We start from the raw sequence: 144179 nt of genomic DNA on the forward strand, positions 1-144179 counted from the left end.
TGATCGCTCTTGCTGATTGGTGCACGCAAAATTAAGTGAAAGGCGTGAGTTGCGAGATGCGCGTCAATCACCAAGACTATCGTCACTGTTGTATCGAAACCAGTTCTAATCCTTAACAATTTTTAAAATCAGAATCGATCTCCATATCAATGCGAATTTTAATTCGTTTGTGGTGACCGTTCCGACTGAACATCTAGCGACCTTCACCAAGTAGGAGTTTTGACCGAAGGGTGTCAAGTTTCGGCGGTTCCGCGGCCGGTTCCATGACACTGCGGGGTTGCGTAATGCGTCGCAATCATATTGTTTTTTTTTTAGTGTTAGTTATATTTCTATAATATGTATGCTAGTTTTTAAGGTATTTATGTATGGGCCACTAGTTGCCTGAAATAAAAGATTTCATTTCATTTCATATCAAGTTTTATATAAACAGGTTCAACACTTTAAGCGTGAATAAGGGTCGGTTGCATCAAAATTTTATTGCATGGAGAGAGTTGCACCATCCATACTTGACAGACTGATCAAGTGATCAACGACAGCCGGCGCGCCGCGGCAGTTTACTATGAAACTCTCCAATGGAGAGTAAAGGGGCCCACTGATTAACAGTCTGCCGGACGGTATCGGCCTGTCAGTTGTCCGGAACTGTCAAATTTTTGTTCTAACTGACAGGCCGATACCGTCCGGCGGACTGTTAATCAGTGGGCCCCTTATGTATGGCACTAAGTAATAGACAGACTGAGTTATTATCTTATTTTTATTAATAATGTTAGTAAGAAGGTCAGCTGTTACCGAAATCATTCACCGAAATGTATGATTTCTGGGTTGGCCCCATAGTTAAAGTTGTTAAGTATGACATATTCACCCCTCTGTTTGCTCAGAGAGAACAATTTCACCCGGTATTAGGACCAAGCCCCGCTCATTAAATACGGCTTTTCAAGCAGTAAAGAAAAACATACAGACCTAATTGCCAAGAAAATAGATATTAATGCGACATTGTACTGGGTTGTATCATTCTTAAAGCTTTTGTTACTGTGTTAAGACTGTTATGTAAATTTCTCTTTGTAAAGCGTTAAAGCACGATTTAACAAGTTCAGTTTCTGAATTTTTACTTAGAAGCTCAAAAACTCGATGCTTTGCAAAGATTTATACAGTCGCCTGCAATAATATGCTACTCTTCAAAGGCCGCAAAAATATGTGACACGCTCTTAACATATTATTGCAGGTGACTATACTCAAAGGATGCCCAATGTCAGAGACAGAGGAAAATTAACGTCTGAACTAAACTCGCACTAATAGTGACTAGGTATATAATACGTAGATACTTAAAGTAGGTGGTAGGTAGGTGGTGTAAGAACTGGTAGAGTGGAGACCGTGGGGAGAGTCACGCCCAGCAGGAAAACCAAAAATGCGTTGGTATGACGACATCAAAAGAACGGCTGGATCAAAATGGGTGCAAAGAGCACAAAATTGAAGGAGGCCTACATCTTAAAGATTGAAAAGGGCTAAAAAGAAGAAGAAGACTTAAAGTAGGTAGGTAAACATCAAGAATATCAAGACGTCATGCAGGATATCTCTATTCTCTATACATTTTTTTTGTGTAATTGCAAAACTGAAAGCGAAACGAAAGCCGATGGCTCGGATACGTAGTCCGGATGGGTGACGATCGTGCAGTCTGGAGGGCGCACTCTGGAGTACCAAATAGCCCAGTGGTTCCTAACCTGGGGTAATTACTGTAAAACTGGTATTTTACGGGGGTAATAAGCTAACCTAATATAACAATACAACAAACGTACACGTTTTATTTTTTATTACCATTGGGAGGAGGGGTAAAATCAGGTTCCCTAGTTAGTCATAGGGGTAACCGGACTGAAAAGGTTAGGAACCACTGAAATAGCCGAAGACCGTCTGGACGCCCTAGGTACCGCTGGAGAGACGAAGTCCAAAAATACCTTAGCGAACTCGGCGCCATAGACTGGACATCAGAAACGGCTTTGGACAGAGAAGAAAAGCGGTCTTTGGTGTCGGAGGCCAAGATCCACTACGTAACACCAGTAAGTAAGTAGAGTCAAGGCGGGAACAGTGGTTCAACGCCAACAGTGGCTCAGTCGCCCAAATATCGCTATAGGTACACTGTAGCACCCTTACGTATTAGAATAACCATGTCATCCATTTGAATTTGTTCGATTAATGTTTATGTTATACGAGTATTAACAGGGAAGCAAATATGTGACGTTATCTATAAAAATAGACCTTATTGTCGATGGCGCTTACGTCATTATTAACGATGCTCCGATATAAATACAATGCCGCGCGACGGTGTGCGGCGTAAGCGCCATCGACAATCAGAGATAATGCCCCATATTCTCTCTCATGTTGGAATTAGGTTGAGTGAACCACTGTACCCGGCTATTTTCTTCCGAGTCCCTGTTCCCTCCTTGACCCTAAGTAACTGCAAAACTAAAAAATCACATTAAAATAAGTATGTAGCAACCCTAAATTTAAGTATCGAAAAGTTCTTAAGTGAAACACTAACCCACAGTAAACAACCCTAAGCCCGGTTGCACATATAAAGCGAGATTAACCGGAGTTTAATCGGCGATTAAGAGGCTACACGGCACAAAGCCCGAGTTTCATATTATTAGAAAAGTTTGGAGGGAATAATAAAACGAGGATGCGTGTAGTTTTAAAGGCTGGAAGTGGTTCTAAATAATAATATGCTATTACCGCGAAAATCGAAAATTGCCGGTATTTTTCTCTGTCACTCTAATTACCTCTTAATAAGAGTAAAAGAGATCCCCGCAATTTGCGAATTTCGGTTTTTGCGGTAGCCCCCCAGTTGAGAGAGCAACGGCACAGAATTTTTAATTTATCCTTAACTTTAGTTTTGTTTTACGAACTTGACAAACAAGCGTACAGCCCGTTTTATATTAATTTGTAACATTAACACAATATTTGTTCATTAGTCATGGATTTTTTCTATGAACCTAACCTATCCTATGTATTTGTATATATTTAATATATAACTATGTACTACTTATTACACATATCGTATCGTCATCTAGTAGTACCCATAATACAAGCCTTATTGAGCTTACAGTGGGACTAGGTCAATCTGTGTTGAACCTCTGTAAGATGTATGTATGTAAGGTCAATGTGGCTAATTCCGTCATAGGGACTATTCCGTCCATGAGTGTATATTTCTTTGATTTTCAATCGCAGGAAAAATCCCATCTGCTTTTGATTGCTGAAACTAAAAGCAATCGCTGCTTTGTCGATGAAATTATCAATTTTGTTCGTAATTCGAGAAAAACGCTAGTGGACGAAATAGTCCCTATGACGTAATAGCCACATTGACCTTATGTAACTTTGGTAGGAAGAGCGGTAAAAGGAGTGGAAACATTACTTAATGTAGTTACACAGAGCATTTTAACCAATAAACGTTTTTCTTTTTTTTTCCAATCTGTGTCCCATCCAGCAAACTATATAGATGGCGCTTTGATCTCCGCTATCCCGGATTCACGCCGACATTAGTGTCATTTGCATCCTGTAATCACCGTCGACGTACGACGGCACGTGGCATGTTAGCAACCCGCTCCTTCCGCTATTTGACGTCTAAAGTGATAATACTTTAGTTTAGAGACACTAACCTAGTGTCATTTGCATTGCATCCTGTAATCACTATTATCGACGTATGACGTCACGTGGCGTAGACCGGCAATAATTTGCATGCAAATTACGGAGATGAAAATTATACTGGATAGTCGTCAATAGAATCGTTGTTTACTTCTTCGTTGGTTAGGTTGAATTTATCGAATTATGAAGGTTTTGGGCTATGAAGGAATTGCAATAGCATTTTATTTAGTTCTAACGAGGATTTCGCCTTAGGTAAATATTAAAGGAACGAGTTATCGAGGTTCCACGTTTACTACAAATAAATCTTCAAATGCTTATCCCCAAAAAATATGCGTAACAAATGAAAATAAACACACTGCGTAACTTCTAATTTCGTCCGCCGCAAAAGGTAACTCAAATTAAAGTGTGACAAAAATGAACAAAACAGGAGGGCACACTTTTAATATTGTTGAAAAACGGCCCATTCATTGTCAAATATAAAGGTTTTTATGGAGGCTAATTAAAGGCTGACGACGATTTTGCTTTTAATTATTTTCTAAATGATTCATTCTGGGCATGGTGAGCGTTGAAATTAGACGACCACGACTTTGGTCTTAACTGAAGAAAATATTATGTATAATTGGTCAAACCAATTTGTCAGTAAATAAGAACAAAAAAAACTATACTCATCCTTTCCTTTTGGGTGCTAGCACTAGTGTAAGACAAAGATAGTATGATGCTCTCTGTCTATGTTTGAAATGAGACAGTCCTTTGATAAACTAACCTGCATTTTTCCTGCTTTAACCTGTTTGGTAGTGAACGCCTGTGAAGCGATAAATTATAAACTGAAACATATGGTGGTGGTGGTGTTTTAATGCACGGTGCCAAATAATTTATTTTAAATACAGTCAAATACCCTATTGTTTACCTTTAAGGAATAAACAAAAAATAGACAGCAAAACGTAAATCTGAAACCCAATAATTAGATTGCTCTCAGCTTTTCTAAACTCTTAGTAACTTTTAAAACAATGAAAGTTTTAATCTACGGTTAAGTCTCCGCTTAATTACCGCAAAATATTAGTTAGTATATAGAAGTTGTGAACTGCATTAACATGCTCAAGCAACTATGCAAGTTGCAGTTTAGGGGCTTATGCAGAAAAGTGAAACATTGCACCAATTTGAGTGGAACATTAGTGCGTCGCTCTTAACGTCAGTTACAAATGGATGAGTTGATAGATTGATTGATTGATTTATTTATTTATTGCTAAAATTTGTTGCTTTACAAGTCAAGATTTTCACATAAGTATTTACATAATGAGATTAAAATACTAATATTTACAAATTATAAAATACATGAATTATGAATGAATATATAAATGAGTGTGACGAAATTATGTCATTTTAAATTTATTGCAGGGAAGACTGTGTCATAGGAAAAGAAGTCTCGTAATTGTACGTACGTCGCTCAGACACAAACAGAAATAATTGTCAATGTATTAATAATTATCTGTGACATACAATACTGTCCTCCTAAGCCGAACAGATTTTGGAAATGTAACTATCAGCTATAGAAACTAAAGTATAAGGTAGCAATGTTTTTAGGGTTCCGTAGCCAAATGGCAAAAAACGGAACCCTTATAGATTCGTCATGTCTGTCTGTCTGTCTGTCTGTCTGTCTGTCCGTCTGTCTGTCCGTCCGTATGTCACAGCCACTTTTCTCCGAAACTATACGAACTATACTGTTGAAACTTGGTAAGTAGATGTATTCTTTGAACCGCATTAAGATTTTCACACAAAAATAGAAAAAAAACAATAAATTTTTGGGGTTCCCCATACTTCGAACTGAAACTCAAAAATTTTTTTTTCATCAAACCCATACGTGTGGGGTATCTATGGATAGGTCTTCAAAAATGATATTGAGGTTTCTAATATCATTTTTTTCTAAACTGAATAGTTTGCGCGAGAGACACTTCCAAAGTGGTAAAATGTGTGTCCCCCCCCCCCCTGTAACTTCTAAAATAAGAGAATGATAAAACAAAAAAAAATATATGATGTACATTACCATGTAAACTTCCACCGAAACTTGGTTTGAACGAGATCTAGTAAGTAGTTTTTTTTTATACATCATAAATCGCCTAAATACGGAACCCTTCATGGGCGAGTCCGACTCGCACTTGGCCGCTTTTTTTTTAGATAACGCTATTTGGTTAATAGGACAGAACAATAACTGCTAAATAATAACATTATTAGTTATTTTCGTAGAATTTAAGTTTTGTATATTCTTTACGAGTCTTAATATCAATCACAGTTCAGCGAAAAATCGTTTTATTAATCTGCAAACCCAAAACCACGGATTAAATATGGCGGCATTCAATAACTTTGTCTCAACTTTTATGAAATCGCTGTCAAAAGAAACGTATTTAAATGCAAATGAGATTTCCCAGAGATTGGCACAAACGCCCTTTCCAATAAGAAAAATATTACCTACTTTATCCGATAAAGCGCGATTTATTTATTAGTTCATTCAGACTAGTTCATAGTCATAGATATTAGTTCATAGATTCATTTATTATTATAAGCGTACATTGTCAAAAATATGAGGGGGCTAACGCAAACTTGTAATTTTTATAGGTTCTTATTGAAATATTACATGTTTTAATCACGGGCAAATTTTAATCATAGCTACTGCTAAATAGGGTATTATATTCAGTACAAGGAGCATCAACAGTAGCAAATGAGAAAACAAGTCAACTCAAAGGAACTTAATAAGTTTTTAGCAAAAAATTAATTTTTGGTAGGTACAAGCTTTTATCACTGACTGTACTTTTCTTTCCACAGGCAACTAATTCTCATAGAGACAATTCTAACAACCCTAAACACAAATTAGTTTCCTTTTTTTATCACAGAGCTTCCATGGCCACCTCCTTTCTCCATCATCATATCAACTCCATGTCATCAAAATATTGCATTGTCATCAGATTTATATAGATAGATAGATAGAATATTCTTTATTGGCACACCTCAGTAAAAAGATACAAAAGAAAAGAACAATGGATTAAATGTAGAGGCAGATATCAGGCGGTCTTATCGCTAAAGAGCGATCTCTTCCAGACAACTTTGGGTAGCGGAAACAGAGAAATAATCGAAAAAGTCAGTGTTGCAAAAACATTATGGAGCCTACGTTTACACACACAATCACATTGAATAAATATATATGTACCTATGCAAAATTTTCGCTCAAACGGAAATCGGGAACTGGGTCAAATTTAGCTTCATAGTAACAGGGCAAGTTAAATAAAAGCTTGTAAAAAAGAGATATGTCTCTATTCGCTAGGTGCACGACTGGTGCTGGCCTCATTTTGTCGGACTTTCTACGTTAAATCTTATGGAGTAAAATTAGTTCAAGCGGCTGCCGCTAGTACTAATGTCGGACATTCCATAAGATTACCTGTGTTTGTGACGATCAGCGCCACTTCCCCCTCCACCGACTTCGCACCTTGCCAATATATATGACACCGTAAGATTGTGAACCCGTTAGTTTATAATCTAACGTAGATTAGGTTAGGTTAGATTATAAATCTCCCTACCGTCAGTTTATAATGTAACTAGCGAGATTATAATATGACGAGTGTTTACAATTTTACGGTGACATATATAAACAATTAGAATGGGGCAGATGCTTTTGAACGCGAACTATAGAAACATTATCTATACTTACTTGAAGGAATATGTATGTATATGTATAAGGAAAAATCTCAGATATATTTGGGCTATTGTCTTACCTGCTACTATTGATTCTGACTGTCCATAACGTCTGAAATGTAATTGTAACCTCTCACCTTTTGTATTTTATTTCCTGTATGTCCAAAATGAGATCCTTACACGTGGTTACACGTGGCGGTGTTCCACGTGTTACACGATTCAATGAACTATCTTTGTATTCTTAATCAATGAACTATCTTTTTATGCTCACGAACTTGTTTTCAATACACATTGACCCCTATATTGGTATTAAATAGTATTAATTGACTGAGGGAGTGCGAAACGCGAGCGAAGCGTCTCTGTTTCATCTTTGGCAAAAATGCTTTAGTATGTCTGTCCGGCTGTCCCGATTTCCCGACATACTACTTGCAGATCTCATATCTCAATCAATTCTTGTGAAAGTTTTACACACATCACTACATAATAGTATGAAACAAAGTCGCTTCCCGCTGTCTGTCTGTCCCTATGTATGCTTAGATTTTTAAGACTACGCAACGGATTTTGATGCTGTTTTTTTTAATATATAGAGTGCTTCAAGAGGAAGGTTTATCTATAATTTGTTAACCCGTGCGAAGCCGGGGCGGGTCGCTAGTACCTACATAAATAAATCTAACATTTATAACTAATTAAGTGATTATATTCCATAAAAATTTGCGAGGTTCTACTGAACTGGTATTAAATAGAACGTGCAATCCGTCACTCAATGTATTAAGCAACAGCAGGCGCAACAGTACGTGTAATGCGGACGTCATCCAAATGTCACTCTCACTGTCAAGCAAATCTCACATATGTCACATCTAATCCCTTCGAGAGGACAACAGGGCAGTAACTCACCACCTCCACAAGACGGGTGGCCGAGTGTCCCGCGATAAAATTGGATGTGTCCATGCCCTTATTTACGACGCCATCTGTTAACTGCCGAAAGAAAGTATAGCTGCCAACTTACATTTGCGGTCGGTGAAGTTGCCAGCAATCGAAAGACCTATATTTTTTGGTAGTTTTGGATTTGGGGGTGCGTAAGAGATAAGTTTGTAACGACGTAATGAAAGCCCCTGTTTCACTCGGAATTGACGTTTAGGCCTTGGATTTATATTGCCGTTTGTAAATGTTTAACTCTTAACAATTGTTAATATACCCTATGCTAACGATTTTTTTATAAATAGTAGGTAGGTAAAAAAAGAAATTAGCCTATTTACGTCCCACTGTTCAAATTGGCACTTTATTATTCTAGGACACTTTTCTTGCATACTTACTATTTTTTTTTAGCTTAAATAGGTATAATATTTTGAAACATAATAATTTCCTCATCGATCTCTTCAAAATCAGTACGTGTCAGTTGGTAGCAAAATGGCCACACTCAGGATTCAATGTACGCCTCGCCGTAAATATGTCATTTTGCTCTCTTGTGACACAATCTACTCGCTCGCTCGATTATGCTCTTTATTTCTGCTTCAACATTTTTTCAAAGTCAACTAATTCAATTACCAGCCCACTCCAGAATCTCGAAATCTCTCGCAGTTGATGAAAAGCCTCGAATAATATTCAAATTCGGGTCCAATCGAAACATTTTATACATTTTTTAATAGCGGGATTCCTCAAAGACGCCGTCTAATCTGCATTTAAATTATGGATTTAAATAAGACGTAGTAAAATAAAAGAGACGGGATGAATAAAGAAGCTGTAAAATAGTGGGGGGACTGAGATTATCGAGTTCTGTAAAAAACTAAAAATAAAGTATAAAATCATCACTTTAGAGACTTTTAGAGGGAGCGTAAAGCCCGGAAATTAGAAGGAAACAAAAGATATGGTACGCCGCGCGAAACATGCTACAAGGGCACACGGCTATAAAGGCGGTTTCAGACCAGCTAGCGTTTTATACGAGCGTACCAAATCGCGCAAATGTAGGGAAAAGTAACGCGCGTGTTAACGTAACGCCAAAACGACCGTATACCCGCGGAAAAATACGCTATAGTATTTAAAAGTTTCGCGTTTTGAACACATATTATAGACAAATCCTTTATAATTTCAGGATTTTCTACACAGCACAGAACTTGGCACCCATATAGATCTCAAATATCTCAATTCTTTTGTCGGCGAGTCAACAACGACACATATTCTTAATATTGAACTTGGCTCTCATTTTACATTTATGTTTTTGTTGGGATATCATTACTTTTTGTACAGAAATTACTATAGTATTCATCATGAAAGCAGTTTGCCTAAGCTAAAAAGGAGACCCCCGCTAACGCGCGGTTAATTGTCAAAAAGTTTCAGTTTTCAGATTTTTTTCTTTTGTATACGCCTAATAGTCTACCTTCATGCCAAATATCAAGTTTGTAAGTCATCTAGAAGTGGGTTAGGTTTTTGGTCTATAAGTATTAATTTTTTTTCCCATCAATATATCAATAATTTCCAGTTTTCAGATTTTTCCCTCTATATGCACCTAATAGTCTACCTTGATGCCAAATATCAAGTTTCTAAGTCATCTGGAAGTGGGTTAGGTTTTTGGTCTATAAGTATTAAATTTTTTTTCCATCGAAATATCATTAATTTCCAGTTTTTTCCTTCTATATGCACCTAATAGTCTACCTTCATGCCAAATATCAAGTTTGTAAGTGATCTAGAAGTGGGTTAGGTTTTTGGTCTAAAAATATAAATTTTTTTTTTTGCATCGAAATATCAATAATTTCCAGTTTTCAGATTTTTCCCTCTATATGCACCTAATAGTCTACCTTGATGCCAAATATCAAGTTTCTAAGTCATCTAGAAGTGGGTTAGGTTTTTGGTCTATAAGTATTAATTATTTTTTTTCCATCTAAATATCAATAATTTCCAGTTTTCAGATTTTTCCCTCCACATACACCTAATAGTCTACCTTGATGCCAAATTTCAAGTTTCTATGTCATCTGGAAGTGGGTTAGGTTTTTGATCTATATGTCAGTCAGTCACAAAAATGCCGGTTTTTAAACGTAAATTTATCAATAACTGTTTGAGCTATGTTTATGAAATTTTGTATATTGTACAAGCTAAGGGACTTCAATACATGTGCCAAATTTCATATGTGTAGGTTAAGTAGGTTTCCAGTTGTGAAGGGGTCAAAAGTAGCTCGAAATGGTTCGTGTAATATTACACACGGTTGCTGCGTCGCCAGTTCCTTTTTCTTTGAACTTGGCTGGACATGCTGCCGCGTGTCTAGATTACCTTTTTTTACCCACCATTCGACACAGGTTTCACTGATCGTGGTCACCGCTAACTGATGTCACAAGTGTGTGTGTGATGTGTGAAATAAAGGTAATAAAATAAATTTCGCGATAAACCCGTCTATAAATGTGAGTTAAAAACACGCTAGTCTGAAACCGCTCTAAAGTGCGACCATCCTACATATAACAGGTAGGATACATCGTAATTTCCGTCGAGTGACGTGTGTCATCCACTTTGTCACGTTGCGACGACAAAAGAACAAAACTCGTCACTCACGTCAAGCGACGTATACGGTCACGTACTTACACTATCTAGATCAATAAATTGATAGAGCTCGCTTAGGGCCGGTACAGACAGACTGCAACTAGTATGGGAAATGCACGCCGACGTTGCAGTTGTCGGGTTACATCCCGTATGTATTGGCCCTTAGTCTCTACCAGAAAGTAGTACTTAAACTAAGAGCTAGGTAACACAAAATTGTCCTTTAATATTGAATTTTTACACGTTTCAATCAAGGGTAGATGGCATGAAAAAGTGTAAGTAATGTAGCAGCGCTACTCGGAATCACGAGCTCTTTCGATCCTAATTGGAGAAAAAAGTGTCCCAAAATGTTTCCACTCCGTTACCATTATTCGTAGACTTTGAATGACGGTAACAGAATGGAAGAAACGAAAGATGTACCTATGAAAATTCTTGTACCATTTTTCTTCTATTAGGTAAGAAAACGCTCGTGATTCGGAATAGAAATAACATAAACATTCCCAAATTTGAAAAAAAGTGTAGCATACAACTTGAACACATTCACCGCTGAGCTGCGGTCGTAGTCGTAACGCTACGATTCCCCGGTATGTAGCGAAAATGCTTCGTAGCGGCAAAATGACAACGTATCGTGATTAATCTGTCAGCTCCCACGGCTCATATATGAGCCAGAACGCTTATGGTGACGTCATATCGTGGGATTCGACAGGTTAACGCTGAAGCGCCCATAAGCATCGATATTTAGTTATCGACAGCCTTCTCATCTCTAGCGAGAAAAGCCGAGCCACAGCCGAACCTCTTTATGAGGCGGCAATCCGCCTCGTGGCCCTGTTAAGAAAACTTTAATCAGACCATGTTTGTTTGCTTTCGCATGGCTTTAGCCAAATCCTGTACTATTAAACGAGCAAATGAGTTTTTGATACACTGAAAGAAATGTTTACATAACAGTAACAAAATATTTCTCATTTCTCATACTCTGAAAGAGAGTCATTGTTCTTATTTATTCTAATAGGCTACATGACAAATTTTCATTTATGTTATCAATCAATCAGGTTGGTTTTTAGGATCAAATGTCTCTATGGGACCCATTGCATTAAAGCAATACAAAAGTCAGAAATTATAGTCAAAGTCCGACAGTCGTACTTCACTTGCGAAACGCCCCGAACAAATTGATATGTGAACGTGACGTCAAGGTCACTGAGAGCGCATCTTGAAGTATGAACAAAACAAGAAAATTGCGATTTTGTCGGTGAAATATTGCGTTTATGTATATAGTTGCTATACAATCCTTTTTTGAGTAAAATCACTGACTTAATATAAAAGAAATAGACACACAAAGCAGAACAAAAACGTCAAGAAATGTGGATCCCAATGACGTTTCGCACCATTTGCATTGATGATAAAAACGCTTACATAAATATTGAGTCAAGATAAATGTTTCGTACAGAAAAGAGCTTAATGTCGTAAGCATTAAGTGTCAAATTTGCAAACATAAGCACCAACACTGTTAAAAAATTTAGTCCGATGGCACTAAACGTAACGTATTTACGTCAAACAACGTCAAACGAGAATAATGAACGAATGGAGTCACTTTGGTACACTTTAATATGTATTACTGTACAGGAAGACCAATTGAAGTAAGAAAACAAATTTAATTTAATCGGGAGCTCAAATAAAATTAATTCGTGGTTCAAATTCAAACAAATTAAATTTTTAATTCGTAAGTATACGTCTTTAAATACTAATTTCCTTGAAATAAATTCTACTTATTAAATAACTGTGTATTTAAGATCTACATTTACTCATAACACGGGTGCACGGGGACATTTAGATACTGATTGGATTTTTTTTATAAAGTCTACCTATACTTTATAAAAAAAATCCTGTGGTTGTCACTGTGTTCAGACAGGTTTAGCATTTACAGTTAGTCGATATAAGCCCTTATTGGTGGTGTATATGTCGGAAACAGGGAAATGGGCCGAACACACAAGTGCCGTTTTGCCTTGTTTAAAACTGCATCACCCCTATCTCTTGCTATAATTAAATAGCAGTCCACTTTGCACGTCGCATAGGTTTTCTTGGAAATCTTGAATTTAAACATAATATTATTTCTTATGAATTCCATATAAAAATATAAAAAAATATTGACCTCACATCGACTCATTAGATTTTTGTTCCTTGACATCCCTTCTTTGGTACTAACAAATTAATTTATTCAAAACCATAAAATTACCACCAGATTACATAAATTATGTAATGCTATCCAAAGAACTAACTGAAAGAAATACATTCCATCCTTTTTCCTTGTTTTATCATTGTTATTTTTACATATTTTAACGGCACATTTCGTAATTGTTGACAACTTCACATTTGAGCGTTTCAAACAAGACTAAACGAAAAAGTAATGCATGATCTGTTTTGACATCACTTTTGTGGGGCCATTTTTGGCGGCTGATTGGGTATCCAGTTCTTTATACTATATCAATGAGTAAAATGTGAGGAGTCGAATGGTATCCTTACTTAATTCGTTTTGGAAGTAAAAAAAAACTTAAATTATGAAACTTTCAGGTGCTGTATTTTTGTATCATTTCCATATATTTTTTTTAATTTCCACAATATTGTGATTAATTGCTCATTTTCCATCTATTTTACTAGATTTTGTTATAAAATTCTACATGTGTCATCATCCCTATTGTAAGCTTAATACTCGTAGCAACGTTCGCAGACGTTTCTGCTTGTTAAAAATTAAAATTAGAGTCATTGTTGTTTTAAAAGGCTAAAAGGTGTGTGCAGACAATGAATAATACGTTTCTACTTTCTACATTTTTTACAGAGCATTTTAGGTTTAGAGTACGATTTCATTAATTTTTTATGATTTGCAATAGGCTACATGACTAATTTTCATTTATGGTATCAATCGATCGGGTTTGTTTTTAGGATCAAATGTCTATATGGGGCCCATTGCATTAAAGTAACACAAAAGTCAGAAATTGTAGTCAAAGGCCGACAGTCGCACTTCACTCGCGAAACGCCCTAAACAAAACGGTAAGGGAACGTCACGTCAAGTCAAGGTCTCTGGGAGCCCATCTTGTAGTATGGACAAAACAAGAAAATTGCGTTTTTATCGGTGAAATATTGCGTTTATGTATATAGTTGCCATACAATATTTTTTTGGATAAAATGTAAGGAATCGAATGGTACCCTTACTTTTATTTTTTTTGGAAGTCAAAAAAAAACTTAAATTTTGAAACTTTCAGGTCCTGTATTTTTGTAATTTTTCAATATTTTTATTTTAATATCCACATTATTGTGATAAATTGCTATCTATTTTACTAGATTTTGTTATAAAATTCAACATGTGTCATCATCCCTATTGAAATTTGGGTGTAAATTTGTTATACTCGTACAATTTCCATTCTGATATTTGACTCCCCATTCCATAAATAATGATACTTTTGCCTAAATTGTTAATTGAAAGTACCCTAAAATAAAAATATATAACACTATAAAAAAATATAATTTGTCATGTTTTAAAAAAAACACGTGCATTTTACTTTCCTCGTATTCGAAATGAAAAGTAGAGTGTTTAACTAGGGTGAAAGCCATCATTTCAGCCTCGGCCTATTGAAAAGGAATAAGTAAAAATTAAATAAAAATAAATGCATTTAGCTTTCTAAAAGGAAGAAATCGATCCAGCAAAGTGACTACAAAATTAAAATCGGCCCCAATATCACAATATTTACAGGTTTCCAAACATCGGAAACCTCTCGTGTTGTAATTCCGTTTTTAAACACACAGTCTGTAATATCCGGCGGCGGTTTAATTGCAGCGGCAGGATATTGTCGGGGAGCGACTTCGGGCTCGTCGTTCGACTAACGACATCTGTCGAGCGACACAGGAACCACTGAAAATGATATGTAACGGTTCTGAATGTTCTCAGACGACAACGAGACAAACCCATACATTTTATCACGTATAATGAATAAGGGCGCGTGTACACGGTGTCACGGTGCCGCCTCCGCGCCGACACCGCACCGCCGCCGCACGGGCTCGTGTACACGGTACCGCCTCCGCGCCGACACCGCACCGCCGCCGCACCTCCGCGCTATGTACACGAGACGCGTAAAGTCCGCCGCCGCACCTTCGCGCTATGTACACGAGACGCGTAAAGCCCGCCGCCGCACCTTCGCGCTATGTACACGAGACACGTAAAGCCCGCCGCCGCGCCGCCGCCGCACCTTCGCGCTATGTACACGAGACACGTAAAGCCCGCCGCGGCAGCGCGTACAGGCGCCCTAATGATTTATTGGTAAATAATACATTACGATCGGCGATCGGACCTTTCGTTCCCACCTATGGTTGTCGCTGCCGCCGTCGCAAGTCGCTCAATATCGTGGCCGAGCCGTAACACAGACAGACTGGCCAATTCCAACTTTGCACGACATCATACCAATATTGGAATCATGTCATTCGCGCGTTCATTTCGCTCAGCCTTGTCCGCACAAGTATTAGTGCGAGCGAGACGCCCGCGTGAATGACAGCTAACTGATATGATTCTAATATCGGTTTGATGTCAGTGCACGTTCGAATTAGCCTGAAAGGGCCTACCGTGAATATCTACGAGTAAGTTCGCAAATTGCAAGCATCTTTCTCTTTTACTCCAATAAAGGCGAAATTAGAGTGGCAGAGAAAGATGCCCGCAATTAGCGAACTTCGATTTTCGCGGTTATAGCACTTATAGCCCTGAACCCCAACACACATTACCCATCAGCATGACGTTAAATGCATGTATTAGTTTTAATGGTCCGAGATTAGTTGAATCTCATGATTAGATGATTATCCTAAGCACTCATAAACGATTAGCATTAATCGACATCGATTGATCGCAATAGTGATTAATTAGAACAGTACATTTCAATCAAGTACCAAATCTGAATGTATTTGAGCCAAAAGCTTTCGACCATTTCAACACAATAACTGAGGATTTGGTATTGGTAGGCATCGAACATCAAATACAGATGTAGTGCATAATTATATTCTATCGTATTTTCACGGAAACGTACGAACGTGTCTTGCTATTTCAGTCAGTCTCGGTATAAGTCTGTGATTTTTGAAACTGTGCTTAAAGCAAATAAATATTTCGAGTTTCAGTTAAGATAAAATTGGATTTTTAATGTTCGCCGTAGGTACTTTTGTGGGTAAGTACCTACTATTCCTAAATTCATATTTTTTGTTTGACAGTTTTAATATGGCGGTTTGTTTACATTAGTTTACAAGTTCTATAGAATGACATTTTAAGCAACCTGACCATACACCAGTTCGCTACGTGTGCTTTAAATAGGTACCATCAGCCGCAAAAGTGCATGGCGACTTTATCAATGAATTCATTCAAAATTTCTCCATTTCAATTTCGCAGCTCACTGCACCCAAGCGATACCGATATTCGTTTTCTGTGCTTGAGACGCTAACCTACTTAATAAAGCCCATGCACTGGTACTTAAATTCCGAAAAATACCCTTTCATGTGCAAACTTTCCGCAATAATAAAACCAAACTATAAATCAAACCAGTCAATAACATCCCTCACGGTTCGGTCACCGATTCACGTCCAAAAGTCCGAATAATCACCGCAAAGTTTTACCAAATTTCATAATACTGATAACATTCAATAATGCACTTTAAAAACTATGAAATACGGTTAATAATTCTTTGAGCGATATAATTAAATTGGTTGAAAAATTACCGCAACGAACGCTATTGTCGAGTGGCTTGATATTCATTTGTTATGCAGTTCTAATTGAGTTGGGTTTCGTAAGGTCTTATATCGGTTATGGTTTTAGTGGATTAGCATCCTTGCTGCTTGGAGATACAGTACAATTTATAATGGAATGAATGTGAGTTTAAGCTAATCTTCCTAATTTAATTTTTATGCAGGTTTTTTTACACATTTTTACCTACCTATTACATGAAATCGTTTTTAGCAGTACAATTTTTTTTGTAGATATGCTGTTTTTTAAACAAAATCAAACCGAATATCGTGACCGATCCATTATCATTCGAAGGGTAGGTACACGGAAATAATAAGTCTAGTCATTTTTTTTTCAAAAATGAGATTTAAATCTCAAAATGTTCATTGAGAGCTCTTCTCAATGAACTATTTGTTAAATATAACTCCTTTTTTTCTCACTTTTTAAACATCGTTCCTTTCAAACCGCGATGACTCAAAATGTTGTCAGAGTGGCTAGACATGTACCCTTCAGTTAGAGTGTGTAGGGTTGGTGCTGCTGACGTGTTATGAATCCACCTCGTATGTTAGTTTTCAAACTTAATTGAAGCAAGGACCAATTCCTGATTAGGCCACTGTCCCCCCTCTGTCGAACAAGTACATAACAAATAAACGGAATCATTAAAACACCCCTTTGCGTGCTGTCGTCAGGTAAACCGAAAAAACCTTTTTTATTTGTAACGACCCATTTAGTATCAGTAGCAAACGATTGCACATTATTATCAAATTTGTGGCCATTACGGACACGGGAACAATTTCAAACCGCTTTCCGAGCTTAGGCGATTCAATGGGGTTACCGCGAAAACCGAATTTCGCAAATTGCGGGAATCTTTCTCTTTTACTCCAATGAAGGAGTAATTAGAGTGACAGAGAAAAATGTCGGCAATTTGCGAAATTCGGTTTTTGCGGTAGCCCCGCAAGGCGTCCGTTAGGTGGCGCGGTAGCACGGAGCGGGTGAGCGGGTAACACTTTCACCGCTGAGCTACGATCGTAGCGCTACGTCGTAGCCGATAACATGGATTTCCCGGTATGTAGCGAAAATCCTTCGAAGAGGCAAAACGACAACGTGTCGTGATTAGCGCTGAATGGGGTAAACGAAAAATAGTAAGATTAGCAACGCTAATTGGCGCGTACCTACGCGAGCCACGGATTTTACCTACAATGCCAACCGCGTAAATCGTAAATACAATATAAACCAGCAAGTAATATCGTCTTACACTAGTTACACTACAAGTACAGGGAAAAATCTACAAACTACACATTTGTAAAAAATGAGTTTTTGTACGGAACCCTCGTCGATGGGCGAGTCCGACTCGCTCTGGGCCGGTTTTTTTAGGAAAACCTTGTATATTGGTGCGGCCTGGAAACGGGTTAAATATAGAGATCAAGTTACAATGGACCTGAATACACTCCCTCCCGCTCAAACCTATTAGCAATATCACTTTTTCAACCATAGGCAACCGCGAAAGAGGTAATTCTCAATTTTTCACGACTCAGTGCCAACACGAGTATTTATAGCACCCATAAAGACATGGGGGCCCGTAAAGTATTTATTCCGTTATAGTAATGTACCTTAAAGGCATTTGGGCAATCAAGACATAAAACGGAGTTTTTACTCTGTACCTCGACCTCGCGAGCATAGATTAGATTAGATTTTAGATTAGATTTATTTATTTCACAATATATGATTACAGTACAAATTACATTCATGTCAATTTATAAGAATCTATATTGTGATCGTCAGAAATACATTTAAATAATAGAAAGATGCTTAATCCAATTAAATTCATAATATGAGAAAAAAAAAATCACCTGAGAAGGATCGTCAAATAATAACAATAATTAAACGAAAACAATGTCAAAAATAGGAACGCGATTATAAATTATACAGTTATGTCAAAAAATTCACTTATTGAATATAATGGGTTGTCCAGTAAAAAGTTTCTCAATCGACGCTTGAATGTTGTATCGGACGTTTCCGCCCTTATTTCTGCAGGTAATCGCTCATAATAAGTCGGACCGATGACACGCGGGTTTTTTGCTGCAAGTGCCATGCGACGTGGAACTGTTCGTAATCTACCCGTAGTTCTAATGTTTATACCAGATACCTCAACACGTTTGAATAAAGATAAGTTATTTCTTACATACATAATAATTTCGAATAAATATAATGAGTAGTGTGTCATTATTTTGTGCGTCACAAAAAGGTCCCTGCATGAATGTCTAGGCTTCACACCCGCTAGCGTTCGTATTGCCTGTTTTTGCATAATAAACACTCGATTGGCATCCATAGAGTTTCCCCAAATGAGTACACCATACGTCATTAGCGAGTGGAAGTGAGCATAGTAAACCGATTTTAATGAAACGTACGAAATAAGGGGTTTCAACTTACGTAACGCAAAGACTGCACTACTCAATCTATTGCATAGCCGGTCAACATGGCACTTCCAGTTAAGATTCGAATCCAACATAAAACCAAGGAACTTCGTTTCACTGCACATTGGCATCGGGCAGTCCACTACGCATGGGGTCACAGTAGTCATCCGTCCTGAGAATAACATTACGTTAGACTTGCTGACGTTAAGAAGTAACCCATTTGCAGTAAACCACCGTTTTAACTGCATACATGCCTCGTTGATGTTCTCACCAAGCTGCTCGTACGTTTGCGCGTTGATTATGACCGTAGTGTCATCTGCAAATAGTACTGACAGCCCGGTGGTGATGGCAGATGGGAGATCATTGACGTAGGCTAGAAACAGAGTATTTCCAAGGGCTGATCCTTGGGGAATGCCTATTTTGATATGGCCAATCTCAGACTGGAATCGCTTTCCATTAGAGGACAGTTTTACCTGTTGTCTTCGGTCCGACAAAAATGAAGCGATTAAGCGATGCGCCTCTTCCGTCACGCCATAGCATCTTAGCTTATCCAGAAGCATTGTGTGACTTATTACGTCAAATGCTTTAGACAAGTCACACATAATACCGGCCATTTTGTGTCGCTTGTCTAAACCCGTTATAATGCTATCGACAATTTTGTGGGCCGCAGCGGTAGTTGACATGTTTCGTCTGTAAGCGTATTGGTTTGGAGTAAGCAGATCATTACATTCCAGGTATGTTATTAATGCTGATGACAAAATGGACTCCACAATTTTCGAAATGGTCGGTACTATGGTGATCGGCCTGTAGTTATTAACGTCTGTTTTTTCTCCCTTTCCTTTGTATACTGGGCATACCCTTGTACTCTTTAACACGTCAGGGTAGACGCCAGTTTGAAACATCGTATTAATCAACACAACCAAGATGTCAGAGACCACCGGCCAGATACATATGATTATATTTAATGATATATCGTATGCATCTACGGTGTCGCGCGTCTTTAACATTGATTGTATTGTTTTGTGTAAGAGTTCAGGTGTGACAATAGGGAGACGAAATGTGGGTATATCTGTGCCACTAAGGTGTCGGTGTAGGTACTGTGTAGATAAGGACTCATCACTTTGAACCACAGACTTGGACGCTATTTGTAAAAAATGTGAATTAAATATATTGGGAACTTCGCTGTCCGAGATTTTTTCGTTAGTAATTGGGTCATTTAAGGTAAACACTTGAGTTTTATTCGTTTTAGTACCTATTTCATCATTGATGACTTTCCAAATTTCTTTCGAAGGATTTTTGCAGTCTCTTAGCCGATTTTCTATGTGAGATTTCCGAGCACGAGGTGTAGCAGACTTAATGAGCTGCGCATAATGTGTAATACACTCTGAGATTAATGCATTATCAGGGTATTGTCGACGTATTTCTATTAAGCATAGCTTAGCATAGCTTAGAACTATAAATAAATGTATGACTCAGCCATTTTAGAATAAATCCAAAAAATGGATCGACAAAAATATATTTAATCTAATCATAATTCACTGTATCAATAAACTATTTTGATTTAATTTGATTTTTGAAAATTTCACAAGAATAGGTTGATATTTTGAGTAACGTTCTATTATTATTTTTATCATTTTGATTTTAAATTGTCAATGAGTAGGTAGTATAAAACCCATCGCTTCAGAGATCACACTTTTCTATTTAAATAAATATAAACTTGTTCCATACTGTTGGTCGGCATACGTGTACAAACTTTTATATTAGATATTAGTTATATTAGTAGGATTCGTAGCTTTGTAACTAATCACAAAATATGAAACGATATCCTCTCATCCATTGTAATGAAACCAATCCCTAAAGCAATCAAATCACGCTTAGTTTGATTATAGTTATGTTATGAGATCAGTTCTCAGTTCTCATTCCCACAGGCCTTCTATGAAAGTTGTGTACAGTCAAACAAATTGGCGGATAGAACATGAATAGTACTTTGATATAAAATAATAATAATAAAAGAAAAACGTTTATTCACGAATCGTGCTTTAGGTACATCTAATTACAATAGTCCTTCTGCCAAACCACTACAATGTATAAAGTACGTATAAAGTCCTTTCGTACATACTTGGCAGGTAGAATTTTATAACAGTGTAAAAGCCGTGAAATAGGCAAGTACCAAGTAAGGGTGGTACCACCCGAATGGGAAATAAAAGGGTACGCGAAGCGAGAACGTTCAGTAACACGAGGCTGGCAATTCCTATTCTGATATTTCTGATCGAGGTAGCCCCATAGAAAATTTGTATTTCGCGCCTTTTTCTACAGACAAAGTTGTTTGACCGGCTATTATGTGTCTTTGTTGCCTGACAATTTTTTTTTACTTTTATGTTTTTTTTATAAAAGGGTCTTTAACCTTTTGGACGCCAATGACCGATATATCCGCACCGTAGATTCAACGCCAAAGACCGATTAATCGGTCACATATCACAGAGCAACATAGACCTACGTGCATATGCATAAAGTTCAATTTCAGTTTTGACACTTCGGTGACGTGGCGTCAGCGTACCAGCTTTTGTGTTTGACACGGCGTCGAAAAGATTAATACTGACACGTATGTATACTATACTGGGTCAACCAAATCTTGTCAGTAAATAGGAACAAAAAAGACTATACTCATCCTTTTCTTTTGGGTGCTAGTACTAGTGTTAGACAAAGATAGTATGATTATCTCTGTCTATGTTTGAAATCAAACAGACCTTTGACACACTATATATAAATATAAAACAGACGAGCTCCGAAACAATTGTAGGAAATATTCTCAAAGAGAAGGGAAAATGTAAATGCGCCGCCAGCACACGGGAAAGGAGGGCTCCGAGCGGCCCCACGTCAAGTTTTGAGGCGTCAGCGGACCGCCCACGTCGTAGGCGCAAAGATACGGGTCTGAGCGCCTACCGCGAACCACGTTCGACGTGTTGCCTCTCTATCGCACTTGTAAATTCGTACGTAAGTGTGACAGGGAGGTAACACGTCGAACGTGGTTCGCGGTAGGCCCTCAGTTCCCTAATTCATTTAAGGAAAAAAATAGAGAGAGGATAAAAATAATGTTTACGCCAAACATTTCATTTTTAAAAACACACACCTGCTGTTAAAACACCTCTCAAAGGCGATAGATGGCACAATTCAGTCATTCTCCGACATATATATTATGTATATATTTCGGGGATATCGGAAACGGCTCTAACGATTTCGATGAAATTTACTAGGTCTAGGTACCTATATGGGGGTTTTCGGGGGCGAAAAATCGATCTAGCTAGGTCTTATCTCTGGGAAAACGCGCATTTTTGAGTTTTTTGTATATACTTAGTATGTTTTCCGAGTAAAGCTTGGTCTCCCAGATATTAATATTATAATGAATTAATGAACATTATAATACATCTTATACCCTTCATTTTACTAATTTACAACATAAAATGGTACCACGAGCGTCTCTTGTAAATCAACTCCACAACCACATCAAAGGGCTCGATCGGGCTCGTCATGAATACAGATTACATCGGGCTTATAATATTGTCGAATGCATTTGACGTGTTAAAATTATATTGGAAACATATTGACTGCGAGCCACTTGCAAACGTAAGCCAATAAGGATTGTGCTGATTGCATATTCGAGCAACAGCCATATTCGAACTTTAAGATACGTCAAATATTACGTTTTTGTTTGAAGAAACGTCACTTTTGGCACTTGTTTGACACTGACATATCCGATCCATATCGTTTCTATATCTAATATTTGACGCATCTAAAAGTTCGAATATGCATGGCTTCGAATATGGCTGCAATAGAGACGAGATTTTCCAATCATGTAAGGTTATGAATTTTATTTATAAATTGTTACTAATGGATATTTTTCAAGCCTCCAGAAGAGACCCAATGGTCTTCACCAAAAGACCTACAGAGACCTTCAGAAAAGTCAAAAAAGTCACGTTTGAGTCAACCGCTACTTTGAAATGGAATTATTTATACTGACATTGTACATATTTTCGTTTCTGAATGTCCCTTTATACCTAATATGCGAAAGCAAATTGGATTTAACGCGTTTGGGGGCTTTTAACTCATTTTTGTGTGTAAATATAAATACGTTTAAGTGAGCGTTGTGGCGTCTGAAATGAAACGTTTCCAAAACAAGGTTAACGATGTATTTTTTCTCCGCTTGCGACAGGGCCAAAAATACGGTTATTTATTTTATTTATTTTGAAGCAACGGTATTGCAGCGCAGCGCAATTGTTTAAATATTGCTGCCCGGAATTTTGACATTTGCGGCAGCAATTCATTTGGCAACAATATCTAGCTGCATTAGAGCAGTAATGTTTGTGTAGTCTGAATTCGAACGATACCTATGCCACAGAATAAATATGTAATAGTACTAGGTACAGAAGATTCACTCTAACAAAACGCGTCTATTATACGACAGATATGACCGCTAGGTGGCGCAAGCGCGAGCAGGCGCCCGTTCCATAGCGGAGCGCGGCAACTACTATAGCTAGTCACCAACATTGGTGTGTACTTGTAGGTACTTGTAGCGACCTAGCGACGCGACGTACCTAATCGCGGAGTGAGCCACGCCTGCCTATGCAAGCTTTCCTATTGTCAAGTTTTCGTTGATAAGAAAAAACATTGACATAAATTATACGTCAATGAGAAAAAAGAATTCTAAACTTTCTTTATAATACACCAGAGATAAAATGGGTAATATCTAATATTTTCTTGAGTTACTTTATCCTTAAAAACCTTTCAGAAATCATGTTTCCGCTTACGAGCCAAATCACGATACCACTTTAGGAACTTTTGACGTAGCGATTATTTATCAAAGCGCATAAACAAATGGCGAAACAACGACCATCTGTCACCTCGACAACGTCCGATTTATCGCGCCAGGAATGATAAGTTACCCTTCTTTGGCAACCCTATTCATTAACGTTATTCTCGACGTTACCCCATTCTTATAAGGTCGCGGATTGAACGGCGTTTAGGGTTGGGTTGACAAGTTTCAGCGGCGGCCCCCTAGGGCTGTCTCATTTTTTGCTGCCGTTTAGTTTCCTGCAGTTAGTTTTGATTTTTTGGCTTGTTTAGTTTGTGCGCTGTTCTTGTCCACATTTTCTTGGATTAGTTTGCGTTACGCTGAAATTCTAAGTTTTAATACTACCGTCCTGGTAGAATGTTCGCGATCCCAGGACGCCTCCCCAAACGGCATATTGTGGGAAACGCCGGTGTGGGTTTAGTGGGTAGGCTCCTCCCCTCTTTTCACAACTGAAAAGAGCTGAGAGGTGAGAGTCCCACAGACCCCCCACTATGGGCCCACGTCGGGGCTAGGGGGACGATGCGTAACAGCATTCCCACATGGACAACAAAAAACAAAAAAAAAAAAACAAAAAAAAAAGTTTTAATACTACGAGTAATGGCGACAAGAAGTAAATAAAATATCTTATAAATAGGCTTATATTTTTGCTTTATGTTCCCAAAATTCCTATTTATGTGTAACATTTGTTACAAATGAATGAAAACAACATGGAACTGAATCGACAATTAAATAGGAGTCTCATGAACCCTCCGCCAAAAAGCCACTCTCTCATTAAAGTTACGCTCTCATTTAACATATTTTATAAATTACCAATTAACGAAGACCGGTGACTCTCAACACAGGTATTTGTTACTTAACAAGAGGCGCCAACTTACAACTGTAGGTATAGGCATGTAGGTAAGTCATTCTTAAACCGAATCAACAATTTTTAATTTAATTTAATCATTTTGACCCTAATACATATCTATTTTTGACAAATATTGAAATCTATTTCACAATAACCACAGTACTAAATCAGACAGCAGTCAGACACAAAAGCACAAGTTAATTCCAAAATTAATTTACACACACAACACATCAACTGTCCATATTGTTAACTCACCCTGTGGGCCTCGCTCTGGGGATTCGTATACTGCTTAAATATGTAAAGACGATGTTCTTCTTGACAGGTTTATAATTAATATTCGTTGTACAAAGCTGGTTTCTCATCTTGCCGTAATTCTCTACAACTTGACAGGCAAAAGCTAAGAGTCACAGATAACATATATCGCTCAAAGTATAGATTTGGCGGGCTTTCAATAACTGTCATTAGAACTAATATTACAAGCACCTTATGTTGGTTCACTGTATGGCCATATTGTTTTATTAAACCGTTACGTTGATAAGCTTGGAATAATACTATATAATATAAAAGTATCACAGAATATAAAAATGCTTATAATAAGTAAACTACGTTAGAAGAGTCAACTTTAGTGCAAGATAATAAAGTTGAAATTTCATTGAACGGTAATGCGTGTTACGTCTTTAGGGAATTGTTCGTGTTTGCGTCATATCGGTTACCAATTACGAGTGTGCTATGTTGTGTTGCGGAGCCGCAATTAATATGAGTTTGAGTTGTTACAACATAATTATGTTGGTGACGGGATTCGTGTATGTTGGAGCGCTAAAATGATGCATATTCATGTTTAAGGTCGGTAAATGATTTAGCCCTTTGTAGGTAGGTACCTGCTACGCTACCTGCCAATGCCAGTGAGCTTCGAAATTGCATGGAGAAATTATGAATGAATTCATTAATAAAGTCGCCATGCACTTTTGCGGCCGATGATACATAACTAAGTAAATTTCCCAGTATCGAAGAATCTGTGTATTATCTAGAAGATAACTCTCGATATCAATCTTTGATTACGATCATACAAATTCTTAGGGCGTCTGATGCTAGCGCGGTTGCACCGAGCGTAGACAACATGCCAATCGCTAACGCTCTGTAGCGAACGAAACGCAACTGTCACTGTCACACTAATATGGAAGAGTGATAGAGAGACACGACAAAGCGATTCGATGGCGAAGCGCAAGCGATCGTCACCTTGGCTATTAGGCCGAGCGGGTTGTCGAAAAATAGTATAGAGCAACGCTAACTATAATTATATATTATAGTGCGGACGCGTGCGACGACTAAAATTTTGCGTTAACCACCTCTTGATGATACTTTTGACGTATAAATCAATTTCAACGTCACATTATAAATAGATTTCAGCAGCAACAGAGTACTACACGTACTCGAGTGACGATTGCGAGCGAAAACGACCCGCGAACGACCACGCGGCGACAGCAATGGCCAACCTTTTACAAACTTGCTAAATTTATTATAATTTACAGTATTACAAAACAAATAGGTTTAAATTTATATTCTTATACGTATGAGTAGTTGTTTGGAAATTTATGCGGTTTGTGTGACTAAAATTAGCTTGTTTATTTGCATAATAATTGAACCATAATTTACTTTTCTGTACATAGTATTCGTTTGACTGTCATTTTTATTTGTCTACTCTCAATTGCTCAAAGGTTCACTGGAAGAGATCCCTTATAGGAATGAGTTCGCCTTTGTACGGTGTATACCTTCTCTTGAATTGTATCTTGACTTATCTTATGTAGAATAAAGTGTTTACATACATACATACTTGTAATTAAACTTGGATTTTAGCACCAATCTGAGCGGTAACTGATAAATAAAACCACAGAATAAAAATATTACTAATTAACATTCTCCGTCGAAGAACAAAGCGAAACTCAATCAAATGAACCAATCCTCCCATTTATACCGTATGTTATGATTACACAATAAATGCCGCGTTTATGCCCGGGAAAGCAAAGTTCCGCCGGGAAATCCGGGACACGGATACCCCATTAGTCATCTCGTAAAAAGGGTTGACCTATACCAGTAAAAATAGCGTATGTCACTGAGAAACTCATACGAACTTGTGACCTTATAGAATTATAAAGTAATACGAGATAGGTACCTACTTTTAGTGGAGCTGCCAACTTACCGTGGGTAAGTTTGAGCGAGAATCAAACGCATTTAGCGCGTTGCGACATTATGTTATAAATACGTTCGTAGGTTTGTAATTTTTATACGCTTTCAAGCGTGAAGCAAAGAGGTACGCTTATTAAATTTCTATTAGCACGAAAAAAGGTAAAAATGATTTGATAAATTGCAACACTTGGGAAAACAATCATTTCATATCGTATCTATCGGTCTATCGTGACATAAAGTAGCTTAAATTGTGATTAACGTGAATTAATAATCATTGATTGTCATTTCAAGTGGAAATACGAAGATTTCTGAGAATCGTTTTCAGTTCATTTTTTTTTTGACAAAAATGTTGCCAACCCCTGTCCGATGCATTCGCTCTTCACGCTGCGATGACTCCAAATAACGAGTAGAAACTAGAAAAGCAGACGTTGCCAAGACAAAGGCTTCGTTGACACGTGCCTCTTACGGCACGGCCACTTCATAAATATCTACACAAATATGCACCTTACTCCATTAAAATAAAGATAAATGTGTGTATATATTTTTGACAGCTAAACATACATACATTATACAGTACATGCATTTTTGTGCATTATCGTGCACATTATTCTTATGAAAATGCTTGCTTTAAAAGAAAGTCTCGGTTGTTCGTTTGGTAGATCTAGATATAAATACCTAAACACTAGTTTGTGTCTATATGGTTCACGAAAACACATGTGTATTGTCTAGTCACATTAGTAGCATTTTATCGCCTTTTTAGGGTTACCTAGCCAAATGGCAAAAAAGGGAACGGAACCCTTATGGATTCGTCATGTCTGTCTGTCTGTCCGTCCGTCTGTCCGTCCGTATGTCACTGCCACTTTTTTCCGAAACTATAAGAACTATACTGTTGAAACTTGGTAAGTAGATGTATTCTGTGAACCGCATTAAAATTTTCACACAAAAATAGAAAAAAAACAATAAATTTTGGGGGTTCCCCATACTTACAACTAAAACTCAAAAAAATTTTTTTCATCAAACTCATACGTGTGAAGTATCTATGGATAGGTCTTCAAAAATGATATTGATGTTTCTAATATCATTTTTTTCTAAACTGAATAGTTTGCGCGAGAGACACTTACAAAGTGGTAAAATGTGTCCCCCCCCCCCCCTGTAACTTCTAAAATAAGAGAATGATAAAACTAAAAAAAATATATGATGTACATTACCATGCAAACTTAATTCCACCGAAAATTGGTTTGAACGAGATCTAGTAAGTACATAGTTTGTTTTAATACGTCATAAATCCCCTAAATACGGAACCCTTCATAGGCGAGTCCGACTCGCACTTTTTAAATAATACAAAAGGTAATCACGGTCCATATTCCAGTCAGTCAGTTGTTCGGAACTGTCAACTTTTTGTTCTAACTGACAGACCGATACCGTCCGGCGGACTGTTAATCAGTGGGCCCCTTTATTGGAATCGCCTTTTGGGACAATGCTTGTAACTTGTATATTTTAACCGTCGTTTTAAAATAAGAGTGTTACCTCTACTTCTATTGTATGGAAGCGGCTTTTTGGTAACGATTTGAAAAAACCTGAAGTCCAACGTATGGATTGTTACATTTGTAACTCCTGAAAAAGTTAATTAACTATAATACGGTAAACTTTCTTACTAGAATCTTTTACGCAACTAAGTATTCTATACCTATGCAACCATGAAAAAGCTACAATAGTCGACTACAAAGTACCTAAATAAACATGCGAAGTTCTCAAACAAAGTGGATGAAAACTTCCACCTACAAAACATAGTACCTGCATTCACAACCAAATATATATACCAACTTATTAACACCTTATCCACTTGTAATAAAGTAGAAATTCGTATACATGTTTATGATCGTATGTATGGCTTGGTTGGTAGTAATGCATACTTTTGCGTTGAAAAGGCGCTCGTATCGCGCGTGTTAGATGAGCATGGTAATAGGGACTGACTGGTGAAAAGTAGGTGCGAATTGTCTTAGGACAAATTGATAGGCGTGTGGAGTTAGTACGACGACGTATAAGATAATGGTTGTTTTATAACTTGAAACAGACGTACTTATACTTAAACTTTTTCTTGTAAAACCCGCTTTAATACGATACGGTCACGTTTTATGTATCATGTGATTTTCCGAGCAATGTGGCATTATACTCGTACACTGGTGCCTGCAACTTGTTATTGAACCATTTTTCACGGTTAAAAAGGACGCTTTCTTGCTTAAAACGTGTATTTGGTGTGATCAGAATCTTCTCAACGAGGTTTTACTGTATGTGTCGACAGTTTTGCATGTTTGCTTTGCTATATCAGATATATCGGAGCAGCCAAAGTGTTCACCACTCACTTTAACGCCCTGACAATAGAGGCGTGTTCAGATATTTGTGAGCGCCTTAGCCGCTCCGATATATCTGATGGCGCCTGTACAGGGTGTCGCGTTTAGTACGGATCAAAGAAGGTTAATGATAATCGATTTGACCCTCCTTTATGTATTGTTCATCAAAAACTTAAGGTTTCTCAAATCACCCGCTTTATCTGCTCGTCTTGAAAAACTTGAGTCTAAAAAACGCTGGTAAAGTTTCAAGATTGGTACGCAATTATAATTGTACCCTGTTTCGCTCTAAATTTTCTACGTTAGATGGACTGCAATATCGGACGTACGGTACAGAATAGGTACAACCTACGCTTGTCAACTACATTTTTAATAAAGTTGTTATTGTGAAACTGTTGTGTGAAGCAACCGTTTCAAACGAAGCTGTGCTGGAATCAAATTAAAATTTTACGTTCAACCATGGACAAATAAAACAAAAAGACTGAGAGTGTCTATTCAAAATCGTAGGTACTCCTACAATACTTATTCGGCACCATCGATTAAAGGTAAGTTATTTGGACCAGAGGTCTGGAGGCCGATTTTTGAATTACGCTCGATTTCTTGTGGCTCCCTTTAATATATCTCCACTACTAGGCATTTAAATTCTACTAAATAGAATTGAAAACGATTGTGAATACCGTAAAATGGACTGAGTAGGGTCAAAACTGACATTCAAACCTCGATAACATTTTATTTTTACATATGCAAACTGAATGGTGTATATAATAAGTGTTCCGGACGTTTGTATTTTAGTTTTTATTTTATTTTGGGTAGTTCCATTTCATAACTTTGACGATAAACAGAAAAACCCACCTCACCCCGTAGTCCTTCGTATTTGGGGTGAGTTGGGTTTTCATACAAAGGTGATTTTGGAAGATTGTTGGATCGATTTTTTTTTATTATGAGTATTACTATAGCTCCATTTTAAATTGGAATACATTATTTTTGTAGCAGTAGCCTTAAAATCCCATCTCACCCCCCTTTCATCCCTTCTCTCCCCATTCATAACCCAACTCTCACCGCGAAACCTACTCACCCCATTTTACGGTACCACTAGATTCCCAATTTCTATTGCTCGTATTTTAAAAACATAAATTCGTCGTTTTCTGCAGATTTTCGAGTGATGAAATCGAGCGCTCGTAATAAAAAAATTGAGCCCTACAGTGCCACACTTAATGTAGGAAACTGAGGCTTGCTTCAAAATAAATCAACTACCGTTCAATAGATGGCGCTGCGGAACCAAAAATCAAATGTTTATGCGCCGAACACAATGAATGGATTTGAGACCCGAAGATTTTGCCAATTAACAACAGTTTATGTAGCAGTAAATGAGAGCGTAACTACGTTTGTATCGATCATTCTCTATAGATCCAGTCGATAGATCCAAAATGGAGTGAGAAAAGTTTTTCTTCTTAGATCCAAAATGGATAACCGAGCTTGCTGAAGACTCTTAAGACATTATTAACCAGTCAACCAATTTGCTAAACCAGAAAGATAAGCAAGGTAGGACGTTGTCTGTCTTCTTGATTTATCCGTCCATGGTTAGTCGTATTTCAATCCGCACGAAGCTCCGCAAATCACGTCCCCTTGTTATGACGAGCTTTAAGCTTCGACCGTGAGCTTTATACTCATAATAGGTTCTAACCGCGATTTTATTTACTTCCAAAACGGATATTCTCAAACCAACCACCGGCATGGTAATTGAGAAAAATATTGGTATCACCTGATATTTTGCCTTGTTACATTGCTGAGTGGAGGCCATTTCAGCTTTACATCTCTATTTCTGTTTTATTGAAGTGAAAACTTCTTTAGCGGCGCTGGGCACTTTATGAGGTGGGGAAAAAATGATAAACTCGAGACAGCGTAAGGCGATCACGTGACCGTAAGGTTTAGATGGCTACTCATTAGATGGCATTAAAATCAATAAAGAAAAACTCAATGACATAATTCAATAAAGCGACATCTTGATGAAATCGCTAATAAAAGTTAACTCTAGTACTGGTGAATAAAACTCAAAATATCATGACCAAATATATTTAGATGCGAGGTCTGCAAGGTAACTTTACAATTTCTATTCGAATTTTAAACAAATTAACGCTACAAATTTGAATTTCGAATTTGAAACAAGCTCACTGACCAGCAATTTCGGAACTAAAGTTTATCAATAGAAAGGAGGAAGGGTCAATTATACATAGTGCTGCAGACATTTTGGACTAGTCATTGAGTTTTCACTTCTGTCGGCACTCCCGGAGTGCAACCCGTTGTTTTTTTTAAGGTAATTCTTCTTAGAATTTGTTATCTGTGTTGATATGTTATCTGAATGACTATTCTATTCTATTGTACAGTCACCTGCAATAATATGTTACTATTCGAAGGCCGCAAAAATATGTGACACGCTGACACGCTCTTATGGCTCTACAAATAAGACCGTGTCAGATATTTTTACGGCCTTCGTGGTGTAACAAATATCTGCACATCTGAGTTAATGTGCTTGTATAGATATTTGTGAGCATCTTGGCCGCTCCGCTATATCTGATGGTAACCCTACGCCAGCCATTTTCCAGAACGTGGCCCGTTTAGGCCATCTCCTTCCGCTCGCGTGGCAGCATTTTCTACATTATAGCTACCTAATTCATGGCATTGACCATCGGAATGACAGTCCTTAAGCCACGGAACCGACAAGCCTGTCATTTGTCGAGTCGACATAATGACAACCAGCAATTTTGTTGTCAGTGAGCGTGACGCGGGACGCGGGTGAATCAGGGCGTTAGCCTTCCATGGTACGAGAAAAGCGTTCATAGACCACGGTGTCTGCTTACACCTGACCATGGTCTAATAAAACATGGTCTTCTCTTCCCAGAGTGTCACTTGCCTACGTCACAATAACATTGCCACTTTATTTCAACATAACATAATGTTACATGGGTACATTATATCTATGGTTAATAAGTTAAAATATTTCTTTATAATTTTATAATTTTCATTTATATGTATTTTATCTTAAATTTTACAAATAAAACGTCATTTTTAATTATTCGTTAGCAATATCTTCCGATTCACGAAAGAAATTTCAGACGTTCGGGTAATTCTGTTTACACTACTGGCAACACAGGATAGAGCTGTCACATTTGACAACCCGCCATTTTGTCCCTGACCGTCATCCTTGTCGAACGCGTATTAATTGTTATTTCCTTCTCGCTCAGTGTCAGCAGTCGCAGTGTTTTCCAAACTTTTCACGTCGTAAGCTTGGTAATTAATGTTTTGTTACGAAAATGGTTGGCTGTTCTATTCGGAACTGTAAGAGTAGGAGTGGAAAGGGCAGTATCAGTGAACGAATATTTACCATGGAAGTATTCTGTCCGCTCAATTATGACCCAACGTAAAGTATTCGATTGTAGGCGGTACTTACGAACTGTTCGATTGGCAACTTCAGTTCGACCGAGATGACAGTCAGTGACGGATGGCTAAATTGGTTTATAAAAACAACGTCTTTTTGTAATTAAGAATGCCTTCATGGGTCGTGAAGTGGTGCAGAAGTTATTTTAGTTCATACCAAGGACAGTGGAATCACTTTTCACGTGTAGTAAACAGATAACTTCAGTAAAATTTGGAATAAACATGACGACATTTTTTCAATACTACCGTGCTAAGCTAAAACGTAACAACTGCATACGACTTTCTTAACAACATACGACATTTTAAATTGCGAGGATAATAGGGATGGTGTTTTGCCAAATGAAGTAAACTATTTTATTAACTTGTGTTTGATTTAGGTATTTTCTATATAAATATAAATGTAGTAATAAATTCCTTCTTACAGATTTGTATTTTTCTTTTTTATTTCATGGGATGGAGCTATAAAAAAACTACCTAGTTATTTCAAATTAATAATCAAATTTGGTATTGTCATTTTACATTACTTTCTATTCAGATTCCCACAAGATGCTATTCGCAGAGAACTATGGAAAAAAGCTGTCCAATTAGAGAGACATGAAATTGAGTGGATGCCTGGCAAGATATCTAGAATATGTTCTATTATGAGATAACCCGTGAGATAATCATACCCGGTCTCCTATATGTAGATACATTTTTTCTATCACGCTTTCACTGAATTAATTTAACAAATACACACGTTATGTGAAAATGTTGATCATTTCAATCCACCCTCTACTGTTACATATATGCTCTCTCAAGCCATTTCCGTCAGTAGAAAAGAGCGGAAAATTTAGAAAATGTAAGCGCGCGAACGGTTATGGTCCCATATAAAATTTTAATTTCGCGCCTTTTTCTACTGACAAACTTGCTTAACCGGCTATATACATATAAAATATTTCCATTGGAACTGAAAGTGGGGATATATTGTGACTCCGCCTGTTCAAATATTTTTGACCCTATTCGTGTACCTATGTAAATTTTGCAGGCTGTATAGCCTGTCCGATTTCTAAGATCAAGTACGCCATACATTTATAAACTATTATTTATTATGGCGTGCTTGATCTTAGAAAAACGGACAGACCGTGACTTCGCACTGCCATATTATACCTAGCTATAAAATACTTATTATACCTAGCGGAATACATTTATACAACAATGAATATTTACTTATGTTGAGTTAGTCTGTCATTTCATAACAACATTTTAACTAGTTATCTTTTAATCTGCATTAAATTATTATACGTGAATTATTTGACTGGTTCTTCAATGTATGGCATAAACCTATCCCTGTCCAAGTCATATTCTAATCAAATATGAACCGCGAACTCTCAGCGGCCAGTACGTACAGCAAGAAGGTTATTAGCGGATTAATGTTGCTGATTGGTAGTTATTGACATTATATGCATTTCATCTACACTTAGCTGTGTACGTTAGTGTAATAGAGACAGGCTCTGTAAACGTATCGTCTTATTTAAATGTAGGCGTAATTGTGTATGGGTGCTAATTTGGCCCGAGAATTTGAACGGTAATGTTCCCAAAGGCGGTTTCCTTGTATATCCGTTCACTGGGCAGTATATATTTGTTTTATTTTACTATGTTTCTACATGAATAACTTAAAAATAATGCCGTTAAAATAATTTTCACCGTTGGTTAAAATTCTCCCACATTTTAAAGTTTGAGAACCTGTAAACAGCATGATGACGTAGGCAAGTGACAGTTAGGTCATTCGCGAATCTCGGAAGAGAGTACCAGGCGGAGTATATTATTATACCATGCACCTGACTCAACTGTCCGTTTCTTCAGAAACTGCCTGCCTCGCACAGCTAAATTGTGGAATAAAATGTCGCCTGAGGTATTTCCGGGCCGATAGGAGCTTCAAACAAAGAGCGTACTCCCATCTTAAAGGCCAACAACTCACTGGCAACCCCTCTGGAGTTTCAGGTGTTCATGGGCGACGGTAATCGCTTACCATCAGGCAATTCATGTAATCGTTTTCTGTCTATAAAATAAAACTAGAAAACGGAAAATGCTAATGTTGTACGATTTGTGTAAAAATGTAGGATAAAAACAATCCAACACACAACACAACAGGAAAACATTCCCAGAGAAAAACACATTATATTAAATGTACAAAACATTTAAGATATAATTCTGAAAATACGCTTCTTATCTCATATGACTGGCAAAAAGTCGCAATTAGAAGTAATGATAATATCCTTGCCTTGGTGTAACAAGGTCGCATATGACTAGGAGTTTTGATGTAGTTGGAACCTTGTCTTTTACGTATCGTTTTAATAGTGGACATCAGAGTAAGCTGCCACGGTTAATATACCGGCACATTTTCTACTGACACATTCTAAGCCTTATTGTAAAGGCATACAGTTCACAAAAGATCAGTTAAAAATGTAAGAGCGTTTTCACATTGCCCGGATCGATATCGGATAGAAATAAAATATAGGAATATGTGTTTTTCTGTATTTGAGCATTTCTCAAATAATTTGTACATTTCGATCACATCTTAGATTTCTATAAAAATTGGTATGCTGGTAAAGTACATGAAGCTGAACAATTTCCACCATATTTCCCAAAATGTCCAAGAAAGTTTGTATGAAACATTCTTTTTTTGTTACCAAATGTGTAAGGAATTCTGGTAACAAAAAAGGATGTTTCTGTATGGAAGCTTCATGTACTTTACCAGCATAGGTACCAATTTTTATAGAAATCTAAGATAAAACACTTTAGAAAAAGAATTCCATACTTACTCAATAGTTTGCCTGAAACCATAAGACGCGAAAACAAGAAGTCCAAATTTAAATCTATGTTAAAAAACATTACCATTACTACATAGTAATTAATTTACCTACTTTAAGTTATATTAAGTTACATATTAACCAGAGACTGATGACCCCACAGTCAAACTCATTGTTGAGTTTTGCGGGGCTATGATTATAGTTAAGAATATCATTGTACTTTTATTAAATAAATTAAATAAATAAATAATCGAAATGTACAAATTTTTTGAGAAATGCTCATTTATTTATTCATTTAATTATTAATATCTGGGTGACCGAGCTTCGCTCGGAAAACATAAAAAACTCGAAAATGCGCGTTTTTTCAGAGATAAGACCTAGCTAGATCGATTTTTCGCCCCCAAAAACCCCCATATAGCAAATTTCATCAAAATCGTTAGAGCCGTTTCCGAGATCCCCGAAATATATATATGTATATATATACATAATTAACAAGAATTGCTCGTTTAAAGGTATTAGATTAGATAGATTAGATTATAAAACGATACATAGCGCAAAAACTAAAAAGGCGGACTCTTTTGCTGCTGTTGTTTCACCTTCCGACTTTCGATATCGGTAAGCTTATTACTTCGAGTCGGAAAGGCGCTTCCGATAATTTTAGCTATGTCGGAGCCCCCCGTCAGCCGTCGGACGAATAATATTTGTTTGTGTGCGTATGTGTAGGCATAATGGCCATATTGGGTCACATAATAATTGATTGTCCTAATGTAATGTTACGCATAAAACTCATTTCGCATAACTGTTATTGTGCTGAAACTATTTACATTTCTGAAAAATTATAAAAGAAACCTAACCTAACCTATCCTGTTCTACACAACCTATGCAAAATATTTTCGAAAATACTTTCTGTTTAAGCTGGAGAAAAATTATGCGAAAAGAGTTTTATGCGTAACATTACATTAGGACAATCAATTATTAAGGTGAGTTCGACTAAGATCGGACACCGGTTAAGATCGTATGATTCAAATTTCTGCCTGTTGCGGGGCTTTTTTTTAATGCTGGCAAGGTGATGCAATGCGCTGTTTTGTCCCGGGCATTGCATCACCTTGCCAGCATTAAAAAAAAGCCCCGCAACAGGCAGAAATTTGAATCATACGATCTTACCCGGTGTCCGATCTTAGTCGAACTCACCTTATGCGACGGGATACGACCCCGGATCGGACAATGTGAATACACTCTTAGTCCATCTTACGTGTTGTTGCATTGGATCCTGTATAATTATTATTATCGTCATACTTATTATAATATTAATAACGAGTCCGCGCCTTGGTGTAATTATAGTAGTTTATGCAACAGTGATATAATAAGGGTTCTTAAAATTCAAGGGTCGAAGTTACAAAACGAGACGTAGTCGAGTTTTGTAAAAAAAGACCCGAGAATTTTAAGAACCAATTATGAGCTGTTGCATACATTACTTTTTCTATGACAGCTGCAGCAAAAAAAAAAAAAAAAAAAAAGACCCGAGAATTTTAAGAACCAATTATGAGCTGTTGCATACATTACTTTTTCTATGACAGCTGCAGCAAAAAAAAAAAAATATTATTAAAAAAAAAGAGTTATTATTAAAAAAAAAGAGTTATTATTTAAAAAAAAATGAGTTATTATTTAAAAAAAAAAGAGTTATTATTGTAAATGAAAACATACCTCTTTCAATCAAGATGATCGGAACTTGTATCTTTAAAAAAAATAAAGCAGTTGTATTATACTCATAAGATGACTGCTAGCAGTCATCTTATGAGCCTATAGACAAATCATTCAAATGACATTGCTTTAGATATCACTGTCAGTCATTAATTGACACATTTAAGTGCTGGAGTAGAAAAAAATCTTAGTAGTTCATCATACCATACTTGAAACCGCCGAGATGAAAAAGTAAACATAACAATTAGTCTTAACTGTAAGGATAGTGTCCCGCCGAAGTTTTTGTTTCAGCAGGTTTCGGCATAAAAGTCATGTTTATGCCGATGGTTCGGTTTTATTCGGCAAAAAATATGTTTCGGTCGCTAGTTGACCGAGTGTTGGCGATGGCACAGAATAAATAATAGTAGTAGGTACAGAAGATTCACTCTCTAACAAAACGCGTAGGTATATTACGACGGCGCGTTGAGGGATTTCGGGCTACTTGCGGCAGGCCAGGGGGAGGGAGTGGTGGCGGTGTCTCTGGACATCGCCAACGCGTTCGGGTCCCTCCCCTACGCGGTCATTGGGGAGGCACTCCGCTACCATGGAGTGCCTCATTATCTGAGGCGCGTCATACAGCAATACCTGACGGGGCGGGTAGTGCTCTATGAGCAGAGAGGTGTCCGGGGCGCGAGGGCCATGGTGTGTGGGGTCCCACAGGGGTCTGTCCTGGGTCCCCTCCTGTGGAACCTCGCGGTTACGACTGGGTGATCCGGGGGTCGCAGCTTCCACGCATGGTCACCGTATGTTATGCGGACGACACACTGGTGGCCGTACGGGGAAAGCAGCTGGAAGAGGTGCTCAGAAGGGCAGCGGTAGCGACCGAGCTCACGGTGCACCGCATAGGACTCCTGGGGCTTAGGGTCGCACTGCCGAAGACCGAGGCCATGGTCCTCGGGCGAATGAGGGCGTGGGGGCAGCTGCCGGCGGGCACTGCAGTGAGGGTGGGGGGCGAAGCTGTCCAGGTCAAGGCCCACATTAAGTACTTGAGCCTTGTCCTGGACAGAAGATGGTCCTTCGAGGAGCACTTTGCGAGACTGGCTCCTCGTCTCGTTGGTGCTGCCTCGGCTCTGGGCTGCCTACTGCCTAATCTGGGGGGGCCGAATGCCCCATGTAGGCGGCTATATGCGGGGATCGTCCGGAGCATGGCGCTCTACGGAGCGCCAATTTGGGCTGGACGACTGACGGGACGCGCGAGGGCATTGCTCCGTCGGCCACAGAGGGTGCTGGCCCAGAGGATGGTGAGGGCCTACCGCACCACCTCTCACGCAGCAGCATGCCTCCTTGCCGGCACCCCGCCTTGGGAGCTGGACGCAGGGGTGCTGGCGGACAGGTACCGGCTGAGGGCGGAAGCCAGGGGGCGTGGGGAGCTCCCAGACGCGGAGGAGGCCGAGAGGGTGATGCGGGGAGCCGCGGAGCGCCTGCGAGAGAGATGGAGGGAGGCCTTGGAGGATAGCCACTATGGAACCCGAACCATAGGGGCTATTCTCCCGATAATGGACGAGTGGGTGGATCGGGGCAAGGGGGCCCTGACATATAGGGTGACGCAGGTGGTGTCCGGACACGGCTGTTTTGGACACTACCTGCACAAAATACAGAAGGAGCCGGGGCCTCAGTGCCACGAATGTGGCGCAGCGGATGACACGGCTCAGCACACTCTGGAGGAGTGTAATCGCTGGGCCGTGGAAAGAGCTTCCCTCAGGGCAGCGACGGGGGTGGCGGACCTCTCGCTACACAGCATAATAGCGGCGATGCTGGGTAGCGAGAGGAAATGGGAAGCGGTGGCCTCCTTCTGCGAAGAGGTTATGTCGCAGAAGGAGGAGGCGGAAAGGGAGCGAGAAGCGGCTGCTGACGCGCTTCCTCTTCGACGCAGGCGGCAGGGTCGAAGGCGAAGGGCATATGCTCGCCTCGAGCCCTAGTGGGGCCGGCGGGTACTGAACCTGCATTGCACGGCCCCACACACGTCGTAGGGGTGGGGATCAAGCGTTTCTGATCCCCCCCCTGCATTGTGAGGGTGCCCTGGCGATAAGCCGGGGCTGCCGGAGGGCGCCGTGGTGGTATGATATCGATCCCAGTGTGCCCTCACGAACGGCAAAGAGGATGAAACGCCGGAGTGGGTTTAGTGGGTAGGGCCAATTTCTCCCCCCCTCTCGCCAAGAGAGGGACAAGGAGCGGCGAGTCCCACACACCGTGCGTAAATGCATTCCCACTCCGTCAAAAAAAAAAAAAAAAAAAAAAAAAAAAAAAAAAAAAAAAAAAAAAAAAAAGGTATATTACGACAGATATGCCCGCTAATTGGCGCAAGCGCGAGCAGGCGCCCGTTCCGTAGCGGAGCGCGGCAACTACTATGGCTAGTCACCAAAATTGGTGTGGGCCGCATGTACTTGTAGGTACTTGTAGGGACGCAACGAAATCGCTGAGTGAGCCACGCCTGGCGATGGTCTTCACTTCAACTTGGACAATAATGCTTTTGAATGTCCGAATGTTCTCCTCGACATCTCGCATCTCTCAACCGAGGCCATTGCCTCCTGTAAACGGCCATTATCAAAGAGTAGACACAAGATCTGCTGCTAATCCTTCCTCAGTCGACTTCCTGATAGCCGATCATTAAGCACTTAGCTCACTTAGCCACTCAACACAATGATTATGCGCCGCGAGCCTTAATTCTAGCTCATACTGCGTCGAGGACTAACGTCTGTGAGTACTGATTTATCTTACTCAATATATGGCAATGCGAATGCGATATTATATGCTAGGTCAGCCATACTCTAAGTGTGTTCCGCGGAACCCTAGGGTTCCGCGACACCCCTGCAGGGGTTCCGCAAGAATTTAGAACACTATGCTTTAGTCGCCTCGAAAAATTTTACTATGCCGCCACCGTATTGTAGGGTTCCATCAACTATTTCGCTTTCCAAAAGGGTTCCGTCGAAAAAACAGATTGAGAACCCCTGTGCTAGGTAATTGAATGACTCCTCTACACGATGGGCCAACACCGGCCACTCCAAGGGACGCATTTATGCGTTAGAGGGAGCAAGTGATATTGCTATCTCATTCTACCGCATGGCTGCGTCCCTTGGAGTGGCCGGGTTTGGCCCATCGTGTAGAGGAGCCATTCGATATGTAGAAGCGAAGCGGCGAGTCAAAATACAAAATACCGTAAAACTTATAACTATAAAGCTTAGAAATAAATTAAAAGTGAAAAAATTCTGTCTCGAGCGAGACTCGAAATAGCTTCCATGACCTGCCAACTGAGCTACCAAGACCTCACCCGAGGAGAGTGAATATTTCCACCATAAAAGGGCCTTAGCGAGGCACTAAGCTTAATAGCATCGTTTGCAGACGTACCATACCCGACGGTACCATACCTATTTGTATACTTCGTTTTTAGGGTTCCGTACCTCAAAACGAAAAAACGGAACCCTTATAGGATCACTCGTGCGTCTGTCTGTCGGTCCGTCTGTCACAGCCCATTTTCTCCGAAAGTACTGGACCAATTAAGTTGAAATTTGGTACACATATGTAAATTCGTGACCCAAAGACGGACATCTTATGTAAACAAATGAATTTTAAACATGGAGGCCACTTTTGGGGGGTAAATGAGAAAAAAAATGTTTTTTAAACTATATCGTGTTATATATCAAATGAAAGAGCTCATTTTGAGAGTCCCAAAATTTTTTTTTGGAATTTTAAAATAAATAGTTTAGAAGTTATTTAAGAAAATAGCCAAAAATTACCATTCCCCGCCTCCCCCTTTATCTCCGAAAATACTGGGTCTAACATTATGATTTTTTTTACAAAATAGTTATTTACCTATAGATGACAGGAAAACCTATTAGAAATATGCAGTCAAACGTGAGTCGGACTAATTACTTAGTTTTTGATCCGACCCCTACGGGTTTTTTAAAGGCAATTCACTCGCGCTTCACATATAAAAAAAATGCATTGTTCAAAATTGGGTAATGTACGGAACCCTTAGAACGCGAGTCCGACTCGCACTTGGCCGGTTTTTTAGCATTAGACAAAGGGCAATCAATCTTGATGTGTCTTTTTATTGAAAAACTCAAATGCCTCTCTTTAGTCGTAGACAATGTTCTATTGGTTCTTAACAAACAAATCTCTTGATACGTATCCTCACAAATCTCTAGCGGAAACGCAGCCTGATTAAAAACGAGATGCGATCCTCTAGTTTGACTTCTCTTTCTACTTTCTAGAACAACAATGTACTACACACTAGCGTGTTTATGCGCGGCGTTCCTCTGCGCGTGGGCGGTGGCGTGGCTGCGCACGCGCCGCGCCCGCGCCTGCTTCGCCGGCCTGCCCTGCTACCCGACGCTGCCGATTGTGGGGAACGCGCTCAGGCTTGCCACATCCACTGAATGTAAGATCACTAAATATATCGTAAATCATTGCATGTAAATGCTTGATTTTCTGATGAAAATACAAAAATTTCTATACGCCTTTAAGATTTGAGGAGTTCCCTCGATTCCTCTTGGATTCCATCATCATAACAGGGGTTTGACAAAAACGGGACCAATCTGTATGCATATACATACAATCAAAATAGTTATTTTCGATACAAGTGCGAAAAAGAGGAAATTCGAAACGAGTGGCGATAAATTAAAACACGACCGAAGGGTGTTTTAAATCGACACGAGTTGCGAATTACCTATTCGCACGTGTATCGAACAACGTTTTACAGTACATATGGCACTTTAAAGTTTCGACATACGCACGAAAAGTGCTATTTTCAGCACTAGTGCGGAAAAGTAGCCCCATATGTAGTGTAAAAAAATTTTACAGTTTATCGCCACTCGTTTCGAATTTCCTCTTTCGCACTTGTATCGAAAATAACTATTTTAATACCGGCCCAGTAATGAATGACGGAGATATGGAGTAACAAAACCGAATTGATAACCTCGTACTTTTGAGATTTGAAGGTCGGTTAAAAATTATTGTATTCGCAGCCATCTACCGCATGATATTGGATTTGTCAGAGAAGAGTGACAAGGAACAAAAACCTTTCATATTTTGGTTCGGACCAATACCTGTTGTAGGTAAGTCCACTAATTATCTTAATTTTTAAATATTATTTTTGTAAAGAAAAAAAAAGTGCAGAAAACAAAAAATATCATGGGAACTTTGCAATTTTACAAGCTTTTTATTAACTTGCAATGTACTCTAACTAATGTATGTACTCGTTGGTATGTTTGTAAGGGTCAAATCTCGCAAATTAAATTTGACCCACTTCCCAACTTCCAATGAAGCTGAAAATTTGCATATACGAGGGGTGTTCAAAATATTCTCGGTATGAGAATGAAAACAAACAAGTACGAAAAGTTTGATATTTTTATTTTTCAATATACTCCCCCCCTATGTTCATACACTTAAAAGATCGATCAATTATTTTTTTTAATCCCTCGTAAAAATATTTTTTATCTTTCGTGTAAAAATGCTCCTCCACTGCCGCCTTCAATGCTTCATCGTCAGAAAATTTATTTCCACGCAGATCCTTTTTAAGATTGGGGAGCAAAAAGAAGTCGCTGAGGGCTAAGTCCGGACTATACGGTGGGTGAGTAACAGTTTTAAACCCACATTCAACAATAGCTGCCTTGGCAATATGAGCAGTATGGACGGGGGCGTTGTCATGCAGAAGCAGAATACCTTTGGTTAACTTTCCTCGCCTCTTTTCTTTAATTACATCCTTTAATTGACGTAGAATGTTAGCGTAGTACTGTCCTGTGATATTTACACCTTTTTCTTTATAATCGATTAGTAATACTCCTTCACAATCCCAAAATATCGTGGCCATGACCTTGCCAGCTGAAGGGATGACCTTGAACTTCTTGGGATGAGCTGAACCCTTAATGTGCCACTGCATGGACTCTTGTTTACTCTCTGGGTCATAATGATGAACCCAGGTTTCATCTCCAGTAACTATTCTTTGCAGCACCTCATCAGGATTTTCACCGCACAGGTCAATAAAATCGGAACAACAAGCTACACGCATGTCTTTTTGAAGCCGAGTCAGCATTCGCGGAACCCATCTTGCACTTACTTTTGACATATTAAGATGGTCATGTATAATATCATGTACGGTACCAATAGAGAGATTGGTTACTTGTGCTATAGATTTTACCTTCACTCGACCATCTTCCAATATAAGTTTTTCCACTTTATCAATATTTTCTTGTGAAGTAGCTACTACAGGCCGGCCAGGTCTAGGGTCATCTTCAATACTCTCCCTTCCGCGTTTAAACTCGCTTGACCACTTTTGAATGGTAGATAAAGAAGGAGCAGACTCACGGTAAACACAATCCATTTCCTCTTTTATGGTTTTTTGATTTTTACCCTGTTTTGTCAAGAATTTTATCACGCATCGATGTTCTAATTTAGTTAACATTGTCAATTCGCACATGATGTTCATGTTTGTTCAGCAATTGCAGAAAAACAAAAGACCATCTCGGTTCGAATTATACTTTTTTTTAATGTCAATGAATAAACCTTAGCGGCCAGTAACGAAAGAAATTTTAGAAGAGGTCGTAAGATATCAATACCGAGAATATTTTGAACGCCCCTCGTATATCGAGCTGATCTGATGATGGGGACACGAAGTAGCCATAGGAACTCTGTGATAAAACAACGCAAAACGCAACCTTATTATGTTTTTAGAATTGTCGCCATGGGTATTAGTTGCCTGTGGAAAGAAATACAGACAGCGATAAAAGCTTGTAACAAAAATGAAATTTTTGACAAAAATTTATTTGAAAATTCTCTTTGGCACATTAGTGGCTAGTGCCTCAGGTATATAATAGTTTATATAATTCGCTTTACAGTCATAAGCGACCCGGACTCTGTGAAGCAAGTGACCAACGCGTTCATTGAGAAGCCATTCTTCTACAAAATCGGTCGGATTTGGATCGGCGAGGGGCTTGTTACGGCGAGTGGTACGGCTACTTAGCGCCACTTGCACCATTCACTAACCCGGGGTTAACCGGTTGAACCTGGAGTTATGTACCATGGTTACCAGTGCAATTTGACACTGGGTAGGTTTAACCGCTTAACCCCGGGTTAGTAGGATGGTGCAAGTGGGGCTTAAAATAATAAATGAACCTTACTCAATTTAACCGGCCAAGTGCGTGTCGGACCACGCATAAATGGAGAGTTCCGTACCTTCACACAATACATAAGCCAAGCAAAATAGCGTATCTTCGCGTCACTCACGTCGTTTTAATAAGATCCTATCATAATTATTCAAAATGATTTAAAGTGATTGTTTCCACTTATTGTACTATTTAATTTATTTAACATTGATTTGTTTGTCTAGGGCCAGTATGGAAGAAAAACATAAAGAAGCTAGCGGGTACATTCGTGGGTCCCATAGTGGACGGCTACCAGGGCGTGTTCAACGCGCAGGCGCAGAAGATGGTGGACAAGCTGAAGGGCGAGGTGGGGAACGCGCCGTTTGACATCATGGAGAAATACCTGACGTTTGCCACGCTGGAGTCTATATGCCGTAAGTGTTCGAGCTACGGAGCGAACGATTGGCATCTAGTGCTAGTTGCCGGTCCCATATTGGGATACTGTCCTCCAATTGAGGGGGGATTTAAATCTTCTCGAGGCAGAGGTGTAGGGTTGGAGCCGGTGTAGCTTTATTTGACGTTCATAAGCGCATTGTAATACCTATGCCTACTTGAATAAACTATCTTTCATCTTTATCTTATCTTTATCTTTAGGCACCCTCGTAAAAGTTCATTATTTTTTAAGAGATAAGTACGACATTTTTAGTTGTTTGTTGGCTGCTGTAATTTTTGATCTTGAAGGATAAATATTTAATACTAAATATTTAATACTGTTCTCATTACAGAAACAGCGCTCGGCTTCCCAAGCTTAGACCAACTAGTGACCCCAGAGTACTACCAGGCCTTCAGTAGAACATTGGAACTGCTGGTAAGGAGAGGCGTCAACCTACTTATGCATCCCGACTGGGTGTACCAGATGACGCCTATGTACAAGGAGTTGGTGAAATGTGTTGAAATACTGCACAATGTTTCAAACACGGTAAGCAAGTTTGCATTTTATACATCTGTATTGAACTTTACTATACGTCACGAGTTCAATGCGAGGGGTGAGTGGTCTACCCGATAAGTCGAGTAAAAGGGTTTATAAAATTAGAACTATGTGACATGCGTCGAATTTAATATTTTGATTTATCGGGTTTGACCGCCCCGCCCTCCCATGATTGAATGGGAAACTATATAAGTATAACTAACCGTTAAAACGATTTTTACTATGTTAGCAAGACATGAGTCGGGTTAGGTACTGACCTTTCTTTGAGTCGCCGGGCGGTCCAAACCCAGAGTCCAGATGCTTCGGGAAAACCATGTTAACAATCACAAACTTGCTTCAACACAACACATTGTGCACACACTAAAAGTGGTATATTGCCGGAACCACACCACACTTGCCACAATTGGTACATAATAATCATACTAACCATAATGTACTACGGATTAAGCATAATTTTCATTAGATATCGCACAAATTAAAACAGCTTTACTGTGGGAGAATTTTCATATCGAACTGACTTGAGCGTGACATTAACACGTCACATTACTCGGAGAAAAAAAAATTGGCATCACAGCAAAGAGTTTTTATTTAGGGCCTAAGGCCAAATAGATGCCTTTAAATTGTTAATTTATTGTGTTATGTTATTTCCTTATTTCTCTTTACAGGTAATAGCGAAAAAGAGGAGTGAATTTATCGCAATAAAACAGAATGGCATTTCTAAAGAACATCAGATAGGTAACTTAATATTGATTGCTTAAATTTTCACTAGAGCTGTTATGTACGTCATAATTAAAAAGTGTGCCGTGTGCCACGGGCGGTACAGGAATTACGAACTCGTGTTAATTAAGCACACGCCTTCGACTTCGGGATTCAACTCACAATCATTTGCAAATTCTTGTTTACCGCCCTTAATACACAATGTACAGTCACCACACGGGATTGTTACGCCATTTAGGGTCCTAGCTAAATTGGTTGTTCCATACTTACGCTGTGGAATGTCCAATTTTGCTAGAACCCTAAATGGCGTAACAATTAACCACGAAGCGTGACTGTACTATTTATTTTCAGACGAAGATCAAACAAAATTCCGCTCATTCCTCGACATTATCCTCGAACTGAGTGAAGCTGATCCTTCCATGACCGACGATCAAATCCGGGCAGAGGTAGACACGATCATAGTGGGGGGACAGGAGACTACGGCCACCACCCTCATGTATACCATTCTGATGATCGGCAGGCATCCTCGGGTGCAAGGGAAGATGTATGCTGAGTAAGGCTTACACTTATTAAGGAAACTTTCTTTTGTGTAGACTGTTATTATAGACTGAAATGTGAAGAGTGACCAAGGTCTCCGTATCCAAAGCATTTACGGCTGACGTCATAATAACAACAAGTAAGATTTAGTTCAGTCTCATAAAGATCAAAGTCACTTGAACGGTAATCGGCGCGAAATATGAATGAGGAGATCCAAGAGAAATGTTCAATTGACATGCTTATGGGGTAGTTCTACAGTGGGTGGACACAGGTGTAGAACCGATGGCAGCTATAGCTGAAAAGTTTTTGAGTGGCCACCACGAATTAGAGATCGCAGAAAGAGAAGACCCTCCACAGTCCATCCTGAGCGATGTTCTGATTATACCTTCGAAGTACAAATGTTAAATATTTTTTGTGAATAAAATGAATAGTATGAATTTGAATTTGTTGTTTCAGACTGCAGTCAATATTCGGAGACAGCAAACGGGCAGTAGAGAAGAAAGACTTGGCACTCATGACGTACTGTGAGGCGGTCATCTCTGAATCTCTTCGGCTCCATCCGCCCTTGCCGATGGTGGCAAGAGAGGCAACACATGATCTACAGCTCAGTAAGTATTCGGCAGGTAATTTAAAAATAACTATAAACTAGTAGTTTGCAATATAGTTCGCTATCATGTGATCTTTAAAAATATTCCGATAAGATTTTTAACAGAATTTCTACTTTCTCAGAGCATTGCACTATCCCAAAAGGCGCATCATGCATCGTGAATGCAATAGGCGCTGGGCGCTCCCGACATAACTGGGGGCCCGACGCGTTGGAGTTCAAACCCGAACGATGGCTGGACGGCGCAGCGCCCGCCGCCGCCGCGGCTTTTCTGCCGTTTAGCTACGGGAAAAGATCTTGTATTGGTATGTTCTGGAGTTCAAAAGACGCATCATTTATTACGAACACGATCATTTAGCTAACTCGACGAAATTAGCTACAGACTCTATAAAGATATTAAACATAAGTGAAAGAAGAGTAATATTACCTTTCTTTCTTCCAGGTAAAAGATACGCCATGACCCTCCTGAAGACACTGCTCGCATATTCTCTAAGAGAGTTGGAATTCGTGGCGGAAGCAGAAGAACTACGATTAAAAGTCGATATCGCGCTCAGGCCCGCTAGTGGCCATTTTGTACAAGTGCGACTTAGGAAGTAACGCCACGGGCCGCAAGCGGCCATTTAGTATAAGTGCGACTTAGAAAGTAACGCCACGGGCCGCAAGCGGCCATTTAGTATAAGTGCGACTTAGAAAGTAACGCCACGGGCCGCAAGCGGCCATTTAGTATAAGTGCGACTTAGGAAGTAACGCCACAGGACCGCAAGCGGCCATTTAGTATAAGTGCGACTTAGGAAGTAACGCCACAGGACCGCAAGCGGCCATTTAGTATAAGTGCGACTTAGGAAGTAACGCCACAGGACCGCAAGCGGCCATTTAGTATAAGTGCGACTTAGGAAGTAACGCCACAGGACCGCAAGCGGCCATTTAGTATAAGTGCGACTTAGGAAGTAACGCCACAGGACCGCAAGCGGCCATTTAGTATAAGTGCGACTTAGGAAGTAACGCCACAGGACCGCAAGCGGCCATTTAGTATAAGTGCGACTTAGGAAGTAACGCCACAGGACCGCAAGCGGCCATTTAGTATAAGTGCGACTTAGGAAGTAACGCCACAGGACCGCAAGCGGCCATTTAGTATAAGTGCGACTTAGGAAGTAACGCCACAGGACCGCAAGCGGCCATTTAGTATAAGTGCGACTTAGGAAGTAACGCCACGGGCCGCAAGCGGCCATTTTGTATAAGTGCGACTTAGGATGTAACGCCACAGGCCCGCAAGCGGCCATTTTGTATAAAAGTGTGACTTAGGAAGTAACGCCAATGGCAGGCGGATATTACGATCGGCCGCCGACATAAATAATATGCCGTCTTTGAGTTAAATTGCGACTGGGCCTTACTTAAGTAAGAAGAGTCTTTGTTATTTTTGTATTAATAATAGTAGTTTATGCAACAGTGATATAATAAGGGTTCTTAAAATTCAAGGGTCGAAGTTACAAAACGAGACGTAGTCGAGTTTTGTAAAAAAAGACCCGAGAATTTTAAGAACCAATTATGAGCTGTTGCAAACATTACTTTTTCTATGACAGCTGCAGCAAAAAAAAAAAAAAAAAGAGTTATTATTAAAAAAAAAGAGTTATTATTTAAAAAAAAGAGTTATTATTTAAAAAAAATTGAGTTATTATTTAAAAAAAAAAAGAGTTATTATTGTAAATGAAAACATACCTCTTTCAATCAAGATGATCGGAACTTGTATCTTTAAAAAAAATAAAGCAGTTGTATTATACTCATAAGATGACTGCTAGCAGTCATCTTATGAGCCTATAGACAAAGCATTCAAATGACATTGCTTTAGATATCACTGTCAGTCATTTAATTGACACATTTAAGTGCTGGAGTAGAAAAACATTATTATACTTACAGCAACAAAAGTTTTTCACTTTTTGTTTGATATGTTTATTAATTTACGTCAAGCTTGTTTATCAAACGCTTGTATCTTGTAATACAAGTGGCCCTTTTTGACAGCTTTTGTTAGAAAGGGACTTCCACTTGTATTACAAGTTACAAGCTTTTGATAAATAGGGCACTGGTAATCAAACCCGGTGAAATTTGTAATAAAATAACAGTCATCTTATTGTGGAAACTAGATAGTCTTAAATATAAGAAACAGATGCTAAATTATTATGGAACAATTAGGTACTATAGCCGATGACAATAAGGGACTATTTCATCATGTTATTTGCTAAAACGTATTCGCAAGATTTATTTGAAAATCAATTTAATATCTTTCACTTTCCAAAGCCTCGTGGATCCTAAATTCATCTAATTTCGCAATTTCTTATAATTACGCTCCCACGCTGCCCCATTTGGATTAAACATAGTGTATAGATAGTGACCACGCTGGGCGGACAATGCGAGAATCTTAAAGCTCTTACGGTTTTCGATATAACGAGCGACGCTAAGCCCCGAGTGGGTAGGGTGACCACGCACCACGTGTTTTGTGAATCATCTTTTCGTTCTCTATTTATATGGGTATATATTTTATGATACAAGGCAAACGAGTAGACGAATCGCCTGATGGTAGGCAGTTATCGTCGTGCACACCCTTTCAGGCGACCTTTAAGATAGTACGCTCTGTGATGCACGGTCAAGAGTACTATATGTATAATTAACCCAGGAGGTATTGGCGGGACATTTCCAGAAAAAAAACTGTAGGTAGGTACTATGTCCTTCCCGGGCCACAAACTATCTTCATATCAAATTTTATCTGAAACGTTTCAACGGTTTATCGTGAAGTGGAACAGTATTAAGAACTTGAAGGAAGAGTCTGTAGCTTTTGTAAAGGCTGGTCACCGCGTCTAATCTCGCTAATTGGCAGCGCGTATTGTTGTCGCCCTACTTCTGTGCTGCACGCGAGGAAATAGACCATTTTATACCGTTCCGCCATTTCTTTATATTAAAAACATAATGTTCCTTTTACCAAAACATGTAATTGTTTGAGGACTCTATAGACAGAGAATAATCGAGGCATAGACACTATAGACAAAGAATAATGTCAAATCTTAGTCCTTTTCCCTTCGCAATGAAACTTTTTTACAAAAAATAAATAATTATTTAATTAGTTTTCCGGCAACTAAATACCTACCTTACACAGTAACATACAAACAATTAAATATCTATATACTAGAGTAAAAAAGAAATATCCCCGCAATTAGCGAATTTCGTTTTTCGCGGTAGCCCCTCTGCTCTTCCATCGACGACGACGCACCATATCTTTAATTCCTTCTAATAACTCTAGGTCCATGGGGTCCCAGCGCGCATAAGTTGTTCGCAGAAATCGCGAAGCGCCTGGTTGACGTAACTGTGGTGACCGAAGGCTACCTTGCACAACGTATCAGCATTGCGATACAGCGAGGAAATGTCGCCAGCATCCTTGGTACAATGCCTCAAGGGCCTATTTTAGATTTAAGCTAGTTTTTTATTTCTTTTAGTAATACCACTGTATATATCTTGTTTGTAAATTAATCATTACGTCATTTCCAGACTCATTAAAAACTTAATTTAAATTATACAAGTATTTCTGCTTCAAGATGGGGATGTAAGTAAGTTAGTAACTCAAACATCACAACTCCTAATCCTAAAGGCTTTAGGTATTGGGGTTCTCTTTTTACTCCAACTTTGCTTTATTTGAATTTCAATCAAAGTATTAGCTCAATTTTATTCATTGGAAGAGTTTCAAATGTCTAAAAAGCCAAAGAACTGAAGCTACGCCTACTTACATTTTAAATGGAAAAGAAAATTAAAATCTGTTTCAATATACAGAGTCAGACCAAGAAAAGTCTGCAGCGGATTTGATAGCCCACGTATAGCAAGTGTTATTTAAAACGTCAAACTTCTATAAAATTATGACGTATAAATAACACTTGCATTGCGTGTAGGGCTTGCAAATATTCGAAACTTTCAGATATTCGAATATTCGACTTTTTCTGACGACGTATTCGAATATTCGAATAATTATTCGAATATTATAAAAAATAAGAAAAGGAACGAGAAATCGGTTTATTATCGTTTTATTCAAAAGCTTTTTTCACATATTGCTAAAACGAAGGATATTTGGCAGAAATCCACTTAATTGACTAGATTTTATCATCCTACTATTTATAAGATGCCCACATTTACAAAACAAGTAAAACGCCAAAATTAGACGTATTTAATATTTCTAGATAAAACTTATTATAAATTCGTCGTTGCGTGAAATAATATAACTTTAACCATCCAAACACCTAGTGTATGTAAGATATTTTTTTTAGTAGGTAATTTTTTTCCAATTTAAATTAACTTGTAATCACTCAGAGGCCTGTAAAAAGGCCTTTAATTTCATTGTATTTTGAATCTTTATTCACTTTATTTGTTTTGGCAAGTTATTATTCGTAATGGTCGGCTAATTATATAATATTGGAATATTTAAGGGAAAAAGTTAGTTGAGTACTGGGTGGATTATTCGTCAGCTAAAGGTGCATGGTTAGATTACCAAGTTGGGCAGGTTTGGTATGATTAAATTTGAGAATTGCGATAAGTGGCAAGGTTTAGACTTCAAAAATTCGCTTAACGTACGCTTGTACTGAATAAACAGAATGACCCTTTAACTTAAAACTTACGCACCGTAAAAATAACATACTTTTTGATTTAGTTTTCTTTTAAATTGAGTTAGGTTAGGTTTCACTGTATTCACGAAGTCTATCGAGAGGAATTCAGTAAAAATATTATTTCCTTCATATTTGGGTACCTACCGTTCCTCATTCACTGTAAATATCCGTAAAACACACAGAAAGTGTAACTACAGCGGATGACATAGATTTTTTTATAGTAATACAAAATATTCGAATATTCGAAACCTGAGCGGCCGAATATTCGAATATCAAAACAGGTCGAATATTCGACAAATTCGAATATTCGAATATTCGAATTGCAAGCCCTAATTGCGTGGGCTATCAAATCCGCTGCAGACTTTTATTGGTCCGACTCTACAAAAGTAGTTAATATTATTTACGTCACTCTAGGCCCGTAAGTCGTAAGCCTTCCTGGCTAAGGCAAGACGTAAAACTTCCACGGGCGGTAATTCGTAAAGCCCCAGATCGCATAATATCACCTTCGGTTCGGGCCACAAACACCTGCGATCTGGAGCATTCACGAATTCACCTCCCTAGGTATGTAATGTACTATAATAAGAATAAGAATAAGAAGAATAAGAAACCATTTCTTGCAACACAAAAAGCATACAGGTTACAGAACATAAGGATTGAAAAAAATAAGAATAATTGTGCGGCAAAAGGAACGGGCTCAGCATAAGTACGCTGCGTCAGTCATTTCATTACAAATTGCCTGCGCCGCGCTGATTTTCAGTCCGTCCCCTTCACTGAACCACATTGATATTTATGCGGGTTAAAAAAAAAATTCTAAACAAAAAACCACTACAAAGATCTCTAGTTAAAGTAGGTAATAATAGTTTAAGTCTTGTTATTGGATAAGTCTTATCTTAATTTTACAGTTTGCAATTTATCAGAAATACTTTTTTAACAGTTAGAAAAACAAAAAACCGACATTATTATTAGAATGCCATAAACTACCATTATATGGTTGATGTTCGGTTACTCGTTAATGTAGGTATATGGTGTCAGAACCCCTAGTGTAAATTTCATTCGATAGCGTGACAAGCGTTGAGATTGCGTTATGTCTATTTTTGTATGGGATTTGAACAGCAACAGAATTAAATTTACACAAGGGGTACTGTTATTAGATTAGTTTATGTTATTACGTCTATTTCTTCTAGATATGGACATACTCTTTTTGTTAAGTTACGGTATGGTAGATACGTAGTAGATACGTATTTTTGACGCTTAGTCTGATACCTACGCTACTTTTAATGCTGACTGTACCTACTCAAAAACTCGAGTTTTTGTCAATTCATAAGTCTGCGCGGTTTAAAAAATATTTTTATTTCCCTAATCTGTCTTTCCTTTTGTCGAATAGGTAATTGTTAGAGTGTCTCGTCGAAAAGTTATAATTTACTTGTCAGGTTAAATAAAGTATAATTCTTCTTTACGTTGTTGTTTATTATGATCTGTGATTCCTTACTTCCAACAGAAGCTTTAAAAAGGTGTATTAAGAAAATATACTTATAAACTTTAAAGAAAAGCTACCTACTTAAAATTTTTAAAAAGCACGGCTTAAACTTTTATCTTTTAAAAATGTAATGATAGATTAGGTATTACAAAATTTACGTCCGTTACGTAATACGTCCTCTAGTACGGCTACCACCAGTTTGGCACTGACATAAACGCCGTCGAGAACGTAATTTACTTTCTATACATCTCGCTCGTACTCGCATATTAGTGCAAACGAGATGTATAGAAAGCAAATTACGTTCTCGATAGCGTAAATGTCAGTCTTGACACTGTCGGTGACTCATGGTCCCGTCCCATGGTTACTTGTCCCGTGTCTTTTATTCGCCTACGGCTCATAAAAGACATCTCGGGACTCGTAAATGATAACACACTTTTCACACTTGCATTGAAATGTACTATTCTGTGAACAAAACTATGAAATTTAACGTCGCGGGTAATTTGTATAGTCTCATGTAGGTACTGAAAAATGTATCCCATCTGTAAGAGTGCAGCAAAAAAATTAGCTGTTTATTCTCTTAATTTTGCGGTGTCTAGAGCAAAGCCGCGAAAGAGACCATACAATAAAATGTGTATGACCGAGTAGTACCCCTACGGTTATAATTTTGATTTATTTTAATAGCTGGTGTACCTAGTCTGAATTCCAACGCGCGGTACCTTAATAATGCGGGCTCAGCATGGTTCTATTTTTATCGACTATCACTATGCCCGTCACTTTCGCACTTACATACTTGTTAGAACGTGACAGGCATGGTGACAAACGATAAAAATGCGACCGTGATACTAGGGCTGCATGTCACCCTTCGGGTACGAAACCTTAAACCAAACAATGCTTTGCATTCACCTAATAAAAAGTATAAGGGCTCGCAAAACGAGTACCTACGGAAAGACAAAGATTTGAACGTTCTAAAAAGACACACGAGGGGTCGAGAGATCAAAGATCAAGTTCGGGCTGAGATGACTGATTTGCCCCACTTTGAGTAATTTGGGCCCCGAGAGGGCCGAGAGCCCTCGAGACTGCGGTGCCCCCATTACGTAGGGCGCTGCGAGAAGAGCCTAATTACTTCAAAATGAAAACGATGACTTTATATCCCAACCATCCCAACTATTATAATAATTATAAATGTAAAAGTGTCTGTTACCTCTTCACGCTAAACCTTTTGGACGCCAATGACCGATATATCCGCACCGTAGGTTCAACTCCAAAGACCTATTAATCGGTCACATATCACAGAGCAACATAGACAACGTGCATATGCATAAAGTTCAATTTCAGTTTTGACACTTCGTCAGCGTGACAGCTTTTGTGTTTGACACGGCGTCGAAAAGGTTAAACCGCTGGACTGATTTAGATGAAGTTTGGTATGGAGGTAGCTTTTTTATATGAGGCAGAACCTAGTATAATACACAAATTTCTGCAGGTCATTAAGGTAGCTGCCACGCAACACCGACAAAAAACGAGTAGACCTTTTTATGTTACGCGTTTCATCATTTCATCAATCATCATTACTCTCCTGGCCGGTTTCGACCACGGCGACTGACTATTTAGTGCATACAATAATTGTGGAATGCCCCTAGAAAACCTGCGCGGTTTTTTTAAGTAAATGGGCCGTCCATAGAGTTCAACTGGGTTCCTTTCAAGTCGTAATTGCACAAAGGCTACCGTGATATTCGCTTTCTGTTACTAATATTTAGACCTAGGCCAGACTAAGCCTGAGACTGAGTGATAAATAATATGATTTGCCGATTTTGGTGCGTTGAATGGTAAGTTCTGTCAATGATAGTATAATACTAACTATATTATACTAACTAATACTTAAGGGGCCCACTGATTAACAGTCCGCCGGACGGTATCGGCCTGTGTCAGTTGTTCGGAACTGTCAAATTTTTGTTCTAGTTGACAGGCCGATACCGTCCGGCGGACTGTTAATCAGTGGGCCCCTTTATAGTTTAGTACGAGTATGTAGTTAAGGTTGCCCACCCATTAGGTTAAATTCTGAGAATCTGACTAAGTAAACTAAATACCTACCCGGCCTAAGTACATCTTAATTTCATGCCTCGCACGTGGAATGGAATGAATTGTTGCAATTTCTGGATTGATACGACTTTCAAGTCTTCACGATATTTGATTATAGCGCGGGCAGCAATAATGTCGCGCTGCAATACGGCAATATAGTAAAGGCTGACTCACGCTAGAACGGTCCGGGCCCGGGCCGAGGTGCCCGACACTTCTTTTTCTATGACAGGTGACCGTGATCACGTGACGCTTTATAGAAAACTGAAGTGTCGGACGTCCCGGCCCGGGCCCCGACCATTGTAGCGTGGTACTTAATTACACAAACGCGGTATATCGCGGTAGACCCGTTTGTGTAATTAAATATGTGTACAAAACGCGAGAGTTTAAAGTGTTACATTGTATCGTGAGTCATCCTTAACCTTTTCCACGCCGTGTCAAACACAAAAGCTGTCACTCAGACGCCACATCATTGAAGTGTCAAAACTGAAGTTGAACTTTATGTATATGCACGTAGGTCGATGTTGCTCTGTGGTCTATGACCGATTAATCGGTCTTTGGCGTTGAACCTACGGTGCGGATATATCGGTCATTGGCGTCCAAAAGGTTAATGCTGGTGTAGTCTGAATATTCTGAATCCGAACATAAACTGAAACAATCACACAATGTTTTATTATAAAGAACCTCATATTCCCTTCCCTCCCCCTTCCAAGTAAGTGAAGTGACCCTTTAAAGTAAGCAGAGTTTGCGAAAAATGACCGCCCATAGACCGGACGTACGGGTTCCTGTAGACCCGGCACAGACATTCAAATAATAGTATGTTGTAAGGGAAATTAATGGGTTGCCTCGGTATACATATACACCTACCAATGTAATTCTAAATCTCAATCTCAATTAGCCTTTATTCACTGACTCGTTTGTACTCTTTGTACTCGTGACATATGATTTTATTTTGTAAATAGTTAATTTTAATTTTTCAATAAGTTGGTCAGGTTGTCGGGGTTTCCGACAAATGCCTCCTCTAAAGCCTTCCTTCCTTCTATCATGTGCGGTTCTTGTCCATTTTGGTGGGAAATCGTCCTCCCATCTCCTTTTCGGGTGTCCCTTACCTCTCTTGCTGTATGTAGGGAACCAGTTAGTTACGTTTTGTGTCAATGTAATTAATTTGATTAGAAATTCTGTCTCCCCTTTCTTGCACGGGTCTTTATTTATTCGACGACCCGACCGGTCTGGCCTAGTGGGTAGTGACCTGCCTGTGAAGCCGATGGTCCTGGGTTCGAATCCCGGTAAGGGCATTTATTTGTGTGTGTTCACACACAAATATTTGTTCCTGAGTCATGGGTATTTCCTATGTATTATATCATATTATAAGTAGGTACTTATGTATTTATCTATTTAAGTGTGTATATCGTCGCCTAGCACCCAAAGTACAAGCTTTATTTAGTTTGGGGCTAGGTTGATCTGTGTAAGATCATCTTACTAAGATGTTCCCTAATTTGGTGTGGAGACTACTGGAGACCTTGGGGCTCTATGAGGAGCTGTCAAAGCGCCTCATTGAGGCTTCCGGTGACCAGAGGGCTGGCCAATATTTTGCCCAGCGGATCAGCAATATCAGCATTGCCATCCAGCGGGGCAAATGGGTAATGTGGCCAGCCTTCTGGGCACCCTAACGAGCGACTACGACTTAGGTCTGTCGGAGCGAGACACCAGAAGGACGTATTGCAGCATTACAGTTCATAGTTAGACGCCTGTATAAAATCCATTAGCAATGTTTGGCTACGTAATACTTGCTTGTAACTAAATAATAAAGTTGCGCAGAGAGTATAACGCCATCTATTGGTGTATTGTTGAACGAAAATGACAGGTAGAAGGCTTTGGAACGTCAAGAGGGGTATCTTGAGTGAACGTAGGCACGAGCAGGCATTTTTGTCGTTATGTTGGTAGACTGGTCAGGCAGGTTTACCAACTTGAATTGGAGGCGGGAGCGGTTGGCTCCGCCGCTGGAACTGGCTTCTTTCTTCTTGATCGGACCGCGCTAGAGATCGGACGTTAGCCAAGCTCGTGCCTAATTCGCTACGTTCCTGAAGGCTTACACCTGAAGGATTATTCTGAAAGCTTATAGATTCTCACGTTGTTTAACCGTTTAGCTAAGTGTTTTATTCCAAGTGTTATTTTGATTTCTTATGTGCCATTAGAAGCTTACTTTTGTAAAATAAAGAAACTATGTGTTGTTTTGAAAAGATGTGTCCCGCCGAGTTTGTTGCCGGGTTAAATCTTCTCGGGTCAGAGGTGTAGGGTTGGAACCGGTTTAGTTTGACTGAAATAAAGATTTGAACGATTTCATGTGATCTTTTTATTTGCAATTTAACCAGTCAACATTCTAATAGCAATTAGTTCTTTTCATCATTTAGTACTGAAATATAGTAGGCACTAGTATGGTTAATGAGTCAGAATATTTATTTCATGCGTTGGTAGCATACCTACTATTTTGGCTGTGAAGTAATACATCTAGGTACTACCCCCACGCGCCCACCGCCATCGGGACCATCTGTCCCCGACATCAGCAAGTGGGATCGATGCGTAGTTTCATGTATTGCTTACACAGCCACCTGGGAGCGTGGTGTATTTCTGGTGACCTACATTCCATAATCTGGACACTTTGTAATGGTAAGCTTACGTGTCTAACCTTGATTGAATGGTGAGTGTAATTCATTGTTATTTGGTGAGAATTATTGTGAAATTGTGAATTATGATTGAGGCAGTCGAGCATAGCGGTCGTTACGTGACGTCATCTCTGGTATCGCCGCGTTTCTTTACAATTAATTTTTGTAATCCATTTAGATCGAGGCGATCTCGAGTTATTTTGATTTGAAATCCATACTGTTAATTAAAACCAAGTATTAGCTATCACGACGTGATATTATTTTATCGCTCACTTGTGAATCTACCCTCAATAATTGATTTGAAAATACAATTAATTTTTAAAATCCGTTGAAATCTAAGTGATCTTAAGTTATTTTGATGTGAAATCCATATTGTTAATTAAAATCAAATATTGGCTGTCGCGACGTGATATTATTTCATCGCTCACTTGTGCATCTACCCTCAAAAAATATTTTTTTTTTCATGAAAATACAATGCACCGTTAGAAATTGATCCTGCTGATTTGCCAATGCATAGGATTATGTAATCTTTACCCTGTAACGTTTAGTAATTATAAAATTGCGACAAATTATTGCTCGTAATGCCGTGATAGATCACAAATCGTGCATACTATGGAAACATGAGCTACGCATATGAAAATTAATGTTACAGTGTCCTGCAGCCAGAGCCGAGCGAACTTGCAGACACCATTACGCCCGTGACACAGAAGCAGCTGTGCAGTATCTTCTGTGCTGGAGATTTGGAAATAAAAGGACAGGTTTCGTTCTAATTGTTTATTAGTGAATTTTATTTTGAGTGTAATGGCGAAGCATAACAGTCGAACGTAACTAATATGCTGTCACTTTTCGTATTGGCCCATTTTACCGTGTTACTTATTTTTGGAACACGTGTTTGTTCATAGAATGAATTAAAGCGCACTCATTGAAGTTTAAATTTTATTCTGAGATTTTTGAAGCCCCGTATACATTGAAAACATGTTTTTTTTGTGTCTGCCACCTTGCATTTCATAAACCTTTTGAGTTTAGCCTGCATACATGATGAACCTGATACCGTGCAAATGATGATTTCAGTAACAGCCAGCTATGTTGAACCACATCGTGTCTCTCGCAATCTGCCACAGCAACGGCAACGGCAAGCGGAAAGGATCAGCCTCCGTGCATGGGTTGGACCTCACCACCACCACCTTTGACTTGGTCGCGTGCATCATACTTTATTAAGCTGGTGAGCAGTTCCCATTTCGTTGGGATTATTTTGAGATGTTTTACTTCTGCATAGAAGTCTTGAGCGAGTTTCTGTTGTTAAAGCTAAAGAAGAAAGCTATCTTTAGTGATTTTGATCAGTAATGTTCAGTTTCAGTTAATCAGTTGACGCTGATAGTACCAATGGTTCTGAGTAACATGATTTAAAGACCTGTTTTTATTTTCTTTTTTTGGAATTCACTGTTAACATTGTTTTGCTTTCGACGGACTGAAAGCTTGTACTTTCGAAGGACTGAGAGTACGCCCGATGTACTGGGCAATACTGTTTTGCTTTCGATGGACTGAAAGTATGCCCGATGGACTGGGTATGGGTATTGTTTAGTGACCGCATCAGAAGTGCCGGAGCATGTAAGAGGTGCACGTGGTCTGCTTTTTATGTGCAGAATGCTCTTTGCGAGGAGTAGCACTTACGCGGCTGAGATGGTTACTTCTGACGAGGGTCTGGTATCTGCCGAAGGACTGGCAATGCACCGAAGGACTGGTGTTGTTTTGTTAAAAATGAATTCCTGTTTATGTACTGTGTTCATATGAGTAAAATTGGAACTATCAATTCAGAATGTTATTTATTTTAAGATGTCTTACAAACATTTAGATCACATATGACCAAATTTTTTTTTTTAATGCCAGATAATTTCCCCGTAAATTGATATTGACGACAATAGTAGTGATACTGTCGAGCAATGAATTAGAGCTGTTGTGATTTGTGTTTTTGATGTTTGGGATTGTTCTGTTTTTACATAAATTTGAGAGTATCCGCCAGATGGAGGCGATGATTATTGGAGTGTATCCGTTAGATAGCGGCGATGATTACTGATGATTATTTTTATTTAGTCGTTGCTCGATGGACTATTTTTGACTAGAGAATTGAGGATTGTTAAAGTAATTTTGAACAATTATTTTTTCTGGTTTGATTGATAACAAAGTTTGATTTTAATAGTAATTTGGGTGAGAACCAAATTGTTGGTCAGGAATGACCGAGCGATGAGATACTGTGCTGTATGTTTTGTTTCAGTATCAAATGCATACACCCACACACGAGGACGTGTGTAACGCAGGACGGCCGTGTCGGAGCGAGACACCAGAAGGACGTATTGCAGCATTACAGTTCATAGTTAGACGCCTGTATAAAATCCATTAGCAATGTTTGGCTACGTAATACTTGCTTGTAACTAAATAATAAAGTTGCGCAGAGAGTATAACGCCATCTATTGGTGTATTGTTGAACGAAAATGACAGGTAGAAGGCTTTGGAACGTCAAGAGGGGTATCTTGAGTGAACGTAGGCACGAGCAGGCATTTTTGTCGTTATGTTGGTAGACTGGTCAGGCAGGTTTACCAACTTGAATTGGAGGCGGGAGCGGTTGGCTCCGCCGCTGGAACTGGCTTCTTTCTTCTTGATCGGACCGCGCTAGAGATCGGACGTTAGCCAAGCTCGTGCCTAATTCGCTACGTTCCTGAAGGCTTACACCTGAAGGATTATTCTGAAAGCTTATAGATTCTCACGTTGTTTAACCGTTTAGCTAAGTGTTTTATTCCAAGTGTTATTTTGATTTCTTATGTGCCATTAGAAGCTTACTTTTGTAAAATAAAGAAACTATGTGTTGTTTTGAAAAGATGTGTCCCGCCGAGTTTGTTGCCGGGTTAAATCTTCTCGGGTCAGAGGTGTAGGGTTGGAACCGGTTTAGTTTGACTGAAATAAAGATTTGAACGATTTCATGTGATCTTTTTATTTGCAATTTAACCAGTCAACATTCTAATAGCAATTAGTTCTTTTCATCATTTAGTACTGAAATATAGTAGGCACTAGTATGGTTAATGAGTCCGAATATTTATTTCATGCGTTGGTAGCATACCTACTATTTTGGCTGTGAAGTAATACATCTAGGTACTACCCCCACGCGCCCACCGCCATCGGGACCATCCGTCCCCGACAGGTCAATATTTTTATTTATCAGTTTTTAGTGTTTTTATTCTGTTAATAAATATATCCCTAACATTTATTTTATTTTGAAACTTCATCAGGCAGTTATTTTCAATCTTACCATCACCGTGTCTCTCTCAATCAATCTCTCGTAGTTTTTTTTTTATGTTTCCATAAACCAAAAAATTTCAAAATCAAATCAACAAGGATATTAATCGAACACCGCCGTGTCTAACATTTCTTAACATTTTCCATTTGTTTCCCAATTTTCAGTCAGAAGTCCCCAAGTAATTCAGCAATATGCTGACTGTAAAAGGTCCTGAGGGCCTACCGTGAACACCGAAGGTCGCAAATTTTCTCTTTTACTCCAATAAAACCGTAATTAGAGTGACAGAGAAAGGTTGAATTTGCGAAATTCGGTGTTCGCGGTAATAGGCCCTCTGATTTCACATCGAGGACGCAAGCTAACACCTTGTTGTTCTTTGAGACCAAATATTATTAGTGTAAGGCCTGAGTGGACGCTCGAAGCGGAGCGTTCGGCGGGGCGTGCAGCGTGGCGTCGGGCTCATAAGTGATGTGAGCAGCGCGCGTGCACTAAGGCCGCTACTATACGTTTGCATTTGTTTAACATGCACGCCGCACGCCCCGCCCCGCTCCACGCCCAACTCGAGCGTCCACTCAGGCCTTACACATAGGGTTTTTGTCTCTATATCCATTTTTAGTTCCAATTTTCACCACCACATGCGCTGCGATCGCTTTACTTTCCCCCGCTATGTACTTCGCACGTAGCCAATAATTTAGAGACGAGAAATTCATTTTTGAAATAATTAAAATCATTAAAATGATTTTCGTACAAAAATCACATCATCATTTTTTTTTTCGTACAAAAAAAAAATGAAAATGTTATGTAATTTTTTGTGTCAATTTTGGATGTTACAATCACAGTGTGGCGATTTGCACTAAATAAAAAAATTGACGATATAGCCCATGTATTCTTTATTCTGGAAAATCACTTTAAAGTAGGCATTCATACATTTTTTCGTAATAATAAAATAATTTATAGTGCGTGGCGGCGGTGACGATTTTCATACAAATGGAACTATGCCCAAAGTCAAAGATTAAAAATGTTAACTAAAACACTGAATTTGGCATTTCAAAAGAATAAATATTTAAATAGTTTAAGTATATACTTAATGTTTTAATGATTTATCCATGCCTTTTTGCCATTTTTTGGTACAAATTTGCTGTTTTTATTTCTCTTCCATACAAACTTTCAAACAAAAAGGTACATCTTTTTTATAACAAGCACAAGTGTCAGTTAAAATACCATTTAAATTACTTTCGGTTTACTTGATTGCTTTGGATAATAGTTTTTAAATTTTTTGTATTCCATTTCTCTTTGAGCATTGCATAAAAATGTCAGCCATCCGACAATCCAGTTATTCATTTTACTCGTCTACACTCTCAGTGGCGGCGGCAAAAATTTAGGGGCGGCAAATGGTGACAAAAAATCCGCTGATGATAACAAGAACTAACTAAAAATGTAGTCGAATATGATGGGTGCTGCGAAAAGGGCGGCTATAGGACCTGGGGCCTAGGGCGGCAAAGACTACAAATCCGCCACTGTACACTCTACAGCTCTACACGTACAGGATGCAGATTCTGATTTAACAATATATTAAGGTTTTGATGATGTTTTGATTTGTGCGCTAAATGCAACCAAAAGCATGTCAATAGGTATTATACTAATCCATTCTTCTTCTGTCTGGCCCTTATCCCATTTACTTGGGGTCGGCCTTCTCTGTCCTTTTCTTCCAAATGCACGATTTAGTGGCAACTTTGGGGCTAAATTTTGTGGTATTCTTGGGATATTACTAGAAATATATAGACGAACAGCATTCAGGATCTATTTATTGATTGACAACATTGACCTATATTCAAATTGATACAAGGCCTTATGGCTTTCCAAATAGTTATGCGGCCGGATACACTACAAATTTAAAGATTTCAGATCTCTTTGGTTCGTCGTCCGCCAGGTGTGGGGGACTTCCGTGTCTGCACGAGATCCCGGGTAAATCCAGGGCTACTTTGACTACTTTTATTATACTAATCTACTTATTATGTGGTAAATATAACAAACGGTTACAAAGTTGCCAATTCTTCTGTCTCCCCTGTATCTAAATCACTTGACTGGAACGCAGTATACGCAGAGTAGATACTCTTGACAAAGGTGGTGAAACACGCGTAGTTCAGGACAGCAACTCCCCCCGCTGACAACTGCATAGTTTTCTGCGCATTTCGCAGCATCAACAGCACTGATTTCATGTTATTCTTGTCAAACCTTTCCCATTTGCAACTGTAAACCGCAGCTTCGAACGTTAAGCTTGCGTTCACGAGATTCTGACCCGTGTAACAATCCATGCCCACCAGCATTAAAGTAAAAGGGGTTTGCACATATGTGTTCTGTAATCCCCCCATGAGACAAGCTACGAGAGATATTGAATTCAACATGAATTGAATAGCAAGTCCATTTCTACACACTTCTTCAACCTGCTGAAACATTTCTATACTTTGCGCGTGAGATTTAATTATGTTTTCCAAACGTCGTTTTACAAACTCGTCGATTTGGAGGACATTTGGTGTTTGCATCTGGTAGTCGATTTCGGCGTCTTCCCATAGATACAGCAGCTCCTCGCTGAGGGCTAACATGTGGGCTTCGGAGTAGCCGACGATGACCATGAGTAGAACAAGAATGTTGAGGGGTGCAAATACGGATACCGTCGAGATCATCATTATGACGAAAAGTGAAATTTCGAAGTTAGGTGTTTCGACAATTGGATCAAGACCTAGAAGAATATAGAAATAAACCATTAAAAGGGGAGAGATAGGTATTATGTACTTAATACTAATACCACTAGTGATATACTGTCTACGTCAGGTCTGCACCGTAGGGGCTCCCGACAGAGGTGCGAGAGCACTACTGTTGTTACGGATATAATTCTAGGGTGCATTTAGATTATTTAAATAAAATAAAGAAATATAAATTATCTAATAGATATGTTTAACTCAAGGATACAAGGAGCAAACATTTACATTTTGGCATGAATCTTAGTGATAAGGTTTTCTAAGGTCTAAGTGAGTAAGTATACTAATATACTTATATGTACATATAGCCGGTCAAACAAGTTTGTTATTAGCAAAAGGCGCGAAAATCAAATATTCTATAAAAATTTAAAATATAAAAAATATATATATGAGGCGATAACCCTTCGCGCCTAAATTTTTTAAATTTGCCGCTTTTTCTACTGGCGGAAATGGTGTGACAGACTATGTTCTTTATAAAAAAAGAAAACTAGAAGGTTTAAAATAATATTGTTATACTATAGGTACCTACACGTTAAATTCCTATGAAAATATGGTGTTTATAGTGGCGTCATAATTTGTCGCTTCCAAGTAGATGCAAACTTAGTTTAGACGGTCTCTACTCGTATATTTTATTACTACAAAACAGTGAACATACCCCACATAAGTTGATAGTCTTTCATAGAATTTCTGTCAAGAACCAGCGGTCGAACCATAAAGTAAACTACAACTTGGCTCATAGCGAAGATCCAAAACACGAATGCCCTTTTTTTGACTGACTTCAAGGTCACCTCGATGTTTCTGGACATCCTGCTGTAGAGTACCACTTTAGAGTCACAGAGAATATACGCGTCTATAATTCTATTTAGTTTATTTCTGAAAAAAAAACATTGAGATCTTCACACATATTATTACTCCTCCTTATCAACCAATTGTTGGAATTATATTTATTCATGTAACAACAGATAAAATTACAATCTAAAATTAAAAACTAAAGTTAAAAATAAACTAAGTACTTATAATAAAATTAAAAACTAAATAATCTAAATTAAAAAAAAACATCTAAAAAAGGCCCCCGCGGCATTGTGCCAAAGATGCTGGCAGCATTCCCTCGCTAAATGGCAACACTTATGCGCTGCGAGAGAAAGCTGCCAGCTGTCACCAGCCAGCCTATTATGGATAGCTTTATCCATCTTTATCCACGTGATAAAATAACTGTCACTGTTTAACACCGTGGGAAAGAAAGTGACGGACACCGTTTTATCACGCTGTCACGTAGACAAGAACGACCATCATATCCGTACAGTTGTATCCACGAGCTTTTTACATACTCGTATTAGTTCTTTGAAAAGTGTTTGAAAAGGACATGAGCGCTTGGACCCCACGGCCCCAGTATATTATTATTACTTAATTCAGAATCTTAAATCGTACACAGGTCGTAAAAAAATTGTAAACAAACAGGAATAGCTAGGTACCTATTCCTGTTTGTTTACAATTTTTTACTGTGTACTTACTTATTCCAATACATATGCAAATACATGCCGACGGACCCCGTACAGACTGTCAGTTGAGAGAATGCTATGATTTTCTCCAACAGTTCCTCTTCTTCATCCCGGATGAAGATAAACCAGAAGACGGATATTGGGAAACCGTAGACGTAGCTGGATAGAGATACTAGCATCCACAGGTAGAAGATAAATGGTATCCCTGGAAAAAAAAAGTAATTAAACCACTAGCTTCTGGCTGCGACTAGGGAATGCAAATCGGTTATAACCGTAACCGTAACCGAAATAACCGATTATTTTGACAAAAATTTCATAACCGATTATTGGAAACTCGAATAACCGGTTACGGTTATTTTCGGTTATTTATTTATGACAATTATGACTTAAGTTCTATGTTTTTGTCATCTAATGACTACAAAATCCTGCCTTTTTTGACTGTGACGCCTGTGATTATTATAATTTTTGTCATTCGTGTACATTAATAATTAAAATACACCAAATTTACTTCCCTTATTTATGAAATATTTTATTGAATGTATGGCGAGAACCGGGAATTCCCGGGAATTCCCGGTTCTCGCCATACAAACTCAGTACCGGGAGCAATCCCTAATTGTATCACGTCCAAGGTCATATTTTACTTTTACTGTATTCTTGTGTTTTATTAAAAAACGAAGACTTAATCTCACAATCCCTAATACTGTACCTTTATTTTCGTAATTTTTTAATTACTTTATTGTAAATTTATCATTTTTCGCCGAAAATAACCGTAACCGATTATAACCGATATTCGGTTATTTTTCGGGCATAACCGTAACCGAAACCGGTTATGAAGTTTGGCCGGTTATTGCATTCCCTACCTGCGACTTCGTCTGCGCTGCGTGGAAATGATGATGACCAGTGATAACAAAAAGCGGCCAAGTGCGAGTCGGACTCGCCCATGAAGGGTTCCGTAGCAGCAAGTAATTGAATGAAAGGTAAATTGCGGTTTACTATTTATGACGTATTAAAAAAAACTACTTACTAGATCTTGTTCAAACCAATTTTCGGTGGAAGTTTTCATGGTAATGTACCTACATCATATATTTTGTTTAGTTTTATCATTCTCTTATTTTAGAAGTTACAGGGGGGGGGGGACACATTTTACCACTTTGGAAGTGTCTCTCGCGCAAACTATTCAGTTTAGAAAAAAATGATGTTAGAAACCTCAATATCATTTTTGAAGACCTATCCATAGATACCCCACACGTATGGCTTTGATGAAAAAAAAAATTTTGAGTTTCAGTTCTAAGTATGGGGAACCCCAAAAATTTATCGTTTTTTTTCTATTTTTGTGTGAAAATCTTAATGCGGTTCACAGAATACATCTACTTACCAAGTTTCAACAGTATAGTTCTTATAGTTTCGGAAAAAAATGGCTGTGACATACGGACGGACAGACAGACAGACAGACAGACAGACATGACGAATCTATAAGGGTTCCGTTTTTTGCCATTTGGCTACGGAACCCTAAAAAAACTACCCTATGTCCTTCCCCGGGCCTCAAACTACCTCAAATTATGAAATTGGTATTATAGTGTCATACAAACGTTTGGTATTCCGGCTGTCGATGTTAAGCGTCAGCATACGCAGCAGCGTGGATACGTTCCCCAGAAGCGTAGGGAAGTCATGCCGGTCCAACCCGAACTGACGCACTGCCGTCCTCAAGCTAAAAGGCCGTTAAAGGCTCTTACGACGTTTTTGAGTTAATATCACAGCGCGATACAGTAAACAATTCTCTATCTACCTATCTAGGTGTCATAGCTCTATGTGAAAAAACCGCGAAGTTACGGCCGTCCCGCGAGCGGCTAAATACACCATTTTGCCACTTTTACCAGCAAAAAGGCAGTTTTTAATTAGAAAATTCACTAAAAGGCTGTTAAAGGCCAATAACTGCTTCTTACTATTTGACATCGGGTATTTAGTACAACTCTTAAAAACAGTTATTGCAACTTCCACGACTAAAAGGTGGCTACTGTACTTTAACTGCTCCCTAGCGTAACAAATATTACGGCCAAATGATGATTACTCCCAAACTAAATAGCAGCTAAGCTATAAATACACAATTAAAAAGCCGTTAAAGTCGCTTAGCCGCCTTGTCGTTAGTATAGGCGTAAAAGGTATACATGCAAATGCATCGGTTTAAGGCCGTCACGGCTTTTTAATTTGGCAATGATAGAACAAAATAGTAGACAGTTCCAGAAATATATCGCGGTAACTAGGTATTCCATATCAATAAGGCGGTTACTTGATCCTCGCTCGAAGCAACGAAATCAGTTGCGCGGGCGCTCCCGTCGAGTGAGGGTGTGGCACGTGAAGACCGGGCGCAGTTTCCCGCCAATTCCAGTATGCAGCCGCGCAAACTCACGAGGTAAAGTATTTTTACGTATTCATTTGGGATAAGTATTATGTACCTACCGTTTAACGACCTTCTTATAGATAGTTTAACACCTGTTTTGGCGCGTTATTTCTTTAGTCAAGTTTAGTACTCTACTCAATGTACATTTTACTTCATCATTTTCAATTGGGAACTAATTTGATGTGTAGGTATATCTTGTGAAGATATGTTTAATAGCATTGTATGTACTATGAAGCTTGCCTGGTGATGGAGAGACAAAACAATCATGAGAACTCATAAAACAATCTTTAAATTGTCTGTCTGCCTGTAGTGTGTTGCATAAGTTGTATTAATAGTATAATCGGAAACATAATCTTACTTTTTTGACCAAAACGTTTTTATGGACGTCTTCTCACAGTTAAGTACACTTCACATACCTACGCGGGACAAAAAAACTACTTTTTTAGGATAAGGTAGGCACCTAGAACTTATAGAAATATGTTTAATTGCTCCAGGTATGAACCGAAGACCTCTCGGTTGAAAACCATTTTAGACAGATGTAGAAATCCATCAAACCAAAACAGTGAAGACATCCATCATTCGGTCGATTGTCATAACATCCAGTTGCCTGATCATTATGTGGAACCCACGTCATCACACGAAAAACCTGTGGAAAAAGGATTACCTAAACATTGTGTCCAAGAGATGGTAAATGAAGTCAATCGCAGGAATTATTCACTCACATCTGATATATTTAATAATTTTAACGAGTACGCTACCACACAATCTAAATCTTCTGTCTTTTTGTCGAATGCCGTAGATCTTCTCCAACAAGCGTTCCCAGCGACCAATACTGAAAAACAACTTGATTTAAGGTGTGATGAAGAGCTAAGCATAAGCAGCCGAAGTTCTTCATCGTCACACAGAGATGATGATTTTTCATCCGATGATTCCGTGCGCGACAAAAATTATATTCCAGAAACGAGTAGTAGTGATGATTCTGAAAATAAAATTGCGGCCCCAGTCTTGAATAAACATCCGAATAAGCACTCCCATATGTCTATGTTTAATACAACCAATATTATTAAGCGAAGAAATACCATTAACATAGAAATCATACCCGATACCCAAACTAATAAAATCGGTGAAAGAATTCTAAAACGAAGGAATACTACGGAGTTAAATTATATACCCACAATTAACAATAGCGAAGAGATTAGTATTGATTTATCTGGAGAAAATGGTCAAAGTTCACCTGCACCTAAGCGAAAAAAATACGATACAAGTCTAAGTGAAAGAAACGCCGACAAGAAAGAAGACAAGCGATTGGAATATCTGGTTAAGCCAGGGTGCGATTCAAAATGTCATAAAAAATGCACTACCTTATTGACAGATGAAGAGAGAGAGGATGTTAACGACAGTTACTGGAATTTAACATGGAAAGAAAGAAGATTATTCATACAAAATAATGTGCCTGTAGTTGTACCTAAGAGGCAAAAGACTGGACCAAATCTTCGAGCCCCAAGGAGAACGTTTTTCCTAAGAAAACATGATGATACAAAAGTGGCAGTTTGTAAAATATTTTTTTTGACTACACTCGGATTTAATAAAACGAATGACAAGGTTTTGTACAACTCTTTAGCTGATGACGATTTGACCGATTCACGTGGAAAACATACTAAGACATTAGCTTACGATAGAGAAATACTTCGTCAACACGTTGAATCGTTCCATCCTTTAGAACCACATTACCGAAGAGCGCATGCTCCTAACCGTAGATATTTGCCGAGCGACGTAACTATCACGTTTATGCATGACCACTTTTGCAAAAAATATCCTCAAGATCCAGTTTCTTACGAATTATATAGGCAGGTCGTTAAAGAAATGAATATATCTTTTACTAATTTAGGAAATGAAGAATGTGAGGTTTGCGAAAGCTACCAAATACACAAAAAAGAAAGTTCTCATAATATCGAGGAAAATATTCTAGATAACTGCGAGGACTGCACATCATTTGCGATTCATCATGACAAATATGTTGCAGCTAGAAAATTGTATGAAGAACACAAGACTGAACAAGACCCGGATAATATATATTTTAGTGCTGATTTGCAAAAGGTTATAATGCTTCCAAGATTGGACACATTTAAGAAAATAATATTCTGTTTACGTCTTGCTACATATAATCAAACCTTTGCACCATTGGGAAAAATAACATCTAGTATTAAACCTTACGCTGTTCTTTGGCACGACGCTATAGCTGGAAGAAAGCAAGAAGACATAATGAGTGCATTTTTTTCATTCTTTTTGCAATATCGTGACACCAAACATGTAAATATATGGCTTGATAACTGCAGTGCACAGAACAAGAACTGGCTTTTATATTCCATGCTAGTTCATATGGTTAATAGCGATTATATAGGCACGGAATCCATAACGTTGTACTACTTCGAACCTGGTCACACTTTCATGAGCTGTGACCAGTTTCATCATCAAGTCGAATTGTCCATGAAACACAAAGGCAAAATTTACGACTTTGCTGATTTTACGGAATCAGTGGGATCAGCGAACAAGGGAAAAGTAACAGTGAAATCCATGGTAATTGAAGATTTTATTAACGTGCCTAACTTTACTTCAGAGCGTAGAATTCAAAATTCGAATCCACGTGTTTACCTTCGTGATATTACACAAGCATGTTTTACTAGAGGGTGCTATGATTTATCATACAAAACTGAATTCAAAAATGATTACCAGCAACTCCGCTTTCTAAATGACAAATACTTGAAGAATCCAAGCCCTATTACTTTTCCCAAACGAGTCGATCCCAAAGGTACCGACGTTGGTAGAAAAAAGGAAATTATAAACAAATGCTCACAAGTAATACCTACACATAAGTTGAAATTTTGGCGCGATTTGCCAGAATCGCGGTAGTATGTCGCTATTAGTTTTAATGAACATATTATTTGAGTTAAGAACCTAATTACTTTAATTATCGGGCATGTATTACGCCTGTAGTATTCTCTACCTCACTATTCTTAAAAATCATGTAAGACTGATCACTGACTTATATGTTATATTTAATTTTTAAGTAGAAATAAAGTTGATTGATCTCCATAAGTACAAATACGAATTTGTTATCTACTTGTTTAAGTAATTGTGATCATTGTCATTAGTTGTGTAAGATTTGTGACTGACTATCTACCTTTTCGTTAAAAACGATTATGGATAATTCTGTAAGATGATTAAAACATATTTAGCTGTATTAAAAAGTTATAGTAGTTATAGTACAATTACAAACAATATGGGTAAGCCATTTTACTATTAAAATAATTGCTCGTACTGAAGACTGAGGGGTGTTTTTAATTAGGAATTACATTAAACTGACGTAACTGTGATTTTAAGCATGTAAGAAGATCGCAAAGCGAATTAAATTAAGATGTGCTTACTCCTACGTTGTCCCACAGTAATATTATGATTAGCAGAGTTTATTACTAACTTGAACTTCAAATAAATATTATTTTGAGAATGATTGAACGCTAATTTCTTGGATTACATTTGATTTTTAGTATCTTATGTCTTTTATTTATTTTCTTCCTGCTCTGAATAAAGTAACTTCTTAAATTTGTTTATGGTAATTTGAAATGATTGTAAACTAAAAAGCAGTTATTACATTTTGTTCTGAAGATAGCTGCCTTTTTATCTAGCTGAATTCACAAAATCTTTTAAACGATACAATTACAAATGGTTTTGTTAAATTAAAAGGCGTTTAAACATTTTTAATCACCTTTTAGTCTTTGATGTATTAGATGAGTTGACTTATTATTCATACCTAAAAGGCGGTTAGATCTACTAGTCACCTTTTAGCTATGTTCTACTTTTTAACTTCATATGACTTGTACAACGTATTCAATTTTAGATAAAATTACAAAGTTAAAAGACCGCTAAATATACTTTAGCTGCCTTATAGTCGTTTAATTAGCGTAATTTTGTTAAACAGGTACAAACCAAGAACGGAAATTTAATGATTTAGAGCACTTTTTAAGAATTATTACTAAATTAAATTGACTTAAAAAATAGTACTAATTAAATACTATATTATAACGTTTAATGTATATGCTTATATCCTACTAATTTCAAGAAAAATGTTTTCGCGCGTTTTTTGCTCATTTCTCAAAATGGCACTGCTGCATTTTGCGGCCTTTTAGCTTGAGGACGGCAGCGCAGCTCGTCCCACATTCGCATTGCAAGATTTGCAAGCTACTGTAAAGGTTTAAAATCCGAAAAAGGTCACTGTAATTTAAAGTTGATTAACATAATTTTCACCTCAGCAGCTCGAACAAGGGTACTTTGATTCTTAAAAACAGTGAGCAAAATGCGATTTTGCTCACTGAGTGAGACAAAATGACATCCAAGTGACCTTTATAGTCAAATGTCATTTCAACATGCGGGGTCTAATAAAAGTTCGAAATACTTGGGTTCTATTATCTCTGTCCCTTTCACACTGTTAGCAAAAAGAAACAGACAAAAAAAAGTTAAAACGACATTCAACAGTATATTCACGGTTTATAATAGACCCCCGAAAAACTTCAGACCGCATCGTTCCAAACCACGTACGAGTATGAATTCTTAATAATTAATAAATAAAAATAAAGTTTAAGATTTAATAAAAACTGATAAAATACTATATTTTAGGTATTTTATTGTACAATTAAAATATCGAACTCAAAAAATACACAGATCATCACGCAAAATTAATTATTTTACTTTTAAGAATTTCTACCATAGTTGACAAATAGTACGTATCCGCAATTCGGACCGTATCTTACAAAGATTTTTTTTTTTCAAAAATGTTGTTGATTGAAGTGTCAGTTAATGTTTGTTATTTATTTCTATATTATTTTAATGGAATTTATTATTACGTTTTGTTTTTGTGTTCCATTGCGGTAATTAAACTTAATTGTTTGTATATCTTAAGAAAACATGAGTGCAGGTATTAAGTGATGAACAAGGATTACATTTTTCAAGTTGTCTAATAGGTATGTTCTCACTGCGCTGAGGTGAAAAATGTTGTGTACTACACGAGATCAAAGTTATTTACATCTCGTGCGCTTTTGAGTCCCTTACTACGCTCAAGATTCTAAATTAGATATTATAGAATCTTTCGCTTGCACGGGACTCAAAATAAGCACTCGAAGAAATATCAAACTTTGATCACTTGTTGTACAAATAACTATTTTCACCTCACCAGGAGTCTCTGTTCAAAAACTGATGAGAAAGTTGCATTTTATCCACATGTGGGGCAAAGTAATCAAACGCAAATTTTGAGTTGTATCCTATGTTGGCTGGTAAAATTGACTTCCCGCGCTCCAGATTCCATTATACAAACCACTCGCTAAGATCGTGGTTCAATTTTGGGATCTTTCGCTTGCTCGGGTATCAATATACGCTATGCACACACGTGCATAGCTTACTATATAACGGCATGTACTTGTTATTTAAGACACAATAAATCTATACTCAAGACCAAGTAGTTCTCCTTTAACGCACCATCTCACAAGTGCTTTTGCTATGACGCATAATATGTTTAGGGGAAAATAATGATATGGGTATACAAATGCTTAGACTTACTTTAAAAATGGTTAAGTATAATCCAGGTTATTTATCCCGGTATATACATTAATTTAATGAGATGAAAACAAGCTCACATGGAGTCCGAAGGCGGAGCTTCTCCGAACTGAAGATAACTTACGAATTGGGTACTTTATACATGTTTAATTACTTAATAATTAATAAGCCTGGCTAAGCTTCAGCGGGAAGACGCCACATGTTTAAAATTAAAGTTAAATAATAATTGATAATCAAACGACGATATGATCCTCTGTCAAAGCCGTAACAGACTACCGAATCGCGACCTTGGTGCGGTCAAAATATCTCTGTCTCGCTCTAATATATCTGCGTCTTCAACGCACGTACCTACGGCGACCACCTTTACGGCTACCATCAGTACGGTTACCATCAGTTTGTCACTGACATAAACGCCGTCGAGAACGTAATTTACTTTCTATACATCCCGTTTGCACGAATATGCGAATGCGAGCGAGATGTATAGAAAGTAAATTACGTTCTCGACGGCGTTTATGTCAAACTGATGGTAACCGTACAGTTTGGCACTGACATAAACACCGTCGAGAACGTAATTTACTTTATATACATATCGCTCGTACTCGCATATTAGTGCAAACGAGATGTATAGAAAGTAAATTACGTTCTCGATAGCGTAAATGTCAGTTTTGACACTGTCAGTGACTCATGGTACGGGCTCTTATTAGGGCTTATGCAAAAATCACGCGAGGTTCGACACGGGGGGTGGGGGTCACGAAAAAAATCACGACAGATCACGTTGGGGGAGAGGGGGTTTAAAGAGACGTCACGTGTATTTTTCTACAGTGAACGAAACTAAGAAAAACAACGGGAGTGCCGGCAGAAGTGAAAACTCAATGACATTGTAACAGTTTTTCGATCAGGTCACGTGTCCGTCTTACGAATTTTCAATCTGTCGAATCTCTCGGTCACGTGACCTGTCGCGAGTTTAACATTTTTTCCCCATCACAAAAAGTGCACAGCGCCGCTAAAGAAGTTTTTACTTCAAAAATACCTGCCACATGAGTAGATACTTTTTCTAAATATTCACTCCACACTTCAAAATAGCGAGTCTATTTTACGAAATTATGGAGCGCGTGGCCTTGACCGGTCAGATGAAAAAATTTCAAAAAATACACGTGAGGTTATGTTATGTGGGGGAGGCGGCCAAAAACCTCACCAAATATCACCAAGGGGGAGGGGCGGTGCGGTAGTCTGTTACTGCTTGAACATGGCTTGAACAAACAGCCAGACTACATTAAAATTAATAAGCAACCTCACCTAGTTGCTTATTAATTTTAATGAAGTAGTCTGGCTTCTTATAAATTTATTATTTTTGTTTTATGATTTGCGTCTAAAGGCGTAGAGTCTGTGCGGAAAGAGAAGAGTCGTGGAATGTATGGGGCCCAATACAATCCACGACTCTTCTCTTTCCGCACAGACTCTATCCAGACTTGTCAATTTTTCGCCAATCTGATTAAATTGCCCGATCGAATCAGGACGTGCGGACGCAAACGCCAATTTGGCTCGCCGAATTCAACCGCCGATAATGACCGATATACCGATGAGAAGCGGACGCAAGAATAGCAATTTGTGACGCCAGAGTTTTCGTTCTTGGGCATTTTTTTTCAGTTTAGAGGGCTCTAATATCACCATAAATCTAAAATTGGAGATTGACGCCAATTTCATTTCTGACCAAATCGGTCGATTTGATCATACCGTCTGGATACCGCTTAATTTAATTAATATAATGATGAGGACACATTTCGACGTACTCATATATCCATACTAATACAGGGTAAAATTTTAACCGCCTATACTCTGCGTAGTGACTTAATAGGTCATACTGAACAATTTTTATTATGGGGCTAATTCCGAAATCGCGAAATTGGCTGTCCCATAGAAACAGCGTCATCAGTTCATCACATCAGCCGGATTGTATGAAACAGCCAAAAAAATTTTCGCGATTTCGGTATTGGCCCCATAGGCTGCCCATAGGTAATAAAAGTTGTTCAGTATCACCTATAAAGTCACTACGTAGAGTATGAACAGTGGTTAAAATTTTACCTGTATAGTCTGTCAAGCGATTTTCGTCAGTAGAAAAAAGCGTCAAATTAGAAAAAAATTAGGCGCGAAGGGTAGGTAATCGTTCCATAGTATAAACAGCTTTTAATCTTACACAATATGAATTAATCTTAGGAATCTTATACCTACCTTTAAACGAGCAATTCTTCTATATTTATATATGTATTTAGGGGATCTAGGAAACGGCTCTAACGATTTGGATGAAATTTGCTATATCGGGGTTTTCGGGGCCGAAAAATCAATCGGTAGGTAGGTGTTATATCTGGGAAAACGAACATTTTTGAGTTTTTATATGTTTTCCACAAAAAGAAAAGACGTAACAATTGTTATCAATAAAATTTTCATTTTCAGCCAAAATAGTTTCGACTAGTAAATTAAAACATCGCAAATAAAACATGTAATTGATGTAATTCAAAATATTTTTTTAATTTCTATATACACTCCTAACACACTATGACAAAACTCTTCAAGAGATTCTTAGTTGTAAAATAAATGCTATAATTTGGTAAGTTACCGTAAAGAATATTAAAAATATGTATAATAAAATTTAAATTAGGTACGTACCTACCTAAGTATTATTACTGCTTTTAAAGATGAAGATGTAAGGGTGGAGCCAGACGAGCGTAATTGTATGAGTTGTGAGCTGCGTAATTTCAGCCGCAGAAATTCTAATACCTATACGCCGTGTGAACCAAACAGGCGTTTTGTATTAAACCTAAGCCCGTACCACGAGTCACTGACAGTGTCAAAACTGACATTTACGCTATCGAGAACGTAAATTACTTTCTATACATCTCGTTTGCACAAATATGCGAGTACGAGCGAGATGTATAGAAAGTAAATTATGTTCTCGACGGCGTTTATGTCAGTGCCAAACTGATGGTAGCCGTACACATGGTAGCAGCAGAATTTGAGCAACCGAAATTAATTGATTCGAAATTACGCTTGCTTTCTTCACCCTAAGTGTAAGGCCTGAGTAGACGCTGCACGTCCAAGCAAGCCACAAGCTGCAAGTTGGGCGTGCAAACGTATAGTAGCGGCCTTAGTGCACGCTGCTCAAATCACTTGTGAGCCCGACGCCACGCTTCACACCCCGCCGAACGCTCCGCTTCGAGCGTCCACTCAGGCCTTATACTAAGTCGGGCACTCAAATTCCAAACATCCCGTAAAGGGCGTAAAGCCTTACAGGAGTTCTCTTTTACACAAACTTCGCTTTTATATTAAAATTTCAATAAAAGTACAAATTACCAAAGAAATGAGGTTAAGGCTACATTTTCAGGGTTTCTAGGAACCCTTAAGGCCTGTGCACACCGGGTGCGTGTGCGTAGATAGACGTGCACGTGCACATGCGCGTTGTAATATACAGATCCTTATGAGAGACGGCACTGTACTGCTTGCGTGACGTGTACGCGCGCAGCTAAAACATTTTGGCGCGTCCACTTCAATTCAACGGTTGAATGAATCGCATGTTCATCAAGTGCGGATACTATCATTTACCAATAATGCAATAAATATCAACTTTGTTTTATTACTACTTTAAGGTTTATAATGGTTTGGTCTGGTTGTCACCTAACTGTGGATTGCTAATGTCAAATTTTGACACAGGATTATTCAGATCCAACGGGAGTTCAACACGATACGTCAAACGTCGTTTGTCGAATAAGGCCCCTGGGTTTTATAGTTTCGCCATGTCCGCCTGTCTGTCTATTTAATATTGTTAGATCTGCGCAGGGGGGTGCTACGGGAGGGTGCACGACCATCAAACAAGCGAGCTAGTTTAACACTGATTTATTCTAATGCATTACCGAACAGGTTAATACAAACACAGCGGCGCGCACTCACACATGCATAGTATACATATCTAACATCCCTCCACCTTATAGCTAGGAATATACCTAGGTACTATTACAATGACCTTAACCTAAAACTAGTAAATCACTCGGTATCGTAATTATTAGTGTCCTGCACTTGCGGGGGGGTGGCGAACTGAGGGCTTATCGCATATCTTCGCCTAGCGACGTAGTCGGCAGTTGGCGTTGATGGACCTCCGGCCTGAGCCGGGTCTGGGTCTACTGGCCTGGCAGTTACATCCAGTTCCTCTCCCTCTTCTGGCTGTGATGGTGGCTGCTCGCCAGCAGCAGGCGTCGCAGCGCAGCTAAGGCTCGTAGTCGCGGGCGCGGCAGTAGTGGCCTGCGCATTGGCTTCCGACGACGATGACGACGGTATGTCCGGCACGACGTCGGGATCCCACTGCGAGATGTCGCTTTGTATGGGGGATGGATGCGCCCTCAATTGATCGATGTGTCTGGTTACCTCGCAGTCCAGTTCTGGTACATAAATTTGGTACATAACTTTTCCAATCTGTTTTTTTACGATACCTTCGATCCAAGTGATTTTCTTATTATTATTTGTATATTTAGTTAGCCACACGTTATCATTAATTTTAAAATTCGGTCTCTGAACTCCTCTATAATATTTAGCCTGTAAGGACTGACGTTGTTCCACATTTTCAGTGAGGTCTGTGGACGAAGGAGACGGTGCGTACGGATTTATCAAATCTAGTCGCGATCGTAACTCTCGGCCGTATACTAACTCGGCGGGTGATTTACCTGTGGTACTGTTTTTAGAGTTCCTGTAGTCAAATAAAAATTTACATATTTTTCCCTGTAAAAATTTATTATTCTGACTGCTTAATATAATTCCCTTAAGGCCCTTTTTTACTATTTTGACAAAAGATTCCGCTTGGCCGTTACTCGATGGATGGTAAACAGGTGAGAACACATGTTTTATACCGTTAACATCGCAAAACAATTTAAAGTCGTGAGAAGTAAAAGAAGTGCCATTGTCGCTCACTAAGGTGTGAGGTACGCCAAATCGTGACATAAAATCACATAGCCGCTCAATAACCGCTTTTGACCCGTATGACGAACACATATTGTAACATTCAACCCATTTGCTATACGCGTCAACAACAATTAGGTAAACTTGATTATTGAACGGCCCCAAGAAATCAATGTGAAGTCGATAAAATGGGTGCGGCGGCACCGGCCAGCTGGCTAGCGGTGCGTGCGGCGGCGCTCCGCGCAGCTCGGCGCACACGGCGCACGCGCCCGCTAGCCGCTCCAGAGCGGCGTCTACGCCAGGGAACCATAATCGCTTACGCGCCTCGGCTTTCATTTTCACTATACCGAAGTGAGAGCTGTGTAATTCCTTACAAATACCATCCCTTAATGACGAAGGAATGACAACCTTGTGCCCTCGCATTAGACATCCATTTTCATACGATAACTGTGATCGACAATAATAATATGGTTTTATTTCTGTATCATTAGTCTTCCTAGGCCACCCATTCATAACATAATGCTTGACCGTGCTAAGTACCTTATCGCGACCGGTTTCGCGCTGTAGGTCGGCCAACGTCACGGGCAAGCTACCCTCAACAACAAAATTGACGTAAGCGGTTCTTACCTCACATTCCTCAGCCTCGGCCTGCCCCGCCTCCCCTGCTTCCCCCGCCCCTGCCGCCGTCCGCGACGGAAGGCACGCTCGCGATAGAAAATCAGCACTATTTTGTTTACTACTTACATACTCAATAGTATAATTATAAGCTGATAAAAATATCGCATAGCGTTGGAGTCTGTTAGCGGATATTTCGGGGATGCCTTTATGCGGACCGAATATTGAGAGTAGTGGCTTGTGGTCCGTTCGTAACACAAATGGAATGGACCGACCATACAAGTACTGGTGGAACCGCCTAATTCCAAAAATAATGGCAGTGGCTTCCTTCTGAATTTGCGCATACTTTTTTTCTGCTGACGTAAGCGTTCGGGAAGCGTAAGATATGGGTCTTTCCACTCCGTCGGGACCCAATTGTGAAAGAATGGACCCCAAGCCCACTGGTGACGCATCTACTGTCAAAATTAAAGTAGCATTAGGGTCAAAATGGGCTAAAGTACTATCAGAGGCAAGAATCGTTTTTACCTTATTAAACGCGTTATCGTGGATAGAAGTCCAGTCCCATTTTGTATTTTTTTTTAATAAATCGTACAATGGACTTAAAATTGAAGATGCCGACGGTACAAAATTGCGGTAATAATTGGCTAGACCTAAGAAAGATTGTAGCTGAGCTACGTTTAAGGGTTTAGGCGCCTCTAAAATAGCCTTAACCTTATCCGGTGACTTCCTTACCCCGTGTTTATCTATGACGTGACCTAGATAAGCAACTTCGTCCTTGAAGAATTCGCACTTACTCATTTGTACAGTTAACTGTGCGTCTTCTAAACGCTGCAACACCGCGGTTAACCTTTCTTTATGTTGAGTTTCATTTGTGCCCGTAATTAAAATATCATCTAATAAAAAAATGATTCCATCTATTCCTGCAAGTACACACTCCATAGCGCGCTGGAATATAGCAGGTGCACACGCTAACCCAAAAACTAACCTGGTATATTTAAATAACCCCCGGTGTGTGTTAATACATGTCAGATGTTGCGATTTTTCCCCAAGGACGAATTGATTGTACGCCATAGATAAGTCTATCTTACTAAATTGGACGCCTCCGTGTAATTTAGATAACAAATCGTTAACCGAAGGCAAAGGATATTGATCTATTAATAACTGTTTATTAATAGTGACGGAGTAGTCGGCACATAACCTTATGCTACCGTCTTTCTTCAAAGCTGGTACTATCGGTGATGCATAGTCTGAGTGTTGAACGGGTTCTAAAATACCTAACCCAATTAACCTATCTAACTCTTTATCTATCTTTTCCTTTAAAGCATAAGGCACCTGTCTAGCTTTGAAGAAGATGGGCTTTGCGCCTGGTTTTAGGTGCAAATCGACGGTATACTTATTAAATTTCCCTAAATTTCCCGAGAAGACCTGTGGAAATTTTGAAGACAGTTCTTTAATAATGTCTTGGTCACGTAGGTGCGCGGGCGGCGCGGTTACGGCGCTCACGGCGTGCACGGCGCGGTTCGCCCGCGCCAGCTCCAAGTCAAATGCGCGAATAAAATTCCTGCCAAGTATCGGAGGGCCCCCTTTCCTAACCACATATATGGATATCAAATGGGTTTCACCGTTATACGAAATAGGCACAGTAATGACACCTGTCGTTATAATATCATGACCAGAGTAATTAAATAATTTTTTGCTTGTGTTCGACAATGGCAATTCTTTAAAATGAGAATTATAAAAACTTTCTGTTATAACGCTTACTGCTGCCCCACTGTCTATTTCGAACTCCAAAAACAGATCACCGACTTGTACCCGCTCCGTCATGGGCTTGCCCTTTACGCACCGAATGTTATAAAATTGCTTACCGTCGTCTCCTTCGTCCTCAAATCCTTCCTCCACGAATTTCACTGCGTCCTTGAACGTGCACATCTTACGTAAATGCCCTTTCCTATTACATTTTTTGCACTTATAGTTTTTGTAGCCGCATTGATTAGTCTTATGATTGGTAAACCCGCACACATTGCATTTCTCTTTTTTGGAGATGTTGAACACGGAGTCCGGGCCCGCTGCCGCCACGTCAGCGCCGGCGCCCGTTGCGCTCGCCCCCGGAGCCTGCGCGGCGGTGGCGCGGCGCGCGCACCGTACGCTCTCTGCCAAGTCGATAGCCTTGGCCAGGGTCAGATCCAGTTGATTCTGGGCGAACAGCTTATCCTTCTCGCGTCCCGCCGCCATGCCCATGATAAATTTATCCAGCAAGGCTTCTTCCAAATTCTTAAATCCACAATGTGCCGCCAATCCTCTAATCCTGGCTGCCCACTGAGTGTGACTTTCACCTGGCCGTTGTGTTGCCGAATAGAAGGTAGATTTCTCCGCGAACCCGAGTCGTTTTGGAGTGAAATGGTCGTCGAGGATTTTGATTATTGTTGCATACTCCAATTCTTCCACCTTACTTGGCAATGCCAGGTCACTAGCTAACTTAAACGACGATTCGCTTAATGCACTTAATAAGATTGCTCTTCGCTTGACCGCGGACTTATCGGTTTGCTCATCTATGTCGTTGGCAATAAACCATTGACTTAGCCGAGATTTGTAGCTGATCCAGTCCTGCGAAGTGTGGTCAAAGGTCGAAAGAACGCCAAACGTTGCTCCCGTGGCCATAATTATTTTTTAAACGCGAGTCCGAACGTCGCCACGTGTTAGATCTGCGCAGGGGGGTGCTACGGGAGGGTGCACGACCATCAAACAAGCGAGCTAGTTTAACACTGATTTATTCTAATGCATTACCGAACAGGTTAATACAAACACAGCGGCGCGCACTCACACATGCATAGTATACATATCTAACAAATATGTATGTCCTGTCCAGTGTCCTCAATTCCGCATAGATCAATCACGCCGACTACTACGCCAAGGGGTATAAAAACTTATTTTATGTACCTACATAGGTATGTGAGTTGCACGAGTAAAGGATGACTCACGCTAGAGCGGGCCGGGGCCGGGCCGGAGCTTCCGGCGCTTCGTTTTGGATAACACCACGTGATCACCGAACAGCCGTCATAGAAAATGACATGTCGGACGCCTCTAGCGTGAGTTTATTAAAAGCAACGCGTCCATGGATGCGTCCTTAATCCTCAGCTTACGGTATCCGAGCGCGATTCATGAACGCCCACATTTATTATGAAACCATTGTGGGTTCGTGTGAATACGTAATGTATAAGCGTCCTAAGCTAACATCCTGAATTAGGCATTACAGTAGAGATGTGCTGTTAACTCCGACCATTTTAGGCCCGTCAGCGACTGAATACATACATATATTTATAATTTATATAGACGTAGCTCTTAGTACATTTTACACTTCAAAAAATGATCTATCCAATATGACCTCAGTTATCCCTTCGCCGTAAATAATAATTTACAGCTTGCAATAATACACAAATACAGCCTAGCCTAATACACAATTTTCCGCTATTAAAAAAGTTGTGTTTGGTAATAACAATTTTGATTAGCTTAATTTTTATTTGTAGATAAGTAAAAACTTAAATATAAATAAATAAATAAATAAATATTATAGGACATTCTTACACAGATTGACTAAGTCCCACAGTAAGCTCAAGAAGGCTTGTGTTGTGGATACTCAGCCAACGATATATATAATATACAAATACATAAATACATAGAAAACAACCAAGACTCAGGAACAAATATCTGTGCTCGTCACACAAATAAATGCCCTTACTGGGATTCGAACCCAGGACCGCGGCTTCACAAGCACACTCTAAAAAAAATTTGGTTGGCCCTATCAATATCTTGATAGTCGTAATCAAGCATCTTGATTCCATACGAGCCTAACAAGAACTTAGACACATCAAATAAGGTAATTCTGATTGCTATTACTATATCTATGTAACTGAACCAATTAAGATCTTGTTCAATATTTACACGAAAAATAATTATGCTAACTAATTGATCCTAGCAAGATCAACTAAGGGCTTGATAATTATTATCATGAGAAGTTACTGTACCAACTAATACAAACAAGTCAGTTTAACTAAGATGTAGGTCAATATCAACATGAAGAATTACTGTATTAACTATTTGACCCAAATAAGTTCAACTAAGAACATGATTACATCGACTAATGCACCTTATTAGCCTGAACTAAGATATTGTTAAATTTTAATCTCAATTGTTTACTCATTTCAACTAAGATGTAAATCAATGTTAACATGAAGAATTACTGTATCAACTATTTGACCCTAATAAGTTCAACTAAGAACATGATTGCATCGACTTATGCATCTTATTAGCCAGAACTAAGAAATTGTTAAATTTGAATCTCAATTGTTTAATCAGTTCAACTATGAAGCTTGTCTAGTACAATATACCATTCTTCATCAATTGTACTAGTACAATAAAACACAACAACAAACAACAAGCTTCATAGTTGAACTGATTAAACAATTGAGATTCAAATTTAACATAGTAAAGTTTTATGAAAAGGGGGTAAATGAATAAAACAAAAAATATATATAATAAGATGTTATTTATTCATCTAAACATTTAGAAAACTAAACGTTTTACATTTAAAAATCGAACTTTCTTTTACATACCTTACATATATATTATAATTAACATTTAAAACGGGCTACAAATATAATGACCGTTTGGCGTACAACCGTCGATTTCCCCCTTATGGGTACCCGTTGGCGGCAGGCTCGGGGACGTCTGTCGCCTACACGAGGGTCCCTGGGATGGCCAATGCGCAAAAAATGGCGAACTCTTAGAGAAGTAAAGGGAAACAGTTCCTCCGAAGTCGAGTCCGCAGTTCGGACAGCCGCTGGCGGGGTTTCGGAAGCATGGTCCCGATCGTTTCCCGTGCCTCGCCTTAAAGCCTTGAGACGGCCAACAGGGGTTTTACTGGGTAGACCTGGGGTCTCATTAGTCCACAACAGGGATTCCCACATAACCATCCCGGCCCGTCCCCGCGCCTTTTATTCCCGTCGCCGCGATTAGCACTTGCTCCATGTTGTACATACACTATTATACATTAGGTACACAAAGCAAAGGTAACACGTTCACTGTTCCAGGCTTGCCGTGAAATAAAGGCACAAGTAAAGTTTATTTCGTTGACGCGTACTTGAATGACTAAGTAGTTGAATGTTGAACGTCGAGGCTGAGACTGACTCCCCACTCGCACGGTCACAGGCGCCGCAGGGGCGCGGGCGGGGAGGACCGCGGGTGCACCGGCGCCCCCCTACTTATCTCTTGATTGAACGGATTAACTGATTATTTAATTTAATTATGAAGAAAATCGATTTAACAAATAATTCTTAATAGAATGGAATATTAGTTTCGTAATTAATACAATAACTTGATCATAATGGGATTGAATGTTTTATCTTCGTTGTTCTAAATATTATATGTTTAGTTGATTAAAATACCAAGTAAACTATTAAAATGTTCATAACTATTAACATATTTATCTGTTTTAATTAATTTGTTAAGGATTGAATCAACCTACGTTACATAATTATGCCAACAAGTTAATGATAGATGCAAAGTATACAATTGTTAGGATTAATAACATACCTACTTTATTAGTTCAATCACAGATACACTTATTGTTTTAAGTAATCAGGTTTCTTTGATTTATATAAGATCGTTATTGTTATAATTAACTTAACGTCAACTAAGAGAAAACTGCTCTTAGTTGGTCTTCATTTTTTAGAGTGCAGGGTCACTACCCACTAGGCCAGACCAGTCGTCAAAAACAAAGCGGATTAATTTTCTTTTTATGATATAGGAGACAAAGAAGCGCTGGTGGCCTAGCGGTAAGAGCGTGCGACTTGCAATCCGGAGGTCGCGGGTTCAAACCCCCGCTCGTACCAATGACTTTTTCGGAACTTTATGTACGAAATATCATTTGATCGTGAAAACATCGTGAGGAAACCGCACTAATCCCAATACGGGCCTAGTTTACCCTCTGGGTTGGAAGGTCAGATGGCAGTCGTTTTCGTAAAAACTAGTGCCCACGCCAATTACTGGGATTAGTTGCCAAGCGGACCCCAGGCTCCCATGAGCCGTGGCAAAAATGCCGGGACAACGCGAGGAAGATGATGATATAGGAGGCAAACGAGCAGCCGAATCGCCTGATAGTAAGCAATTACCGTTTCCTATAGACACCTGCAACGCTAGGGGGGTTGCAGGGTGTTACCGACCTTTCAGTTCGGAGTACGCTCTTTTCTTGATGATTTGATGGTCGTAACTCATATTGGTCCGTAAATACAGCGGGCGACAATTCATTCCACAGTTTACGCACAATTATGACGTTATCTATGAAAAGGGACCTTATTGTTGATGGCGCTTACGCCATTATTAACGATGCTCCGATATAAATACAATGCCGCGCGACGCTGTGCGGCGTAAGCGCCATCGACAATAAGGTCCCTTTTCATAGATAATGCCCCAATTTTATTTTTGAACATGAAGTTAATACCTATATAAGTCGAGTATATTTACAAACAAGATGTATACAGTGGTATTACTAAAAGAAATTAAAAACTAGATTAAATCTAAATTAGGCCCTTGACTCCCTTGAGGCATTGTACCAAGGATGCTGGCGACATTTCCTCGCTGTATCGCAATGCTAATACGTACGTTGTGCGAGGTAGCCGCCAGCTCTTCGGTCACCAGTTACGTCAACCAGACGCTTCGCGATTTCTGCGAACAACTTATGCGCGCTGGGACCCCATGCTAGGTCCATGGGGTCCCAAGTTTCAACTCCAAATGGTACAAAACGGTACTCTCTACCGAGGCTCTTATATTTGTTACGTTTTTTTGTTTATTTTTTGTATTTAAGCATATAGCAGTTCTTAATTTAATTTATTCCAGCATCGAATTTAAAAAGGGCTTATTTTTTTGAATACCTATGCAACATAATTATAGACCGAATATAGAGTTATTATCCGCTATTAATTTACACGTTATAGTGAGTTAGTTATTACGTGAACAATTTTCTTTTAAAGCACTTTTTTTAAATTAATTATTCAAGTGTAATTACGAAATTCTTCAAAGAGTTAATTTTCTGATAGTGTACAAAAAGTTAATTTTGTATTTTTGTTTGTTCCATTTATGTACCTACTTACGTACCAGTTTTTTTGCTTGAATTGAAATTAAACTTGAAGAAATTTAGCACTGCCCATAGCATGTGTGCTATTTGGACCAGTAAGTATGAGAGGGGTCTTTAGAATCTATTATTACTTAACAATAGAGTTTGAAGTAGAGCCTAGTATTCAATTTTATTCCACTGGAGTAGGTACAGTTTTTTCTTTTTGTTTTGGTAATCGTATCATTTATCGAAGTGTAATTACTTACACACGCTCTTATTTACCTACTTAACAATAAAGTTTAGTTTTGTTTAAATATATTAGAACGCCTAGCCCGCTTAGTAAATTCTTCTGCTGACTATCACAATAATTTTAGCCATGAAATACGGCATCATGACAATTTTACATATATACATAGTCATGAAACTCATAAGTAATTCGGGTTGAAATATTTGTAAAGAATTGATTGGAGTGATGGAGTCACGCCAGGGGCCTTAACTAGTCTTCAATTATCAATATAAATGCAGTGCAACTTTTAATTTACATAGAATTTTATGAATCGGTCTAAAATTAACAACTACATTTAAAACTTGAGGACTTGTGTAATGGCTGCGTATCTTTATCTTTACACCTTTTTAGGGAATAGCAAGAAATAACAAGAAAACTGTTAACGAAAGCATTTTTAACATACAACATAAATGTTAATCTGTGTTAATTCTGGTTTCTATTGCGTATTATAAAGTATCTACTAAGATGTTGACTTCAATGGTGCGGTCCCAGCCAGCTGGTCTTGGGGGCACTGTTGGATTTAAGGTTTCAACTATATGGGAGAAGCTGCGCAGGTAAGTTGGTTCTGGTTTGATAACTGTATTAGATATTAGTTGTCTAAAATCTCCCACAGTCATCAGGGGGCGCCAATGTTCCGTGCCAATCCTCTCTAGGCACTAGTTCATAATGTTGAGGATCCGTGCTCCTCACTAGGGTGAGCAAGATATTAGCATAGCGCTCTTACCCACCGGGGCGGCGTGCAGATTCTCATCATTGTGACCACGTTAGTCCAAATAAAATGAAATCCCCTGACTGATGTGACTCTAGTAAATATATTTATTTTAGGTTTGGTCTGGAGTACTGTGACTTGCCGACGATGTTATCAAACGTTGCAACTCTACTGAGGTTATTGGCGTTAAACGTCGATGGAAGAGGTAACATGAACTGTAGAATTACAAAATGACGAATCCTAAGAGAGTGGCGTAGCTAGGCGTGGGTGGAGCGGCCTCTCACCAACGGCCTCGCACTTATGGAGGCACAGAAAGAAAAGGGCAACTTCGCCCACGCCTAGGTTACTTCCCGCTACGTCTGGCTACGTTAAGAGAATCTGAAAATTATTTCATCTTCTCTTCTTCTTCAATTTAAGAGCATCTTGACGGTGCAGCATGATGAAGTTGTCTCCACCTTGGTCGTTCCGAAACCAGTCTTTTAGTGTCCTGGTACGACACGGCCCCTACATGCTCCTTTACTTGACTCATATAACTTTTTCTTGGTCATCTTCTTATTTTCCCTATTTCATCTTATTATATGTATAGGTACATATAGTTTGGCAAGCCATTAAATTTCTGTCAGTAGAAATAGGGAGCAAATTTAAAAAATGTTTTTCTACTGACAATGTTTATTTGCCAGAGTACGTTTATTTACGAGGATAGGTAGGCTTTTTGATACCTACTTGTAGCATACTACAAGTAGGTAGGTATCAAAAAGATGTGTTACTGAAATTCCAGGAATACCTATAGCGTCTGTGGTTCTGATGATAATCGTTGTGATCGTGTACCTCTACGTGTACGTGGTCTCCCTGGCATGGTTCGTGTTGTGGCGCGAGACCGACGACCTGGTAGCGATCATGGTCATCCTCTCATTGGGCATCGCAAGCATCATCTGCGTGGTTAAGCTCTTTTCTCTGCATCTGAACAGGTAATCAGACAACAAATATACAAAAGTTGACTTTCTTATTCTCGAAAGTTGATCCTTACTTGTATTTCTCTTTGTAACATATGCCGTTCCTCTGACGTAGTTGGGCCTGCATCAAGATTATGCATGGAAATGTATTATACAAATGCTCATAACGTTCAGAAACAGTACTTATAAAGACAAATTAGAACTTAAAACTGTATGTGTGTAACTAAAACCCAGTTTCAGTCTTAGTTGATCAACTGCAGTGGCGTAACCATATAGGGTGGCAAAGCGGGCAAAATGCCATGGGTCAAAATGTCCTGGCCTGACAGGACCCCAATTTGAGGTTAATGTTATGTATAATTTATTTGTGTTCGAACATAAAAAGCATTACCTAATCTACTTATTGTTGTTGTTAGCAACCGCGCAAAGGAGGCATTTGTAGCATACCTAGCATTCGACAAGCGCATAGACCGAGATAGCCGAATGTACCAGAATCTTCTCAAGAACCTGCGGATTGTGAAGCACCGAGCCATCTTCGTCTGGACAATGCTGGTCAGCAACGGCCTAATCTATGTGTTGCTGCCACACCTGCTGCCTGGAAAGCATTTAATGGAAGACTTGCAAGTTCTTTACGGTTAGTAAAAGCGCACTTCAGATTTAGAGCCTGTTACACAATAAATAAGTCAGATTCTCCTATGTGTAGGTATATTAAAAATTGATAATCTTTACCTACCCATTCTCGGGTTCTATTGATACATTCAGCTGAACGACGGTCCGTATGATTCGATCATCTTTCCGGTGTCTTGGCGCAGGGCCATAACTATTACAATATATACATGTTTTGCGAATCTTCTTACTGTTTTATTGTTTCAGGACTAGAACCAATGTTCGAATCACCAAACTTCGAGATATCTCACATTCTAGTGGGTACGGCCGTGATGTTCCTGGCTTACGTTGCTGGGACCGTCGGCTGCCTCCTCGTCGTCGTCACAGGCTACATAGAAGCACAAATGACAGCCCTGAGCCATGAGCTACTCCATCTCTGGGCCGACGCCCAATCATTGACCTTCGGAGACGTTCAGAATCAAAAGAAACTAAAAAATCAATATATTAAACAACAGCTAGAATTCATCATCCAAGCGCACGCAGCCAACTTAGCCCTATTACGACTAACTAAACACATTTTTAGCAACTCCATCGCCATCGAGTTTTGCTTACTGGCTATATCTCTTATAGTTGAATTGCTGGGTGGATTAGAGAATACCTATTTAGAGATACCCTTCGCTTTAACCCAGGTCTCCATGGATTGTTTCACAGGACAGCGCCTCATCGATGCGAGTTTAACGTTTAAGGAAGCGGTGTATTTTTGTAAGTGGGAGAATTTCGATGTAAAGAACATGAAAATTGTGTTGGTTATTCTGCAGAATTCGCAGACGATGGCGCTTTCGGCGGGGGGCATGGCGGAGCTTCGATACACAAGTCTTATGACAGTGTTTAGGGCTATATATTCGGCATACGCGGCGCTGCGCTCTACATTGTAGGCTCAGAGAACGGAGTTTTTGAAAATTCGTAGCTCGTATTTCGCTGTTTTAGATCACAATACAACCACGGCAATACGGTCATAAACTTAAAACATGTGAAATGTAACACCTTCTTTTTGTAAATTTGATGTCCCGGACCTCTTTGTACAACAAAAAAAGCGGCCAAGTGCGAGTCGGACTCGCCCATGAAGGGTTCCGTATTTAGGCGATTTATGACGTATTAAAAAAAACTACTTGCTAGATCTCGTTCAAACCAATTTTCGGTGGAAGTTTACATGGTAATGTACATCATATATTTTTTTTAGTTTTATCATTCTCTTATTTTAGAAGTTACAGGGGGGGGGACACACATTTTACCACTTTGGAAGTGTCTCTCGCGCAAACTATTCAGTTTAGAAAAAAATGATATTAGAAACCTCAATATCATTTTATCATTTTTTTTATTTTTCATCCATAGATACCCCACACATATGGGTTTGATGAAAAAAAAAATTTTGAGTTTCAGTTCGAAGTATGGGGAACCCCAAAAATTTATTGTTTTTTTTCTATTTTTGTGTGAAAATCTTAATGCGGTTCACAGAATACATCTACTTACCAAGTTTTAACAGTATAGTTCTTATAGTTTCGGAGAAAAGTGGCTGTGACATACGGACGGACAGACAGACGGACAGACGGACAGACGGACAGACAGACAGACATGACGAATCTATAAGGGTTCCGTTTTTTGCCATTTGGCTACGGAACCCTAAAAACCAAGCAATTAGGCATTTTTTCTGCTGCTGTGTTCACTCGCGCGTCTGGAATCAGTCTAGTTAAAAATCCGAGCGCAACTAGTTTTATTACCCGCGCTAGATCAGTTGATCTTGTACCTACGCAGAGGGGAAATAGTGCGAATGCCGCATCCCTTCCGTGTTGATCGAAGGGGCACCCGCTTAATGTAAAATCTACCCCTAAAGAACCAATGTAATTTTTTTTTCAGAATTTTTAAATACATTTTAGGGGTCGCTAGTGTCGCTACCGCACTTTGAAGATTTGGTCCCTCCATACAAAATGCTATTTTTTTATTTATTTTTTCCGATTTTTCGTTGTGGGGCGAAGAGTCAGGGTGTATTAATGTGCAACTTAACATAAAATAACGCCGCTGATTTTTTTTTAATTATTTATTCATATTCCTAAAAATGTAATACCCTTCTACTATGTAATAAGCTGCATTTTTGATGCCCATCATCATCATTTTTAATCAGAATCATTTTTAATTTTCATTTTCATTTTAGGGGTTCTAAGACTTCTAAGTAGTAAAATATGAATAAATAACCCCTAAAATAAGAATAAATAATTTTAATAAAATCAGTGGCGTTATTTTATGTATCCAAGAGCGATTCATGAACGCGCACATTTATTATGAAACCATTGTGGGTTCGTGTAAATACGTAAGTAATAAGCGTCCAGCTAACATCCTACAATTGGGTACTTTCCTACTAGTCAAATCAGCTTCTTTTTTAGAACTGTTAAAACGATCTGTCAATATGGAATTTATATGAAAACGTGTGTAGTGACGTTACGGTCAACTCGCCTACTTTTTAGGGTTCCGTAGCCAAATGGCAAAAAACTTAACCCTTATAGATTCGTCATGTCTGACTGTCTGTCTGTCTGTCTGTCTGTGTGACTGTCTGTCTGTCTGTCCGTCCGTCCGTATGTCACAGCCACTTTTTTCCGAAACTATAAGATCTATACTGTTGAAACTTGGTAAGTAGATGTATTCTGTGAACCGCGTACTTAGAACTGAAACTCATTTTTTTTTTTTCATCAAACCCATACGTGTGGCGTATCTATGGATAGGTCTTCAAAAATGATATTGAGGTTTCTAATATCATTTTTTTCTATACTGAATAGTTTGCGCGAGAGACACTTCCAAAGTGGTAAAATGTGTGTCGTCGTCCCCCCTGTAACTTCTAAAATAGAATGATAAAACTAAAAAAAATATATGATGTACATTACCATGCAAACTTCCACCGAAAATTGGTTTGAACGAGATCTAGTAAGTAGTTTTTTTTATACGTCATAAATCCCCTAAATACGGAACCCTCTATGGGCGAGTCCGACTCGCACTTGGCCGCTTTTTATATTTCTATCTGATTTATTAAATAGAAATTGTGTTTAAAAATAACTTCTATCTATGTTTTTCTAAGAATTATCTGGTGCTTTATTTCGTGCACGGTGTGAAATAATTTATTTTAAGTAGAGGAAAGTACCCAATTCTGTATTGCGCTGCAGCACTGAGTTAATCGTCGCCAATGGAATATTGAAAGTTAAGTAAATACTAACCCCCTTAGGGCGATTGTGCACTACAATGAATTTTACTGTCCGGCAGTCCGAGTTTTTACGGTCCGATATGGCACGCCATGAAATGTATATAGTAGCTTGTGCACTAGACGTAATTTTACCGTCCGACATTTTACTTTTCCCCATTCCGGACAGTTTTTTTCCGGTCCGAGATGACAGCCATGAAAAACGTGTTTATGCTTGTGCACTGCGTCTGGAATTAGTATTATTCATGACTTGGCCGAGCGGGGGCGGGCCTCTCTTTTAGTAAAAAGACGGACAAGTGCACAAGCCAATCATCCGTTTTTTTCATGACACCGCGCCGCACCTGCGAGTAAAAAGACGGACAAGTGCACAAGCCAATCATCCGTTTTTTTCGTGCCATATCTGACCATGAAAACTCGGACTGCCGGACAGTAAAATTCATTGTAGTGCACAATCGCCCTTATTCATAAACGTTTACTAAAGTTGTCAAGCCCATAATATGTACTCGTTTGTCCCTTTCCGACTTATTGGTATGATGGAAAGGGACAAATGATTATTATCGGCTTGTCAACTTTAGTAAACGTTTATGAATAAGGGGGTAAGTTGATACTAATATAATTATTGTACTTCATAAATTATGTACTGACGTGATTAATTAAGTAGATTAATTAATCAATAATTAAGTCAATCATCTTTTAGTGAATTATAAACTAATAGTGATTGTATTAATTAGTACGGTGAACAAATTAGGTTATTAACTTTAATAAACTTTTTTTTTTTCAATTACATCTGTTTAGGTATTATTTTATTTACCATACCTTTAAGTATTATAATTTATAACCCCAAATAATAACCAGTGATAGGTACATAGATAGATAATTTCTCAAAAAGTGCTGAGGTACCTAGCTGTTTAGCGTACGAAAAGTTGGTTTTCGCAAACTAGTGCTTTAGTGTTGAGTCGCTCACTCGTGAGGCACCTCATTTGTACCACTCATTTTGTTAATTTGTCGCAGTACTTCGTACCGCAAAAATGTCTTACTTTACTCCTCTATTCATTTTACTCATTTACTCGCGCGCATCACATTAATCTGAGGTGGTAAGTTAGTCACTTCTATATAATAACTACCGACCCGCCCCGGCTTCGCACGGATTAACAAATTATACATAAACCTTCCATAAAAAAATTGTCGCTGTTGGAATTAATGGAATAGTCGATGCTGAAAATATGCTAGTACCTCACCTCATTTGAAGTAAGACATTGTAACACCTCATTTTAGAAAATGAGGTACTCATACAAACTCATTTTAAATTGATGTCCTACCCATCACTATAGTGCTTTTCACTTTTCCAGTTTTTTTTAATTTATACTTGTTCCAATTCATGACTACTGGTTGATGAGTGTTAATATTAGTTTGCTTTAATCAGCATAAAAACCTACTGTTAATGTAAGAATACAAAAAATATATTATGTACATATACTGGGTCAACCAAATCTTGTCAGTAGAAAAAGGCGGCAAATTTGAAAAATGTAGGCACGAAGGCCTGTCGTCCCATAGAAAATTTGAATTTCGCGCCTTTTTTTACTGACAAGATTTGGTTGACCATCTATATTTCATATTTTATTACTTACCTCTTCATCATTATAACACGTTTATTTTTTAATATTGAATAGGTATCGAAAAACCGTACTTAATAAGTAATAGTAGGAGTAGTAATCACTTTATTGCGCACAACACAGGTTTACATAATATTTACAGAAATAAAGTTACAAAGGAGAACTTATCCCTGTAAGGGATCTCTTCCAGCTAACCTTCGAGTAGATGAGGGGAGAATTCAAATTAGATAGACCAACTTACGTAATGCACAGTAGGTAACATTTTAAAAGTAAACTAACCAAAATGTCCACAAGTAAATAAAATACATAAATAATATTATAAAATAAAATACATGCTACATACATAAATACTAAACATATATTACATATAATATATTTATATATATACAAGTGTCAACCATAAAAGTTTTGAATACACATTACTACAAATATACATAAATAGATATATAACAATACAAGAATGCATACACACACATGCACATGCATAACATAAATAAAAATAAATAAATACTCAATATATACCGTAAAACGGGGTAAGTAGGTTTCGCGGGGAGAGGTGGGTTATGAATGGGGAGAGAAGGTTTGAGAGGGGGGTGAGAAGGGATTTTAAGGCTACTGCTACAAAAATAATGTATTCCAATTTAAAATGGAGCTATAGTAATACACATAATAAAAAAAAACGACCCCACAATCTTCCAAAATCACCTTTGTATGAAAACCCCTCTCACCCCAAATACGAGGCACTACGGGGCGAGATGGGTTTTCCTCTTTATCGTCAAAGTTATGAAATGGAACTACCCAAATTAAAATAAAAACTAAAATACAAACGTCCGGAACACTTATTATATACACCATTCAGTTTTCATACGTAAAAATAAAATGTTATCGAGGTTTGAATTTCAGTTTTGACCCTACTCACCCCATTTTACGGTAAGTAATATAAATAAATAGATATGAATTCGAACCAGAAAAGTAAAGGAAATTAAGACATGAGCCTAATAATCTACGTAAAAAGTAATCACTCGCAATTAACTACTAATGATGAACTTATAACTAAATAAAATAGTAGATAATCTATCTGTAATATCTGTATCCAATTACCGGCAATTATCGAAATAAAATACTTTTGAATGTTGAAAAGCAATGTGGGCTCCTGCTTACTTTAACGTCGCGCGCTGGCTGACGGAATACTGGGACACGCATTCAGACTTCTACAGCTTGGCAAAAAAAAAGAGTAGAAATTAAAAAGTGGCAACATTGTACATAGTATCATCCCTTTCAAACCAATTTATATAAGAAAACGGGACGACATTACAGTGTTTTCACTTTTTAATTTCTACTCTTTTTTGCCAAGCTGTATGCTGCTTCTCTCCTCTTGAAGTCTACCTCACGTATAGTTTCGATGTTATAACGAAAAGGCGGGGCTTAGAAAACTGTGGCTTTCCGATACTTAGATCATTCTGTTTTTCTCGAATAAAAAGTACCTACTTCTTTAATTTCCTTTACTTTTCTGGTTCGAATTCATATCTGTTTATTTATATTACATATTGAGTATTTATTTATTTTTATTTATGTTATATTTATGTTATATTTATATGTGTATGCATTCTTGTATTGTTATATATCTATTTATGTATTTGTAGTAATGTGTATTCAAAACTTGAATTTCATTAATTTTAATGGTTATACACTTTTGCTTTTGTTTGTCATTCATCGTTACTTCTGTCCTACTCATTTCCTCAAAGGTTAACTGGAAGAGGTCCCATACAGGGATAAGTTCGCCTTTGTTGTAATTAATTCACTCTGTAACTGTGTTTCTCGTGTTTTTATTTATATGTACAATAAAGTACATACATATAACGGCTGTCACTACCGTACTCTGGCACAACCGTACCCAGTCTACCCTACACAAACAAACGCGGCGGAGGACTTTGTTTTATAAAGTGTAGTGATAGTGATAGAAAAAGCTCTTAGTACATTTTTCACTTCAAAAAACTGTCGTTCGTTGGTTACCGAGTTCCAAATCATATTGGGAATTCACCAGTTACGATGTGCTACCCATATTCATTTTAATTTTTAACAAGCAGAAACGTCTAAACGCCGAAAATTAAATATCATTTATTATCAGGCAACTAAGGCCCATGATACCTACATACCTAGTACAAACTAACATACGTAGAATAGTAAAAAATCTTATAAGCTAAAAAATATTTCGGCGACACGGCGGTTTTCAGTTGTGTCGCATGTTCCGGTGTAGGATTTGGCAGATTCCCACGGAATCGCCGAAACACCACACCCTTCGGCCAGAAGTCCGCGCTCGCGATGGTTTCCAGCAACGGCCCCGGCACGCCCACTACGAAACCACCACCACCTCTGAGCGTGAGGTGGGACTCGGGAGTTGATAAACTGAAACCCGGATTGTGCGCTAGGACCGGACAATGTGCCCGCGTTTATAATTAAGGCCTTTAAATCCCAACTTTCGGGTCCTCTAGCCCATGTATTCAATTTGGCGCTCAAGTCTGGCACCTATCCTCATAGTTGGAAGACGAAGTCGAGTGACACCAATCTTAAAGTCGGGTGAAAAGTCACGAACCGAAAACTACCGTCCCATCGCTATCCTGAGTTCATTTGCTAAGGTGTTCGAGAGTGTTTTGCACTCTAAACTGTACGCTTTAGTGGATCCTTATTTAAGTGATGCGCAGCATGGGTTCAGGAAAGGCCGCTCTGTAAACACAAACCTTCTCTCGCTCGTAAACCACGTCTCGGATAAACTGGACGAAGGATGCCAAGTTGATGCTGCATACCTTGATTTCAGGAAAGCGTTTGACCAGGTTGACAACGATATCCTTTTAGAGAAGCTGTCCGCGGTAGGTTTTGATCCATCACTCCCTAAATTTTTTGCCAGCTACCTGAAGGATCGCAAACAATTCGTTCGGCTAGGTTGCTTTGACTCCGATCCGTATGCAACGAGATCTGATGTTAGTCAGGGATCCTTGCTCTTTTCTATTATGGTGAATGATCTTTCCAGATGTCTGGTTGCTGGTAAACTACTTTTATATGCTGACGACATAAAAGTCTAAAGCTACATCTATTGTCAAGTAGCAGTACTGATAGTTCCGCTACTCGATGCTAGATGCTAATAGTCTTTTTGGTACTAAAACTGATGTATGGAGTGAGCACTCTATGTATTTTTTTCTCTATGACCCGGGCTAGGCAAGAAATACTTTCGAACTACCTCATTGATTGCGACGCTCTATCCCGCACTCATTACCATATATATGACCATATGCGGTCTCTGGTTGCTGAAAGGTTTTCTGCGTACTCTCTTCAAGAAGCTGTACGGGTACCATCCTATCCTTTCATGTATCCGACAGCCTACTTGCAGGGCACGCTAGGATACAACGCACTAGCGACGCGCAGACTGTTCGACCAGCTAATAACTGTGCTCCGTATCCTGCGTGGTCGCCTGAACTGTCCCGAGTTAGTTGGCGAGGCTTGTAGATTATTTGTCCCGGACGGGCGTGCGCGGTTTCGTGCTGATCGGCTGCGTCTCGCGGCGCAACTCGCCCGTTTGCCGAGCGCTGAACACGCTCAATAAACTCGGTGCTGTGCTGTCTGTGCAACACTCCTGCGATTTGTTTGCGGACGGCTGGACGGTTATTGAGAGAGATTGTTCAAAATTATGCGAGGTATTGAATTTAGGTAGAGTCAGACCGAGAAAAGTCTGCAGCGATTTTGATAGCCCACGCAATGCAAGTGTCATTTTAAACGTCAAACTTCTATGAATTTATGACGTGTAATTAACACTTGCACTGCGTGGGCTATCAAAATCGCTGCAGACTTTTCTTGGTCTAACTCTATAAGAAATGTAATGACTTAGGCTAGTCCTGTAAAGTTGCATTTTGTTTTAAATAAATAAATTGAAAATTGAATTGAAATTGAAAGATCTGAAGTGCACATAATGGCGCGATCGCAGCTGGAACACTTTCAGCTCGTAATGGATCTACTTGCAAACATATTCCACCACATCGTCAGTTGAAGAAGTGTGACACTTTTAGAGCGTTTTCACATGTCCGATCCGATATCGGAAAAAGCTCTATTATATATCACGATTGTATAAAATACTATTGAAGTAGAGCCTATTCAAATTTATTTCACTGGTAGTTTTTGAAGTGAAAACTTCTTTAGGGGCGCTGGGCACTTTTTGAGGTGGGGAAAAAATGATAAACTCGAGACAGCGTAAGGCGATCACGTGACCGTAAGGTTTAGATGGCAACTCATTTAGATGGCATTTAAATCAATAAAGAAAAACTCAATGACATTACATGAAAAAGGTTCTAATCTTGTACGGGCTGAAATACGAGGATCTCACAGTTACCTACATTCTAACTTTATATCACTCAAATATAATTCAATAAAGCTACATCTTGATGAAATCGCTAATAAAAGTGAACTCTAGTACTGGTGAATAAAACTCAAAATATCATGACCAAAATATATTTAGATGCGAGGTCTGCAAGGTAACTTTACAATTTCTATTCGAATCATAAACAATTAACGCTACAAAGCTCACTGGCCAGCAATTTCGGAACTAAAGTTTTTCAATAGAAAGGAGGATGGGTCAATTATACATAGTGCTGCAGACATTTTGGACTAGTCATTGAGTTTTCACTTCTGTCGCCACGCCCGGAGTGCAACCCGTTGTTTTTTTTTCTTGTTTTGGTAATCGTAGTTTTTAATCATTTATTTAAGTGTGATTAGGTACTTACACACGCTCTTATATTTACTTAACAATAAAGTATAGTTTTGTTTAGGTATAAATATATTAGAACGCCTAGCCCGCTTAGTAAAATCTTCTGCTGACTAACACAATAATTTTAGCCATGAAATACGGCAGCATGACAATTTTTATATAATGCAACATGAAACTCAAAAGTAATTCGGGTTGTAAAGAATTTAATGGAGTCGCGTCAGGGGCCTTAACTAGTCTTCAATTAGCAGTATAAATGCAGTGCAACTTTAAATTAACGTAATTATTATTTAAATCAGTCTAAAATTAACAGCTACTTCCTACAATTAAAACTTGAGAGCTTGAGGGTTGCGTATCTTTAACCTCTTTAGGGAATAGCAAGACAACTGATATACTGGTAGGAAAGCAATTTAACATACCTACGTGTTGGCGCAACATAAGTACTCGCACGAAGACCGGTTGACGACACATTACGTCACACACATACGCCACGGCTCCCCGTTCCGCGTACCTGGGCCATTTTAAGTATTTAAAGTTGTCCCCTACACTTTTTTTTTCAAAATTGGGATATTTTATGATATTTCTACTCAGAACAGAATCATAAGCTCTTTTGATCCTAATAGGAGAAAAAAAGTGTCCCAAAATTTCCATACATTTTTCTATCTTTCCATTCCGAAACCGCCATACAAAGTCTATGAAAAATGGTAACGGAATGGGAAAAAAGCCTTGGGACACTTTTTTTTACCTATTAGGATAGAAAGAGCTCGTGATTCTGAGTAGAAATAACATAGAAATTCACAAATTAAAAAAAAGTGTAGGGGACAACTTTAAATAAAATGGCCCACCTACATTAGACTGCACCTTACAGATGAAGCAACTACACATAATTTATATAGATTCCCAAAAACTAAACGTTATACCTGTAGCTAGTTATTAAGTTAATAAATAAAGAAGATAGTACTATCCTGGAGCTTAAATTGAGGAGTACTTACATCGAACAATACGACATAAAAGTTAATCTCTATTCATTCTGGTTTCTATTGCATATTATAAAGTACAAACTAGATGGTGACTTCAATGGTGCTGTCCCAGCCAATTGGCTTAGGGGGCACTGTTGGATTTAAGGTTTTAACTATACGGGAGAAGTTGCGCAGGTAAGTTGGTTCTGGTTATTTTGATAACTGTAGATACTAGATAACATAATTTTTCATTTCTCATGCTCTGAAAGAGGATCATTGTTGTTCTAAAAGATGTACTGAAAATGATACGTTTCTGCACTAGAGCATTTTAGGTTCCAAGTACGTATTTTTAATTTTTTTTACGATAAGCAATTTAAATTTGGGTATAAATGGATTTGTTATACAATTTCCATTCTGATATTTGACTCCTCATTCCTTAAATAACGATACTTTTGCCTAAATTGTTAATGGAAAGTTGAAAGTACCCTAAAAAAATACTCTAAAAATGTATACTTAGTCATGTTTTTAAAAAAACACATTCTTTTTACTTTCCTCGTATTCGAAATGAAAAGTAGAGTGTTTAACTCGGGCGAAAGACATCATTTCATCCCTTGGTTAACAATCTACTATTCTATAATGTCCCAAAGTAGCCAAGGGGCGCCAATATGGCGTGCCAATCCTCTCTAACACAATTCACTAGCACTAGTTCATAATTGTTGAGGATCCGCAAGCCACACGGAGTGCGAGCAAGATATGAGCATAGCGCTGCCTCACTTACACACCGGGGGGGCGTGCGGATTCGCATCATTGTGACCACGTTAGTCCATATAAAATCAAATCTCCTGACTGATGTGACTTTATTGTAGGTTTGGTCTGGAGTACTGTGACTTGCCGACCATGTTATCAAACGTTGAGTCTCTGATGAAGCATATGGCGATAAACGTCGATGGAAGAGGTAGGTGCATATTCTAATAAAGCATGGTCTCTCTACCCAAAGTGACACAAGCCTACGTCACAATAACATTGCCACTTTATATAGCGCTATCGCATATTATCATATAACGCTGTCGCATGATAACGTAGGCTTGTGTCAGTCACGCGGTCGGAAGAGAGTACCAGGCGGAGTATATTATTATACCATGGGTAGGTGTAAGCTATAGTATTACAAAATGGCGAATCCTAAGAGACAGTGGCGTAGCTAGGCGTGGCGAAGAGCCCCTCACCCACGGCCTCGCACTTAAAAAATAACACTGCAAAAATAGGCGGCAAATTTAAAAATATTGACACAAAGAGTGGTCTTCTCATAGAAAAAATAATTTCGCGCCTTTTTTTACCGACAAAGTTGATTTGCCAGAATTAGTTTACGAGGATAGGTATGATAAAAGTATCAAAAAGATGTTCGTTTACTTACTGAAATTCCAGGAACTCCTATAGCGTTCGTGGTTCTGACGATAATCGTTGTTGAGATCGTCTACGTGTATGTCTCCCTGGCATGGTTCGTGTTATGGCGCGAGACCGACGACCTGGTAGCGATCATGGTCAACATCTCATTGGGCACCGCATGCGCCATCTGCTTGGTTAAGCTCTTCTCTCTGCATCTGAACAGGTAACAGCAGACAACAAATTGAGTCGCTCAACTTCAAACTCGGGTAAATCCATCTGTCAGATTATGCGATTTTGGTATTAAGAAAAGTTTAGTATAAACAGCAACACTCCTAGCTGTACATCGGTGGACCTTATCACAAAAGGTATAAAGTCCACCGATGTACAGTGTGGGCGGTGGTAGGGTAGATATTTCCTGAGAAGGTCGAATGGATTTACTCGAGTTTGAAGTTAAGCGACACAAATATACTTTCTTAAAAATATTCTCGATAGTTGATCGTTATTTCTCTTTGCGACATATACCGGCCCTCAGACGTAGTTGGGGCCTGCATCAAATGTATTTTACAAATGTTCATAAACGTTGGACAAATTAGAACCTAAAACTATATTCAGCAACGGACGCCAATCTAGCCAAAACGCAGTTTCAGTCTTAGTTAGCTGATCAACTGCTAATGCAGTAGCGTAAGTAACTATAGGGTGGCAAAGCGAGCAAAATGCCATGGGTAGGCTCCTGACCTGAAATGACCCCAATTTGAGGTTAACGTTATGTTTAATTTATTTCCGTTCAAACATAAAACTAATCTACTTAACATTGTTGCTAGCAACCGCGCAAAGAAAGCATTTGTAGCATACCTAGCATTCGACAAGCGCATAGACCGAGACAGCCGAATGTACCAGAATCTTCTCAAGAACCTGCGGATTGTGAAGCGCCGAGCCATCTTCGTCTGGACAATGCTGGTCAGCAACGGCCTAATCTATGTGTTGCTGCCACACCTGCTGCCTGGAAAGCATTTAATGGAAGACTTGCAAGTTCTTTACGGTTAGTAAAAGCGCACTTCAGATTTAGAGTCTATTACACAATACAGAAGTCAGATTCTCCTATGTGCATATGAAATTTTGATTAGAAATCCCGACGACTGGCGAGAGTTTAAAAGCAGTGCATAATTAATACATCAGGTCTGGTTCGTAAAAGCGGTTTAGCGATAAAATTTTCCATGTTTTTTCGGGCTACGGACTGAGAGCTTTCACAGTAGGTATCTACTCTTTACCCATTCTCGGGTTATATTGATGAACAACTGTCCGACGGACCGTGTCCGTAATATGATTCATCTTTCCGGTGTCTTGGCGCAGGGCCCTCTTTTTACTTTAGAGTACTTACATATATTTTGCAAATCTTCTTACTGTCTTATTGTTTCAGGACTAGAACCAATGTACGAATCACCAAACTTCGAGATATCTCACATTGTAATAGGTACGGCCTCGATATTTATGGCGCATGCGGTTGGGACTGTCGAGTGCCTCCTCATCGTCGTCACAGGCTACATAGAAGCACAAATGACAGCCCTGAGCCATGAGCTACTCCATCTCTGGACCGACGCTCAAGCATTGACCTTCGGAGACGTTCAGAATCAAAAGAAACTAAGAAATCAATATATTAAACAACAGCTAGAATTCATCATCCAAGCGCACGCTGCCAACTTAGCCCTATTACGATTAACTAAAGACATTTTTAGCAACTCCACTGCCATTGAATTTTGCTTACTGGCGATATCTCTTATAGTTGAATTGCTGGGTGGATTAGAGAATACCTATTTACAGATACCCTTCGCTTTAACCCTGGTCTCCCTGGATTGTTTCACAGGACAGCGCCTCATCGATGCGAGTTTAACATTTAAGGAAGCGGTGTATTCTTGTAAGTGGGAGAATTTCGATGTACAGAACATGAAAATTGTGTTGGTTATTCTACAGAATTCGCAGACGATGGTGCTTTCGGCGGGGGGCATGGCGGAGCTTCGATACACTAGTCTCATGACAGTGTTTAGGAGTATATATTCGGCATACATGACGCTGCGCTCTACAATTTAAGACTGTAATGTATTGGCGAACGCTGTAATTACATTTTTTTTAAATAATAAACAATAAACAATGCGCGGTCATAGACCAGGCCATTAGATTGAAGACTTTATCTCAAACATGCTCGGAAATGGTTGCATTTTAACCAAAACTCCAAAAGAACTGACAGACTTGACATCATTATGAACGGATCCACTATAGACATAGTTGAAAATGTTGTTCCTTGGCATACATCTCGACTCAAAGTTAAACTGGGTACAGGAGCTGGAAGCTATTGAAAACGTAGTTAATTCTGCGTGCTACGCCTTGAGAAGCCTCAGAGACGAAATTAGTGTATCATGCTCTAATTGAATCGAAATTGCGCTATAGCATTATGTTCTGGGGTAACAGTTTCAGATATAACGTGAACAGAGTTCTAATCGCTCAAAAAAGGGCTATAAGAACCATAATTATTTCGAATTCCACCGTGGGTCTCTTGTAGGCAATATTTCCTTAAGCTTGGTAGGGTCAATTTTTGAAGAGGGTGTTTTTTCGACATTTGTATGGCAATTTTTTATTTTTGGAAAATTAGATTTATAATCATCGTATTAGGAAGTATTTTTAACAACAAAAAATATACTGTACGAGGCACCACTCTACTGTTTAATGTTTATAGTTAGCTAGATATGGACGTCTAAAGATCGACATTTGTATGACACTATTTAGCAATTTTTAAGGCGCTTTTGACATGGATATGGCATTTTGTCGACATTGTATGGCAGTATCAAAATGTTTATGTCACTATTTTATTACTTTTGTGTAGATATGAGCGCCGCGCCGGCGCGCCGCCGCCGCCGACAAAATTTTCTCGCCGCCGCCGCCGACGCTGCGCTATCGGCGTGGCATCGGCGTGACCTTGGTAGTTACTACTACTTTCAGAATCAGATAATATATTTTTAATCGAGTTTAGATCATTAACGGCGCCATTTCGAATAGTTTGTAGGCATTCAAATTTTGAATTTCAAAAGGTATTTTAGGCCCATATAATTCAAAAATATCGAAGGCAAATGCAAACTTATCTGCAGACATAGGAATCCGCGGGGCAAATTTTCTTGACAGGTAGGGACTTCCTATATCGATAAACTCAATTATCGATGCTCGTTCTATATACTAGTGATCGCCCCCAACATTGTGTGTTTTTGTAAGTATTGTTTTGAAGACAACTATGAAATTCACACATAGCATATTTTAAATAATCTCTAGGTTATATAAAGGTAGGGCGTAATACTTATTGCACTATGAAATAGTCAATATTATCTCAACCTCTTTATTGATTGATTATAAATCAAAGCGAATTGAGTTATTATTTTATTTGATTTCTACAGCTTTCAATAAAAACATATTTTTACAAGCAAACCTTTGTGTGATCACTAGTTAGTATATAGAACGAGCATCGATAATTGAGTTTATCGATATAGGAAGTCCTTACCTGTCAAGAAAATTTACCCCACGGATTCCTACCTATGTCTGCTCATCTGTCTAGTAACCGCGCTACTAGTCTTGGGGAAACGAAATTATTTAATATCAATTTTAACATCAATATGCTTGTAATAAACATACTGATTTCCTTCCATTTTTATTGTGGAACGTTCCACATTACAATTTATAGATTGTATAGGAAGTGCGTCGGAATCGGGTCTCAATTAAACTTGGCCACTGTTGAAATTTCAAGCTTTGCTCTCTCGCAGCTCAATCTTTGGCCTAGCATCGCTCGCATGGAATTAAGCCTCTATCTGAACCTGCAAGTTTTTGACCCTGTTTGGAGCTCAACTTTCGACCTGTTTTAAAACGCTTGAGCATTGGTCCTTATCCGATTATAGCTCCATTTCAGCTCGGCCTTTGGCGTCGCACGAATGCGCCAGCAGGAAAGCTCCAGATCTTTAACACTATGGCTTCAGTCTTTATCGGCCTGCACCCTCGCTCTGCTCTCTTGCAGCTCGGCCTCCCGCAGAAGCGTGCCGCAATCGGCGCTCCAGGCGTTCTGCCGTCAGCCAAGCTTACACTTGGCGTTCGATTCTTACCTGCAGCTCATCCTCTGGCCTCGCATTGGGAGGCGTCAAAATCAAGTCTTCGGTGTTACATGGAACTCGGCGTTGGACCTCCTTTTTGACATAAATCGGTTTTGTTGGGTCGATATTGGTTAATGACGGAGCTCGATTTTCTTTGGACTGTCGACAAGAGGTTTCCCTGATACAGTCAATCCGCAATTTTTAACTTAGCACAAAAGATAAGGGTCTCGCTAAGATCTTCCGGCCAAAGCCTCGCCATGATTAAGACCGCCTCTGATGCCGCGCGATACCGCTTATCGACAGTTTATACGATATCAATTTTTTTCGTACCATTATTCAATAAATTATTCTTGAAAATAAAAAATGTATTTATTTCATAACTTTCTTACAGCAAAAACATGTTTATTCGGTAAAATTTTGGTTTGAATTCTTTTTTCATTAATCGAAGGTGTTTGAAGGCCACGCCGCCGATTCGCCGCCGCCGCCGACCAATTTTGACCGGCGCGCCGCCGCCGGCTATATGCCTATCGGCGCTCATATCTACTTTTGTGGCATTTGTAAGACCGTGACGACCAGGGGTCGGACAAAAAGTGCGGATGACGTCAAACCACTTATAGGATGATTTCAAATAGTATTTTTGATTTTCATAAACAATTATCACTTATCATTTATCAACCTCTTTATTAAACGATATCGCCACTTGAAATGAGTACGTACGTTTTTGACTGACACATTGTCAATCAGATGAACAATAAATTGACTTCGTTATTGTTTAGCTATTGTATCTTCACGATTATATTTAGCTAAAATGTATATTTACTAATGTATAAGAAAACACTCTAAAATGTCATCTGTACTCGAATATTGTGGCAATTTTCCGTTTTTGGAGGTACGTGACAAACACGTATACTGCCCTTGCTGTAATCAAGATATACCAACGAAGAAATTTATTTTATTCACTACATCACCCTACCACCTGTATTATTAATTCCATGGATTTATTTACGATTATTTTGTTACTTTATTAATACTACTTTGTTACTACATGTCACACGGAAGTTTAAATACAAACTCAAACATCATCCTGTGTGCAAGATTACGTCATTTTTACGTCATCGGCTCTTTTTGTCCGACCCCTGGCTGACGACATTTGTATGACGCCTATTCGACATTTGTATGGCACTATGTCGCCATTTGTATGCCACAATCGACATCTGTACGGTCAAAATATCCGTACAAATGTCGCCATACAAATGTCGCCAATAATATTTTTTGGCGATATTTCTTACACTATATAACCGATTCACTTATTTACTTTACTATATATTTTAACACTATATTTGCAACTATTATTATGAAATACACATTTTTATTTCGACTGTGTACCAACATATGACGCGTCCATACAAATGTCATTGTAGTCGTACCAAAATATATCGAAAGAGATTCTTACCAGTTTTTACATAAATAAAACTGTTTCCGCGTGCAAACTTAATGGTGATAGATGCCCAACTAACCGCACTATTGCGTCGTAAAGTTAATCTAATCGTTATTCAATAGACAAAGAAGATTTTGGGGGGGTATCTTTAAGTCATAACAAAACAAGTGCCGCGCGGGACAACGATAAAAAGGCTTCCCTTGTTTTATTAAATAACTCATTAAATTATCGAAATTATGAAATAAATTCTGTAGAATTTGCTCTTTATAAAAATATAAAGCTAGTAATAATACGTTGCCTACATCCAAAGTTATGATTTTTTTTATTGGGCTATGCCGCCACTGGGACACGCGAAAATCGGCAAATTTCGCCGTTATTGCACCTTCAAATGCGATTTTGTCAGAAACAAATAATATTTAAGGTACAGTTGTACATTATTTTTAAAGTTTATAATATACTGAATTAAAATATATACACATCTAGTCTTTTAAGTCCTATGGACTTCGAGTTTTAGCCGTGGGACAGCAAAAAATGCCTATTTGAAAATTGACCCGGTATACTTACAGTGCCCTGCGTATATGTACACATAACTGCTTACGGAACTTGTCAAACACAAGCAAAGATTTGAAGGAAACGCATAAAGAAGAGGCACTGCATTTTCTCACACGGACAGGCGTGGCTCACTCCGCGATTTCGTCGCTTTGCTACAGGTAGCTAAAAGTATATCAGTTCCGCCCCAATTTTGGGGAAAGCCATAAGCCGCGCGTGGCGCTGTCGCCACCTAGCGGCCATATCTGTGCTGATCGTAACAGACGCGTTTTGTTAGAGAGTGAGTCTTCTGTACTTAGTACTATGTATTATTTATTCTGTGACACGGACTAAAAATTTGAAAATAAATTTTCGCCCTCATTTCGCCCTACTTCAAAAATTGAGGAGCACTGTGTGAGACATCAGGCTGTTAAGTTGTTTAATAAACTGCATCAGCATTTAAAAAATATTTCAATGTATACTATCTTTAAGCAAACACTGAAGCAATATTTGTTAAGAGGTTGCTTCTATAGCTTGGATGAGTTATTTAATACTGATTTAGTCTAGTTATAGTGTATAAGTTGTTCATAAATGCCATAAGTATTTGATCTCATTATATATAACGTGAAACGTGAATGTTGTCCTAAAATGTGTTATTAGTAAGTATTTAGTCTAAAATAGTATATGATACCTAATTGTTATTTTATTGTAAGTGTACTTCAAACACAATCTTGTATTGTTGATGAATAAATATGATGATATGATATGATATGAATGTTAGTTTTATTCCGTAACCCAATGATTTATAACTCAAGATAGGTTATAGGCGTTCCAAAATTGAAGCGCTTACCTTTTGTGACAAATTGTACAAGTTGCCTTTAGTCGCACCGAGGCACGCGAGCAATGTGCACGTGCCAACGAGCTCCCACACCGAAAGAGACGAACTTATATTTAACCTTTTGGCCGCCGGACCTAGTCCGCAAAGGCGCTCACTCACACGCCAGAGCAAATTTTAAGTAAACAACTAATAAACGGTTTAGGGATTGCAAATAGTGATATCGATATTTACAATTTATGGTAAAAATCTTCTCAATTTGGCTTTGTTCTTATCCAACTTTAATTTATTTCGAAAATGCCAAAAATTAACATATTTTTTACACACGACAATGTTAAAAATAAAGGTCTTTATCATTAAAAACAACCACTAAACAATATCGATTCATGACGTAATATCACCACACTAGGCTGTACAAGAAGTCGTTTATACAAGACAACGGCGCGCATGGACTGTCCGCAGTGCAGACCGACAAGGACTGTTTCCGCGCGGATTAAGTAATAATAGTCTCTAGGTCAACGGCGTAAGCGCTTGTCGGTACGTAAACTTTATAAGCGTAACGTTAGAGCCGCGCATCGTGTGTCGATAATATAAATTTAAGTACCGGAACTGCATTAGGGAAAATTGCACGTGGGTTAATTGAATTGTCAATGAGTGAAGAACAATAATATTGGAAAAGGGTGGGGATCGGAAATGTTCGGGAATGCATGTTTCACATTCGACATGTTCCTTAGATGAGCTTCTCAGTTCCCGTATTACATCCTCCCTACCATGACAATTTTTCGTCAATTGCAAATATACAACATTCTCATAGTTAGGCGACACTGACTATATAGTCCTAGCGTCCGCCTGTACCATTCTTGTGCGAAGCGGTCACTACAGGGTATCACTCCCCACTACACTATCATCTTAAAATGAATATTTTGTTCTGCAAATAAACCACAAGGACAGATTTACTTGTCTGACTCTACTATTAACAGCTGAAGAAGCTCCCTGAACTTCAGCTATAGTTAATGCCTGTCTCTCTCGTCTCGTTTTACGTATTCTAGTTACCACCAATTGGCATTTAACAAGTGTTCAAATGCTTAAATAAAACCAGATTTGCGATTTGATATTTATTTTGAATATTCTCATATCGAGTTAACATTCCCATCCCTAGCTGTCTTGTATACAAGACAACGGCGATGAGGAACAAAAAAAACGTTGAAATCTGGAGCAATTTTTTTGAGAGCCTTATTATAAAAGAATGGATTTCTCTAGCTGCAATAAATGCAATTTTTTTAAACAAGGACCTAAAACATTAACATGTGTAAAAAAAAATATAATTGATATGTTTTCCACATTTACCGAGCGGTTGAATTTTTGTCTTGTATACAAGACAGCGGCGCCAGTGCATCGTTCTATCGTTGTCTTGTATACATGCCAACGGCGGTCAAAGGGTTAACAACGAGTATATGACAAAGATGGATGGAATGCGAATTTATGCGAAAATTAATCAAAAAGAACAGATTTTTTCGTAGGCAATGATATTATATAAGTAACCATAGATAGGTTATACTCATACTTAAGGAGCACAAAAAATACTTCCATATTTATTTCTGTGCCTACGAAGAAATCTGTTATTTTTGTTTAATTTTCTCATTCCATCCATCTTAGTCACACTCGTTGTTAACAACGATGTTTAAACATAAAGTCGTCTCTTTCTCTTTCGGTGTGCGGGAGCTCGTTAGCACGTGCACATTTCTCGCTTGTCCAGCCGCGTCTAAAGGCAACTTGTCCAATTTGTCACAAGTTAAGCGCTTCAATTTTGGAACGCCTATAACCTATCTTGAGTTATAATATAAATCATTGTTCGTAGGCACAGAAATATGGAAGTATTTTTTATGCTCCTCAAGTACGAGTATAATCTATCTATAGTTATTTAATATCATTGCCGTAACCTAAAATACCTAAATAACTCCGTCCTCCACACTGTCTCGGATTTAAGAGGCCGGTATCGATTTTAGTCGCAAAAATGTAAAATTGATAGATTTAGTCTATGAAATTGTCCACCTTTTGTTGCGTAATAGAAATAACAAGTACTGGTATCTATTAGCACGTCTTCTTATCTTGCATTTGAATTCATATTTTTTTTGCTGCTAAAAATGGTAATTTTGTATTACACATATCCTGTACCTACTCCAACTTTCATAGACATTGTCATAGACTACATTTTTAGGGTTCCGTAGCCAAATGGCAAAAAACGGAACCCTTATAGATTCGTCATGTCTGTCTGTCTGTCCGTCTGTCTGTCCGTCCGTATGTCACAGCCACTTTTCTCCGAAACTATAAGAACTATACTGTTGAAACTTGGTAAGTAGATGTATTCTGTGAACCGCATTAAGATTTTCATACAAAAATAAAAAAAAAACAATAATTTTTTGGGGTCCCCCATACTTCGAACTGAAACTCAAAAATTTTTTTTTCATCAAACCCATACGTGTGGGGTATCTATGGATAGGTCTTCAAAAATGATGTTGAGGTTTCTAATATCAATTTTTTCTAAACTGAATAGTTTGCGCAAGAGACGCTTCCAAAGTGGTAAAATGTGTGTCCCCTCCCTGTAACTTCTAAAATAAGAGAATGATAAAACTAAAAAAAATATATGATGTACATTACCATGTAAACTTCCACCGAAAATTGGTTTGAACGAGATCTAGTAAGTAGTTTTTTTTTATACGCCATAAATCGCCTAAATACGGAACCCTTCATGGGCGAGTCCGACTCGCACTTGGCCGCTTTTTGTTATATGATATTGAACAAGAGTAAATCAAAGTTAGACGAAATCAATTTTCACCAGAAATTACTTCAAAACGAGTGAACATTTTTCGTGAAAATCGACTAAATTTCAACGTAATTTTGATACTTAAACTGCTTAAACAATCTACAACATTTCCTGAAACTGTTCTTATACATAATTTTATATAATTTACCACTATAATTTAATGTGAGTTCTTCATTTTAAATATTTTTAGATAATATTGTATGCTTTGGCCAAGATGACTACAATTTTGAATTTTGATGACCAAGTATCAAAACCTTGCTAGTGAACTATAGATGGCCAAGCAGATCATGTCAGTAGAAAAAGGCGGCAAATTTGAAAAATGTAGGCGCGAAGGGAATTCGTCCCATAGAAAATTTGAATATCGCGCCTTTTTTACTGACACGATTTGGTTGACCAGCTATATTTAATATAGTGTGTCAAAGGTCTGTTTGATTACAAACATAGACAGAGAGAATCATACTATCTTTGTCTTACACTAGTACTAGCACTCAAAAGAAAAGGATGAGTATAGTTTTTTTTTGTTCCTATTTACTGACAAGATTTGGTTGACCCAGTATATTTGAGTCTAATATTTTTCATCATTGATATAGAATAAAGAACTGGATACCCAATCAGCCGCAAAAAATGGCCCCACAAAAGTGATGTTAAAACAGATCACGCATTACTTTTTCGTTTAGTCTTGTTTGAAACGCTCAAATGTGAAGTTGTCAACAATTACGAAATGTGCCGTCGAAATATGTAAAAATAACAATGATAAAACAAGGAAAAAGGATGGAATGTATTTCTTTCGGTTAGTTCTTGGAATAACATTACATAATTTATGTAATCTGGTGGTAATTTTATGGTTTTGAATAAATTAATTTGTTACTACCAAAGAAGGGATGTCAAGGAACAAAAATCTAATGAGTCGATGTGAGGTCAATATTTTTTTATATTTTTATATGGCATTCGTAACGAATAACATTATGTTCAAATTCAAGATTTCCAAGAAAACCTATGACACGTGCAAAGTGTACTGCTATTTAATTATAGCAAGAGATAGGGGTGATGCAGTTTTATACAAGGCAAAACGGCACTTGTGTGTTCGGCCCATTTCCCTGTTTCCTACATAGGTATACACCACCAATAAGGGCTTATATCGACTAACTGTAAATGCTAAACCTGTCTGAACACAGTGACAACCACAGGATTTTTTTTATAAAGTATGGACTTTATAAAAACAAGCAACAATGGTTGCACTCCAGGAGTGCCGATAGAAGTGAAAACTCACCTCACTATGTTACCGACGCCCGGTAACACGATACATACGTTTAGCGGAGGTATTATATTTATTTATTATATATTATTATCATTCTCAATTAAGATCACACTTTTTCATTGACATGTTTATTTACATACTGCCATGACAACGTCAAATTATTTGAACATAGGTAAAGAGTCTTGAAAAGGAGTTCGCAACAGAAATGTCAAATAACATTGAGTTTTTCTTTATTGATTTAAATGCCATCTAAATTATGAGTGGCCACCTTACGGGGCTTACGGTCACGTGATCGCCTTACGCCCCTTACGGTCACGTGATCGCCTTACGCTGTCTCGAGTTTATCATTTTTTCCCCACCTCAAAAAGTGCCCAGCGCCGCTAAAGAAGTTTTCACTTCAAAAATTACCCGCTTCTCAAAAATCCAATCAGTACCAATAAATGTCCCCGTGCACCCGTGCGATGAGTAGATCTAAAATACACAGTTATTTTATTTAATAAATTGTTTTTATATTTAATAAGTTATCTGATTAGGTTTTTACAGCACATTTATAACTCCCGTAACTATGCCAACCTTACTCTGCGTGGTACAATTACTGTCGGTGGCGACACGAGTACGCTTGATCAAAAATTGCTGGCGGTTAAAAGGTTAAAGAAGTATACTTATTTATTAAAAATTAAATTTGTTTGAATTTGAACCACGATTTAATTTTATTTGAGCTCCAGTGGGCTTAGCACGGTAGCAGTTATCACGCAATATGGTATAAAATATGTGAATAAAACGTTAGTTACCGACGATTTTATCATGCATACTATGGTAGCAGACGATATATGGAGTTATCCACATTTGACAGCGGTAGATGACAGAAGACAATTTGCATAACATGGGGGTTGGATAATTTGACATATTATCCCATTTTGACAGTTCAACTTAGTTAATTTTATCTAAGTGCTTCTTAGGTGACGATAAGCCTTGTCGTGAAAGCAAAACTAGTGAATAAACCTATTACAAATACAAATTACAGGTAAATATCCGTTTTTCTATGATTATATTGAGAGTTATTAGTTACAATGTTCCGCTTTATATAATATAGTCAATATTTTATTTGCAGGGAAGTCAAATTTTATTATTCCTACTCGCGGCTGCTGTTGAAGAAACAAAGCGTCGAAAAATCTCGTGCATAGCTTTAAGAAACGCTTGCAACCCGTTTGATATGCCAGACAAAGAGTTTCGGCATATTTACAGAGTGTAAGGAGTGTGCAGTGCATTTATGTGCCGAACTTAACGCAGAGTCTCAAAACGGTGATGGATTACCAAAACACCTTAAAGGTAAAGCTTAATAAAATTGTAGTGTTTCTTTAAAGTTAATATGTATTCCATGTAAGACAGGCGTCTCAATGACAATGCTACTAAACTCTTAAATACTATCTCATATTATAATTGTAAAAATTAGTATGTTAAGATATTCTGTTGCACAATCTTATACTTACTAACAGAGGTTACTTATTTAAGCCACTTTTTACCTCAACATTCATATCCTAACCTAAAGGGGAAAGTCTACTTACCTAGGTACAAATATTACATCTTATGTTCTTATTTGTTTTAGGTTTTAACAGTATTAGCTGTAATACTGGTAGCTGATGGCAACTACCAACGCGGGACTAGTCAAGATGATGGCTTGTCCATTGGCCAGACTACTGTAAGTCAATACCTTTCTCGAGCAACTTGCACACAGAAGGTAAGTTCTCTTGAGCACTGAATTAAGTACTTACTAGACATAAAAAACTGTGACGTTCCACTAGGCGTGTCTTAGTAACTTTTTTGAATAAGTATGAGTGTGGCTGTATTGTGCAATGAGATAGGTAACTATTGTTTGATAGTTATGTTAAGTAGTTACTGGGTCTAGGATACATACTGTTATTCTTCATATTCAATTATTCATTATGTGAAAAAAACTGACAATCACAATATAAATTCCTGAAAATCTACCATGTGTAATTTTAAGTGAAATTGTATATTGTGAGATAAATAAATCATATCATATCATATCATAATCTGGGAATGCATTTAAGGTTTAACTAAGGCATCCAGTTCTAGTTCTAATGTGCTGCATTGTTGACAAACATACTTAGTCATATTTTTATTCAAAAAAAATAATACAGGCCTATTGCTTGATGACTAGCGGAATGCGCAGCAAGCAGCAACCTCGAGTCTAGGACAAAACTTAACTTTCATATTTTTGGTGTGCATCAGTAAGCGTTCATATTGCTCTTCACGAGACTCCAATGTATCCATTACATACATACATATATATAAAAACTAGCGGATAATATATATAAAAACCAATGGATATTATTCCCCGAAATGGTCGTTCCCGTCGATTAGTTACTAGTAGCTATATTTTGGGTGCAAATAGCCTGCACTCATGTGAAAATATTTCATTCATATTTCATAGCTGCCACATGAACCTGCTGTTACTTATTTCCTTATTTTTCTTCCAGAAAACTTCTCGTGGATACAGGGGGAAATTAAGGAAGGCGCTCCCCGAGGACTTCCTAAGCATCATGCACAAAACCGGCTGTTGTTAAGAGCCCATCAACCTGCACACTAGCGCCACTGCTAAGTAATCGTGATTATTTCAATTTAACGAAATATATTTAAAAAAGGGGGCCGCTACGCATTGTATCTTGTATTAAAGTACCTTTTGAATACTCGTACATCAAACTAGTTTCTATGTTGCTGGATTCGTCAATCTATGCGTCCAAGTTAAAACGGCCGTTTTTGTTTTGAGTTTATAGATTGACGAATTCAGCAACATAGAAACTAGTTTTATATATTCACAAGGTACTTTAATACAAGATACAGTACGTAGCGGCCCCCCTTTTTTAAATATCTTTCGTTAAATTGAAATAATCATGATTATTTAGCAGTGGCGCTAGTGTGCACGTTGATGGGCTCTTGAGAATGTGCGCGTGCGAGCCAGCTTAATAAATACTTATTTCGCCTATAACCAACTATGTTTTACTATCACACAAATACCTACCTAATCTATTTACCTATTTTTCTATGGTCAATCTTCATACAAAACAGCATTCCCCGCATGTAGGTGTCGCTTATTCTTATTTTTCATTTTAGCGTACAAAATCTGTCACTGTTACTACTTATAGCTTCTAAACGTATTTAATCCGACTTTCATATATATACACTATAGTATAATTAAAGCATTTTAAGCACGTTCTTATTTAAAGACGCATCTAGTTAGTCTGTGGCGGTCAAAAGGTTAAATAAGAATATTCCTAAATGCTCTATTATGCTATAAGTCTACCTACTTTAGTAACTATAACTACGGTCAGACAGAGTTTAATACTCTAATAATTCATGTTAAATTTTAAAAAACTATGTTAAATCCATTAACAACAATGTCAATATTCTCGCGGCGTTGGCACTGTTGTCAGTCTTCTATGTTTACTAGGTAAGTTAAGAGCCCGTCAACGTGCACACTAGCGCCACTGCTAAATAATCGTGATAATTTAAATTTAACGAAAGATTTTTTTAAAGGGGGCCGCTACGTATTGTATCTACATAGTATTAAAGTAACTTTTGAATACATCAAACTAGTTTTATGTTGCTGGATTCGCCGATCTAACAAAAACGGCCGTTTTAACTTTGGACGCATAGATTGAAGAATCCAGCAACATAAAAACTAGTTTGATGTATTCAAGAGGTACTTAAATGTGACGGAATCTATGAAAAGGGACCTTATTGTCGATGGCGCTTACGTCATTATTAAAGATGCTCCGATATAAATATAATGCCGCGCGATGTAAGCGCCATCGACAATAAGGTCCCTTTTCATAGATAATGCCCCAAATACAAAATACAGTACGTAGCGGCCCCCTTTTTTAAATACCTGACGTTAATTTGAAATAATCACGATTATTTAGCAGTGGCGCTAGTGTGCACGTTGATGGGCTGTTAACAATATCGGCTCTGTGCTGCTGGAGAGAATATTATAAATGGGTAAATAACACAACTATTGCCAAAAAGATAAACCAAGTTTATTTTCACATTAAATTATGGTATACAAACAAATCATTAATTGTCGTCCCCGGTGCGAAAGTGCCCATGATGCTAGCAACTTTTCAACGCTGGATTACTATGGGCAGCTTTTGCACCAGGAACGGCTCGGAGCGAGGGCCGTAATGTATAGGTATACATAGTAATGACCTGAAAAGGGAAAAAGTGTTTTGGTCTCAGACACACTCAGAGTACTCAGACAACGATATAACCGGAGAGTTAGCCACGGAAATAGGTACTTATGCAATTTATAGAGCAACGTAATCCCTCTAGTTAGTGTGCCATACTAACATTATTAATTAATCCGGTCGCCTGGCAGCAGTTCAGCGGTGGGTGTGAGAGTGGTTGGGCAACAACGGAGTTGTAAAATCAATTGAAGGTGTGCAATTTATAGAGCTCTGTGTTTGGTGTGATATTATAGCTAATTATGTATTTAATTCAAATATAACAATGCCAGGCGTTTTTGCTTTACGTATATAATCCACTCGTACTTTTCGCAATCGTACTTTTTGTACTCTGTCACAGAATAAATAATAGTACTACTCTGTTCGATTACGCCTAGGTATGTGTTAAGGAAAAGTAGAAGACATATACAACTATGCGTGAAGCAATTGTGAGTCAGGTGGAATTTGCTCATGGTCTTCCTGCAGGCGCTCAAGTGGTTTGTGTACTTTCATCACCTGACACTACTATTCCCCCAAATAAAACGCCTGGCATTGTTATATTTGAATTAAATATATAATTCGCTATGATATCATTTTACAACCCCTTTGTTGCCCATCCACTCACACACCCACCGCTGAACTGCTGCCATGCTGGATTAATTAATAATGATAGTATGGCCCACTAACTAGAGGGATTTCGTTGCTCTATAAATTGCATAAGTACCTATTTCCGTGGCTAGCTCTTAGACTAATATATATAATATACAAATACTTAAATACATAGAAAACATCCATGACTCGGGAACAAATATCTGTGCTCATCACACAAATTAATGCCCTTACCGGGATTCGAACCAGGACCGCGGCTTCACAGGCAGGGTGACTACCCATTAGACCAGACCGGTCGTCAAAACATATATATGTACTTACATAAGAGAATTTGGGACGTTAGCCGCGTACCCTGCCTCGTTTCCAGCCTTGGCCACCGGTGGACTTGATCACTTTATCTTTAGTGTATGACATATATTTCAATTTATAAGAACTGAAACAAACTACTAATGATGTCGCGGGGTAAACTATAAAAATACTAACGCGTTGGCCACATTGCGCGACTGGCTCCGGCTAAGGCAGGGAAGGCTAGATGGGAACGAAAGGTCCGATCGCTGTGTCTCGCTACAACCTATGGTTGTCGCCTTAGCCGAAGCCAGTCGAGCAATGTCATGGCCAAGCCGTAAGGCTAAAGGCTTCGTCACACAGGCGCGTTTTCCGGGCGGGGCGTTAGCGGGGCGCGCCGCTTTTACATATAAAACGTTCACGCCCCGCCCGGGAAACGCGCCTGTGTGACGGAAACTTAAGCGTATGCTGAGACGCAGGCGACGTAGGTCACGCAGCGCAGCACAGAGCGATTTTTGTAAAGTATAGAACGTCCTTTAGGTACGCACACTCCAGAGTAAGGACGTTCCATACTTTACAAAATCTGCTCTGTGCTGCGCTGCATGAACTGCGTCGCCTGCGTCTCATAATACGCTTAGCCTAGTGGCATTATTCATAAAAGTGTTACTGCCCTGAATTAGCTATGAATCGTTTGTCTTTATCTGTCATTTTGACTTAGATAAAGATAAGATAAAAGATAGTTTATTCAAGTAGGCATAATTACAATGCGCTTATGAACGTCAAATAAAGCTAGGTAGACCGGCTCCCTTATGTATTTGAAAGAAAGGGATAAAAAATTATTTAACTAAATCAGGTCCGTAAAGTTTTATGAATAAGGTGGTAAGTACATATCTTGTCAAATAAAAATGATATTTTTGATAAAAGTTTTTATTGCCGACTATAAAGGCCCCTGTACACAATGGGCCATCGCCGGCCAAACCAAGGGACGCAGCCATGCGGTAGAATGAGATAGCAATATCACTTGCTCCCTCTAACGCATAAATGCGTCCCCCAGAATGGCGCATTGTGTACTGGGGCCTTAACAGGCAATTAATACCTACTCATAAAAACAATTTCTAAGAAAGCCAAACACAAATTTGGTTGCTTTATATATATCAAAGAGTTTCTTTGCCCACATCCTGCGTCCATCATCAGATATTCGGTGGTACCATAATATTGCGTTATCAGTTATCACCCAACTTAAATAATGTATATTAAGTTTTAGCTCAATCGAATAAAGAGACGTGGGGTCTAATTTATCTTGTAATATGTACTTGATACATACATTGCAACTTAAAGGTTTGTTAGAAAAAACCTTTTAAATACCACTGTAATAGTTTCACCTACATATGCTTAACAAATAAACACTTTTACTATTGACTTCGAAATGCATGGACGTGCCTGCTGAGAAGTGTGTTCCAGGCAGAAAGTCAGAACTTTTTTTTGGCGCACTCTCTCGTTCTATAGCTAAATATTATGACTATCCCTTTTCTAAATAAGTCATTAAATAATTGAGGCTGCAGATTTTAGTTAATTTCTATCGTGTCCTCGATAACTTGAGTGTCCTCCAATATGTTATGACTGAAACAGAAACAAATAGATTAGATGAGGTCATGATTCTATAGTGGCGCAGGCTAGTACAGAGGTTCATTTGCAAATTATAAGAAATTAATGTCATTTTTAGAAAGCTGTCGTTTTTAAGTCAGGGGGATTTTATAGTTTCATTGGTCCGATTTCGTTTCGACTGAAAATAAATTAAATTTTGTTCCAGTAACTATTAATCCGTTATTTAAAGCATTTTTGTTATTATTTTTTTATTAAAGAGTACCTATTATGTATTAAAGTGTAGTCTATGCCACCTGCGGCATAAAAACATACCAATGAACATCTTATTCAACAATATTTGTCTCAGTAGTTAAGCTTTTATGCTAGGGTAATACACGACACAAACATACCCACACACATACATACATACCTACATACATAGGCTGCTAAAATCATAATTCTTCCCATTGTCACGTATACAATCAAACCACTTAGGGTATTGCAAATGAAAACATTTAAAATAAGAGTACCTACTTAAATCTTTCAATTAAACTGCTGGCAATACACACTAGGCTATGCCTGCGCAGTTTAGCATGTACACTGTACAGTTCAACTGCACAGGTAAAGCCGGTTTGGAAACTGCAGTCGAATGCCTTTTTACCTGTGCAGTTAGACTGTACATAAAAATTAAATATTAATAATATTTTATCCTTATGTCTTAGATTCATGGCACAAAGTGTGGTGGTGTTTTTCTTTTGTCAATACACTTGAATTCTTACATACAAAACCAGCTTCTACAATATTCAGACAGGGTAAAAAAACAATTTTGAAAGTGAGGTCTACGGGTTCCAAAGTTTTTAATTGTTGTTACAATCATTATGACCTTTTTCTGCAGTGTGAAAAAAATGTCAATTGGTAGTTTAGTAGTGTATCTTTCAATGTTGTTAACTCTAGTTTACCAAAAACAAGTATAACAAACTAGAACTTTCTAGTTAGGTAATTAATCTACAGTTGGATCAACTTTTACAACATCCATTGTTGCCATGACAACTTCATGCAATTATAGTAGTCATAGAACAGTTTTTAACAAACTTTTGTCACTTAGTAGAACATAGTCATAGTAGAAGATCAGTGTCAATAGTTTTAAATGGCACAATAAACTCTTCATGATTTTAGTTTAAGAAAGGTGTACTTACATCTCCAATCCTTGATTCTTCTGGATCCATTTTAGACAAGCCAGTTCTCCCGGTAATTGGTTGAGTTACCGCTCACTGCTAGCGGAGCCTGGGTTGCTGCCACCATAAAGTAAGTATAGTATAGAGTAATCGGCCCATACAAGCCTCGCTTAGTTCCACAAAAATCCAAGAGATGTCACTCAGAGCACCATTGGGCCTAAATATATATTTGTGTTATTTCAAATCTTGCCAATTTTTAAATTAACATGTATAGTTCTAATTTATTTAGCATATTACAACAAAAACCTTTTAAAACATCCATTTACACATAGTAAATCGACGCAGAAAAAAATAAATAAATAATGGCATGAACTATTCTAAGCGCCATCTATCGCATTACTAGACAGTTAGTTTCTTGCCGTTGTAACACACTAAATAGCTCGATTGTTTGAGAAAGACTATCAATAGATGTCACTGTAGTAAATCCTCATACTTTATGATCATATCACAGACAACATATCAACATTATTAAGTAATAAATAATATAATTTTTCTCAAAAATGGACGGCAAAGTCGACGTTGCCGGTTAAAAAATAGGTCGCGAAGTGTGTAGTTTATGGTCATTCTAAAAATTAAAAAGTTAAAAACATTGCTGTCTCGATTTCGGGACTGCAATGTTGCATACAAATTCCATTATTAAACGAGTTCCAAACTTTTTAAAACTTTAAATGGCCATATCAAATGAAGGCATAGGTCCATTAAACAGCCGAACAGATGATCAGCACTTATTATTAATATAATGTTGGTACCGCGACTATTTAGGTGTCTCAAATACGTTGGCGTATTTTCAGCAGAAAAATACACTTCTATTTTTTTTAAAGGCGGCAAGCAAATCTTTTTAATGGTTTTACTTTTCTCTGTGAAATTAGAACGTTGCTTCTGTAAAATATCTCTTGCACCATTTTTGAGAAAAGCACTATATATGACTCGGCTGGAAGGCTACTTGCTGGCTTCGGATTCAATTAAACGGACTCCCAAGGTCGTCCGTTTAAAACGAATCCTCAGCTTGCAAGTAGCTACTTCCGAACCTCGACAATAATGTACTATTGTTCTTAGAAACGTGATAATAATTAAAATATATTAAACCTACATGGTATCATCAGCCACACTGTTAAGTGTTAACTGTACCGATGTACAGTTAGGAGTGTTGCTGTTTGTATATTAATTTACTTAACCTTACGCATTACAAAATTGTCCTCATATAGCTATACATATATTTTAGGACAGTCTTACACTAATCGACCTACTTGGTAACAAAACATTGTAAATTCTTGAGTAGTTTGAATAGCAGGGCAGGTGACAAAAACTTGCTCAAAAGCATAGAAGGTAGCATCCTATAGAAGTGGTGTACGCGTGCCTCCGTGAGGGACAAAACATGTAAATTCGACCAATCATAGCGTCGCATTGCGCCGCTATGATTGGTCGAATTTATTTGTTATGGTGGGCAACAAATGAATTCGACCAATCACGGTGGTCAATTTACGGTGGGGAATAAAACAAGATGTGAGACTGTGACAAGGACAAACAATAATAGCGCTTTCGCTGCTACTCCTACTGAAAGATACATAAGACTATCCCGTTCTGTCAGTTATCCCCTGCTTCTATTCATGCTCAAAAGAGAAGAGACATCCGACATTTAAAAAAATATCCCTATATGTATGAGAGCAATAATACAATGTGTAAATGTAAATACATACATATCTTATATTTTATGATCATATCAAAGCTGGAAGTCCTAGGTTCGGATCCCCCTAAAAGTGTATTAATATGGTGTCCCATGGTGGTGGCCCATTTGTCCCCGCCGCCATACAAGAGGTGTGGACAGATGGGAATAGATATAGACCATTAATATATACACACACAATTAAAAAACAAATAAATGTCCTATGAGGATTTGAACCCAGGACCTCCTACTTCATAGCACATAGCAGAGCAGGGTCACTGTCACTACTGACTAGCTAGGAGGCCGTAGAAATAATATACAATTTATATATATTTAAATTAAGTACAGTCAGCGTCATATAGTAGGTCGCATCCAAAGTATTCAAATAGTTCAGTACGCCATACAAATAATATGGTGTACCGAACTATTTGAATACTTTGGATGCTACCTACTATATGACGCTGACTGTACTTATATAACAATTAACAAATCAGACTGGTAGCCACAGTTTAATGGCTAATCTAGGATTAAAACTTTTTAGTGGCTTGCCATTATGTTCAAAACATTTAGCTTCATACCACATCAAATATTTAAGTTTACCGCCATTGCCCGCCAGCATTGAACAAATTGGTTGTTAGTGGGTAGACAAAATAAAGTCACTATCATGTTAAACATTGAATTTATTAATTGTATTTTATTATTTTTAAGAGAATCTTCATAGCATGTGTCTGTCCGTTGAAACAGGAATCAATCTCAACCATCTTCCACTCAAAATATTTTACTTGTGGTACAGTCGCCATCAGATATATCGGAGCGGCCAAGGCGCTCACAAATATCTGAACACGCCTCTATTGTCAGGGCGTTAGAGTGCGTGTTCAGATATTGTGAACACCTTGGCCGTTCCGATATATCTGATGGCGACTGTACAGAGATGCATTGACTATTTCATCTTCACTCTCTTGTTGCATACATTGTAACTTCTAGTGGCTAGAGGCTGGGTCCTGAAATCAGAAACATATTTTTTATATATAAAATGTAATAATATCACAATAAAGTTTAATACACATTGCCTTCACATTGGAGTCTGTTTGCAAACACTAACCATTGTATAGATTTAGACCAAGAAAAGTATGCAGCGATATTGATCGCCTGCGCAGTACATGTGTTATTTTAAATGTCAAACATCTTTGAAATTATGACGTACCTTTCTTCTTTCTTGCTCTAACTCTAAATACTTTGGAATCTTTTGCTTGCTCGGGTATCAATATTAGCATGGGGGGTTAAAATAAAACTTGACAATAGTTATTAGTGGGCAAGGGGGCAAAGCAGTTGTTTAACCGCTCATGCTAATGTTGATTCCAGGGCAAGCAGAAGATTTGAACTATGAGCGTAGCGAGTGGTTCGAGAAGTGGAATCTTGAGCGTTGTGAGAATTCAAGGCACGAGGGTTAAACAAACATTGCCACCTAATGAAACACAGAATTTATCACCATGCCAATGCAGGGAAAATACCAACTATAAAATACCAAAAAAATCAAATCCACATGAACATTATAAAGAATTTATAATTCAAAATCATCATTTAAAAGTAAATTCTACCAGCTAACATAAGGAAACTCAAAATTTAGATCTGATTACTTTGCCCCACATGTGGGATAAATGCAATTTTCTCATTAGTATTTGAACAATCAAGGGGGCCTTTACCAGTTGGTGTGGTGATAAATTATTTAATTAACCTTTGTATTCAAAACAAACTTACCTGAAGTGTTAATTTTTTATCAATTTTATCATTTATTGGCAAACAGTAGACACTGTCAGATTAATATGTAGGTTTTACCATTAGTAGTGTTCCGTTACTACATCGGTAATTCACGTCATCATCACAGGTCTTTTCGTCTATTGCAGACGATTTATGCATTGCTGTTTAGACAACGGGTTTGGTGATTGTGGAGGCCGATGCGTGAGCGGCACGACCTCCCACATTTTGGGCACATGTCACGCTTAGCACAGTCTTTAAAGCGCCACATCGGTCTTCCAACTTTCCTTTTAGCATACCTACGCAACTGCACCAAGCAAGACACGTCTAGGTATTCTATTCACGTACTTGTACTATAGTTCAAATGAAGCTATAATATGAAATTAATAAGGCAACAAACGCGGTGCCGCTTTGTGGCGACTTGACTATTTGACAGTTTATTTTTAGTGTTGCCGTTGAAAGTTCTTTCTTGTCCCTAAATAGAGCTTTTATGATTTATTATTATACAATATTATTAGTTCAAATAAAATATGATATTCCAAAAGACTACAAATAATATTATATAGTACTTAAATTCCAAAATAATGATAATTATGCCTCAGTGTCCATTTCTGAGGGCCTACCGCGAACCACGTTCGACGTGTTGCCTCTCTGTCGCACTTGTAAATTCGTACGTAAGTGTGACAGGGAGGCAACACGTCGAACGTGGTTCGCGGTAGGCCCTCAGCTTTTTTAAGGAACAGGCGTATAACATTACCCTGAAGTAGGGGACTAATTTTAAAATAGCAATAATCATTACTTGATGCCGTTTTTGACGTTTCTGTGCACGCTGTTGTCTGTCTATACTTATAGGTCACATAATTAGTGATACAAACACCTGCCTGGTCAATATACGCAAAATTAGATATATTTATTCTAATTATAACAGAAAAAGTTTATTAAAACAAACATTAAATGCTTTTGTATAATAATTTCAGGTTTGATAGGTACGGGTTTTGCCATGGGAGAAGTTGAAAAGGAACGTTATGAAAACATATCTTTGTATGTATAGGTACTAAGATGGTACAAATCATGTACAAATCTGTTGCTTAAAAATAAAAGCACGACGCGACGTTGCCAAACTGCTATGAGTTACTGCGAAGCGAGTCCAGTTTAACTCGACAACGTCGCATCGTATTGTTACAATAGGGTATTTTCGTACTAGTCAAATCAGTTACTTTTTTATAGTTATTGCAATGCAACTTGTATCGTAAATTTTTAGAAGGCACGATAAGAGTGAATTGAGCATGAATTGAGGTATTTTATCTCATTAGGATCGAAAGAGCTCGTGAATTTGAGTACAAATAACACAAAAGTGGCAAAAAAGATCACAATATAAAAAATGGCAAAAAATAGTAGTTTTCGATATAAGTGCGAGAAGTATGTCATTTTGCACGAGTACCGAGCTTTCGATTTTTCCGGAAATATACTGAGGGGCTACCGCCAAAACCGAAATTCGCAAATTGCGGGGATCTTTCTCTTTTACTCCAATGCAGGCGTAATTAGAGTGACAGAGAAAAATGCCCGCAATTTGCAAAATTCGATTTTCGCGGTTATAGCCCTGTCACTTACAACGGATGCCTTTGCTTTGATATCTGGTGGCGTTAAATTAACTCCAAAATCGTCTGAATCACTCATTTTTATTTAATAACTTATGCTTTCTTGGCAATTACTTACAAACATAAATCACTTTAAATGTTGAATAAAAAAGGCGGGAAGGGAATAAAAAAAGTTTTACTTTTAATTGCCATTTTTTTCAATGTGGATTCTGTTGTCACTGTTGTCAGCATTATGCCAATTGAAGAGAAATTGTATTATTAAAATTAATAAAATTAATTTTCAGAACATATAATTATACATGGTCAACCAGATCTTGACAGTAGAAAAAGGCGGCAAATTTGAAAAATGTAGGCGCGAAAGGATATCGTCCCATAGAAAATTTGAATTTCGCGCCTTTATTTTACTGACAAGATTTGGTTGACCAGCTATATGTAAAAAAACATGAATCTTTTGTTATTTCATTATATTGATATATATCTAATTAATTACATTTATATTAAGTGTATAAAGTGTATTGTACGAACGTCAGCTTCATTCTGTCGCGCGTTGTTCAAGTAATACTATTGGGTCTCGAATAATACTCCTTTATGCCCAATCGCGCGTTGTTCAGGTGGGTCATTTATAAACGGGTCTCGCATAATACTCATTTATTTAAAATGTATCAATCAGATTACTTTTTAGCACTAGTGTAAAAAAATCAAACTTTACGCACGATTTGCAGCTACAAAAACTAAACTTTTTGAGCAATTGGATTAAAAAAATATAAAGAAACGCTCAAGTACCAGTGGCATGGTGGCATATAGACGGACTTACGCCAGTAGTAATGTCTAATCCTTTTGCCATGCACCAATGGTAGCATGCGCAAAATTATTATGACAGGTATTTATTTTCAGCCGGTTTAAATAGTTTCGGCAAGACTTATGTAGCATTCTTATAATATATAAATATTATCATCACCACAGTATCGTTTTCCGAAATTACTTTATGGTTATACCGTTTGGCTACGCTATTTCTCTGTACCCTGCCTCTCCCTTCCCTCCCTGTACTCCTTAAGTGCCCGAACTCTCTTTACTCATACTGAAAGATACATAAGACTATCCTGTTCGGTCATTTCCTTCCACCCCTCATGCTTGATCCAGTTTTAAACTAGATTCATGATTTATTCAATACGCTATAAAGCGACATCTGTTGATTACTTCTAATCGTTGGCAACGACATATGTCTACTAACTTTCAATGAAGACGTATAGATGTCGTTAGGAATTCTATGATTTGGATGTGACACAGCGCCATCTTGTATCCATGATAGGCAACAGTGCTTTTTCAGTGACGCCATCTGGTAATGGTGCGCTTTTAGGCGGTCACATTTGAATGTATGGGATAGCAGCGTCTGTATATATGTAGTCTGTGCTGCCACATTGATTTTTCTAACTTTGCAGCTCAATTAACGACAAGTCTGACAATAAAAATAGAATTTATAGATAATTGACACATTTAACAGCTAAATTGTATTCAGTGATGACTTGATGACCCTACCTGCAACGGTAGTTAGAAACTGGATTTGGGCTAATATCAACAAGATAAACAACAAACATTAACACATTAACTGCCAGCGACTCACTAGGGGAGTTCACTGTTCGTAGGCGCTTTTTGCTACATACGGTTTTTCCCATGTTATCGGCTACACTCGTAGCGCGTAGCTCGCGCTGGCACTGAATGTTTTAAGTAATGCTAAGTTATGGATGTTTCTTGTGTCCATACTACAAACTTTGCTTAGTTTGAGATGAGGTTGATCTGTATTAATTATTAGCATAGTACTTACCGACTTCCATGCCTGCTGCCACTGATGCCACTGATCTGTACGGATCGTGCTCTCATAGAACTTGAATGCAGCACTGCACTTATCTCTGGCTTCCGAGAGGCTCATGGTCCTCCCTGTACTCCCTGTAGGCGAACAGGGGATGCTGAGTTATATATTTTGCTAGCATTTTCTTCTGCGTCAAAGAATCGACTGAAAAACATATTCATGACAAAATCAGTTATGATCAAACGAATTATAACTTTTTCTGTAAATAAATTATTGGTTTTTAGAGAAACTTACATTATGCGTGGCATTTTCTTTAGATTTCACAGCAAATCAGTATTTTTCTTCAACTTGGTTTGTATTCTGATATTTTCACTGATCACGCGCGTACGCGATGCTTGTCAATGTCAAATTATTGTCAATTGACTCAATTGTCAAACACGATTATCCGTGCATGTTATAATGTAGGTCAATTTGTATAAAGCTGTCACTCATTTAAACACTTTTCAATTTGGAAGTGTAGTAATAAAATTGACTATTCATGTTCAAACTATGTCCGACACACGTCCGACATATGAATAAGGGCAGCCATTGAATAGATTTTTCATAAGCTCTACGCATAGACAGTCGTGGTCACTATCGTATGATAGTCGATAACTTTATTCAATATCGACGTGGTAGGCTTATCGTAGCTCGGGGCCATGCTCAGCGATATGACAAATTTACCAATAACGTTAGAAGACAACGTATCATACCACGTGCAATATGATACGCCCGTGCTAAGCCCGCAGATTAAATTAAATTTGTTTTATTTATTACTTCAATTGGTTTACTGGTACTGTACAGTAATACCTAATAAAGTGTACCAAAGTGACTCCATTCGTTCATTATTCTCGTTTGACGTTGTTTGACGTAAATACGTTACGTTAGTGCCATCGGACTAAATTTTTTAACAGTGTTGGTACCTCTGTTTGCAAATTTGACACTTAATGCTTACGACATTAAGCTCTTTTATGTACGAAACATTTATCTTGACTCAATATTTACGTAAGCGTTTTTATCATCAATGCAAATGGTGCGAAACGTCATTGGGATCCACATTTGTTGACGTTTTTGTTCTGCGGGCTTAGCACGGGCGTATCATATTGCACGTGGTATGATACGTTGTCTTCTAACGTTATTGGTAAATTTGTCATATCGCTGAGCATGGCCCCGAGCTACGATAAGCCTACCACGTCGATATTGAATAAAGTTATCGACTATCATACGATAGTGACCACGACTGTCTATGCGTAGAGCTTATGAAAAATCTATTCAATGGCTGCCCTTATTCATATGTCGGACGTGTGTCGGACATAGTTTGAACATGAATAGTCAATTTTATTACTACACTTCCAAATTGAAAAGTGTTTAAATGAGTGACAGCTTTATACAAATTGACCTACATTATAACATGCACGGATAATCGTGTTTGACAATTGAGTCAATTGACAATAATTTGACATTGACAAGCATCGCGTACGCGCGTGATCAGTGAAAATATCAGAATACAAACCAAGTTGAAGAAAAATACTGATTTACTGTGAAATCTAAAGAAAATGCCACGCATAATGTAAGTTTCTCTAAAAACCAATAATTTATTTACAGAAAAAGTTATAATTCGTTTGATCATAACTGATTTTGTCATGAATATGTTTTTCAGTCGATTCTTTGACGCAGAAGAAAATGCTAGCAAAATATATAACTCAGCATCCCCTGTTCGCCTACAGGGAGTACAGGGAGGACCATGAGCCTCTCGGAAGCCAGAGATAAGTGCAGTGCTGCATACAAGTTCTATGAGAGCACGATCCGTACAGATCAGTGGCATCAGTGGCAGCAGGCATGGAAGTCGGTAAGTACTATGCTAATAATTAATACAGATCAACCTCATCTCAAACTAAGCAAAGTTTGTAGTATGGACACAAGAAACATCCATAACTTAGCATTACTTAAAACATTCAGTGCCAGCGCGAGCTACGCGCTACGAGTGTAGCCGATAACACGGGAAAAACCGTATGTAGCAAAAAGCGCCTACGAACAGTGAACTCCCCTAGTGAGTCGCTGGCAGTTAATGTGTTAATGTTTGTTGTTTATCTTGTTGATATTAGCCCAAATCCAGTTTCTAACTACCGTTGCAGGTAGGGTCATCAAATCATCACTGAATACAATTTAGCTGTTAAATGTGTCAATTATCTATAAATTCTATTTTTATTGTCAGACTTGTCGTTAATTGAGCTGCAAAGTTAGAAAAATCAATGTGGCAGCAACCCAGGCTCCGCTAGCAGTGAGCGGTAACTCAACCAATTACCGGGAGAACTGGCTTGTCTAAAATGGATCCAGAAGAATCAAGGATTGGAGATGTAAGTACACCTTTCTTAAACTAAAATCATGAAGAGTTTATTGTGCCATTTAAAACTATTGACACTGATCTTCTACTATGACTATGTTCTACTAAGTGACAAAAGTTTGTTAAAAACTGTTCTATGACTACTATAATTGCATGAAGTTGTCATGGCAACAATGGATGTTGTAAAAGTTGATCCAACTGTAGATTAATTACCTAACTAGAAAGTTCTAGTTTGTTATACTTGTTTTTGGTAAACTAGAGTTAACAACATTGAAAGATACACTACTAAACTACCAATTGACATTTTTTTCACACTGCAGAAAAAGGTCATAATGATTGTAACAACAATTAAAAACTTTGGAACCCGTAGACCTCACTTTCAAAATTGTTTTTTTACCCTGTCTGAATATTGTAGAAGCTGGTTTTGTATGTAAGAATTCAAGTGTATTGACAAAAGAAAAACACCACCACACTTTGTGCCATGAATCTAAGACATAAGGATAAAATATTATTAATATTTAATTTTTATGTACAGTCTAACTGCACAGGTAAAAAGGCATTCGACTGCAGTTTCCAAACCGGCTTTACCTGTGCAGTTGAACTGTACAGTGTACATGCTAAACTGCGCAGGCATAGCCTAGTGTGTATTGCCAGCAGTTTAATTGAAAGATTTAAGTAGGTACTCTTATTTTAAATGTTTTCATTTGCAATACCCTAAGTGGTTTGATTGTATACGTGACAATGGGAAGAATTATGATTTTAGCAGCCTATGTATGTAGGTATGTATGTATGTGTGTGGGTATGTTTGTGTCGTGTATTACCCTAGCATAAAAGCTTAACTACTGAGACAAATATTGTTGAATAAGATGTTCATTGGTATGTTTTTATGCCGCAGGTGGCATAGACTACACTTTAATACATAATAGGTACTCTTTAATAAAATAATAATAACAAAAATGCTTTAAATAACGGATTAATAGTTACTGGAACAAAATTTAATTTATTTTCAGTCGAAACGAAATCGGACCAATGAAACTATAAAATCCCCCTGACTTAAAAACGACAGCTTTCTAAAAATGACATTAATTTCTTATAATTTGCAAATGAACCTCTGTACTAGCCTGCGCCACTATAGAATCATGACCTCATCTAATCTATTTGTTTCTGTTTCAGTCATAACATATTGGAGGACACTCAAGTTATCGAGGACACGATAGAAATTAACTAAAATCTGCAGCCTCAATTATTTAATGACTTATTTAGAAAAGGGATAGTCATAATATTTAGCTATAAAACGAGAGAGTGCGCCAAAAAAAAGTTCTGACTTTCTGCCTGGAACACACTTCTCAGCAGGCACGTCCATGCATTTCGAAGTCAATAGTAAAAGTGTTTATTTGTTAAGCATATGTAGGTGAAACTATTACAGTGGTATTTAAAAGGTTTTTTCTAACAAACCTTTAAGTTGCAATGTATGTATCAAGTACATATTACAAGATAAATTAGACCCCACGTCTCTTTATTCGATTGAGCTAAAACTTAATATACATTATTTAAGTTGGGTGATAACTGATAACGCAATATTATGGTACCACCGAATATCTGATGATGGACGCAGGATGTGGGCAAAGAAACTCTTTGATATATATAAAGCAACCTAATTTGTGTTTGGGTTTCTTAGAAATTGTTTTTATGAGTAGGTATTAATTGCCTGTTAAGGCCCCAGTACACAATGCGCCATTCTGGGGGACGCATTTATGCGTTAGAGGGAGCAAGTGATATTGCTATCTCATTCTACCGCATGGCTGCGTCCCTTGGTTTGGCCGGCGATGGCCCATTGTGTACAGGGGCCTTTATAGTCGGCAATAAAAACTTTTATCAAAAATATCATTTTTATTTGACAAGATATGTACTTACCACCTTATTCATAAAACTTTACGGACCTGATTTAGTTAAATAATTTTTTATCCCTTTCTTTCAAATACATAAGGGAGCCGGTCTACCTAGCTTTATTTGACGTTCATAAGCGCATTGTAATTATGCCTACTTGAATAAACTATCTTTTATCTTATCTTTATCTAAGTCAAAATGACAGATAAAGACAAACGATTCATAGCTAATTCAGGGCAGTAACACTTTTATGAATAATGCCACTAGGCTAAGCGTATTATGAGACGCAGGCGACGCAGTTCATGCAGCGCAGCACAGAGCAGATTTTGTAAAGTATGGAACGTCCTTACTCTGGAGTGTGCGTACCTAAAGGACGTTCTATACTTTACAAAAATCGCTCTGTGCTGCGCTGCGTGACCTACGTCGCCTGCGTCTCAGCATACGCTTAAGTTTCCGTCACACAGGCGCGTTTCCCGGGCGGGGCGTGAGCGTTTTATATGTAAAAGCGGCGCGCCCCGCTAACGCCCCGCCCGGAAAACGCGCCTGTGTGACGAAGCCTTTAGCCTTACGGCTTGGCCATGACATTGCTCGACTGGCTTCGGCTAAGGCGACAACCATAGGTTGTAGCGAGACACAGCGATCGGACCTTTCGTTCCCATCTAGCCTTCCCTGCCTTAGCCGGAGCCAGTCGCGCAATGTGGCCAACGCGTTAGTATTTTTATAGTTTACCCCGCGACATCATTAGTAGTTTGTTTCAGTTCTTATAAATTGAAATATATGTCATACACTAAAGATAAAGTGATCAAGTCCACCGGTGGCCAAGGCTGGAAACGAGGCAGGGTACGCGGCTAACGTCCCAAATTCTCTTATGTAAGTACATATATATGTTTTGACGACCGGTCTGGTCTAATGGGTAGTCACCCTGCCTGTGAAGCCGCGGTCCTGGTTCGAATCCCGGTAAGGGCATTAATTTGTGTGATGAGCACAGATATTTGTTCCCGAGTCATGGATGTTTTCTATGTATTTAAGTATTTGTATATTATATAATAATAATAATAATAATAATAATAAATTCTTTATTTCATAATAGTATACATTTTTGTGATACAGGGGATGGAGCCGCCCGGTAAGCTTATGCTTGTGTTGGGAGGCACCGCTCTTCCCTAGGTTTATAAGTAGTACAATATTTATTTTATTTTATTAACATTAGGTAACTAAGATATGTAGGTAATTATACAGAATTACTAGTTAATATGTTTTAACTTAATTCTAAAACATGCATTACAACACAGCTACAAGTACACTGTTTCTGTTAATTCTTACTCGTTTCGTTTGATTTAAGGTGTGAATATCGACTGAGACAGGTGTTTGTGAGTGTGTGCGTGTGCGTGTGCGTGTGCGTGCGTGTGTGTGTGTGTGTGTGTGTGTGTGTGTGTGTGTGTGTGTGTGTGTGTGTGTGTGCGCGTGTGAGTGATTGAGTGTATTCTAGTACTCTGTTCTTAGCAGCTTCTCTGTTTCGTCGAAGGTTTTAGTTTTAAGCCATTTAGTGAGATGTAATTTACATTCGTGGTATGTTTTTGAATGAATATCTAATTCTCTGTTAATTTTATTATAAAGGTAGGCCGACTTTGAATTAAACTGCGATCTTGCAAAGTAAGTTCTCGTACGTAAAAATTTAGCTACATTGACCATATTTCTTTTGTTTTTATAATTAGGGTTATATATATTAGTCTAAGAGCTAGCCACGGAAATAGGTACTTATGCAATTTATAGAGCAACGAAATCCCTCTAGTTAGTGGGCCATACTATCATTATTAATTAATCCAGCATGGCAGCAGTTCAGCGGTGGGTGTGTGAGTGGATGGGCAACAAAGGGGTTGTAAAATGATATCATAGCTAATTATATATTTAATTCAAATATAACAATGCCAGGCGTTTTATTTGGGGGAATAGTAGTGTCAGGTGATGAAAGTACACAAACCACTTGAGCGCCTGCAGGAAGACCATGAGCAAATTCCACCTGACTCACAATTGCTTCACGCATAGTTGTATATGTCTTCTACTTTTTCTTAACACATACCTAGGCGTAATCGAACAGAGTAGTACTATTATTTATTCTGTGACAGAGTACAAAAAGTACGATTGCGAAAAGTACGAGTGGATTATATACGTAAAGCAAAAACGCCTGGCATTGTTATATTTGAATTAAATACATAATTAGCTATAATATCACACCAAACACAGAGCTCTATAAATTGCACACCTTCAATTGATTTTACAACTCCGTTGTTGCCCAACCACTCTCACACCCACCGCTGAACTGCTGCCAGGCGACCGGATTAATTAATAATGATAGTATGGCACACTAACTAGAGGGATTACGTTGCTCTATAAATTGCATAAGTACCTATTTCCGTGGCTAACTCTCCGGTTATATCGTTGTCTGAGTACTCTGAGTGTGTCTGAGACCAAAACACTTTTTCCCTTTTCAGGTCATTACTATGTATACCTATACATTACGGCCCTCGCTCCGAGCCGTTCCTGGTGCAAAAGCTGCCCATAGTAATCCAGCGTTGAAAAGTTGCTAGCATCATGGGCACTTTCGCACCGGGGACGACAATTAATGATTTGTTTGTATACCAAAATTTAATGTGAAAATAAACTTGGTTTATCTTTTTGGCAATAGTTGTGTTATTTACCCATTTATAATATTCTCTCCAGCAGCACAGAGCCGATATTGTTAAGAGCCCATCAACGTGCACACTAGCGCCACTGCTAAATAATCGTGATTATTTCAAATTAACGTCAGGTATTTAAAAAAGGGGGCCGCTACGTACTGTATTTTGTATTTGGGGCATTATCTATGAAAAGGGACCTTATTGTCGATGGCGCTTACATCGCGCGGCATTATATTTATATCGGAGCATCTTTAATAATGACGTAAGCGCCATCGACAATAAGGTCCCTTTTCATAGATTCCGTCACATTTAAGTACCTCTTGAATACATCAAACTAGTTTTTATGTTGCTGGATTCTTCAATCTATGCGTCCAAAGTTAAAACGGCCGTTTTTGTTTTAAGTTCATAGATCGACGAATCCAGCAACATAAAACTAGTTTGATGTATTCAAAAGTTACTTTAATACTATGTAGATACAATACGTAGCGGCCCCCTTTAAAAAAATCTTTCGTTAAATTTAAATTATCACGATTATTTAGCAGTGGCGCTAGTGTGCACGTTGACGGGCTCTTAACTTACCTAGTAAACATAGAAGACTGACAACAGTGCCAACGCCGCGAGAATATTGACATTGTTGTTAATGGATTTAACATAGTTTTTTAAAATTTAACATTAATTATTAGAGTATTAAACTCTGTCTGACCGTAGTTATAGTTACTAAAGTAGGTAGACTTATAGCATAATAGAGCATTTAGGAATATTCTTATTTAACCTTTTGACCGCCACAGACTAACTAGATGCGTCTTTAAATAAGAACGTGCTTAAAATGCTTTAATTATACTATAGTGTATATATATGAAAGTCGGATTAAATACGTTTAGAAGCTATAAGTAGTAACAGTGACAGATTTTGTACGCTAAAATGAAAAATAAGAATAAGCGACACCTACATGCGGGGAATGCTGTTTTGTATGAAGATTGACCATAGAAAAATAGGTAAATAGATTAGGTAGGTATTTGTGTGATAGTAAAACATAGTTGGTTATAGGCGAAATAAGTATTTATTAAGCTGGCTCGCACGCGCACATTCTCAAGAGCCCATCAACGTGCACACTAGCGCCACTGCTAAATTAATCATGATTATTTCAATTTAACGAAAGATATTTAAAAAAGGGGGGCCGCTACGTACTGTATCTTGTATTAAAGTACCTTGTGAATATATCAAACTAGTTTCTATGTTGCTGAATTCGTCAATCTATAAACTCAAAACAAAAACGGCCGTTTTAACTTGGACGCATAGATTGACGAATCCAGCAACATAGAAACTAGTTTGATGTACGAGTATTCAAAAGGTACTTTAATACAAGATACAATGCGTAGCGGCCCCCTTTTTTAAATATATTTCGTTAAATTGAAATAATCACGATTACTTAGCAGTGGCGCTAGTGTGCAGGTTGATGGGCTCTTAACAACAGCCGGTTTTGTGCATGATGCTTAGGAAGTCCTCGGGGAGCGCCTTCCTTAATTTCCCCCTGTATCCACGAGAAGTTTTCTGGAAGAAAAATAAGGAAATAAGTAACAGCAGGTTCATGTGGCAGCTATGAATGAAATATTTTCACATGAGTGCAGGCTATTTGCACCCAAAATATAGCTACTAGTAACTAATCGACGGGAACGACCATTTCGGGGAATAATATCCATTGGTTTTTATATATATTATCCGCTAGTTTTTATATATATGTATGTATGTAATGGATACATTGGAGTCTCGTGAAGAGCAATATGAACGCTTACTGATGCACACCAAAAATATGAAAGTTAAGTTTTGTCCTAGACTCGAGGTTGCTGCTTGCTGCGCATTCCGCTAGTCATCAAGCAATAGGCCTGTATTATTTTTTTTGAATAAAAATATGACTAAGTATGTTTGTCAACAATGCAGCACATTAGAACTAGAACTGGATACCTTAGTTAAACCTTAAATGCATTCCCAGATTATGATATGATATGATATGATTTATTTATCTCACAATATACAATTTCACTTAAAATTACACATGGTAGATTTTCAGGAATTTATATTGTGATTGTCAGTTTTTTTCACATAATGAATAATTGAATATGAAGAATAACAGTATGTATCCTAGACCCAGTAACTACTTAACATAACTATCAAACAATAGTTACCTATCTCATTGCACAATACAGCCACACTCATACTTATTCAAAAAAGTTACTAAGACACGCCTAGTGGAACGTCACAGTTTTTTATGTCTAGTAAGTACTTAATTCAGTGCTCAAGAGAACTTACCTTCTGTGTGCAAGTTGCTCGAGAAAGGTATTGACTTACAGTAGTCTGGCCAATGGACAAGCCATCATCTTGACTAGTCCCGCGTTGGTAGTTGCCATCAGCTACCAGTATTACAGCTAATACTGTTAAAACCTAAAACAAATAAGAACATAGATGTAATATTTGTACCTAGGTAAGTAGACTTTCCCCTTTAGGTTAGGATATGAATGTTGAGGTAAAAAGTGGCTTAAATAAGTAACCTCTGTTAGTAAGTATAAGATTGTGCAACAGAATATCTTAACATACTAATTTTTACAATTATAATATGAGATAGTATTTAAGAGTTTAGTAGCATTGTCATTGAGACGCCTGTCTTACATGGAATACATATTAACTTTAAAGAAACACTACAATTTTATTAAGCTTTACCTTTAAGGTGTTTTGGTAATCCATCACCGTTTTGAGACTCTGCGTTAAGTTCGGCACATAAATGCACTGCACACTCCTTACACTCTGTAAATATGCCGAAACTCTTCGTCTGGCATATCAAACGGGTTGCAAGCGTTTCTTAAAGCTATGCACGAGATTTTTCGACGCTTTGTTTCTTCAACAGCAGCCGCGAGTAGGAATAATAAAATTTGACTTCCCTGCAAATAAAATATTGACTATATTATATAAAGCGGAACATTGTAACTAATAACTCTCAATATAATCATAGAAAAACGGATATTTACCTGTAATTTGTATTTGTAATAGGTTTATTCACTAGTTTTGCTTTCACGACAAGGCTTATCGTCACCTAAGAAGCACTTAGATAAAATTAACTAAGTTGAACTGTCAAAATGGGATAATATGTCAAATTATCCAACCCCCATGTTATGCAAATTGTCTTCTGTCATCTACCGCTGTCAAATGTGGATAACTCCATATATCGTCTGCTACCATAGTATGCATGATATAATCGTCGGTAACTAACGTTTTATTCACATATTTTATACCATATTGCGTGATAACTGCTACCGTGCTAAGCCCACTGCTTTGTGTGTCTATTTCTTTTATATTAAGTCAGTGTTTTTCATGATATTTTTAGTACTTCGCTTGCTTATGTACAATATCAAATAAGTCTTAGCAAAATCCAAACGCCAAACGTCACTGTCAGTGTCACAAAACGTAAATAAAAGGTGTAAACGTATAACGCAGGATTCTAGAAAAAATATTCTAATATCTAATATGAATAACTCTATCTGACTAAACATGAAGAGAAACACGCACTTATTCGATCTTTATTGGGAAGATATTATAGTGACTTATGTTCTACCTTACTTGACCATACGGGAGTGTTTCAATTTTCGCTGCGTGTCCAAAACCTGTCTTCAGATAGTAAACTTGTATTTTACGAAGATGAAAGCATTGAAACTAATAAATCAAGGTTTCTCGCCACACACACTAAGTGTAAGTTAATTATTTAAATTAAAAACAACCTTGAAATAAAGTAAAAAAATACTGAGTTATTTGTATTGTGTTTATTTTCGCAGGTATTCGCGATAAACTGTTCCAAGCTTACAGTATTAAACCTGACTCGATGCTCAACCGTCACAGACGCAGATCTGATCCCAGTTTTGCGGCAAAACGTAAATTTGGTCAATTTAAACCTAAGTTGGTGCAATAATTTGTCAGCAAAGTGTTTACAACCAGTTATTCTGTACTGCAACAATTTGCGTACGTTGAAACTGGCTCGTTGCTTGTGGCTAACTACAGGCGCGATGGAGGCTCTAGCTTTACACCAGAGTATGCTAGAAGATGTAGATTTGTCCCACTGTGTGACAATCTCTGAGAGCTGCATACTTATATTTATAAAGAAGTTTAGACTCCTTAGAACATTTAATTTAGAAGGCTGCCAGATTACGGATAAGTGCTTGTATGCCATGTCGAAGAATAGTATTGTATTGAGAATGCTTAACCTGGTAGGGTGCTCTGATATCACAGACAAAGGAATCAGGTGAGATATTTTTTTTTCTTATTACTAGCTTCATGAAGTTAAGTCTGCAACGATTTCGATAGCACATGCAGTGCAAGTGTTATTTTAAACGTCAAATATCTATGAAATTCTCTTAAGAGGACTGTATATTCGCTATTAAAATGAGGGTGTAATGTTGCAAGCAACCCGACAGTAGGCACTTGTTATTTAAGTATTTTCTCTTGCTTAAGCATTTGTTATGTACAATTAGTAGGTACTATAAGTTTACACTTTTATTATTTTTCAATTGTACCTCGATACAATTTGTAAATTAGGAAACTATAGGTCTATAAAGGAATCAATTTGTAGCTATTAGCTAAGTTGCTCATATGTTTATTAAGACTGTTTGTTTCTCAATAAATAATAATAAAAAAAGAAATTATGACTTGCACTGCACGCAGTCATGCTATCAAAATTGTTACATACTTATCATGGTATAACTCTAACATTATACAGTTTTCCTTGTCAAATTCATATTTGACATTCATAAGTTGCTTATGGTATCTCTTATGTATTCTAGGATACCATAATTTTTTTTTTTTATTTATTTGACATTTAGATTTTATTCTAGAAACATTCTAGACTAGTATTTTTTATACAATTTTTTTTTCATGTTTGTTGATCCTTTTGTGAAATTCTTAATTTAATTTAATTTGTATTTAATTTGACTTGTATAATAATCCAATATTCTTATGGAATAATAACATCAATAAATTGCTCTGATAATTAGCTTAAGATAATTTATAAGTATGTTACGATTCATAAGAGCTTGTTGCTAGGCCTACATGAATAAAGTATATTTTGACTATTACTATTTTTTACCATTTCAGAGCACTAGCCCTCCACTGCCCTATGTTAGAAGGCCTTCTAGTCCGCGGCTGCACGAAGGTGACAGAGACCAGTCTGCAGCTGATGCGGCCACGGGTGAAGATGGATCGGAGGGCTGTGGACCCGGTGCCCATGCCTATTTACATACAGATATAAACAGTTTTGTGGGTATGTCACGTCCAAATTATAACAGAGTGTTTACATGCCATTATGGGGTCAACGCCAAGACCAATAGTCGAATGTGTGGCGAAGAGAAACAGACAGTAAGACACCTAAAGCCCCGTCTCCATATCGCGCGGCAAACCATCGAACATTGGCTCGCGCAGCAGCCCGGTATCCATTGCGCGTGGCTGCCGCGCGAGCCAATGTTCGATGGTTTGCCGCGCGATATCGAGACGGGGCTTAATGTGTGTACGTCATGCCCTAGCTATACAGAAAATGAAGAACGAAAGTGATGTAGTTAAGTGTGTGTGTAGTTGGTGTAGGTCAGCAGTCGGCACCCTTTCAGCAGCCATGGGCCACATAGTAGTTAACGAAGTTGACGCGGGCCACACTTTGCTAATATTTATGACTTTATCAGACATAATATAAATAGTCGTTTGTCAGTATTACATACAAAATATCGTCAGGTAACAAGCAAAACTCACTAAGTACCACCACAAGTTCAAAGCCATAGTGAAACATTAGTACGACGAAAAGAAAGTTGATTTTTGTTTAAATAGTTTATAGTAATTAGTGACTTTTGCTTGTCACCTGACGATATAGTCGAGATATCGTATGTAAGGCGCGCAATGTCGCAAGACATGTCGAGCGAAGTCCGGGAACGTCGCGCAACATCATCCGACGTCGCTGACGACACGTGTCGTGAAACATCTGTCACCTAATCTATCCCTGGCTTTATGTGTAAGTGTAAGGCCTGAGTGGACGCTCATGTTGGGCGTGCAGGGGCGGGGCGTGCGGCGTGCATGTCAAACAAATGCAAACGTATAGGAGCGGCCTTAGTGCACGCTGCTCAAATTACTTGTGAGCCCGACGCCACGCTGCACGCCCCGCCGAACGCTCCGCTCCGAGCGTCCACTCAGGCCTTACACTAAGTGTATTAAGGTAACAGATACTTTCTATCTAAGTAATAAGATTAGATAAATGTTTAAAATTATAGTAATTTATTTAAATTAAAATAACATAAAAAAATAATTATAATAATATTGGTGTTATTATATAAACACCAACAAATTTTAGGTAGAATTTGAATACCTACCTCTTGACATGTGATATACTTACCCTATGTTGTGTGAGTTACTCGCTTGAAATATTTTAAATAAGTTTGATTCTCATTTAGGCAATTTTCTATTAATCTTTTTGTGGATAACAAATTGTTGATACGTAGAAAGTTTTTTATATACAGTCAGCAGCAGAAGTTGCTAAGCGGGCGAGGTGTTCAAAATTACCTTGACGCCCTCTTATTCCCTTAACAATAAAGTCGCGTCAAGATCATTTTGAACACCTCGCCCACTTAGCAACTATTGCTGCTGACTGTACAAGGCAGTGTCAGTATGACTTTGTTTTACATTAATCCCAGATACTAAAATAACAACTTGATTGCCCAATCTACTACTCAATATGCCAATCAAATCGACAATTACTAAACTAGAAAGATTAGGGGAAATTGAATCGCCATTTTAGTATGTAAAATTTGTAAAATATAAAACCACTTAACTCGATAAAAAAGTTTAAAACTGTCAGGCCAATTCGAACGTACAGTTACCTGCAATAATATGTTACACAACGAAGGCCGCAAAAATATCTGACACGATCTTATTCGTAGATAGGGCATGCAGTACCGGTTCCGGTACCGAGAATTTCATTTCCCGGTTCTGGGCACGGCCGGTACCGGAATTCCCGGTTCTTCCCGGTTCTTAGGATATTATATAATAATTTTTAAGAAATTCGTTTTTTAAGTCTATTACAATCCTTATGAATGAATAAATTCTATATAAATAATTACAATTTCATAAGTATTATTGAATGCCATAAATGAAATCACTATAATACTAATTTAACCCATGACTACATTTTGAGACTGACCATTCCTACCCATATTTTGAACATCATCCGCCGCGACTTTAGAAATTACCCACATTCAATACAAATATTGACCAAATTTTAAGAGACACTTCAACAAAATCCAGAACGTTACATTCACATCCTCCAGTTGGACCCAAGCTACCGTCCCGATTAATTATGCCGGTCTTAGTATCCATGTGATTGGTGCGGTCTAGCTCTCCCAGCCTTTCTGTCGGCTGCTTAAGCAAACTTACTCTCATTGGCGGTATAACACCTACGGTTCGGACACGACATTGAGCGACTGGCGACGGCGGCAGCAGCGACAACCATAGGTGGAAACGAAAGGTCCAATCGCCGTGTCTCACTCCAACCTATAGTTATCGCTGCCGCCGTCGCAAGTTGCTCAATATCGTGGCCGAGCCGCTATTACTTCAGCAACCGCTTATGTCGCTGTTAAAGTAAACGCCAAAATTTATAGAATTTGACGTTTAAAATAACACTTGCATAGTCTGTGCTATCAAAATCGCTACCGACTTAGCTTGGTCTGACTATACGAAATATTATTCGGACTTCGCCGACATAGCTATTTTTTACAATTGACCGTCATCCGCGTCGGGTTATTTGTGTCCTCCGTTTCAAACCAACATATTTAAATGCTACTTAATGCACCTAGCTAAAATACTATCGGCGTTATTCATAAACGTCTGCTAAGTTAATCAGCTCATGATCGTCGTTTGTCCCTCTCTATGGCATAACGACGATCATCAACTGATTAAGTTAGTAGCCGTTTATGAATAACGCCATATATATTATGACTACTTACTACAAAATAGCAATATAAAGGTAATTTAAACACGGGTCCGGGAGAACCGGGAAGTACCGGTTCCGGGTCTTCAGTACCGGTTCTTTTGACACTACAAAATTCCCGAGAATTCCTGGGAAATTAAGAACCGGGAATTCCCGGGAGCATGCCCTATTCGTAGAGCAATAAGAGCGTGTCACATATTTTTGCGGCCTTAGTTGTGTAACATATTATTGCAGGTGAGCTGTACACTGACATCAGAATGATATCATTTAGTTCTCGGGCATTTCGCTCGTACTTGTACAGTCAGCAGCAATAGTTGCTAAGCGGGCATCATCATCATAATACCTATGCGCCAGTTTTCACGGTCCTCGGCCAGGTACGTCGCTGTAAAGACACATTTGTCTTTGCTTTTAGACTTTATTCTTAAGAGAATAAGAGCGCGTTAAGGTAATTTTGACACCTCGCCCACTTAGCAACTATTGTTGCTAACTGTATTTCCCAAAATGTCCCAGAAAGTTTGTATGAAACATTCCTTTTTTGTTACCAGATTTCCTTACACATTTGGTAACAAAAAAAGAATGTTTCATACAAACTTTCTGGGACATTTTGGGAAATATGGTGGAAATTGTTCAGCTTCATGTACTTTACCAGCATGCCAATTTTTATAGAAATCTAAGATGTGATCGAAATGTACAAACTTTTTGAGAAATGCTCACCTAGAGGGCTATAACCACGAAAATCGAAGTTCGCAAATAGGGAATATTACGCGAAACTCTGCGTAGGGCGCGCCACTCCCACAATAAGTCACAATCTAAGGGTCTGCCGCAAACCTATATAAGTATCTAACCTCTCTATAACTCTTGCATATTCGAGCGATAACGAGGCAGATAACTGAGTTTACATTTCGCGTTTCCCGGTAGGCCCTTTGTAAACAAACCGCCTTGATGTATCAATGTCATATTTGATTGTCTGGGAAAACTTGTCAAAAAACAGTTTAAGGTGCAGTATTAAGTCACTAGTGCTGCACTCTGGCGGCAAAACATTGCAGTAATACTCTCTATTGCGGGCATTTTTCTCTGTCACTCTAACTACGCCTTCATTGGAGTAAAAGAGAAAGATCCCCGCAATTTGCGAATTACTGTTTTCGCGGCAGCCCCTCTGTATGCTGTCAACCGGAGAGGGACAACATAATTTCGAGCGATTTCATCAAGTAGTCCGTATAAGGCTTAGGTTATTTAGGCAATATTGTAAATATCGCGATTAGGGCCCTATCACACTGGCGATTTGCGAGCGAGATCTCGCCGCGAGCGCCAGTGTGATAGGGCCCTTTACTTCCGTATATGGTGAAGCATATTTTTGTGTCATATATGTTACTATTGGTAAGTTAGATATCATACTTAAGTATATTTAAATAGTAAAATTTCTTACTTGTGACGTATGGTGTAATGTGACTGCGACAGTGCTTTATATTTTTTGGGTAAAATTTACCCTAATATATGTATGGTCACACACAATGGGATCAAAGTCCGCGCTTTTTGCCTTTTGATTCTCTCGCTATACTCAAACTTCTAAATTATTATGGAATCATTAGCTTACTCGAGACTTATTCGATATTTCAGTCAAAAGGTTGAATAAAAATATTAGGTATACAATTTTCTAAAGTTTTAGAACTTTTAGACGATTACGAAATGTTGATAAGGACCAAAACAATTTTACGTAAGTATTTGACTGTAAAAAAGACTTCAGTACAGTCGCCATCAGATATAATCTGAGCGGCCAAGGCTCACAAACGACTGTACACGCCTCTATTGTCAATGCGTTAGTGTAAGGCCTGAGTGGACGCTCGAGTTGGGCGTGCAGCGGGGCGGGGCGTGCGGCGTGCATGTTAAACAAATGCAAACATATAGGAGCGGCCTTAGTGCACGCTGCTCAAATTACTTGTGAGCCCGACGCCACGCTGCACGCCCCGCCGAACGCTCCGCTTCGAGCGTCCACTCAGGCCTTACACTTAGAGTGCGTGTTCAGATATTATTGAGCACCTCGGCCGCTCCGATATATCTGATGGCGACTGTGGCTATTTATTTTGTAACTAAGGTGACAATAAAGGTGGTTGTACCTATATTACCATCATATCAGTTATCGTCAATTCTAGATATTATGTTGATGACGGGCCGGGGTCCGAAAGGATACCTAATTATCAATGATAATTATCGTGATTTTTATGCCAGATAATTATCGATTTGATAATAAGAATAACCTAATAGAATTTATAAAATAAATCAGCAAAAAACGACCCTTTTATTTTATACTGTCAAAGAATTCAAAGAAAATAAATATAGCACCATCCATACCTGGGATAATTATCCGATATTTATCGCGATAATTCTCAAAGACTATAATTATCTTGATAATTACGAACCCTGTGACGGGCCGATCTCGAATGTACAGTCGCCATCATATATAGGTATCGGAGCGGAGCTCACAAATATCTGAACACGCCTCTATGGTCAGGGCGTTAGAGCACGTGTTCAGATATTGTGAACACCTTGGCCGCTCCGATATATCTGATGGCAACTGTACCTATTTGAAATGCAGACTTTGTTATAAAGTTAAACAAATTTATTCGATATCGACCAGGGGCCCGTTTCTCAAAAGCTTGTAACTTGTAATACAAGCGGATGTCACTTTTTGACAGCTTTTGTTAGAAAGGGACTTCCACTTGTATTACAAGTTAATGCAAGCTTTTGAGAAACGGGCCCCAGTATGTATGTATGTGTACAGTC

General features: G+C 38.3%; 7 protein-coding genes across 7 annotated transcripts; 5 read left to right on the forward strand and 2 right to left on the reverse strand.

Moving 5' to 3' along the window:
- The first annotated feature begins 39743 nt into the window (after positions 1-39743).
- LOC134654193 (cytochrome P450 4C1-like) lies at positions 39744-47742 on the forward strand. The gene is made up of 11 exons (XM_063509649.1): positions 39744-39879; positions 41394-41560; positions 42147-42236; positions 44016-44126; positions 44507-44695; positions 45047-45240; positions 45915-45984; positions 46318-46519; positions 46960-47111; positions 47233-47412; positions 47550-47742. Exons 2-11 carry the CDS (start codon positions 41401-41403, stop codon positions 47702-47704), a joined length of 1503 nt encoding a protein of 500 aa, XP_063365719.1. The 5' UTR covers positions 39744-39879; positions 41394-41400; the 3' UTR covers positions 47705-47742.
- Positions 47743-63259: 15517 nt separating this feature from the next.
- Positions 63260-67361, reverse strand: LOC134654373 (uncharacterized). Its single transcript, XM_063509837.1, has 5 exons — positions 67357-67361; positions 67091-67209; positions 65514-65706; positions 64658-64875; positions 63260-63983 (listed from the first exon to the last, which is right to left on the reverse strand). Exons 1-5 carry the CDS (start codon positions 67359-67361, stop codon positions 63280-63282), a joined length of 1239 nt encoding a protein of 412 aa, XP_063365907.1. The 3' UTR covers positions 63260-63279.
- LOC134653855 (uncharacterized) lies at positions 67279-71956 on the forward strand. The gene is made up of 2 exons (XM_063509218.1): positions 67279-67911; positions 68394-71956. Exons 1-2 carry the CDS (start codon positions 67889-67891, stop codon positions 70807-70809), a joined length of 2439 nt encoding a protein of 812 aa, XP_063365288.1. The 5' UTR covers positions 67279-67888; the 3' UTR covers positions 70810-71956.
- A 5862-nt stretch (positions 71957-77818) lies between these two features.
- On the reverse strand, positions 77819-81329 carry LOC134654176 (uncharacterized). Its single transcript, XM_063509624.1, has 2 exons — positions 80925-81329; positions 77819-78093 (listed from the first exon to the last, which is right to left on the reverse strand). Exons 1-2 carry the CDS (start codon positions 81295-81297, stop codon positions 78080-78082), a joined length of 387 nt encoding a protein of 128 aa, XP_063365694.1. The 5' UTR covers positions 81298-81329; the 3' UTR covers positions 77819-78079.
- Positions 81330-81515: 186 nt separating this feature from the next.
- Positions 81516-89661, forward strand: LOC134654374 (uncharacterized). Its single transcript, XM_063509838.1, has 7 exons — positions 81516-81522; positions 85951-86009; positions 86946-87007; positions 87279-87367; positions 87941-88130; positions 88529-88746; positions 88986-89661. Exons 1-7 carry the CDS (start codon positions 81516-81518, stop codon positions 89651-89653), a joined length of 1293 nt encoding a protein of 430 aa, XP_063365908.1. The 3' UTR covers positions 89654-89661.
- A 9741-nt stretch (positions 89662-99402) lies between these two features.
- LOC134654376 (uncharacterized) lies at positions 99403-102752 on the forward strand. Its single transcript, XM_063509839.1, has 5 exons — positions 99403-99479; positions 100151-100249; positions 100711-100890; positions 101489-101706; positions 102085-102752. The coding sequence occupies exons 1-5, from the start codon at positions 99403-99405 to the stop codon at positions 102750-102752; spliced, it is 1242 nt and encodes a 413-aa protein (XP_063365909.1).
- A 34106-nt stretch (positions 102753-136858) lies between these two features.
- On the forward strand, positions 136859-138698 carry LOC134653856 (F-box/LRR-repeat protein 15). The gene is made up of 3 exons (XM_063509219.1): positions 136859-137134; positions 137218-137681; positions 138530-138698. The coding sequence occupies exons 1-3, from the start codon at positions 136937-136939 to the stop codon at positions 138681-138683; spliced, it is 816 nt and encodes a 271-aa protein (XP_063365289.1). The 5' UTR covers positions 136859-136936; the 3' UTR covers positions 138684-138698.
- The last annotated feature ends 5481 nt before the right edge of the window (positions 138699-144179 follow it).

The sequence above is a fragment of the Cydia amplana genome, chromosome 14 (genome assembly GCF_948474715.1).
Source record: "Cydia amplana chromosome 14, ilCydAmpl1.1, whole genome shotgun sequence".
NCBI classification, from domain to species: domain Eukaryota; kingdom Metazoa; phylum Arthropoda; class Insecta; order Lepidoptera; family Tortricidae; genus Cydia; species Cydia amplana.

What these genes read in the sequence shown, in the direction of transcription:
- LOC134654193 (XM_063509649.1), top strand. Translation starts at nt 41,401, where the DNA reads ATGTACTACACACTAGCGTGTTTATGCGCGGCGTTCCTCTGCGCGTGG. An exon ending in CACGCTGGAGTCTATATGCC is followed by an intron (nt 44,696 to 45,046) that starts GTAAGTGTTCGA and finishes TTCTCATTACAG; the next exon opens with AAACAGCGCTCGGCTTCCCA. An exon ending in AACACATGATCTACAGCTCA is followed by an intron (nt 47,112 to 47,232) that starts GTAAGTATTCGG and finishes CTACTTTCTCAG; the next exon opens with AGCATTGCACTATCCCAAAA.
- LOC134654373 (XM_063509837.1), bottom strand. An exon ending in CGACAGCCGGAATACCAAAC is followed by an intron (nt 65,707 to 67,090) that starts GTTTGTATGACA and finishes TTTTTTTTCCAG; the next exon opens with GGATACCATTTATCTTCTAC. An exon ending in AGACTATCAACTTATGTGGG is followed by an intron (nt 63,984 to 64,657) that starts GTATGTTCACTG and finishes ATATTCTTCTAG; the next exon opens with GTCTTGATCCAATTGTCGAA.
- LOC134653855 (XM_063509218.1), top strand. Translation starts at nt 67,889, where the DNA reads ATGCAGCCGCGCAAACTCACGAG. An exon ending in CAGCCGCGCAAACTCACGAG is followed by an intron (nt 67,912 to 68,393) that starts GTAAAGTATTTT and finishes TAATTGCTCCAG; the next exon opens with GTATGAACCGAAGACCTCTC.
- LOC134654176 (XM_063509624.1), bottom strand. Translation starts at nt 81,297, where the DNA reads ATGGGCATGGCGGCGGGACGCGAGAAGGATAAGCTGTTCGCCCAGAAT.
- LOC134654374 (XM_063509838.1), top strand. An exon ending in GTTAAACGTCGATGGAAGAG is followed by an intron (nt 87,368 to 87,940) that starts GTAACATGAACT and finishes CTGAAATTCCAG; the next exon opens with GAATACCTATAGCGTCTGTG. An exon ending in AGACTTGCAAGTTCTTTACG is followed by an intron (nt 88,747 to 88,985) that starts GTTAGTAAAAGC and finishes TTATTGTTTCAG; the next exon opens with GACTAGAACCAATGTTCGAA.
- LOC134654376 (XM_063509839.1), top strand. Translation starts at nt 99,403, where the DNA reads ATGGTGCTGTCCCAGCCAATTGGCTTAGGGGGCACTGTTGGATTTAAG. An exon ending in ATACGGGAGAAGTTGCGCAG is followed by an intron (nt 99,480 to 100,150) that starts GTAAGTTGGTTC and finishes ACTTTATTGTAG; the next exon opens with GTTTGGTCTGGAGTACTGTG. An exon ending in TTCTCTCTGCATCTGAACAG is followed by an intron (nt 100,891 to 101,488) that starts GTAACAGCAGAC and finishes CATTGTTGCTAG; the next exon opens with CAACCGCGCAAAGAAAGCAT.
- LOC134653856 (XM_063509219.1), top strand. Translation starts at nt 136,937, where the DNA reads ATGAAGAGAAACACGCACTTATTCGATCTTTATTGGGAAGATATTATA. An exon ending in TCTCGCCACACACACTAAGT is followed by an intron (nt 137,135 to 137,217) that starts GTAAGTTAATTA and finishes TTATTTTCGCAG; the next exon opens with GTATTCGCGATAAACTGTTC. An exon ending in ATCACAGACAAAGGAATCAG is followed by an intron (nt 137,682 to 138,529) that starts GTGAGATATTTT and finishes TTACCATTTCAG; the next exon opens with AGCACTAGCCCTCCACTGCC.